Source organism: Arabidopsis lyrata, assembly GCF_000004255.2.
Source record: "Arabidopsis lyrata subsp. lyrata unplaced genomic scaffold ARALYscaffold_7, whole genome shotgun sequence".
Taxonomy (NCBI): domain Eukaryota; kingdom Viridiplantae; phylum Streptophyta; class Magnoliopsida; order Brassicales; family Brassicaceae; genus Arabidopsis; species Arabidopsis lyrata.
This window is the reverse complement of record NW_003302549.1, coordinates 1,552,277-1,685,561: the sequence shown is the minus strand read 5'-3', so window position 1 is coordinate 1,685,561 and position 133,285 is coordinate 1,552,277. Positions and strand designations below refer to the sequence as shown.

The 133,285-nt window shown below is 34.3% G+C and overlaps 29 protein-coding genes, 3 long non-coding RNA genes and 1 other non-coding gene across 37 annotated transcripts; 18 read left to right on the top strand and 15 right to left on the bottom strand.

Annotated features, from left to right (window-relative positions):
* The first annotated feature begins 3,637 nt into the window (after positions 1-3,637).
* LOC9303063 (uncharacterized MFS-type transporter YfnC) lies at positions 3,638-5,852 on the top strand. Its single transcript, XM_002868977.2, has 5 exons — positions 3,638-3,917; positions 4,142-4,439; positions 4,523-4,818; positions 4,898-5,070; positions 5,165-5,852. Exons 1-5 carry the CDS (start codon positions 3,817-3,819, stop codon positions 5,764-5,766), a joined length of 1,470 nt encoding a protein of 489 aa, XP_002869023.1. The 5' UTR covers positions 3,638-3,816; the 3' UTR covers positions 5,767-5,852.
* A 4,762-nt stretch (positions 5,853-10,614) lies between these two features.
* On the bottom strand, positions 10,615-12,666 carry LOC9305094 (NEDD8-conjugating enzyme Ubc12). Its single transcript, XM_002866944.2, has 6 exons — positions 12,270-12,666; positions 11,703-11,846; positions 11,491-11,599; positions 11,303-11,381; positions 11,095-11,211; positions 10,615-11,018 (listed from the first exon to the last, which is right to left on the bottom strand). Exons 2-6 carry the CDS (start codon positions 11,812-11,814, stop codon positions 10,881-10,883), a joined length of 555 nt encoding a protein of 184 aa, XP_002866990.1. The 5' UTR covers positions 11,815-11,846; positions 12,270-12,666; the 3' UTR covers positions 10,615-10,880.
* Positions 12,667-12,982: 316 nt separating this feature from the next.
* Positions 12,983-14,555, top strand: LOC9305092 (heterodimeric geranylgeranyl pyrophosphate synthase large subunit 1, chloroplastic). Its single transcript, XM_021017354.1, has one exon. It carries the CDS (start codon positions 13,148-13,150, stop codon positions 14,285-14,287), a length of 1,140 nt encoding a protein of 379 aa, XP_020873013.1. The 5' UTR covers positions 12,983-13,147; the 3' UTR covers positions 14,288-14,555.
* A 3,231-nt stretch (positions 14,556-17,786) lies between these two features.
* On the top strand, positions 17,787-18,307 carry LOC9305091 (calcium uniporter protein 1, mitochondrial). The gene is made up of 2 exons (XM_021016735.1): positions 17,787-18,167; positions 18,221-18,307. Exons 1-2 carry the CDS (start codon positions 17,787-17,789, stop codon positions 18,305-18,307), a joined length of 468 nt encoding a protein of 155 aa, XP_020872394.1.
* A 3,249-nt stretch (positions 18,308-21,556) lies between these two features.
* On the top strand, positions 21,557-23,163 carry LOC9305090 (calcium uniporter protein 1, mitochondrial). Its single transcript, XM_002868973.2, has 2 exons — positions 21,557-22,476; positions 22,586-23,163. The coding sequence occupies exons 1-2, from the start codon at positions 21,922-21,924 to the stop codon at positions 23,042-23,044; spliced, it is 1,014 nt and encodes a 337-aa protein (XP_002869019.2). The 5' UTR covers positions 21,557-21,921; the 3' UTR covers positions 23,045-23,163.
* Positions 23,164-24,488: 1,325 nt separating this feature from the next.
* Positions 24,489-25,678, top strand: LOC9305089 (elongation of fatty acids protein 3-like). Its single transcript, XM_002868972.2, has one exon. The coding sequence runs from the start codon at positions 24,616-24,618 to the stop codon at positions 25,507-25,509; it is 894 nt and encodes a 297-aa protein (XP_002869018.1). The 5' UTR covers positions 24,489-24,615; the 3' UTR covers positions 25,510-25,678.
* A 4,908-nt stretch (positions 25,679-30,586) lies between these two features.
* On the top strand, positions 30,587-31,947 carry LOC9303062 (putative F-box/kelch-repeat protein At3g24610). Its single transcript, XM_002868971.2, has one exon. The coding sequence runs from the start codon at positions 30,667-30,669 to the stop codon at positions 31,930-31,932; it is 1,266 nt and encodes a 421-aa protein (XP_002869017.2). The 5' UTR covers positions 30,587-30,666; the 3' UTR covers positions 31,933-31,947.
* Positions 31,933-34,505, bottom strand: LOC9303061 (probable vacuolar amino acid transporter YPQ1). 2 transcript variants are annotated; one of them, XM_021018257.1, is made up of 11 exons: positions 34,212-34,505; positions 34,083-34,125; positions 33,977-34,003; positions 33,696-33,794; positions 33,496-33,608; positions 33,005-33,191; positions 32,814-32,915; positions 32,633-32,728; positions 32,506-32,526; positions 32,254-32,403; positions 31,933-32,153 (listed from the first exon to the last, which is right to left on the bottom strand). In XM_021018257.1, the coding sequence occupies exons 1-11, from the start codon at positions 34,436-34,438 to the stop codon at positions 32,043-32,045; spliced, it is 1,176 nt and encodes a 391-aa protein (XP_020873916.1). In that variant the 5' UTR covers positions 34,439-34,505; the 3' UTR covers positions 31,933-32,042. The 2 variants fall into 2 exon arrangements, with proteins under 2 accessions (XP_020873916.1, XP_020873917.1); XM_021018258.1 differs by having other exon boundaries at positions 33,496-33,605; positions 34,212-34,504.
* A 2,683-nt stretch (positions 34,506-37,188) lies between these two features.
* Positions 37,189-40,881, bottom strand: LOC9305088 (protein DA1-related 1). Its single transcript, XM_002866942.2, has 12 exons — positions 40,517-40,881; positions 39,899-40,029; positions 39,711-39,816; positions 39,235-39,583; positions 39,028-39,148; positions 38,865-38,948; positions 38,635-38,754; positions 38,324-38,536; positions 38,177-38,239; positions 37,974-38,092; positions 37,826-37,884; positions 37,189-37,708 (listed from the first exon to the last, which is right to left on the bottom strand). The coding sequence occupies exons 2-12, from the start codon at positions 40,007-40,009 to the stop codon at positions 37,377-37,379; spliced, it is 1,677 nt and encodes a 558-aa protein (XP_002866988.1). The 5' UTR covers positions 40,010-40,029; positions 40,517-40,881; the 3' UTR covers positions 37,189-37,376.
* A 7,750-nt stretch (positions 40,882-48,631) lies between these two features.
* On the top strand, positions 48,632-53,386 carry LOC9305087 (BEL1-like homeodomain protein 2). Of its 3 annotated transcripts, XM_021018684.1 has the most exons (5): positions 48,632-48,746; positions 48,913-50,134; positions 50,958-51,349; positions 51,818-51,878; positions 52,610-53,386. In XM_021018684.1, the coding sequence occupies exons 2-5, from the start codon at positions 48,986-48,988 to the stop codon at positions 53,186-53,188; spliced, it is 2,181 nt and encodes a 726-aa protein (XP_020874343.1). In that variant the 5' UTR covers positions 48,632-48,746; positions 48,913-48,985; the 3' UTR covers positions 53,189-53,386. The 3 variants fall into 3 exon arrangements, with proteins under 3 accessions (XP_020874343.1, XP_002869016.1, XP_020874344.1); XM_002868970.2 differs by lacking the exon at positions 48,632-48,746 and having other exon boundaries at positions 48,760-50,134; XM_021018685.1 differs by lacking the exons at positions 48,632-48,746; positions 52,610-53,386 and adding an exon at positions 52,294-52,586 and having other exon boundaries at positions 48,760-50,134.
* Positions 53,387-57,974: 4,588 nt separating this feature from the next.
* On the bottom strand, positions 57,975-59,290 carry LOC110226126. The gene is made up of 2 exons (XR_002330237.1): positions 58,259-59,290; positions 57,975-58,165 (listed from the first exon to the last, which is right to left on the bottom strand). It is a non-coding gene; the product is annotated as an uncharacterized LOC110226126 (long non-coding RNA).
* A 6,277-nt stretch (positions 59,291-65,567) lies between these two features.
* On the bottom strand, positions 65,568-66,345 carry LOC9303057. The gene has a single exon (XM_021016487.1). It carries the CDS (start codon positions 66,248-66,250, stop codon positions 65,741-65,743), a length of 510 nt encoding a protein of 169 aa, XP_020872146.1. The 5' UTR covers positions 66,251-66,345; the 3' UTR covers positions 65,568-65,740.
* A 4,276-nt stretch (positions 66,346-70,621) lies between these two features.
* LOC9303056 (CASP-like protein 5C1) lies at positions 70,622-73,779 on the bottom strand. Its single transcript, XM_002866938.2, has 3 exons — positions 73,333-73,779; positions 73,121-73,253; positions 70,622-71,973 (listed from the first exon to the last, which is right to left on the bottom strand). Exons 1-3 carry the CDS (start codon positions 73,464-73,466, stop codon positions 71,785-71,787), a joined length of 456 nt encoding a protein of 151 aa, XP_002866984.1. The 5' UTR covers positions 73,467-73,779; the 3' UTR covers positions 70,622-71,784.
* Positions 73,780-73,834: 55 nt separating this feature from the next.
* LOC9303055 (oxygen-evolving enhancer protein 1, chloroplastic) lies at positions 73,835-75,371 on the bottom strand. Its single transcript, XM_002866937.2, has 3 exons — positions 75,075-75,371; positions 74,471-74,764; positions 73,835-74,402 (listed from the first exon to the last, which is right to left on the bottom strand). Exons 1-3 carry the CDS (start codon positions 75,306-75,308, stop codon positions 73,944-73,946), a joined length of 987 nt encoding a protein of 328 aa, XP_002866983.1. The 5' UTR covers positions 75,309-75,371; the 3' UTR covers positions 73,835-73,943.
* A 319-nt stretch (positions 75,372-75,690) lies between these two features.
* LOC9303054 (cold-regulated 413 plasma membrane protein 4) lies at positions 75,691-77,200 on the bottom strand. The gene is made up of 4 exons (XM_002866936.2): positions 76,651-77,200; positions 76,460-76,567; positions 76,308-76,378; positions 75,691-76,188 (listed from the first exon to the last, which is right to left on the bottom strand). The coding sequence occupies exons 1-4, from the start codon at positions 76,824-76,826 to the stop codon at positions 75,935-75,937; spliced, it is 609 nt and encodes a 202-aa protein (XP_002866982.1). The 5' UTR covers positions 76,827-77,200; the 3' UTR covers positions 75,691-75,934.
* Positions 77,201-77,284: 84 nt separating this feature from the next.
* LOC9305086 (NASP-related protein sim3) lies at positions 77,285-79,624 on the bottom strand. Its single transcript, XM_021019199.1, has 6 exons — positions 79,156-79,624; positions 78,756-78,973; positions 78,460-78,666; positions 78,281-78,371; positions 77,919-78,192; positions 77,285-77,843 (listed from the first exon to the last, which is right to left on the bottom strand). The coding sequence occupies exons 1-6, from the start codon at positions 79,482-79,484 to the stop codon at positions 77,487-77,489; spliced, it is 1,476 nt and encodes a 491-aa protein (XP_020874858.1). The 5' UTR covers positions 79,485-79,624; the 3' UTR covers positions 77,285-77,486.
* A 3,562-nt stretch (positions 79,625-83,186) lies between these two features.
* On the top strand, positions 83,187-84,907 carry LOC9303053 (thioredoxin-like protein HCF164, chloroplastic). The gene is made up of 4 exons (XM_021017239.1): positions 83,187-83,465; positions 83,537-83,773; positions 83,853-83,956; positions 84,440-84,907. Exons 1-4 carry the CDS (start codon positions 83,310-83,312, stop codon positions 84,720-84,722), a joined length of 780 nt encoding a protein of 259 aa, XP_020872898.1. The 5' UTR covers positions 83,187-83,309; the 3' UTR covers positions 84,723-84,907.
* A 7-nt stretch (positions 84,908-84,914) lies between these two features.
* On the bottom strand, positions 84,915-87,711 carry LOC9303052 (protein misato homolog 1). The gene is made up of 7 exons (XM_002866934.2): positions 87,368-87,711; positions 87,134-87,235; positions 87,002-87,047; positions 86,786-86,864; positions 86,320-86,656; positions 85,988-86,228; positions 84,915-85,882 (listed from the first exon to the last, which is right to left on the bottom strand). The coding sequence occupies exons 1-7, from the start codon at positions 87,437-87,439 to the stop codon at positions 85,071-85,073; spliced, it is 1,689 nt and encodes a 562-aa protein (XP_002866980.1). The 5' UTR covers positions 87,440-87,711; the 3' UTR covers positions 84,915-85,070.
* A 342-nt stretch (positions 87,712-88,053) lies between these two features.
* On the bottom strand, positions 88,054-89,941 carry LOC9303051 (transcription factor HHO5). The gene is made up of 5 exons (XM_021017238.1): positions 89,506-89,941; positions 89,258-89,418; positions 88,864-89,170; positions 88,685-88,761; positions 88,054-88,587 (listed from the first exon to the last, which is right to left on the bottom strand). Exons 1-5 carry the CDS (start codon positions 89,729-89,731, stop codon positions 88,294-88,296), a joined length of 1,065 nt encoding a protein of 354 aa, XP_020872897.1. The 5' UTR covers positions 89,732-89,941; the 3' UTR covers positions 88,054-88,293.
* A 5,176-nt stretch (positions 89,942-95,117) lies between these two features.
* Positions 95,118-95,189, top strand: TRNAE-UUC. The gene has a single exon. It is a non-coding gene; the product is annotated as a tRNA-Glu (tRNA).
* A 71-nt stretch (positions 95,190-95,260) lies between these two features.
* Positions 95,261-97,631, top strand: LOC9305084 (pentatricopeptide repeat-containing protein At4g37170). Its single transcript, XM_002868967.2, has one exon. The coding sequence runs from the start codon at positions 95,341-95,343 to the stop codon at positions 97,420-97,422; it is 2,082 nt and encodes a 693-aa protein (XP_002869013.1). The 5' UTR covers positions 95,261-95,340; the 3' UTR covers positions 97,423-97,631.
* Positions 97,632-98,857: 1,226 nt separating this feature from the next.
* On the top strand, positions 98,858-101,561 carry LOC9305083 (L-ascorbate oxidase homolog). Its single transcript, XM_002868966.2, has 8 exons — positions 98,858-99,088; positions 99,194-99,303; positions 99,418-99,691; positions 99,893-99,992; positions 100,093-100,438; positions 100,562-100,927; positions 101,013-101,091; positions 101,166-101,561. Exons 1-8 carry the CDS (start codon positions 98,939-98,941, stop codon positions 101,364-101,366), a joined length of 1,626 nt encoding a protein of 541 aa, XP_002869012.1. The 5' UTR covers positions 98,858-98,938; the 3' UTR covers positions 101,367-101,561.
* Positions 101,562-102,459: 898 nt separating this feature from the next.
* LOC9305082 (methylesterase 9) lies at positions 102,460-103,661 on the top strand. The gene is made up of 3 exons (XM_021016580.1): positions 102,460-102,985; positions 103,066-103,200; positions 103,293-103,661. Exons 1-3 carry the CDS (start codon positions 102,632-102,634, stop codon positions 103,572-103,574), a joined length of 771 nt encoding a protein of 256 aa, XP_020872239.1. The 5' UTR covers positions 102,460-102,631; the 3' UTR covers positions 103,575-103,661.
* A 145-nt stretch (positions 103,662-103,806) lies between these two features.
* On the top strand, positions 103,807-104,994 carry LOC9303050 (methylesterase 9). The gene is made up of 3 exons (XM_002868964.2): positions 103,807-104,267; positions 104,385-104,522; positions 104,598-104,994. Exons 1-3 carry the CDS (start codon positions 103,914-103,916, stop codon positions 104,889-104,891), a joined length of 786 nt encoding a protein of 261 aa, XP_002869010.1. The 5' UTR covers positions 103,807-103,913; the 3' UTR covers positions 104,892-104,994.
* Positions 104,968-107,504, bottom strand: LOC9303049 (nuclear pore complex protein NUP58). The gene is made up of 6 exons (XM_021016578.1): positions 107,031-107,504; positions 106,748-106,862; positions 106,177-106,653; positions 105,581-106,079; positions 105,405-105,445; positions 104,968-105,247 (listed from the first exon to the last, which is right to left on the bottom strand). Exons 1-6 carry the CDS (start codon positions 107,369-107,371, stop codon positions 105,209-105,211), a joined length of 1,512 nt encoding a protein of 503 aa, XP_020872237.1. The 5' UTR covers positions 107,372-107,504; the 3' UTR covers positions 104,968-105,208.
* Positions 107,505-107,662: 158 nt separating this feature from the next.
* Positions 107,663-110,326, bottom strand: LOC9305081 (pre-mRNA-splicing factor SLU7-B). The gene is made up of 7 exons (XM_002866930.2): positions 110,227-110,326; positions 109,763-109,926; positions 109,143-109,669; positions 108,916-109,051; positions 108,303-108,819; positions 108,055-108,158; positions 107,663-107,972 (listed from the first exon to the last, which is right to left on the bottom strand). Exons 1-7 carry the CDS (start codon positions 110,240-110,242, stop codon positions 107,826-107,828), a joined length of 1,611 nt encoding a protein of 536 aa, XP_002866976.1. The 5' UTR covers positions 110,243-110,326; the 3' UTR covers positions 107,663-107,825.
* A 314-nt stretch (positions 110,327-110,640) lies between these two features.
* Positions 110,641-112,904, top strand: LOC9305080 (cell division cycle-associated protein 7). Its single transcript, XM_021016579.1, has 6 exons — positions 110,641-111,036; positions 111,175-111,213; positions 111,350-111,586; positions 111,677-111,763; positions 111,917-112,046; positions 112,153-112,904. Exons 1-6 carry the CDS (start codon positions 110,759-110,761, stop codon positions 112,672-112,674), a joined length of 1,293 nt encoding a protein of 430 aa, XP_020872238.1. The 5' UTR covers positions 110,641-110,758; the 3' UTR covers positions 112,675-112,904.
* Positions 112,905-115,149: 2,245 nt separating this feature from the next.
* LOC9303048 lies at positions 115,150-118,814 on the top strand. The gene has a single exon (XM_002868962.2). It carries the CDS (start codon positions 115,720-115,722, stop codon positions 118,405-118,407), a length of 2,688 nt encoding a protein of 895 aa, XP_002869008.1. The 5' UTR covers positions 115,150-115,719; the 3' UTR covers positions 118,408-118,814.
* On the top strand, positions 118,451-118,772 carry LOC110226111 (the record flags this gene model as incomplete). Its single annotated transcript, XM_021016733.1, has 1 exon — positions 118,451-118,772. A coding segment is annotated over one exon (276 nt), but the record flags the coding sequence as incomplete, so codon positions are not given.
* A 58-nt stretch (positions 118,815-118,872) lies between the features above and the next one.
* LOC9303047 (nucleolar protein 58) lies at positions 118,873-120,439 on the bottom strand. Its single transcript, XM_002866929.2, has 5 exons — positions 120,213-120,439; positions 120,077-120,129; positions 119,463-119,654; positions 119,286-119,363; positions 118,873-119,202 (listed from the first exon to the last, which is right to left on the bottom strand). Exons 1-5 carry the CDS (start codon positions 120,273-120,275, stop codon positions 119,022-119,024), a joined length of 567 nt encoding a protein of 188 aa, XP_002866975.1. The 5' UTR covers positions 120,276-120,439; the 3' UTR covers positions 118,873-119,021.
* Positions 120,440-120,624: 185 nt separating this feature from the next.
* On the bottom strand, positions 120,625-124,505 carry LOC9305079. Of its 2 annotated transcripts, none has more exons than XM_021016634.1 (11): positions 124,091-124,505; positions 123,790-123,901; positions 123,231-123,344; positions 123,033-123,149; positions 122,379-122,936; positions 122,008-122,309; positions 121,817-121,916; positions 121,661-121,720; positions 121,491-121,574; positions 121,274-121,390; positions 120,625-121,123 (listed from the first exon to the last, which is right to left on the bottom strand). In XM_021016634.1, the coding sequence occupies exons 2-11, from the start codon at positions 123,853-123,855 to the stop codon at positions 120,821-120,823; spliced, it is 1,821 nt and encodes a 606-aa protein (XP_020872293.1). In that variant the 5' UTR covers positions 123,856-123,901; positions 124,091-124,505; the 3' UTR covers positions 120,625-120,820. The 2 variants fall into 2 exon arrangements, with proteins under 2 accessions (XP_020872293.1, XP_020872294.1); XM_021016635.1 differs by having other exon boundaries at positions 123,790-123,897.
* Positions 124,506-126,253: 1,748 nt separating this feature from the next.
* On the top strand, positions 126,254-128,839 carry LOC110226816. The gene is made up of 4 exons (XR_002330733.1): positions 126,254-126,512; positions 126,609-126,661; positions 127,050-127,152; positions 128,760-128,839. It is a non-coding gene; the product is annotated as an uncharacterized LOC110226816 (long non-coding RNA).
* Positions 128,840-130,645: 1,806 nt separating this feature from the next.
* On the top strand, positions 130,646-131,382 carry LOC110226134. Its single transcript, XR_002330240.1, has 2 exons — positions 130,646-131,191; positions 131,288-131,382. It is a non-coding gene; the product is annotated as an uncharacterized LOC110226134 (long non-coding RNA).
* The last annotated feature ends 1,903 nt before the right edge of the window (positions 131,383-133,285 follow it).

Below are 133,285 nucleotides of genomic sequence, written 5' to 3'. Positions count from 1 at the left end.
ACGCAATTGCCCATTTAAATTGCAATAAATTTAAAATCAAAATAACAATCTACATATATATTTTTGCAGGTTTTTTTGCTTTTAATAATTTGGATCCGCGTTTTACTCGGTTTTACTATATCCGGATCTTGGATAAGACATTTAAGGAAATCTAAAAAAACCCGTCATTAATGAGATAATTACACATATATTTCGGTATAAGCATATTCCAAAAATCTCTCCCAAATCAAAGATGTTACGTTCAAAAATTGTTGCCAAAAATCTCTCGCTTTCCTTCTAAATCTCTAACATTGGCTGTCATCCCAACTAATTACTCATAATTATCTTTCCTATATTTCTTTTTTTTCGAGATTTGCAAGAAAATTATTCAATTCCAAAAATAAAAGATTTTGAAGATATTGTGTACTTGATCAGCAAGATTTTAGGAACTCACTCACCCAAAACCCTATAGTATTCTCAAAACATTATAAATACCTTTCATTAATTAGTCTAATAAAAACTCACCAGTTTTATAGAAAATGAGAAATCGCAGATGTGATGCAATCTGTACGGACTCCGGGAAGAGCTAGGAGACAGTGGTGAACCGGGATCTAAACCTCGCCGACGATGTGAAGATGGTGACGAGGAGGAGATCGTAATTCTTTAGGTTTCGATTGGCAAAACAAGACGATCGGCGATCCAAAGCTCCACCGCCTGAAACGCAACATCGAATTGATCACACCGAATATCTTCAGATTTCGGATATGCTTTTCCAGTGGTAGCTTCAAAATACACGCCGGGAACTCCTTGATACGCTACACGGAGAGTAGATCCATGCGTTTTGCTGCAGCTTTGAAGAAACAAGGCTCAGATCGACGGAGCCGTTACTGTGACCGTTAACGACGGTGACTTCATCTGCTAAACCACCGATGATTGAGTTTGAACTTTCCGTTTCTAAGTTTTTCATTTTGGGTATATGAGAGAGTTGAATAAAAACAAATTGGGTTCTGTAGGTCTTTACAAAATTGGTAGACATGATTCTTTGTTATTGGGTTCTAATACTCTATGTGTTTATTTTTTCATTATGTGAACTAATGAAAGTTGCATACTTAAATTTTTTTTCATGGCAGTTCTAAACATATTATTTTTAATATTTGTGATTATATAACAATAATAGGTTAGTGTTAATTACATGGATCACTAAGGTTTGAATAGTGATAAAATAATTAGAAAATACAAATAAAATAACAAGGCCGGTGCAAAACTATTAATTCAGACCTTAATTATCGGATCAGTTCAAGCTTTAACCCATGTCTTTTTCTGAAATTGCTAAAAATAAGTAATGTTCTCAAATAAATTCAAATATCAAATCTTCATAAATACATTAAATACGTAAGATTTAAAATTATGGAGCAATCTTTTCTAATTAAATTCAAAAATTTCTAATTCAAAAATTTATAATTCAAATATTTCTAATTGATATAGTTAAATTTTTTGGCTTTTGTTTGCCCATTTAGCTATGGTTTTTGAGTTTTTATAAAATATTTTAAATATTACGGGACGAATTGTATGATACGGGTTTGGTTAGGATTGATATTAATGTAAATTTAAAATATCACTAATACATTGCTATAACACATATTAAATCCTCATTTTATTATTTAAAATTTAGCATACGGTATACCGCGAGTAAAATCAGTATAAAACGGTTTAAATCAGCATCTTATTCAAAATCATACAATTGAATCTATTGTTTTTATACTACGTCTATCTATAAAATTTCGATTTTTGTAATAAAATTTCGTCTCACGGTATTTTATACATTTAAATTAAACAAAACAATAATATATATCTATAGAGTATCTTAAAACAAAACTTAATAAATTTTTCTAATAAAAATATAGACCCGCGGTGTACCGCGGGTTAACATCTAGTAAGTATAAATAAATTCAAATATTCATTTGTCTCCGCACGTGCGATCTCTGTCTACACGTGTGATCGATATTTTGGAAGTCAGCTTACACGTGTCCTATTTATGTAACGCACGAGCTGTGGTCCCCTCCCGTTGCTTCCCTTCCTTCCCCTGTTCAATGAATTCGTATCTTCTTTTTTTATTTCTCTTTTTTTAATTATATTGAGTATTTCTTTTTTTCTTTTTTTTAATTTTTTTTTTTGCTTTTTGGTAGAATAAATATAACAAGATTCTAATAAGTTGCATTGGTTTTATAGTTTTTAAAATGACGACATAATTGCATATTGTAACGCATTAAAACGGCATATTGTAACGCAATTAATACAAGGGGACTCATAAAAGTTTCACACAAAACTTCTTGTCATCCTTATTTTGTATTTTCTTCGAATTGTAAAACCGTAAATTCCAAACTGATCTCATTTTCCTAATATAATATATTCTCTAAAATATAAATTTAACTTGAAATTATATATAGGCATCTAAATGGTTTAAAACGGTCATATTGGATAACTTGATTGATGTTAATAAATAAAAAATGTATCCACATATTTAGGGAAACTAAAACTTAATTAAAAATAGAAATAAGAAAACAAACACCAATTTGCCTATCGTGGTCGGAGCACGTGCGGCTCCAGTTAGGCGTGAGCAAAAGACAGGAAGCAGAATCACCCAGCTGGACTCATGCCATTATTATTTTTAGCCAACCTATTAATAATTAATCAAATCCTATTTACATACTATTTTGTTAAATTTTCACAATCTTAAATTAATTTTTAAAAAATCCTAAAATGTCATTTGTTTTCATTGCAAACCAATCAAATGAAACAAAAACATTTCTAATAATTGTGTTTATTACTTTATTCTAACAAACCACGTCTTCTCATTCATATTCACAAATCCAAAAACTACAAATGCAAAAACTAAAGTATATAGATAAAATCGGTGATGCGCAAAATTCCAATCTGGCAGAGTGACTTTGGATCAGATCATTCACGTGGGGGGAATCTTTAACATAATTTCAATTTGTACGGCGTGGTCACGTACATTTAATCTATTTGCTTTTTATTTTAATCGTTGATTAATCTAATTAATCGTGCGGCGTCCATTAAGTCCTAATCCAACTATCATTCACTAATCACTATTGTTCAATGCATCGGTCAATATTGGTTAGTATTGCGTTTTTAAATTATTTGTGCGTTTGTAAACGTTTCGATTTGTTGGCTACATTTTAACATTATTCTTAAATCAAAATAATATTTATCAGTAGCAGATTTCTGCATGTAGACATTATGAAATTGTCAGACAACCGAAAATCTCGGGATTTATTTTTTAACGAATTTGGGCATTTCGTTATTAAATTAATAAATTGAATGAAACATGATTTAAAGAAAAAAGAAATACTAAAAAAGAACATGATTTGTCAACACCAAGTCTGAGGCCCATGGGCCCTTAATTCAAATGTATTGGCCATGATTTAATTACCAAGATTAACATATAACTTAAATTATACGTTACCATCTCTATTCACATCCAAAAAATGGATAAAGATATATGTAATTCATGTTCTCTGACACTAACCCTGTAACGATCCACCCACCAAGCTACGTTACGTGCCTAATGATGGTTTAAATCCAATAAATACGTTAATCTACATAATTAATAACCACTTCAAGACTTATCAGAATCATCCAAAAAATATGACGTCAATAACAAAAAGAATATCCAAAATCTAATAATTAATAGTATATTCGGCGGGTCTTTAATCGTACGAGAATGCTATCGGTGTCGGAACTTTAGATCCGATATTATAGAAAGCAACCAAACTCCGGGTCCGGTTAATCGGGAGTTCAAGTTTTGGGATTTTGATGGGCCGTGCTCGAACTCGTACCGGTTTCATCTCCGTCGCTTTTAAATTCATCCGGTCTCTGTTCCCTCGCAACCACCGTACTAATAGCATGAAGATAAAGTTAGCTCATTTTTGACTTTTCTCCTTTTGGGTTTTATCTTATTCGATTCAGAATCTGTATATACTTTAGGGTTCTTAGCTTGGCTCTTTAGATTTGTTTAATCGATTACTTATCTTTGAATTTAGTAGTCATCACAAAAAAATGTTTAACTGTTTTATTGTCTCTGGTTCTGAATCTTACAAAACTCAAAACTTTTCTTTTGTTTTATCTGTTTTTTGAACAGAACAGGAACGTTTTTGGGTGTTTCGATTTCATTGATTCTTATAAACTTAGCTGCGATCATGGAACGAGCAGACGAGAATCTATTACCGTCGGTTTATAAAGAAGTGAGTGAAGCATTTAACGCAGGACCATCAGATTTAGGCTACTTAACGTTCGTTAGAAACTTTGTTCAAGGACTTGCTTCTCCATTAGCAGGAGTTCTTGTCATTACTTATGATCGTCCCATTGTTCTTGCAATTGGTACTTTCTGTTGGGCTTTATCAACTGCTGCAGTTGGAGCCAGCAGTTACTTTATTCAGGTATTTTTGATCTGTTTCTTTAAGGATTTTGATTTTGAAGTGATAAGTTTTTGAACTGATCTTTTGGGTTTCTTGTGATTTAGGTTGCTTTATGGAGAGCAGTGAATGGGTTTGGATTGGCAATTGTTATACCGGCGCTTCAGTCGTTTATCGCAGATAGTTACAGGGATGGTGCCAGAGGAGCTGGTTTTGGTTTGTTGAACCTCATTGGTACGATTGGTGGTATAGGAGGAGGTGTTGTAGCGACGGTTATGGCTGGTTCAGAGTTTTGGGGCATACCGGGCTGGCGCTGTGCTTTCATAATGATGGCAACGCTCAGTGCAGTGATCGGATTACTCGTCTTTCTCTTCGTTGTTGACCCCAGAAAGAACATTGAACGGTAAAAAACACTCAAAAATTGTCCCTGATTTTTAAGACTAAGACCAAAAGTTTGATGAGGTTTTGGGCTTGTAATGTAGAGAGGAACTAATGGTTCATAAGATGAATTCGACCTCGGTTTGGAATGATTCATGGGCGGCTGCAAAATCTGTCGTCAAAGTAAGTACCTTTCAGATAATCGTCGCACAAGGAATCATTGGTTCGTTTCCATGGACCGCAATGGTTTTCTTTACGATGTGGTTTGAGCTTATTGGTAAATGGCAATTCCTGCAAAAACTTTGAACATCCATTATTGGTCAAGAACTGAGATCTTGAATGTAAACCCGTCTTTTCTTTGTTTGTTTTAGGTTTCGATCATAACCAGACTGCAGCTTTGCTTGGGGTATTTGCTACGGGAGGTGCGATAGGAACATTAATGGGAGGGATAATCGCGGATAAAATGTCACGGATATATCCAAATTCTGGAAGAGTGATGTGTGCGCAATTCAGTGCATTCATGGGAATCCCATTCTCAATCATTCTTCTGAAAGTAATCCCACAAAACACAAGCAGCTACACAATCTTCTCAATAACTCTCTTCTTGATGGGTCTTACCATAACTTGGTGCGGATCAGCGGTTAATGCACCGATGTTTGCAGAAGTCGTTCCTCCTAGACACCGTACGATGATCTACGCGTTTGACCGTGCTTTTGAAGGGTCATTCTCGTCTTTTGCTGCGCCTTTGGTTGGAATTTTGTCTGAGAAAATGTTTGGGTATGACTCGAGAGGTATTGATCCTTTGAAAGGTTCCTCTGTTCGTGAGGCTGATGCCCTATCAAAGGGGCTTCTGTCGATGATGGCTGTTCCGTTTGGGCTCTGTTGTCTCTGTTACACTCCTTTGCATTTTGTTTTCCAGAAAGATCGGGAAAACGCGAAAATCGCGAGCTCTAAAGAAACTGAAATGATTTGAGAGACTTAGATTGCTCATGTTGTGATTCTTTTTAATACCACAAACGATTTTGAAACCACAATGTGAAGCAGAATTGGACTTATAAACCGAAACAGAAGAAACCAAATTCATAGCAAAACTTTTAACCGAGACCAACAGAATTTGAAAGTTGAAAACACCTTTTTTTTGTTTTTGCGTTTTAGTTCTGATGAAACCTAATAAATCAAACTTATGTATATATGATTTAAATTTTAATCTAAACCTGAATAAAATTCGAACACGTGACCTTTTAACGGAATTTGCAAATTGCGATTAGAAAAATAAGACCGTTGTAAACGGTCATTAATTGTGATCAATTGCCTTTTTTTCCAAATATGAAAAAAGGAAAACAATCTAATGTTTCCATTTTTTTTTGCGTGAACCTTTCCTTATAAATATTCATCTCTCTTCCTTCTTGAGAAATCATAATTCTTCTTCTAAAAAAAACTCTTCTTTTCTCTGCTATTGTTTTTACAAAGACAATAATCGTCTAGCACGAGAGACCGTGAAATTGATGATCCATATATATCGCCGAACTGTACCAACGCCAAGTCTCTGCGAGAGAGGTCTCTCGTGTTTGATTATGGAGGATTAATCCGAGTTCCGGCAACGAGTTCGAGGTGACGACGCAAATTACGGATGCATCTTCTATTTCTTCCCTATCGTCGTCGAAAGCTCTCACTGCGGATTCATCGGTAAGTCTTATTCTTTCGAAATCTGTTTAATTCTTCATGGATCACCAAATCTGGTTCCTTCTCTCGATAGTTCTAGGGTTTAGATACATGAGAAGAATTCGAACTGAATTGTTAGTAACTACTGAACTATGTCTCTGTGATTCATCGTATTACTTTAAATTTAGTTCCATAAGCTTTGTAATTAAGTTCATGTGCTACTATGTGATAGATCTCTAAACTTGTCTTGATCATTAGATACAGAAGATGGATTACAGTGATAAATTTTCATTCTTTCTATACTTTTATCTGATTACCTTGTCATTGTATCAACAGTGGATTTGGTTTTGTAGTGATGAGTGAACCTAAAGAGTAGGAATAAGTTTGAAAACAGAAATATTTGAACATTGCATTAACACATCTATGGCTTTAACGTTGCAGGGATTAGAGCTTCAACAAAACCCACAATGGTTTCGTATCCTGCTACCACAGAGACGATTTCCCTGGCTTTAGAAGCCAACGGCTCCAAGGCTATTCCGATATCGTATCAGGTTTCTTAATCTTTCTTAATTTCCTTTTTTTTTATATATATATTAAGATTTTGATTTCTTTATTAATTCACATTATAGATAATAATCGAATTGGTGAAAACAATATTTTAAATTATAGATTTTCGGATTTCAAACAAAAATAAAAGCTTTTTCTTAACTAATATTGTTAAATAAAATATTTTATTTTTAAAAACTATTTTCAAACTTAAATATTAAATTTAAATATGTGAAAACGGTTAGACTTAGCATCCCGTCCTTTTGGTCCGTAAGTCTTGTGGTGTCATAAGTTCAACATGTTTTCACGTATTTAAATTTAATTTTAAGGTTTTTTCAAAAATAATGTTTTAAGTAAATCGTTTATATATTTTTTAAGTAAATTTTTTTTATTATATAAGATATTTTCAAACTTAAATGTTAAATTTAAATACGTGAAAACGGTTAGACTTAGCATCCCGTCCTTTTGGTCCGTAAGTCTTGTGGTGTCACAAGTTCAACATGTTTTCATGTATTTATATTTAATTTTAAGGTTTTTTCAAAAATAATGTTTTAAGTAAATTGTTTAGATATTTTTTACCTAAAAGTTTTTTTACTATACAAAATATTTTCAAATTTAAGTGTCAAATTTAAATACGTGAAAACGGTTAGACTTATCATCCCGTCCTTTTGGTCCGTAAGTCTTGCGGTGTCATAAGTTCAACATGTTTTCACGTATTTGGATTTAATTTTAAGGTTTTTTCAAAAATAATGTTTTAAGTAAATCGCTTGTATTTTTTTAGCTAAAAGTTTTTTATTATATTCAAACTTAAATGTTAAATTTAAATACGTGAAAAAGGTTAGACTTAGCATCCCGTCTTTTTGATCCGTAAATTTTGCGGTGTCATAAGTTCAACATGTTTTCACGTATTTAAATTTTGATTTAAGGTTTTTTCAAAAATAACGTTTTCAGTAAATCGCTTGTATTTTTTTAGCTATAAGTTATTTGTTATATAAAATATTTTCAAACTTAAATATTAAATTTAAATACGTAAAAACGGTTAGACTTAGCATCCCGTCCTTTTGGTCCGTAAGTCTTGTGGTGTCATAAGTTCAACATGTTTTCACGAATTTAAATTTAATTTTAAGGTTTTTTCAAAAATAATGTTTTAAGTAAATCGTTTAGATATTTTTTACCTAAAAGTGTTTTTAGTATACAAAATATTTTCAAACTTAAATATTAAATTTAAGAGAAGGGGTTTTTTTTTGCAAAAATGCCCCTTTTTCAATGCCACTTTTCAAAAATGTCCTTTTTTAAAAACCTTATAAAAAATGCTCTTAAAAATATAAGATTTACCCAAATATGTATGTAACATTATTAAAACATACACAAACAACATTTCTATGTATCTAAAATCTTATAAATACTTTATAAATACCTTATAAATGCATTTTAAATACCTTTAAAAACCTTTAAAATATATTGTAAAACCTTTGAAAAATCTTAAAATCCTTTAAAATAACTTGTAAAACCTTTAAAAACACCTTATAAAACCTTATAAATACTTGGATCGAGTCTTCAAGTAGTAGTTACAATCCATAAATACCTTATAAACCTAATAAAACTTTATAAAATTTTCAGATTTAAAAAGGGACATTTTTGAAAATGGACATCTAAAAGGGGCATTTTTGAAAAAGGGCACACCAAAAGAGGTATTTTTAACAATTTCCCTTAGAATACGTGAAAACGGTTAGACTTAGCATCCCGTCCTTTTGGTCCGTAAGTCTTGCGGTGTCATAAGTTCAACATGTTTTCACGTATTTAAATTTAATTTAAGGTTTTTTCAAAAATAACGTTTTAAGTAAATCGCTTGTATTTTTTTAGCTATAAGTTTCTTATTATATAAAATATTTTCAAACTTAAATATTAAATTTAAATACGTGAAAACGGTTAGACTTAGCATCCCGTCCTTTTGGTCCGTAAGTCTTGTGGTATCATAAGTTCAATATGTTTTTACGTATTTCGATTTAATTTTAAGGTTTTTTCAAAATTAATGTTTTTAAGTAAATCGTCTAAATATTTTTTAGCTATTAGTTTTTTATTATACAAAATATTTTCAAACTTAAATGTTAAACTTAAATATATGAAAACAGTTAGACTTAGAATCTCGTCCTTTTGATCCGTAAGTCTTGTGGTGTCATAAGTTCAACATGTTTTCACGTATTTAGATTTAATTTTATGGTTTTTTTTCAAAATTAATGTTTTATGTAAATCGTTTAGATATTTTTTGGCTATTAGTTTTTTAGTGTACGATATATTTTCAAACTTAAATGTTAAACTTAAATACGTGAATACGGTTACACTTAGCTTCCCGTCCTTTGGTCCGTAAATCTTGTGGTGTCATAAGTTCAACATGTTTTCAAGTATTTAAATTTAATTTTAAGTGGTTTTTAAAAAAATAATTTTTAAGTAAACCGTTTAGATATTTTTTAGCTTAAAAGCTTTTTATTATACAAAATATTTTTATTAACAAAATGTTTTCAAACTTAAATGTTAAAATTTAAATATGTGGAAACAGTTAGACTTAGCATCCCGTCCTTTGGTCCGTAAGTTTTGTGGTGTCATAAATTCAACATATTTTCACGTATTTAAATTTTTTTTCTGTATAAAATATTTTAAAACTTAAAGTATTAAATTTAAATACGTGAAAAGTGAAAACTAACCGGATTTATAGCATTCTGTCCTTTGGTCCGTAAGTCTTGTGACTTGTGGTGTCATAAATTCAACATGTTTTCACGTATTTAAATGTAACACTTACATGTTTTTCACAAAAAATGGTTTATGTAATTTGTTTTGATTTTTAACCAAAAGGTTTTTACTATACTAAATATTATTATAGATAAATATTTTCAAAGTTAAGTATTAAATTTAAATACGTGAAAACTAACCGGATTTAGCATCATGTCCATTGGTCTGTAAGTCTTGTGGTGTCACAAATTCAACATGTTTTCACGTATTTAAATTTAACAATTAAACGTTTTTTACAAATGATGTTTTAAGTTTTTTTTTTTTTAAACCAAAATTTTTTTCTGTACAAAATATTTTTATAGATAAAATATTTTCAAGCTTAAGTATTTAATTTAAATACGTGGAAACTAAGCGGACTTAGCATTCCGCCTTTTGTGGTCTGTAATTTGAACGTTTTGGCTAAGTTTTAAGTTTTTCACAAATAATGTTTTAAGTAAATTGTTTTGATTTTACAAAATGTTTTTGTTTTAAGAACTAAACTAAGTGTTAAAATTTAACGAATGTGTAACGAATTTATTTCTCAGTAAAATATCTTTCAATGTGGTCTTTTATAAATTGTGAAACAGCTTAGTGAAGCAGAGGTGGATAAACCGAAACATAAGAAACCAAATCCATAGCAAAAGTTTTAACCGAGACTAACAGAATTTAAAGTTGAAACATTTTATTTTTTCGTTTTACTGCTGATCAAACCGAATAAATCAAAACTTGTGTACATATGGTTTACATTTTAATCTAAACCCGATACCAAAATTTTGGTTTAGCAAACCGAACCAAACAAAAAAAAATTCCAGTTATGAAGGTTATATATTTCCAACAGTATTTTGAATGAAATTCAAACAAATAATTTATAAGGAAACCAAGAAATGACAAAGATCAAACATGTTACACAATTCCTTTCAGTCTCCTTTATCGAATTCTCACGAACTAAAGTTCACAAGATTTCGAGCTAAGGAAAGGGTTTCTTTTACGCGGAATGTAATTTTACAAGATCAAACAAACAAACAAGGGTCCTCGAGAAAGAGAAGAAATACAATGGCGGATAAAGGGTTTGGTTCTTATCTTTTTGCTTGAAGAAGACAAACCAGAGCTTTGTTAGATACAGCGCGGGAAAAAGGTTTGACCAACATATCCCCCGGTCATGGCCCTGCGAACATTGGTCTCAAACAGCTTTGGGTTATCCCTTAAAACTGCTGCTGCATCATGGTTCAAGGGATCTTCAGAATTGGGTTCCTGTGTGAAAACAAACACTCAGTTCAGAAACCAAATAACACAAAACCTAGTTTGATCAAACTGTCTGGCTAATTACCGTGAACAGATGGAAGAGTCCGTAGATAACTGTGTTTATGTTAAGAACCGGTTTCCAATCTTCACGCAAGATGTTCAGGCAAACGTTTCCTTCCAAATCGATATTGGGATGATAAACCTAAACAAGAAAACAAACAAAGAATATACAACACAAGTAATTTTTAAGTAGAAATGTAAACTAAATAAGGAATGTAAAAGGAGGAGCCTACCTTGGTTTTGCATTTAACTTTTGGAGCTTCATGTGGATACACAGGAGAAACTTGGAATGTGAAAACAAACGTACCATTGCTGTTTAATTGGTAAGAAGGAAAAAACAAATGAGTTTCCAAAAAAGTTTTAAGCGCGAAAGTATGAAACAAAAACGCAGATTTCAGTAAAAAAAAAAACTCTACTTAACTGGTAATATCCATCATCAGGTTTAATGGACACTTCAAAGTTCATCAAATCATCTTTTCCATTTGGGAAAGATATCGAACAAGAGCTAGGAAGGTTCAACTCTGATATATCTGCACAGTTCAAGATCGTGAAAAAAACACCAACAATGACCAAATGAAACAACAATTGTGAAACAGAGAAGAAGACATCAATGGAGTATATATATAAAAATACCTTTGTGAAGACGAAGTTCGCCAGCAGATTGCTTCTTAACAGAAGCTCCTCCTCTAGTAGCATTTTGAGCTTGTTCTCTTTGCTTTTCCTTAACTTTAAATAACCCAATCATTGCTTCTCACTTCTTAAGAAACTCACACACAACTGTGACAAAATCAAAGAATGAATGATTAAAATCTATGTCAATGATTAAAACAAATTTAACATCTGCAAAGTCATAATTTTTACGATTCTTGATTCATCACTTAAGAAATCAAGAAGGCCTTTAAAAATCTATCCTTTCGATATATAAAACCACAACTGCAACTAAACTCATATACAAACTTTAAATTAATTATGGTAACAAAGCCCAAATCCGAAGATCCCTAAACCAAAGCTATAACCAAAATCTCAGAAATAAAAACGCGTTTTTTACAAGACAAGCTAATCTACTTAACAGGTTTCAAGATCGGAGACTTTCCACATAATTAGAATCAGAAAGCTAAAAACAACGACTAGGTCGAAACATCGAAAAGTTAAAACACCAAAGACAATCAAACAAAGAAAATGGAGGAAGAAGAAGCTTACAAGTTGATTAAATTCGTTGCGAAAATCGAAACAAATTACGAGCGAATTAAAAAGGTCGCCGATTCTCTCTCGCCCACCGGATTGTCGTCCTCTGAAGCTAAACGACGAAGAAGCAGAAGAGAAATGTTGCAATAACACACAATCGTAGCTTTTTCTCGACGCTGATTCAGAGAATCAAAACTCGTTGCTGGTTTTTTCTCGAGTTTCAGCTAGGCCCATTAAGCCCGTTAGGCCCATTCGATTATCTATCTTCAACAATAAATTTTGGTAGTTTGCGCGCTTTTAATGGATTTAACCAAGCAGATGTCAGAAATCAACGTCACAAGGGGATTTGTGACCCGTTTGCATTTTTTATGCCATTTTTACTAATTTCGTGTAACAAATCAACAAAACACGATAATCGTTACGTAATCATCTAAATTCAATATGTGGTGTATATAAATAAAAATAACAGATGAGATTATGAATCAAAGATTTTGATATTTTACCAAAACAACCATATATTTGTGGTATAGAATTGAAAATAAATAGAGAAAATCTACAAAACTGACAAGTAATTATCTATAATAAGCCAGAAAAATATCATCTTTGTGCTATAAAAACATTTTCCATGGACTTAGAAAATAATAAAATAAAAAACTGTGAAAAAAAGAAAGAGAAAAGATGCTTTTCAATAAAAGAAAACATCGTCATCTCCACCACTAAGAAGGCCCATTCCGTCACACAACCCTATCTGTTGTTACTTCTAGCTTCACTAATGGCCAATCCAATTCTCTATTGATTTTGACTCCAATTTCCAAAAAAAACAACTAATATAAGAAAAAAAAAAACACACAACTCAAATCTCAAATCTAAAACCGCAGATTTCAGAAATCGCCATGGCTTCAGTGACACTGGGTTCATGGATTGTTGTTCACCACAATCATCATCATCATCATCATCATCTTCCTTGTTCAATCTTAACCAAATCCAGATCCAGATCTTCTTCTTCTTCTTCTCCCATAACTCATACTAAACCCATCTCTCTTCGTTCAAAACGCACCGTTTCATCTTCTTCAATCGAGACTTCTTCTTCCGTTGTTACAAAAGAAGACAATCTCCACAAATCTGAACCATCCTCTTTCGATTTCATGTCTTACATCATTACCAAAGCCGAATCAGTCAACAAAGCTTTAGATTCAGCTGTTCCTCTCCGTGAGCCACTCAAGATCCACGAAGCCATGCGTTACTCTCTCCTCGCCGGTGGAAAAAGAGTTAGACCAGTTCTATGCATCGCCGCTTGTGAACTCGTCGGCGGCGAAGAATCAACCGCTATGCCTGCGGCTTGCGCCGTCGAGATGATCCACACCATGTCGTTGATCCACGACGATCTACCTTGTATGGATAACGACGATCTCCGCCGTGGAAAACCGACGAACCACAAAGTGTTTGGTGAAGACGTAGCTGTTTTAGCCGGAGACGCGCTTCTCTCGTTCGCGTTCGAGCATTTAGCGTCGGCGACTTCTTCCGATGTTGTATCTCCGGTGAGAGTGGTTCGAGCCATTGGAGAATTGGCTAAAGCAATCGGAACAGAAGGATTAGTGGCGGGTCAAGTCGTTGACATTAGCAGTGAAGGGTTAGATTTAAACGACGTCGGTTTAGAGCATTTGGAGTTTATCCATTTGCATAAAACGGCGGCGTTGCTTGAAGCTTCTGCGGTTTTGGGAGCGATCGTTGGTGGAGGAAGTGATGATGAGATCGAGAGGTTAAGAAAGTTTGCGAGATGTATTGGTTTGTTGTTTCAGGTGGTTGATGATATCTTGGATGTGACGAAATCGTCGAAAGAGTTAGGGAAAACTGCTGGGAAAGATTTGATTGCTGATAAATTGACGTATCCGAAGATTATGGGTTTGGAGAAATCGAGAGAGTTTGCTGACAAGTTGAATAGAGAGGCTCGTGATCAGCTTTTAGGGTTTGATTCTGCTAAGGCTGCTCCTTTGTTGGCTTTGGCTAATTACATTGCCTATAGACAGAACTGATTGTGTTCCGATTCCTTTTGTCGGGAATCATTAGACTGAAATTGTAGAAATCTCGGACTGGTTCTAGAGTTTGTTGGTGTAATCATCTCTATGTTTCCATGTACTAAAAAAAATTTGGATAGTAAAACTGGATAGTAATGGATGCAATATTAAGAGGTTCATGTGTTTGTAATAGAGTCCCTGTTTGGATTTTAAAGTCTTTTTTGAATATGTAAGTCTCTCTTCTTTTGGATCTGTTTTGTTATGATGAACGATGTGGTTTTAGACTTTTAGTACAGGAACACTGATTGGATCTGATAGATTCGCTAGTTCTTTGGTCATCAGATTAGTTATTGAATGCATGACAACTAATACGACGTTGCTCTTGGCGTAAAACTAAAAGTGAAAACCAATCAAGTCCACGAGCAAAACAGAGTTTAAAGATGGACCGAGACAACTCTTGAATGGGCCAACCTCATGTATTCGAATTAGTTCCCAAATTTAAAAGCCCAATCTAAATGCTGAGTTCCAAAAGCCCATTTAACTCTAGCTGGCACCAGCATTTTTTTTATGGTTTTATGTTTTTTCCATCGTGAAAATCACTTATTGATTACCGAATTACTGTTAGTTAAGTGGTTAAGCTAAAGATGTTATAGGTTTTTTTAGCGACTTATGACAGCATGTCTATTTTGGCATGGTCAACGAATTCTCATGTCTCAAACGTTAGTCAACGTTTAGTTCATGTTTTAAATAGTCACCTATGAAGTTGATGTCTCAAATAGCCACAATTTGAAAGTTAGGGGATTAAATGATATTTTTCCCCATTAGAAAACATATTCTTACGTGAAAATTAATCAAAATTAAATGTAACAAAATGGTTGATGTGATGTCTTAGGGCCTGACTGGTTTAAACGCAGCAATTGCGGTTGCGGTTGCGGGAGATTGCGGAAGCGGGTGGTTGCGGTTTCAAGTGTTACCAAGCGTTTTGAACGACTGGTTTAGCGTTTGAAAATGGGTGCGTTTGCGGGAATTTTATGACTGGTAAACCAGCGGGTGTGGTAGCAGTTAAATAAAAAATGACCAAGATAAATAAAAAATATTACAAAAAAATAAAATAAAAAGACCAATATATTTTTATGATAATATTAGGAAAATTGAACATGATTCTGGTTTTTGTTTGAATAAATAAAGTACAATATATTTATTCACAAATAAAGAAATTTAGTAACAAGATAGTATTTTATGCATCTGGTTTAACATCAAAAATTGCATCAAGTAATGGGACAAACTGTAAATAACGTTGAATTCAATCAAAAATCAAGTGAGTCTCTATTCGAGAAAACAAATCGAAACATATATTCAATCAAAAAGCAAAGCAATACGTAATGAAAAGAAAAAAAACGATGCCATGAAAAATATTCAAAAAATTACACATGAGGTGATAAATGAATAAAAGGATATATGATACTTACGTTTGGTTCTTGATTTTCATCAGTTTGGGTGGAAGACATTGAGAGAATAGGGATTCAGAATATTATTAGGGTTTCTGATGAGAACGTGATACAAAGATGAAAGATATATATATGATTAATATATATTATAATAATTATAAGTAAACGTTTGATTTTAAAAAAAAAATTCAACCGCTACCGCCCGCAGCCGCAAACGCTTGCGGGAAGGAGCTTTTGAAATTCAGCGATTTCGAGCGGTTAGAAGCGGTATGGAGCGGTTTCTATAATTGGTACCAACCGCTAACAACCGCAACCAACCGCTAGCAACCGCTAGGAGGGTGCTAGCGGGAGAACCAATCAAGCTCTTAATTAGACCGAGATGATCGTTGAGTCGGACTATATATACAATAAGTTTGTTCACTTAGCAAAGGATATTTAAATAGGATTTACATGATCTTTATCTAAACACACAATAAATCCATATTATCTCCATCAATTTGAATCAGCAGTACAACCACTATAACATGTATTTGGATTTGAATGTAAACATCAGATTTATCATTTAATTCGAAATGAAAATAAATCATAGAGAAAAAAAAAATATATATATATATATATATATATATATAAAAAAAAAAAGTATAGTTTTTTGTATCTGCTTCTCTTTTCAAACATGTCTTTTTCGGTGATGCTCTTTTTGAAAAAAAACAAATTTTGTAGCATGTGTTTATTTTGTTGATTTTTTAAAGCGCAGAAAAATATGTAGTCCTATCCTACACAATTATACTCCTTCCGTCCCACAAAGATGAATTTTTTAGAAAAAAATTTGTCCCACAAAGATAGAAGTTTTGTATTTCTAATGTCAAATTTAAAACAGTTTACCTATTTTACCCTTATTAAACAACAATAAATAATATACTCTTTAAAAATATGTTAAAAGATTAAAAGGTTAAAATTGTCATTATACATTATTTCTTAAAGAATGTGAAATTTCTAAAAAATTTATTTTTGTGGGACGGAAGGAGTATATTTTTTAGGGGTGGGAATTTCGGTTTAACTTCGGGTTCGGTTTGGGTTCGGTTCGGTTCGGTTTATTTGGGTTTCGTAAAACTCTAACCAAACTCAACCGAAGTTAGTTTGATTCGGTTTGTGTTTGGGTTAGTTTATGTTTGGTTCGGTTTGGTTAGGTTCGGTTTTACTTCGGTTCGGTTTGAGCTCGGTTCAAAAAATTAATTAATATAACAAAACAAAAATATGAAAGAACATAGAATGAAATATGAAAGTCTTTTGAGTTTTACTCTTTTTAAGTTAGAAGGAGAACCCTAAGTTTTTTAGGGTTAGAGTTTTAGAGACAATTAAATCTAATTTACATTTATTCAAATTATTATAAAATTAAGAATAAATACATATTTAGTTATTTATAATAATATTAATATAATTAACTAATTAATCAAATAAACACATTGGGTTATCGGTTCGGTTTGGTTTTAAACCGAACCGAACCGACCTATTTGGGTTGAGAATAAACCCAACCGAATGGTTTGAGTCTAAGCTAGAGTTCGGTTTAGGTCGGTTTGAGTTCGGTTGGGTTGGATCGGTTCGGTTCGGTTCGGTTTAAATGCCCACCCCTAATATTATTTTTACTTTAAAATTAGAACCATGGTTATTATTTGGAGATAAGAAGATAAAAACAAAAAATGTGGCAACACGTCATTGTTTCAAATATTTACTGAGTTTTCCTTATATAGACATTATTACATCACAAAAATTCATCTCTTTAACATTACCATTTACTACTAGATGTAAATATTCACGAAAATGCGTTTATTGAATTTCTCAGGATATATATCTGCTGACGTGTATGATATGAACCCCACAAGATTTAAGTTTACGGTAATAAATTAAATTGTAACAGAGAACTTTGGTTGCCTATATAAAGCTCGCTCTTGCTGTTCCATTTTTCAACTAGTAACTGAAATCGATTTCATTTTTTTCTTTCTGTTTTTTTTTTGGTCGTCATAGTGATGATGAAGAAGCTTTTGTCGCAACGTTTGTTCAATATGTCAGAAATGGCGTCGCAAAGTCTGATGAACTGTCGTACTTCGTCTTCTTCGTTAGCCCTGCGAACTAGGGTTCCTAAAGATATAGGAGAAGCCACGATTGATCCAGAGCCTGGGGATTTGACGACTTCTCGGAGGTTTTTGCATAAAATCTCCATGAATGGGATTGATATGACTTCGAAGAGTTTGATGCAGAAGCTTCGAGAAATGGATGTGAACAAGGATAGGATTCGATTAGACGGATTGCCAAGTAAAACAAGATCAGCTTCTAAAGATCTTCATTCAAGAATCAGAGTCGCGATTCAATCTGTTGATTCGATTTCAAAGCTGGTTGAGAGATTCAGAGATGATGAGCTCGAGCCACAGCTATTAGAGTTTCTTTCTTCAAAGGTATATTAGTAACTAATAATCAAATGTCTTTTTAACTTTTGGGCTTTCGACAGGGCCAATCATATCTTTCCGCCGAAAAGCCCAATACGTTTTCAGAAACAATTGAGTCCCACATCGAAAAACGAATAAACAGTTACTAACTTATGACCCTATAAATAAAGCTATCCATATGCATTGTAAACAGATAAACAGTAATGGGCTTTCCACGAAGGCCCGACTGGTGGCTTAATTGCCCAAAAGTACCAAATGTTTTCTTATGTTTTTTTTTTTTGGTTTTTTTACGGGTTTTCGAGGTTTTAAAAGTTTTTTTCAAATCTAGTTTTGCTTTTTTTTTGTTTCAATAAGTGTTAAATTTTTTAATTTTGTGTAAACTAATTGGATACAACATCCAAACTTCTAAGAGGTGTTCTAGGTTCAATATGATTTACACATGATTAAATTTTTAATACTTATGTTTTTTAAAAAAAAATGTTTTATTTTTTTGTTTTTGTTTTTTTGATAAGTGTTAAATTTTTTAACTTTGTGTAAACTAATTGGATACAACATCCAAACCTCTAAGAGGTGTTCTAGGTTCAATATGATTTACGCATAATTAAATTTTTAATAATTATGTTTTTCTTAAAAAAATGTTTTGTTTTTTTGTTTTTGTTTTTTTTGATAAGTGTAAGTTTTTTAATTTTGTGTAAACTAATTGGATACAACATCCAAACCCCTAAGAGGTGTTCTAGGTTCAATATGGTTTACACATAATTATATTTTTAACACTTATGTTTTTTTTTTAAAGGTTTTGTTTTTTTCCTTTTTTTTTTTTTAAGTGTTAAATTTTTAAATTTTGTGTAAACTAATTGGATACAACATCCAAACCCCTAAGAGGTGTTCTATATTTAAGATAGTTTACATATAATAAAATTTTTAACATTTATTTTTGTTTATTGAAAAATGTTTTTTAAATTTATATTTTAAATTACTATTAAAAGTTGAGAAATTGTTAAAAATGCCCCTTTTTCAATACCCTTTTTCGAAAATGCCTTTTTTGAGAGTACATTTTTAAGTTTGCCCTCTTTTAATTTTTAATGACCATTTTACACTTATTTGAAACAAAATTAGGTCCACAAAATACAAAATATTTTTTTGGCGGGAAAAGTGATCCCGCAAATTTTTGGCGGGAAACGTGATCCCGCAATTTTCCCGCCAAAATTTTTTTTTTTCGGGAAAAGTGATTCTGCAATTTTTTTGGCGGGAAAATTTTACAAGGTATTTTAAAGATTTTACAGAGTATTTACAAGTGTTTTGTAAGATTTTACAATGTATTTTAAAATATTTTACAAGGTACTTATAAGGTTTTATAAGGTATTTATAACTTGTAAAACCTTATAAAAAACTTCTAAAACCTTATAACTTGTAAAACCTTATAAAATAGCTTGTAAAATCTTATAATATCTTATAAATACTTTATAAATACGTTGTAAAACCTTTTAAAATACATTGTAAAACCTTATAAATACCCTGTAAAAAACCTTTAAAATACTTTGTAAATTTTTCCCGCCAAAAAAATTGCGGAATCACTTTTCCCGCAAAAAAAAAAATTTGGCGGAAAAAATTTTTACGGAAAAATTTTACAAGGTATTTTAAAGGTTTTACAAGTTTTTACAAAATCAAATTTGTAAATTTGATGTGTGCACATTCTCATGTTTTCCTTATATATTTGTGATATCTTTTATTAAAAGAATGGTAATTTAGTCATTTTGTACATAAAAAGAAGTATTTTTGAAAATGGACAGCCAAATGATGCATTTTTGAAAAGAGATATTGAAAAAGGAACATTTTTGTGAATCTCCCTTCAAAGTTTTAAGGTTTTTTTAATTTGAAGATGTAGTTTTACATAAGGAAGATGTTTGATGGGATGCAAGAGTTCTTAATTTCAGTATTGGTAAGCCTCGTGTTCAATTCAACACCAAACTGATGTACATCGAATTGCCAACACTTTTATTGGAATCATGTTTATATATTCGACCCGAATCTTATTGTACGATTGACTTCTAAAAAGGATTTGCTACATTTGCTCCGTACTCAACTTGCCGTTTTATTTATTTATTTAAAATCACATACTCATATAAGTAATAAAATTTTATGGTCTATAATCAATGTGTAATGGCTTCCATTCTTTTCGGAATATCCGTGTCTTGTGGTGTTGGGTACAGCCGTACAGGTAGCGTGAACAAAATTTAGGATTTTTATTCTCACTTTCTCGATAATATCTTTCATGTTTTCTTTGATGAATCTATGTTTTCAGTTTATTTTCTATCCATTCGTCTAATAAGAAAATCACATTATTAAAAAATATTCTTACGTGAAAAATAATGTAACAAAATGGTTTGTGATGTCTCATGTCTTAATTAGACCGATATACTAGTTGAGTCGGACTATGTATAAAATAAGTTTGTTCACATAGCAAGCATATTTAAGCAGGGTTTACATGATCTTGATTTAAACACACAATAAATTTATATTGTCTCCATCACCATCAAATTTGAATCAGCAGTACAACCAGTCAACCACGATAACATTTATTTGGATTTAAACGTAAACATCAGGTTTCTCATTTTCGTTCTAAATGTATATAAATTATAGAGAAAAATATATAATATTAGAAATTTTTATCTATTTTTTCCAACATGTTTTATATCCGGTGATGCTATTTTGAAAAAACAAATTTTGTAGGATATGTTTCTTTTTGTTGTTTTTCTAAAGCGAAGGGAAATATATATATAGTTCTATCCTACACTATTATATAGATTACTTTTAAATTAGAATCATGAATATTGTTTGGAGATAAGACTAATTAATATTTTAGGATTAAACAAAAAATAAAGGTTATCCTACTCATTTGGTGCAAAGAATTCAAGATCTCATTAATTACTAAACCATACTTTAAACCAAATAAAATAAAGTCTCAAAAATTTATATTAAACCGTTCATTAATGTTTCTAGTCACAAAACAGTGAAAAATATTCTCTTATATAGTATTATTATACATTACATCCCAAAATCATATATTTTCTAACATACTATGTAGAAGATAAAACAGAAAATGTGGCGACACGTCCGTATGTTCAAATTTACTGAATTACCATACTTAGTAATTTCATACACACATTACATCACATTTGTTTTCTCTTCATTAGGTGCAAATTGGATAAAAACGAAAAAAGTGGCAACACGTCATTGTTTCAAATATTTACTGAGTTTTCCTTATATATAGACATTATTACATCACAAAAAATCATCTCTTTAACATTACCATTTCCTACTAGATGCAAATAGATAAAAATTATCTCTTTTAACCTCATCAGTTACTAGATGTAACAAGATAAAACAGAAAATGTGGCGACACGTTTTTGGCTTTCTTTTTTAATCTGTTGAGTTACTCATAGTCAAATAAGTTATTAAGATATTATTTACCTTTTAAAATTTTAATCGGACGGTTATGGAGGCACCGCAAGCTACCACCAACATAAATCCAACCACGTGGACGGTAGTCACCTATCAATATATTCACAAAAAGGCAGCGTTTATTGAATTTCTCGTGATATATATCTGCTGACGTGTATGATATGAACCCCACAAGGTTAATAAATTAAATTGTAACAGAGAACTTTGGTTACCTATATAAAGCTCGCTCTTGCTGTTCCATTTTTCAACTAGTAACTGAAATCGATTTCATTTTTTTCTCTCTGTTTTTTTTTTGTTCTTCATGGTGATGATGAAGAAGCTTTTGTCGCAACGTTTGTTCAATATGTCAAAAATGGCGTCGCAAAGTCTCATGAACTGTCGTACTTCGTCTTCTTCGTTAGCCGTGCGAACTAGGGTTCCTAAAGATATAGGAGAAGCCACGATTGATCCAGAGCCTGGGGATTTGACGATTTCTCAAAGGTTTTTGCATAAATTTTCCATGAATGGGATTGATACGACTTCAAAGATGTCGATGGGGGAGAGTTTGATGGGGAAGCTTAAAGAAATGGATGTGAACAAGGATAGGATTCGATTAGACGGTCTTTCTCATCCGAAGGAGGAGACGTTGGGGCTTACTTTGCAAGACGTGAAGAAGTTGCTAAGAGCGTCAGAGATCGAAGTTGTTAAAACAAAACTGTTGGAGACGGGAAAAATCTGGATTCGTTACTCCGATTTCGTTCGTGTTTGTAGTGATTCTTCTTTGGATCCTTCTCAAGGACCTTTGATCGCTAAGATGCTTGATGATTCAGGAAACGTTATCGTTTTGGGAAACTCTGTTTGTTTAAGACCTGATCAGGTAATTTCTTCTTCCTCTCTGTTCCTACAAAGTTTTTTTTTGTTTCTTTGTTTGTTTGATTTGATTTGGAAGCTACCAAAAAACTGATAAGGTATTGTGTGATGATTAGGTAACCAAATCCATCGAGGGGCTGCTTCCTTTACCACAGATTCATAGCCCAAATGACCCAAGAAGAAAAGAGCTAAGAGAGCTTGAAGCTATAAAGACGGTCATCGATCAGAAAGCACATTCTTTGGTGAGAAGAGAGCTTTGGGCTGGTTTGGGTTACTTGATCATCCAAACCGCAGGGTTCATGAGGCTAACGTTTTGGGAACTCACATGGGATGTTATGGAACCGATCTGTTTCTATGTCACATCGGTATATTTCATGGCGGGTTATGCTTTTTTCCTCAAGACATCTAGAGAGCCTTCCTTTGAAGGGTTTTACCAAAGCAGGTTTGAGGCTAAACAGAGGAAACTGATGGAATCTGAGGATTTTGATGTTGGGAGGTACGATGAGCTGAAGAAGCTGTTTAATCCCAAGCCTTCAGGTGCTGTTTCCAAGATTCTTGGAACTCTATGGAATTGATCATTGGTGGCTCGTTGTCCTACTAACCTCAGAAAGATAAATTGACCCCAAAATTGTGTCAAACAATAATTTTGAAATTTACATAATCTTTCTAGGAGGAAAAGACCAAAAAAAAAAAAGAGAGGTTCTAATAGTGCGGCTTATGTAATTTGCAAGAGTAGATAAAAGAATCGATTGTGATGTATATTTAATAAAAACTAAAAACTATTACCATATTTTATTTCTAAATTTCAAGTCTGACTTTCTGAGAATATCTCAATGCATACGGGATTTCGTTTGTCAAGTGTGAATTTCTGAATATTTATTGATACGGTCATTAAGAGTCTTATTATTTTTACTTTAAGTTATACTATACGATACGATTATATATACCAAAAACTCATTTTGCCATTTGAGGCCTAAATCTCATTGAGGTAATTCTGAAATGATTTTAAGTTTTCCGTAAAGCTAGCTTATAAATGATTTTTAGTTCTAAAATAAAACATGTATAACATATGCTTAATAATTATTTCGTCGGACTTACATAAATGATTGATACAACATGTTATGCGTGGGAGTAGTTGTTGTAACTTGTAAGTTCACCGTCCAAGTTTCCTTTTAATTAATTCACGAGAAATCAACTACGACCGTGTAAATAAAAATCTGAGTTTGGTAGGTCAAGAATCACTTGTGGAAAATGAGACAAAAGAAAAGAGTCACTTGTGGAAAATAATATCAAGTGGACAAAACCAAATTCCTCATAGTGAAAAAGATATATATTACACAGTGCCTGCCGCATTTGTTTGGTACGTATCTAAGAACGCTTATCGCCAAAATAACGATTAGGACAATTGATTTTTACTATCTTTTTTTTATACGAATCAAATATCTTCTGTCTTAGCTGGTCATCAAATTGTGTGAAATAGTAATTTAATAACTCGTTACTGTGATGATTCATCTTCGTAACAATCGCCCGACGCATATTCCAATATTTACATTTGTTTTAAGTAATGCTCTCTTTCCATCTATATTTCCTTGAGTAAACTTTAAACTCTTCACCATGAAAGGCATAAGGTTCTACATGGACGCTTGTCTGAATTTCTCAACCCCAAACTCTCTTTCGTGTGTAGAGGTTCTTTGGTTTTCCCACCTGCTTTTCTAATATGGTAATGCCAACTTGACGCGTACCAAGTTTCTGATTCCTTTTAGATTCGAAGATATTTTCAAATATGGTTTGCTATTCGACAATAACAGTAAAATCCCATTAAGACCATAAATCTTGAATTTTTCACAACCGTTTTACAAGATTTATTCATATAGCCTAATTTAATTTGTCACGTAAATGTGACAATTATTATTGGTCCACATCATTTTGCTTTCATGACAAGACCGGCCATTTAGTGACCTATGTTCTACAACAATTATTGGAAAATGAAAATTAAAACAACTCCCAAAAAAAAAAAAAAAAAAAAAAACAGAAACAGAGCTTCACATATGTGAAAAAGTCACACGCACACATATAAAGACACTCGAGGCAAGAAGAAGAAGAAGAATCACCGTGACCACCACCACCGTCGGATCAAAACCAAACTATGTCAACGGCTCTGATCAACTCTCTCACCTACTACCTCTCCGAACATCCATACATCGTCGGATTCCGTTGGAGCAACAGCCAATCATGGGGCTCCACGTGGTCTTTCCTCTTCACCTCAATCTCCCTTTACATCGCCGTCTCATCCTCCCTCCACATCCTCCTCTCCGCCGTACTCCGCCGTAACCGTTCCGTTCCTTTAGGCCACATCCCCGAAATCCACAGCCTTCTCATGTCAATCCTCTCCGCCACCATTTTCGCCGGGATCCTCCTCTCCGCCGCCGCAGAGATCCGTGACACACGGTGGTTATGGCGTCGGAGCAAAACCTCCACTCCTCTCCAATGGCTTCTCTGTTTCCCTCTCGGGACTCGTCCCTCTGGTCGTGTCTTCTTTTGGTCATACGCGTTTTACCTCACGCGCTTTCTCCACATGTTCCGTACGATCTTCGCCGTTTTACGTCGCCGGAGACTCGCCGTGTCTCAGCTCTTCTGTAACTCCGTCATGGCATTCACGTCGTTCCTCTGGCTTGAATTCTCGCAGTCGTACCAGATTCTAGCGATTCTATCGACGACGCTGGTTTACTCTGTGGTTTATGGTTACAGATTTTGGACCGGGTTTGGTTTACCAGGTTCGGCTTTCCCTTCGTTTGTGGTGAATTGTCAGTTGGTTCTCGTGGGTTGTAATCTCGTGTCTCACGCTGGGGTTCTTACGATGCACCTCTTTAAAGGAGGATGCAATGGGATCGGCGCGTGGGGTTTAAACTCCGTTCTCAACGGTGCGATTTTGTTGCTTTTCCTTAACTTTTATGTGAGAATGCATTCTCCAATGCGACGCCGTATTAGTAACACTTCGCCGGAGCTTGATCTACAAGCCAACGTAACGCTAAAGAATTAACTCAATAAACCAGATTGGAGTAAAACTGAAAACTTAAATCCAATTATTTCATTCTTCTCAATGTGTTTTATGTTTTTTTTTTTTAAATCGTAACTCTAGTTATGTCATATGTGTAGTGTGTACACCTATAGTACTGTTAATTGCTAATAAGCTACTCTTTTTTTTCCTAGTGTTAAGCATGGGTTATTATGCAAAATCGGAAAAAAAATCTTAGATTATTTGTAAAAAATTATTTAAAAAAAAAACGAATTATCTCACTGTGAGATATGAGTCTGCGCTTCCTCGTGTTTCTCCTTCCATTGCTGAGAACCTTGGAGCCTCGAGCTCTGTTTCCGCGACAACAAGCCTCTCTTCCATTTAACTACAATCCATAGCCACCTCTTTCAAAACCAATGCCAAATCATCAGATATCTTTAAACTTTAAAGCTGATTTAGCTCTTCTAACAAATCAGATATCTATAAAGAAGAAGCTTGTGCAGCCTCATGAGCCTGTGCATTGGTTGATTCCATCTCAACCAAATCCTGAACACAAGTATCTTCTTCTTCTTCTTCTTCTTGGCTCGAGAATCTCGGCTATGTAAGATTTATCTATCAAAATCATGAAGAGACTTTCCTGCAGATTTAGAAGATGATAACAAAGCAAGCAACGCAAAGACAGAGAAAGAGACTTGTTGTCATGAAAATGCTCAAACTTTGTTTCCAAAAATCTACACAAGCTCGCAGAATCTTACGATTTACATCACAAATCGTATCCTGAACCTATTAAGAAAAAAGGAAACAAACACAAAACAGTTAAGAGAAAAATCAACACAAAAGACTCACAAAAAAAAAAGGAAATTTTGAAAAGAGTAAAAAAAAGGAAACTTTGAATTCCAAAAAAAATGGAAACTTTGATTACAAGAAAATCTATATATACATCACAAACGTTTTAAATATCATCACAATTCACAAACCCAGAGAAACAAAGAGAGAGAGAGAGAGAGAGAGAGAGAGAGAGAGTTATAGATTCTATTCTTCGATTTCATGCCCAATTTGCTTACGATGATTCTATTTTTCAATTTCTACTTCGTTTACCTCTTTTATCTCTTCGAATTTCATGAGTTGTTTGATCCATCTTTGACTCCAAATTGTTCGACGTTTTCTTTGTCGCTGCTCTTCGACAACCAAAGAAGAGAAGATCGTGATTGAAGATGATGTCGATTTCAGGCGAGGAATCATGATATTGGAGCGTCTATCCAGCGACGACGGAGATGGCGATAGAGGGAGCAGAAGATTGAGGACGTGGCTTTGCTTTTACAGAGAAGTTGTGTTTTTCATTGAAGCTTCTCTCCGGCGAGCAGCAGCCATCGACGACGGTGATGGCTTGCGTTTCCGGTGGAGATTAAAGGGGTTGGATTGATGATATCATCAAAGCCCTTTTGCACAACAAAGCCCAACTAAAGAAAAATTAATTTCAGCCCATAAGAAAGGTCAATTTCTAACCCTTTTTAATTTTTTTCTTGTGTTTGTTTTTTTTAATTTTTTTTTATTGATACTAAATTTAAATAATGATACGAAAACTAACCGGATTTTGGATCCAGCATTATGTCGTTAGCGATTCCAAATATTCAACTTGTTTTTCCTATTATTATGTAGATTTAGCATTCAAGTTTTTAATTAGGATTTTTTAAAATAGTTTTTAAAAATTTTGAGTTGGTTTCTTTTCGGATTTTTAATTTTTTTTTTCTTGTATTTGTTTTTTAAAAGTTTTTTCGGATTTTTAATTTTTTTTTATTGATACTAAATTTAAATAATGATACGAAAACTAACCGGATTTTGGATCCAGCATTATGTCGTTAGCGATTCCAAACATTCAACTTGTTTTTCCTATTATTATGTAGATTTAGCATTCAAGTTTTTAATTAGGATTTTTTAAAATAGTTTTTAAAAATTTTGATTTTGTTTCTTTTCGGATTTTTTTTTAAAAAATTCTTGTGTTTGTTTTTTAATTTTTTTTTTTTTGATTGATTCTAAATTTACATAATGATATGAAAACTAACCGGATTTTGGATCCAGCATGATGTCGTTAGCGATTCCAAACATTCAACTTGTTTTTCCTATTATTATGTAGATTTAGCATTCAAGTTTTTAATTCTGATTTTTAAAAATAGTTTTTAAAATTTTGATTTTGTCTCTTTTCGGATTTTTTTTAAAAAAAAAATCTTGTGTTTGTTTGTTTTTTTTAATTTTTTTTTGACATCTTTGGATCGACAAGGCCCGATCCATAGCCAATCCCTACTACGCGGGGTAACGCGACTTACTGGAGTCGAACTCCGGTGGGGAAGGCGGAGTCAAATGGACTTAACCACTTGACTAAAGGCACATCTCCCAATCTTGTGTTTGTTTTTTAAAATTTTTTTTTATTGATGCTAAATTTACATAATGATATGAAAACTAACCGGATTTTGGATCCAGTATGATGTCGTTAGCGATTCCAAATATTCAAGTTGTTTTTCCTATTATTATGTAGATTTAGCATTCAAGTTTTTAAATCGGCTTCTTAAAAGTAGTTTTAAAATTTTTGATTTTGTTTCTTTTCGGATGTTTTAAAACTTTTTTCTTGTTTTTGTTCTTTTAAATTTTTTTGACTCATACTAAATTTACATAATGATATGAAAACTCACCGGATCTTGGATCCAGCATTATGTCGTTAGTGATTCCAAACATTCAACTTGTTTTTCCTATTTTTATGTAAATTTAGCATTCAAGTTTTTAATTCGGATTTTTAAAAATAGTTTTTAAAATTTTGATTTTGTTTCTTTTTGGATTTTTAAAACTTTTTTCTTGCGTTTGTTTTTAAAATTTTTTTTATTGATACTAAATTTATATAATGATATGAAAACTAACCAGATTTTGGATCCAACATTATGTCGTTAGCGATTCCAAATATTCAATTTGTTTTTCCTATTATTATGTAGATTTAGCATTCAAGTTTTTAATTCGGATTTTAAAAAATTGTTTCTAAATATTTGATTTTGTTTATTTTTCAAAAACTTATTTTTTGGTGTTTTTTTATTTATTTGTTTTATACTAAATTTACATAATGATATGAAAAACTAACCGGATTTCAGATCCAGCATTAGTCGTTAGCGATTCCAAACATTGAACTTATTTTTCTTATTATTATGTATATTAGCGTTCAAGTTTTTAGTTCAGATTTTTAAAAATAGTTTTTACAATTTTGATTTTGTTTCTTTTGGGATTTTAAAAATCTTTTCTTTCTTACGTTTGTTTTTAAAAAAAATTTCTTTGTTTGGATACTAAATTTACATAATGATATGAAAAACTAACCGGATTTTGGATCCAGTATAAGGTATTTAGCGATTCCAAACATTCAACTTGTTTTTCTTATTCTTATGTAGATTTAGCATTCAAACTTAATTTGGATATTTAAAAATAGTTTTTAATATTTTTGATTTTGTTTCTTTTCGAATTTTAAAAGTTTTTTTTTAGTTTTTTTTTTTTTTTTTTTGTATGAAACTAAATTTACATAATGATATGAAAACAAACCGAATTTTGGATCCAACATTAGTCGTTAGCGATTCCAAACATTCAACTTGTTTTCCTATTATTATTTAGATATTCAAGTTTTTAATTCAATTTTTAAAATAGTTTTGAAATTTTTGATTTTGTTTTCTTTTCCCGATTTTTAAAAGCTTTTTTTTTCCTGGGTTTGTTTTTCTTTAATTTTCTTGTTTTATACTAAATTTACATAATGATATAAAAAAACTAACCGATTTTTGGATAAAACATTAGTCGTTAGAGATATACAAAAGAAAAAAATCATTAGTAAATGGTATCAGAGCCCGATCCATTGGAAAGTGGATACCATTTACTAATGATTTTTTCTCACTGTCGGGCCCGGAAAGTGGCCCGATCACCCCCACTAATTGATGGTCCAAAGGAAGGCTCAATTCTGTCGAGATAGCTAGAAGAGCATTATGTCGATGGGGCGTGATGGATTCTGGCGAGATTAATGGCTAGAAGAGCCATTATCTCGAGGGGGCATGTGGAGAAAAGATCCCACATTGGAAAGATGGGAAGGGACTTGAGTAGTATATAAGGGACTTTGGCCAATCCACTCATTGCCAGTTGGTTTTGAGTTGGAAGCCCATGAAACTTAACATATTGAGGTAACTTGGGAAGCAAGACAGCGGACCAAGCCCGTGAAGCCCATGAAGCCCGTGAAGCCGAAGTCAAATAATATTCTAGATATCCTATTGTGATAAGGATTAAGAAATTTAGAATATTTACTTATTCATGTTTATCTATTTCCTAATCTACTTAGGTTAAACCTAAATTAGTCTCTATATATATTGTATCAAGTCTCTTGAGATCAATAAGACAGAATAAAGAGTTTCCCCCAATGTTTTCACGCCCGACCCGGACCGCCCGGTCCGACCGGTTAACCCACGACCCGGATACTTTTCCGGTTTGGGTTTAGTGCTAATACCCGCCAATTTCAAAACCGGAAAAACCCACAAAAACCCGCCATTAACCCGCGACCCAGTGAACCGGTTGAACCGGCTGGGTATGGGTTTTAAAAATATCATTTGATTTTGGAATAAAATTTAAAGTTTTAGACTCTATTCAATTATTTTTAGAAGTCTTTTGTAGTTCTTAGACTCATTTGATGTTTTAGATTTTAATGAAACATGACAGTACCGTCTAAGGAGAATGAATGAAATGGTGAGAAAAATAACCGATATTAGTTGTTTTGAATTCGCGATGTTTTATTAGTTTATTTCTGTTATTAGCGATCTCCTACTATTTTAATATTTGTTACGATTTTTTTGGATTTAAAATTTTAATTTGAATTACTTTATTATTATTGTTAGACTTCATATTTTGTAAATATAATATGAATATTTTTATTTTTATATTTATAAACACTATATATTCTCTATAAATATTAAATATATTAATTAAATTTTAATCAATTGACCCGTGGTCGAACCCGATTGACCCAATGACCCGGTGACCCAGAAGGTAATCCGGTTCACCGTCCGGGTCGGGTTTAAAAACACTGGTTCCCCCCCCCCCCCAAACTTTCTCTAGTTTCTACATAAATCTACTTAAAAAAAAAAAAAGCTCGTCGTCTTCTCTCTCAAAACTTGAATGAGAATCTATCTCACGAAAGATCGATCAATCAAAGGGAGATCTAAGATTTCCGGTTCTTGCATATTGACAATGTCCAATGACGTCGTCGAAGTGCCAATGTGCAATAAAATGAGGAAGAAGGCGAAGAAATCATCTCCCTCGTGTTCTGCTGGTTTATCGTCGTTGCCGGAAGCTTTGGCTCTAAGCTGTATAGCTCGCGTCTCGAGATTGGACCAAACAGCCTTATCTCTCGTCTCCAAGAGATACCGCTCTCTCGTAGCTTCCCCTGAGCTCTGCAGCACGCGATCGCTGATTGGTTGCACCGAGTCATCTTTCTACGTGTGCTTGCGCATCTTACCTGACCCAACCCCTCGCTGTTTCGTCCTTACCCGTAATCGTCGACTGAGGCCGATCCCATCGCACCCCTATCAGGCTCCGGAATCATCCTCTTTCGTGGTAGTGAATTGGGGGATCTATGTAATCGGTGGAATCATAAACGGCAATCCCACTTCCGATGTCTTGTTCCTCAACTGTTTTTCTCAGACATGGCACCGCGTTCCGTCCATGAAGATGGCTCGTGCTTCCGCATCGGCAAGCTTTGTAGACGGGAAGATCTATGTTTTTGGAGGGTGCCGAGAGGACGCTGATTCCTCAAACTGGGCGGAGGTATTCGATCCAATTTACCAAACTTGGGGTAAATTTAATACGCCGAAGATGGCCCATAATATCAACCAAAGTGTAGTAATAGAGGAGAAGAAGGTTTATTCCGTGGATGAGGATGATCAAAGCTTCAACTTCTTGCCAAGTGAAGGTAGATTATGGAAAAGAGGAAAAAAAGATTCAAAGCTAGGAAGTAGAAACGATTGGTGTGTCATTGGGAAATTGTTATACTGTCGTGGTGGTACTCGCGGTAGAATACTTTGGTGTCAACCAGATGAGTTGGATTGGAAGGAGGTTAAAGGTTTGGAAGAGCTACAGTTGTATCTCTCTTGTACGAGATACATCTTCAGACGTACCTCGGATAAACGGCCATCAAAGATCCAAGTCAAATATGATATTAGCAAACTCTGTAGTAACTCTTCTGGGAATATTGTCATCTTCTGGAGCGCACATATTGGAGATTCTGAGAGTATGGATCTTTGGTCTGCCGAGATTTCAATGGAGAGGCGTGAGGGAGGTGAGATTTGGGGGAAGATTGAGTGGTCCAATGCTGTCTTCAAACTTGATCCTCTCTCAAACTCATATAGCGTTAAGGTCTTATTTTCTGCTTCTGTCCGTCTGTGATGTTCTAATAACATATATAATAAGTAGGTTCATTTACATACACTCTGAAATCAATACATAAGGATAAGGCCAAAAGAAAATCAAATGATCGTTGTAAAGTAAATAGTGATTCACGAAACAAAAGTTTTGCTTGCTTCCACATAGTCTCCATAGACGTCTTCTTCTTTCCTTTCTAAGCTCTGCATCCTGCAATACTTGTAGTAGATATACTGCAGTATTATCTGTTTTGATTTTTTTAATTAAGGTAACAAAATAAAACCTAACGAGAATGTGATAATTCAGTTTTCATTTTGAGATTGTGAAAACAGGTAGAAAGGATACGAATAGATCGAGTACGACGCAGACAATAGCATCAAGCAACCAAGGAAGGTTTGGTTTGATGTTGTCCCATTCAGTTGTTCGGACAAGAATACTACCAACATATGTTGCATTGGCTACTAGAGCGAAAATGAACATCAGTGGATTCAAACCCTGCGCGCCAATTATCAAAAGATATTGTTAATTAGATGGCATACTACAATAATAATTAGTTATATTTAATGTGTTGGTTGACTTGTAGTTTTAGTTTTTTACCTCAACGCTTCCTCTTTTGATCTAGTTGTAGAGACATCGTCAAAATCAGATTAGTCCCTCAATATCATATAAACAAAAAGCAAAGAAATAATAAAAGAGGTATCAAGATTCGCTAAAAATGGCTTACGTTGAGCCAAATCTGAGGGATGCGACCGCCCATGTAAATGGCGGCCATTAGCCATCCCAACCATTGTCCCAACGCGCTGTGCTCTACTCTTCTCTCCTGCACACAGACAACAATGTTTTGAAATCATTTTCTCGCCTTTCACTCATACATTAAAAACAACAAAATGCTATATATATCACACATTTAGAAGCCGTCTGCTTGAAGCATGCCAGTAATTTTCCGCTAAGCTCTTTGCCTGAAGCGGAAGACTAGCTGATGCAGCCAAAAACGTTCCAAAACCTGCCTGAGAAAAAGAAGTCCAAAATGGGTCAATATTTGTTCTCTTAGCTTAAAGTGGTTTTTAGTTGGCTAAGTTAAAAAGAAATCACAAACCGTTCTAGGTATTGGCCTTGGTTGGGTAATGGTTATAGCCGTTATCACAGGACACGTCGACATTGCCTCATCTTCTTCCGATGACGAACCATTATCTATTGCTAGAGCCGAAGGGCCACTCTTAGCCACTCGAAAATACGATGTTCTTAAGGGAGGTGTGCCACTTCCGGCCAACGATCTCGCCGACCTGTACAAATAGTCGCCCGCAAAACCACTTGTCATAATTGAATATACAGAGCAGAGATATAAGAAAATTGAGAAAGCTAAAGTCTAGGTTCGAGATTTCAGATTTTATCCTCTGTTTCTTCTAAATCTTGTGAAAACGACAAGATAAAACAGAGTAGGCAGGGGAGCATAATATAATATAATATAATAATATAAACTTTTTTTTTTTTGTCAAATAAAATTATATGAAGCTTTTGTCACAAACTTTAACCTATTCGTAGTCAAATTAAAATAAATTAAATATGATTATGTTTAATAAACCGTACGTGTAATAGAACTCTCTCCGAGGAGAATCTTTGTAAGATCCTCCTGGGATAGAAATAGCAGATCCCATCGTCTTTGGTGGTTTCAATGGTCTCTTCTCTTCATCTTCCTCCTCCTTAACAAAATTTCACACCCTAATTATGATAATCAACACCAGAATAATGTAATCAACACTTAATTTTATAATTAACATTATTATTACCTTTGGACAAATCTTGGTACGTCCATGTCTACAAAGTTTGTAGATGTAATCGTAGTAAATAGTTTGGATCACCAATACCACAGTGCTCACTGTGTAAAGCTATAACGAAAGAGTAAAAAAAAAAAAAAAAAGTTACGGGGCTGAATTGTAAATAGCATAAAATTACGCGGTCTAATCACAATAAACAAATCTGAAAAATAGACGCTTATTTTAATGAAAACGACACGTAGGCTCTGTGGCGACATATGTTTATTTATGCGGCGAGAGGACGGCGATGTTACCAAGGCTGTGTAGAACTGAGTCGGCAACTACAATTCAAAATAAGACAAAACATTAAGAAAACAATAATTCTGTATTTATTATAGTTTAGATGTTTGTGTAACTTACAGTAGCTGGTTCAAGAAGACAACCGACGAGATTGAAGATATCACTGCACCGATTGATAAAATTCATATAAATAACGTTATAGAGAGATAGTTTATTATAATAAGAAGAACTTGAGATGAGTGTACGGACCCGGCGACCCAAGCGAGGAGGAAGGAGAGAGAGACACCGTGACTTGACTTTGTACGGAAGTTAGTGATGATCTGAGGAATCTCTGCGACGCCCCAACAGAGGAGGCTAGCAATTCCAAGTGCGAACGAAACGTCATCGTTTAGGTTACATAGACAGTCGTCGAAGTATCTCTCTACCCATCTCACGCATGTCTTCTTCTCCTTCAAGCAGTAACCTAAAGACACCATCTCTCTTTCTCTGTTTAGGTCTTTCTCTCTATGTGTATATGTGTGTGTGTATGTCTCCTCTCTCGGAGGGTCTTGATTATTTTATAGGATTATGGGTGAGGAAAATGACAAATCATAAGGAGATAGGAGAGAGATATATCAGTAAATACATGTATTCATATACTTGGGACCATTTATTTTACTTGGTATATTAGCCACCAAATTAATCTAAGCTTGTTACATTTTACTTTATTAAAATGTTTTCGAATCATTACAATATTAATCTTTTATATTATCATTCTTTGATTGCTTTACTAGTGGATTAAGATGCATTGGCAAGTTGCTTATGTTACTGTAAATCTGTAATTAACATTTTGAAGCGGAATGTAGAGAGATAATCCATACTTGGTAAGATAAAAAGGAAAGATCATAATGTCAAGGGCACATCAAAACAAGAGATTTCAAAAATTAAAGTTGGAGGGTGAAGAAAACGGTTCGATGTATGATTAATAAGCATATTCTCTTTTATCTTTTGATGCTCTGCTGAATCTCTGATGTTCAGCCTTTTTAGTACGGTTTATTAGGTATATTCTTTTTCACGATTCTCCAACATTTGGTATATATTTCTGTACGGTTTATTAGGTAGATTATTGAAAACGTACGCATTAGTTCGGTTGAAAAACTCAAATTGAGTTAAACCAAATCTAATCCGGTTTGGTTATGTTTTGTCTATTCCTTGTACTGATTATTCAAAACAAAGTTTACGATAAATGAATTGGACTAAACTCCATGATGTTGACATTGTATTAGTGTAATACCTGCTGTAATTTTTTTTACTAAATTATTAATTAAGCAAGTTGCAGTTTGTAGTCTATATTACTATTAAAACTTTAGATATTTTCATATAATTATATATCCCCCTTATTGGCTTATTCACAAAGCAAACGTTAAATCCAAATAATTACTACTTGCCTATTGGTATTTGGAAATGTCCGACAAGGTTGTAAATTTGTAATTTTGTGGCGTAGGCATTCGTGCGATTGGCTGCCCCAAAACAACGGTCCACATTTTTTACTGAACCAGAAAAAAAAAGATTATTAAAAAAAATTGAAGGTGCCAAACCAAATAAACTGCGTCGTGGCATCATGTTACGATGATGATGACATCTTTCATGAACCGACTTTCGAATTTAAAGACAACTTTTTTTTTTTTTTAGTGACAACTTATGAACACTAAAAACCAAAAACTAAAATTTTACAACCATCCAAAGTCTAATTTAATTAGACTAGGCGAAAAAAAAATTAATTAATTAATTAAAATTAGACTAATATCATCTAGATGTAGTTTAGCTCAAACGGTTGAAAAGCGACTATCAAATCTAAATGAAAGTCTTGGCCGACAAAAGAAAAAAAATAATTTAAAGGAAAGTTGGAAAGAAATTTCCATGTTTATAAGAACTAGAAGAAAGAAATAGCAAGTGGATTAGTAAAAGTTTAACACTTACAAAGAAATAGCAAATAGAAAGTTTGCCGTCAAAAAAAGAAGTAAAACTAACAAAGTTTAATACGTTGCCACGTTACGTCGTTTTTTTCCTCGACAAGAAATTGTGAACGATCAATTCATTAGCAATCATTAAAAATGACGAGTACTCTCCCAACCATTGATTTTGTTAACATCATACGATATAATGTTAAAACGAAAATATTTAGAAAATTTGAATTCTAGACAGCGATTTTTGAAAAATTAATATGTATATCATGCCAAAGAAGTATGTCCACTAAAACTTGTTCAGTTTAATCGATAGGTAAAAAAACATCAAGAATCCGTTTGGTCTACAACATGAGTATCCTTAGATTTTTTAAGAAATCATTTACTCTTCAGATGAATAAATTTGATCTGGTAATATAGTAAAAACATTATTAGCTTTAATAAAATTTGTTGAAACATAAACGCTTGATAGAGAAATGTTTAGCAAAAAAAGAGAGAAAAAGAATTAAACGGCGACGAGGCGCCGCGACAATTTGGAGGAGGAAGTGGGAAACACGTGTGATCATATAATCCTATCTCTTATGTCTATCCTCATCATATACACATCTTTACATTGTTTTGGTCTTTATCGTTTGTTGATAATATTTATATTTGGAATTAATGATTGAGAATTGACGAGAGACGTTTTCGAAGTTCTATAACAAAAAAACGTAAAACACTTTTAAAACCGTATTTTAGGATATAGTTTGATTTTTGAACTACGAAGTTTGTATCAACAAAGATCATTTACAAACGATAGAAAGATAGAGAATGGCGTTTAGATTTATTTCACAAAGTAATCTGTATTTTAATTAACAGATGGCAATCATGCATACTATAATAATCTAGTAGACGAGGTCAATATGAGGATATTTCTACATTCTACATATTTGACCTTCGTCCTCTCAGCGAATAGAAGAGCCATAATAATATGCAGAATTATGTATATATATGTATATATATATATATATATATATATAATGTGGATATACAAGTCTATCCATTTTCTTTTTCTTCCAGACTTTATCCATTGGTCCTGATAAAGTCAAACTAGTGATTGTAGAAATTTAGATTTTGAAAACATCCATAATCTTTTTTTGCCAAACATTTTGCTTGTTATTTCTTAGATATATAGCAAGTATATATGCATATATATATATATATATATATGTCGTATAGATTTGCTATATATCTAAGAAATAACAAGCAAAATGTTTGGCAAAAAAAGATTAAAAAAAAAACCATGCCAAGAACCTTTGGTCTTGCTTCTTGACTCTTCTTCAATTATACTTAAAAAGTGGAAACTTTATGACTCTTAAATGTGTGTATTTTGTAACCTATACAGTTTGGTTTTTGGTTTTTTTTTCTCAGTCTATACTCTAAAAACTATAACAAAGCTTTTTTTTCTCTCCTTTTATAGTTTGAATTCCATTTAAGGAAATGTACCGGTCAAGCGAATATGGTCGAGGGTTCGCCTCAGACCATGCTTAAGAACTGCTTGGTTACCTTGCCTGAACCCATCCCCATATGCCGATGAAGAATCCGACTCGATTTGATGCTTGAAAAACTCACCAAGTTTCTTCTCAAAATCAGACCTCTCACCTTTCTTCGACGATGCTGACACCACAGCGGATGATGATGATGAAGAAGAAGACGATGCGATATCTACTAATGTAGAGCCAGCATAAGTCTCAGATTCCAACCACATGTGAGCTAAAACCTGACAGATTCCTTCTTCCACTTCTGGTCTAAGATTTGGATACCCTACACATATATATACAGAGCAACAAAAAATTAAAAATACAATAATCTGTCATTTTTTCGATATTTCCCTAGGTTCAATTGCTCAACAATATAAGAAGGGAGTGTTCTTCAGATTACCATTTAGTCGAAGCCACGCATGCATCATTTCATGAGCAAGGATTGACCCAGTTAACAAACTGTACAAGTGTAATACGAATATTTTAGAAATCTCATAAAGACAAAATTTCGGGTTAGGAGTGTGTTGAGAAGTGTTTTTTTTTTTTACCGAGGAAGTCCATATAAAATGAGAATCGCAGTGACTTCACAACGGCGTATCAGCCTGCAAGGCTCTGTGATCATGTCTATTAACTTGTAGCCTGCCCCAATTCTCGGTCTCCTTAACACCTACATCAGGATCTTTCTGATTTAAACGGAATTTGCGGTGGATAGCAATTAAACACGATTTTATAAAAGTGGAAGAGTGAATACCGTGGTGACAGTTTGTTCTTCAGACAAACAAAGTCCTCTAGTTTCAGGTAAATGATGATGTCCCTGCAGCAATTTGGATAGAAGTAGGTTGAAAGCGAGAGAGAAAGAGAGAGTACAAACATAGTATCAATAAGATAGAGGTTTTACGTGTTTCTCTCCTTCCATAGCTTCATTTAGAGCTGATCTCTCCACCAAGAGCATAGGAATTTGCTGTTCCACTTTCATATGTAAGCCTTCGTAAAATTCACGTATCTCAAGGTACAATGGTTGGCATTCATGAGTGTCCATAATGGCTGAGTCGAGACATTCAAGACACAGTTTTCGACCATCATCAAGAATGAGATATTTTGTATCTTTTGGCTGAAACCATGAGCAAAAAACAGAACAACATAAGATTTTAAAATCAGATTCTTAAATTTGTTTTCTTATTAGTAGAAATAATCTATCGAACAACTGACCTCCATTCGCTCACAACTGCAGCACCGAGGAGTTCCATCACGCTCATGTGAAGGACAATACTTTTGCATCCAAAAGGGATGTGCCCTATACTCAATAAGACCAGCTGGATTTGTCGGAATCTAGAGGAGTTAAATTACGCATACACATGAAGCTTAGTACAACCTGGGAACAAACTTTGGGTAAAATATAATCGAAATATAGAGATCAAGAGAAGTTGGCTATCACTCACAAAGTTATGGCAAACGTCACATTTAGGATGATGCTGCTCCTTGTAACATAGTTTGTGATAAGGCCGATTTCCCGACATTGAGAACTGTAAAACAAAGCTTAACAGGTTAAGCTTCACAAGAATCAGAACACAATAATAGTACTTAAATAAAATGTATCGGCACCTCATAATCTATGATGGGCTTATCACATGCATGGCAACAGAAACATTCAGGATGCCAAACGCCACCCATGCAACTCAGAAACCTTCCATGTCCAATCTCAGCTTGGCAACCAGCGCATATCCTCCAAGAAAATAAACAAAGAAACAAAAACTGACTCATTGCAGCAAATGTGATCATAAATCATATCACTATTTTTGAACCCTTTACCTGTGACTAGATGGAATGAGGAAGGGATATGGTTGAAGTATATTTCCTAGATCATATCGAGGAGGAGATCCCACATTCATACTTTCTTGAATGGCCTTGGCGAGTTGCTCATCTTCCTCCAATTGGGCTTTAGCACGCCTCATTTCTTCCTCTTCTAATCGAGCTTTTGCAAGCTGTTTCTCTATTTCTTCTAGTTGAGCTTCGGCTCTCCTTTTCTCTTCTTCCTTGATTTGAGCTTGAGCTACCCGTCTTTCCTCTTCTTCTGCTGCCTCAAGCTGAGCTCTCATGTATTCTTCATCTTCATCCTCATCCTCATCGTCATCATCTTCTTCGGTTTCAGATTTGTACTCTACAAAATATGAGGTTAAGAAAACAAGCTTAGCAAGTTACAGTTTCACACACAACTTTGTTTCTTCTCTTTGTGTTGTTTCTCTCTATGCATTACCAAGTACCAACGGCGAATTAAATAACCTTACCGATTACTTTCTTTCCTTTGTCATCTTGTGGAATTACATGTTCTTGTTCAGAAAGAGAGAGTGCAATAGCACATTCAATCTCTTCTTTGTCAAAATCAGATCCTTCCTGAATCCGAAATTCAAGAAAACCTTTTATCTTCAATTCATAATGAACCAAGAACATTAAAAAAAAAAAAACATTCGCTTACCGCAGAATAACGAGGACCTTCCAAGTTTCTATCCTCTCTATATCTTCCATTACATTGTCCATCCGAAAACTTATGGCTAGAACCTTTAAGGATTTTAGTTAGCCACCCCATTGGCAACAACAATCCCTTACCTGCAAAGAGAAACACTGTTTTAAGGAAGAGAAGAAACTGCATGACTTTGTTTTATTTTTCTTTAATCAAAGGATTAAGACATAATTGGTAAGAAAGAATCAAACTGAGATAAATGATCCAACAAAGAAAGTTAAATAATATGCCAAGCCAAACACAGCAATTGAAGAAAGGTATTATAGAGGGATTGCATCAAATATACCAAATCATAAATTAAAAATAAGGAACCCAAAAATAGGAGCTTATTACAAAGAATCTCAAGACTCCAAATTCTAATAGTTTCCAGAAAAAGGATGATAGAATTAAGCTTGGTTCTCATCCTAATCATCCTCAAAACAATCAACCTAATCTACATTCATCATTCTAAATACCCAGAAGAAGAGAAAAATAGAATCTTTATGAAGTTTCGACCTTAGCTTATATCACTGTTAAAGAAAAAGGAATCTAAGTACAAGTCATAAACAGAGTAAAGAGATAATCGCAAATTACCTGAAAGAGATGACAAATAAAATTAGCAAAACTAGATGACCCTTTGGATCAAAAAAGGAAACCCAATAATCATGATTCTTCAACTTCTCTCGAGCACCCTAAAAATCAGGACTTTCTTAAGAATTGACAGCAAAAACAGAGGAGAATTAGAGAGAGAGAGAAAGTGAAAGGGGACACTTGAACTGGAAGCAAAAACCTTTAGCTTTTAAGACCCGTGACTGTTAATTATCTTAAAAAGCGTGAAGAAAGCTTAATAAATGAAGATGATAGATAGATAAAGAGAGAGAGAAAGATGAGTACTAGAGAATAAATCTCCATTAGAACTCAACTTAAAGGTAACAACTTTATGGAGAAGATGATGGAACATTGTTACAAATTACGTTTTTTGGTTGGGAAGGTCAAGCAAGTGGGCACTTGTTTACAAAAATTAAAAAAAAAAAAAAAAAACTAATCACATTATTTTGCGGAAGAAAACAATAATGAGTTTGAAAAATTAAGAGAGAAGAGAAAAAAAAAAAGAGTTGATGCTTACTAACATTAGCCACTAGTGTGTGAGTGTGACACACAATCTTTGACTCTCTAATTTACTTTCCTCTTCATTAACCTTTTTTCAACGCTCCAAGTTGATTTTGCTCATGACTTTTTTTACTCTTCACAATATATATCGTTTTAATTTTACTTTCTATAACTACTCCGTTCGAAATCGTTGGTCTAAAAAATTAATTTTACACAAACAAAAAAAAGCCGAAACTTAGAAAATGATGAAAAAATTTTTATCAAGTTGAAATTGTGAGTAGGTAAGGTTATCTAATACTTTATTTAGCTCAACCTAATGCATTATTATTAGTTACATACGACCAAATGAATCGGAAAAATACAGACAATATTATATAGACAATTTCAGTTTCCTATATTCTTATTTAATTTTGTGGTTGAGATTTAATTTTGTTAGAAGGGTCAAGAGAATTCGGTAGGTTTTCAATCAAAAATCATATGTGAGAAAAACGTATATATCATTGTGATTAGCCAATCAACGAGTTGTTTAGGTGCCCAAAATTACTATTCCACCGCAGTTTTAATAAAAAAATAGGTGCTTACTTAGCAAGAGGATTCAACTACTCCAGGATTGGTTATAAAGATTTTATTTTGTTCTGTTAATTTTTTTTCTGATTGTTTTATTTTAGTAGTAGTTGAACCAAGTGACGTTCTTTAAATTGTGATCCCACTCACTTCTTACGTAAGCAATGAATAAAAGTACTGCAACAGACAAACTTATTTGTTATATATTGGTCATCAAAGTTATCAATAACTTTTCCAAACAATTTCACTTTATTCACATCTATAAATCGTTGACATTTATATACTGATGCATGCAACAACTAAGATAGTTTGTATCAGTGGCCATATTGTAATTTTGATGTCACTTAGACACTTACCATGCTACGATTTTTTTTTAACCAGGCTTCTTAAGGCCCATATGGTAAAATTGGGCCGACGAATCAAACCCATATTGTAGAAAATAATTTTTGAGCATTACAGATTATTGTGGGCTGGAATTTTTTTTTTTTGTATGATGAGAGAGACTTTAACAATTTTTGACGTTATATATAATATCTTTAATATTGAGCTACAAACAATATTCAGCTTACCAAAAAAAAAAGCTATAAAAATGTTCATTATAAAAAATTGCGCCTTTGAATCAAATAGAAAACAGAGAAATCATGTTGTTAGAAAACAAAACAGAGAAGCATTCTTAGTTTAGAAAAACAAAAAATGATGTATAGACAAATATCCTTTTTCATATTATAATTACTCCCTTTTTACAAGAAAAATTATTATTACTCCTCTCATCGACCATACTTATCATTTTCCTAAACTAATTTTAAGCATAAAAAAAAAAATTGGAGTAAAAAAGATTTTGAAGCTTGGTGATGAAACACAGGCTGTCACGCTTGATGATCAAAACACGTGGCACATTGAGACACGTTGATCCCAGCATGGACCACAAATCTCACGTGGCCATGGCCATCCCTTGCCGGTTTTCCAGGTGGACCAATCAATTAATATGTCTTTTGCGTTCCTTAGGACCATTTTATATGTGATATTGTGAAGACTGAAGCATTTAGTGTTTAGTCATTTATATATTACACGTTTTCTTTGCCCCAAAAAAAAATATATATATTACACGTTTTCATTTTGAAAAAATATTGATAAAGAAAAATAAATCAATCATATTTTAGCTGTAGATTACAACGACCGTGTGACTGCTTCGCTTTTTTCTTTCTTTTTTTTCCATGGGGGACTTCTATAGTTTAGTTAGAAAATTAAACCTTCACTACCAATAAAACATTCAATCGTAAATGAATTGCAAAGTATAGATATATCCTAAAGATGTTTATGAAGAAAATGTTACTCCGTGTTCAGCCATCCGATTTATACAATTTATATAAATATTAGAGATATAACCCTACGGTCCCTACATAAAGAACTAAATTAAGTGTTTAGTATAATATTTTCCTATGTACTTTTAGTCTTTTATATATACAAAAAAATTATAACAAAATGGTCAAGATATCCAAAATGTTACTCCCTCCGTTTCGTTTTAGTTGTCGTTTAAGGTTTTTTCACACAAATTAAGAAAAACATTAAATTTTCTGTTTTACCCTTTATTAATATAATTTATAAAAAATTTCATTGGCCACAACATTAAAACAATAGGGATAATACTGGAATTTTTACCAAACATTTGCATTGAAAACCTAAAACGACAACTAAAACGAAACAAAATTTAAATCCTAAAACGACAACTAAAACGAAACGGAGGGAGTATATAACAAATGGTCCTAGCTAGTTACTGGTGTTATATGAATCTAGACAATGAAATAAATGATATGAATTCGTAGAGGTTGTTGTATTAGTATTAAGGTTTAAATTACACTCTTTAGATGCAAAAATAAAAATAAAAATTAATGGGATATATAATATTGAAAATGTGGTGACAGACAGTAGACCATGAGAATGTTGGTCCCTTGGACCTTCACACATAAAAACATTTTGCTTCTTTTGTTTTTCTTCATTTGATGCCATTTTTTGCTTTATTTAACCAACTACAAAGGTAACTTCTAATATGGGTTCATATATATTATCTATAGTTGATACTATTTACCTATATATTGTTAAAACTTGGAGATTAATTCGTTGAGTCAACTTTGAGCTTAAACCTCTAAAGATAAAGCGCTGCTATTCTTGAATTAATATGTGATTTCAGATCTCATACGAATCATCAATTTTAGTTAATTAATTTCGTTTGATATAATATACTTAGTTTATTCTTTCTGGACAAGTCAATGGTCATTTTCTATACAGTCTTACATAGTTACAGTTACATGTACTACTGAGTCATAGTCGTGTGTGGCACATCAATTAACTTGTGGCACATCAATTAACTCGCTGAGATGTTGGGATTCTTTTATATATAATCAGAATGTATAGACAAAAAATCATCTTCAATCATTTGCCCTATTTTTTTCCCATTAATTACTAACGCGTGAGGATTTGGATATACGAGTATTTGTGGCTGCTCGAGGGGAAAATATGATCGGTTAGAAGTTAACATCATTCTAGGTGAGGATTGCCCAAACTTAAATTGAATTAATTAGTGCATAACTGTAGTCGATCTCTTTTAAGACTCAACGTTTACAAGTGACCTAATTTTTAAGCAAAAAAAAAACAGTGACCTTAATTCAGATTCATTGTGATCTTCATGGTGATATATACACAGAAGTTTTCGCAAATACTTCATGGGAAGTAACGTTATACGAACCTTGAGAAGACAAATACACTGACATATAGTAGTGGACAAATTAAGAGAAACATGTCGTTGTGCCTAGATTTTGACAGTTTTCATGCACACGCATAGGTTACATATGTGTGTGTTGTATGTTTGTATTAAAAACACAAATAATTCCGCAATTCTCAAAGGCAAACCTTAAAAGAATAGTGAGCTTGTTGGTCACACCATCAAACAAAAACAATGTAGTATTAGGTTGCAAAATAACAGTGGTAAAAGAGCGACAAAAAAAACAGAGTAAAAGAGTTGAAAACTATTACTCATAAAATCTAAAAGAGAAGATAAGAAAAAATACATTAATAAAATAAAGACTAAAGGAACAATTTGATTGACACCAAAAGGACAAGAAATGGAATAAGAAGGGACCATCACTGCCATTTTCACAACTCCCTTTGTGGTCTCACTCTCCCATTACTCATGACAAACAATCAAATTTATTTGTTTCTTTCTCATCGACTTTATTCTTTAAAACTTCATAACAAATAGAAGCATCATAACAAATATAGAGTTAAGAATGAACAAAACTTTCATCTAGTTTCCTCATTTTATCCTGTCCGTTCCCAATCATGACATGGTTTTAATTACCAATTTAAAACGAAACATGACCAACAAGAACAGATACTCTATGTTCTAACTATGAAACTTATTCTTTTATTTATGCTAATTTTCGTTTTCATGCTAATGTAAAATGCTGACATTCGTCTAAATCGGAGCAACGCAACTGAAAAATAAGAGTAAGTAAGGCTAATACTGCTAGTTTCCGATTTTAGAGTCTGGCTCTTGTCTAAAATTTAATTAAAAAAATTTGTGAGTGATTTAACTTTCTTTTTAAAAAAAATTATCGTGGATAGCAGTACGAAGACGGACGTTAATGCTAACGATATTTATTGGCTGAATGAAAAAGTTTTTCATTTTATTATCTTAAACCACTAATTAGTCACTACAGAAAAAAAGAATCAGTAAAAAAAAAATGTAATTCCGGCAACTTTTAAAAACTCATGAGGCATAATGGTGTGCAGAATTTCATACGACGAGGATTGATGGATATGAAACCATATGGTATATTGATAAGACAATAGATCAAACCTACGTGGCTATGAGCCTATATTATGAGTCCTTGTAATAGCTTTTGGCTAATCAAAGCTTTTTTCTCTCCTTTAAACAAAGTGGTGACTTTTATCTCTTTCAATGGGGGTTTCTAAACATAGGTTTCTTAAATAAAATTAAAATGTAAGTATAGATAAATAATATTTTTTAATTATGGATACTTTAAATTTGGAGAAACTTAGTCCAATTGTTTCTTAAATTGGACTAAGTTTCTCCAAATTTAAGATACCCATCTAATATTTAAATAATATATATTTTCTATTATTTATTAAGAATTATGTTTAGAAACATCATTGAGGTTGCTCTAACAATTTGCAATTGCACTACATATAAATCAAATCAAACCTAACTCTTATTTTATCGAATCTGGATGATTACTCATGATTTTTCATATATCAGTATATCACGTACTTAAATTAGAGACCAAACCCGATGAAAGCTTTTTTCAGTAATAAATGAAATTTTGATACTTTTGTATGAAAACAGAATCTGGAAAATAACGTTGTTATAGTCAGGTACAATATGAAACTGAAACCTATTACGACAGATATAACAGATCATTGCAAAAAATAATAATTTGTATTTTATTACCACGAGTTTGTATCTAATCATATATATATATTGGTTTTCGTCAAAAACAATTGTGTAAACATTTATTTTTGCAACTGATCATTCATAGCAAGTAAATTAGTCTCTAAAAAAATGTAAATTAGTCTCTTTTGTGGCTCCGAAATGACTCAAACCCAAAACATGATCATGCTTTCTCCAAGAGCTTTCCAAAATACTCCTTTCAGCTCATAATAAACACACTACATAGATAAGTCTTTGGTTTTAAGATGCGAAAACAAAAAATCAATCAAAAATATTCGATACTATGATCATGAGTGTTTACGAGGTCGAGAAACGAGAAACGTGTCAAAATAAAATGGAGAAACTAATAAATATGTTGAAGGTTAGACAATTGACACCATTGGAGATATTATAAAGCAGAGCAAAAAGGATCCATTACAAGTTGGCTTTGGTGGGTAAAGAGTATAAATGCCTAAAGAAGAAGATCCTCTCCACACGTACGAACAAAAAGGAAGGTTCGGCACGTAACGGCTGGTTGTGCATACGTGTGAAGGGAGGGTGGGATTCACGTGAGAGATTCACCCGATCAAACATTTATATTTTTAAGAAATCGAACCATTTCTGTTTCACAAAGGAAAATTAAAAAACGAGAGAAATATCGGTAGGAAGGTAGAAGGTTGAGCTGTCAATTGTCATTCCAGGTTTTGTAGTTACCATTTTCAATAAAACTATAAACGTATTTTTATGAAATTTTACGTTTCTTCTTTCTTTAATTTCCCCGTTTCAAGGGAATTGTAAAAAACAGAGTAAAAAAAAAACATAATTTACGTGCTGATATGATTTTGACATGATAGATTCCCAGATGGTGTCACACAATAAACAGAATTCAATGTTATTATATAAGTGGAGTTACACTTTTGCTTTCGACATTTCCATTAATTATTTATCCAATTATGGACTTACACCTACGGTGCGATAACTAATGTTTTCTCTAACCGTTTGTGGGATATGCACCAAAACTCGAATTTGGGAATGCTATTTTTTAGTAAGACATACGTGATACGAAATATGTCGTCACTTTAAGAAAGAAATCCCGATATCTATATATTAACTATGGAATTAATATTAGAGACTACTAAGAGCAATACCAAAAAAAGAAGCTCAAGTACTCGATCTCAAAGCTGTTGAACCAAAAAACGGTTATGTGTCGTGTCGATTTCATCGGTTTTCTAGATTATCCCCACACACACAAACCTAATTAACATTCTGAGCACTTGACTTCTGAACCTTCCTCCTACCTTTCACACGTTCCAAACCACAAGTCCCACTCGTGCGAACTCTCATCTTTTATTGTTTATTTGATACACCAAACAAAAAATGCACACCGAATTTCATTACATTATCCTCCAAACCATTCATAGTTACATCGTACTCGAGCCTCAAGTAGTAAAATTTAAGTTATGCTTACAAGATCGATGGTCGGAAAAAATAGTTTGGATATATATATATATGTTCTAGCCTTTGCATTTTTTGCATCGTATTAATTCGGCCAGGCTAATTTTTCAAAATACATCTTACATTTTGTTAACATTGTATTAGTATATGTACGTTGGATATTATGTGATCACTATACAGTGATTATACGTAACTAATTTGTCATTTCATTGAAAAGTCGATTGTAAGTGATTAGCTTGTGGTTAGAACTTAAAATCAGTTGATTATATGACACTAATTTGATGTGGTGAAGTGATTACGACAGTCGAGGTGACCTTTAGAGAGACATATTGTCGTTATAAGGAAAGTAAATTTAATCTTGATATAGCCGTAAAAAATCTTTAACAAACAGAAATATTTACTGATTCATTATGACTGTTTTGCGAAGAAATTTTATGGTATTCCAAGTAAAGATCATACTATCATAAGCTACATTTAAAATAAATTACTTTAAATTATGCTGATTGATACTAAGGTCTTAAGTCCTATGTAGTATAAAATTATGAGGACTGGGGGAACTACGCACCAACAGACCAGTTACGTGTATATGACTTAATTGACCCTATCTGCGAGTTAGTTCAGTGTTATCAGAAAATGACAGATGAGGGTATTATGGGAATAGAATTATGGTAGTATTTTAGTTTTTATTTTTTTGTTGGTCACGATAGTATTACTAATATTTATGGTGGTGGTTCGTATCATTTTTTTTTTTTGGTGGGAGTGGTGGTTCGTATCATTGAGATATGACCTTGTACTCACTTTTTTTTTTTTTTTAATCAGGGAAATATAATTATGACCGACATTTACGTGAAAAAAGACAGCATCTTAAAATTCCTATCCTACTTATCCTTTTTTACTATAAAAATATTTCATAGAAACCATAGTTAAAAAGAAGAAAAATCACCGGATTTTGTTTTTGCACGAACAGCTTCTTTTTTTTTAATAAAGAAGATTGGTGGGCTAAAAAGGGTGGCGAAGAAGAAAGAAGAGTGATCTCTCTCTCTTTCATATTTTTCTTTCCAATATATATATATATATATATATATATATATATATATATATATATATATATATATATCTTTTATTATATTTGTGAAATCCTGAATAAACTCTTAGTAACAAATGAAAAGGAGAGTCCAGAAAAAGAAAGCGAGAGAGAGAGAAAACGATACCTAAGCTCAATTATCTTCTCTGCAACAAACTCCGAAGGTATTCTCTCTTCTTCTGCTTTCTCTTGCATACATACATATATATAGATACCTACATCTCTATATGGGGTTGTTCATCAGTTATAGATGATGTAAAAAAACAGCGTAAGACCTAGTTGACTCTCTTTCTGAGTTATGTTTAAAATTCTTTATCTGAATCATTACAGGATCCGAGAGAGAGAGTGAGCTCTGGAAAGATATGTATAAATATATCATGAAGAAGAAGATTGAAGTATTGATATGGGAATAGCTAAAACTTCTCCTACTACTACAACTCTCTTGAAGACTCTTCACAATAATTCTATGTCCCAAGATTATCACCAAGGAGGAATCTTCAACTTCTCTAATGGATTCGACCGATCAGATTCTCCCAATTTAACAACTCAGCAGAAGCAAGAGCATCAAAGGGTAGAGATGGACGAGGAACCCTCAGTGGCCGGAGGTAGGATTCCGGTCTACGAATCTGCCGGAATGTTATCCGAGATGTTTAATTTCCCCGGAAGCAGTGGTGGAGGAAGAGATCTCGACCATGGCCAATCTTTCCGGTCAAATAGGCAGTTGCTTGAGGAGCAACATCAGAATATTCCGGCCATGAATGCTACGGATTCGGCCACCGCCACCGCGGCCGCCATGCAGTTATTCTTGATGAATCCACCGCCACCGCAACAACCACCGTCTCCTTCATCCACCACCACCACAAGGAGCCATCCCAATTCTTCAACGCTTCACATGTTACTTCCAAATCCATCCACCAACACAACTCACCATCAAGGCTACACTAATCATATGTCTATGCATCAGCTTCCACATCAGCATCACCAACAGATGACGTGGCAGTACTCTTCCTCCTCCGATCATCATCATCACAACAACAGCCAAACCGAAATCGGGACCGTCCACGTGGAAAACAGCGGAGGACAAGGCTTGTCCTTATCTCTCTCATCGTCTTTAGAGGCTGCAGCAAAAGCGGAAGAGTATAGAAACATTTACTACGGAGCCAATTCTTCTAACGCATCACCTCATCATCAATACAATCATTTCAAGACTCTTCTTGCTAATTCTTCTCAACATCAACATCAAGTATTAAACCAATTCCGATCATCTCCGGCGGCTTCTTCCTCTTCCATCGGAGCGGTCAATATCTTAAGAAACTCGAGGTACACAACGGCCGCACAAGAGTTGTTGGAAGAATTTTGTAGTGTTGGAAGAGAATTTTTAAAGAAGAACAAACATGGGAACAGCTCAAACCCTAATACTAGCGGTGGCGATGGCGGTGGTGGCAGCTCTCCTCCGTCAGCCGGAGCAGTAAAGGATCATCCTCCTTTATCGGCGTCTGATCGGATTGAGCATCAAAGAAGGAAAGTGAAACTACTCACCATGCTTGAAGAGGTATGTTCGTATTAATTTTTCACTTTTAATATTGATTTTGTCTATAGTGATATTCGTTCATACATTTTACGTAAAATTGTTTTCGTGACATTTAGATAAGATTCATGAATTGATCCAAAAGTTATGACAAAGAAACAAGAAACCTGATATGACTGAATTGGTGTTTTGTTTTCTCGATTAGCTAGTTATTTTTGATTAGTTTGGTAGAGTTTGATTACGCAATCCTACCATCATTTATTTAAAATTAAAATTTAAAATTTTAATCATTTTGCTCGTGTGGCGGTCGCATTAGAAAGTATATTGAATATTTTGATGCTTAGCGTTTGGTGGAATCGATTAATCAAAGAAAAATGAATTAAATAATTACGATTAATTATGTAATTGGCGTTTCCTTCTCCATATAAGCTACTCTCCTTACGTCCTAAAGCTAACCCTTGACGTTACTTGTTTACCCATAATTGAATTATTCTATTTTTTAGTTGACTTGCTTTTTTCCTCACCAAAAATAAATATTTTATTTTGTCCTCGAGGATATGATAAAATGTTCTGTTGGTAGGATTACGAAAACATTAGTATATTCTCTGGTCCTTAATTTGTCTATAATATCTTATTTTCTTATTGGCTCGTTCGAACGTATTACTAATTACTAATTACTCTCATTTGTTTATTTATTACTCGTACACAAGCATACGTCCCCGTGATAAAATCTCTACACCAATATTAATCACGTGAATATATAACACACGAACATAAATTTAAAAGAAAAAAGCAAATATTGAATATTAATGGATTGTATAATGTTTAGTTTTTCTTTCGTTGGCAGGTGGACCGACGGTACAACCATTACTGCGAGCAAATGCAGATGGTTGTGAATTCTTTCGACATAGTAATGGGCCACGGTGCGGCGTTACCGTACACCGCATTGGCTCAAAAAGCTATGTCAAGGCATTTTCGATGCCTTAAAGATGCTGTTGCGGCTCAGCTTAAGCAGAGTTGCGAACTTCTTGGGGACAAAGATGCAGCCGGGATATCTTCTTCCGGATTAACTAAAGGCGAAACTCCGTGGTTGCGTTTGTTAGAACAGAGTTTGCGTCAGCAACGTGCGTTTCATCAAATGGGTATGATGGAACAAGAAGCGTGGCGGCCACAACGCGGTTTGCCTGAACGCTCCGTTAATATACTTAGAGCTTGGCTCTTCGAGCATTTCCTTCACCCGTAAGTCATATTTTTTCTTTCTCATTATTCATTATGAATAAAGAAATTGAATTTTGAAAAAAAGCTGAGAAAAAATACTTCTTTTCTCGTTATTTCACCACTACTTTCTTTAGTACTATGTCTCTAGAATTTTGCTATTTTATTGTTAACGAGAGTTAACGAAAAAATGGAAATAAAGCAAAAGAGTAGTGTTTTTGTACTATTTTTCACCTCTCTGACAATTGCTTTAAGAGTAAAACAAAACAAAAAAAAGCTAAGTAAAAAAAAAAAAAACTGGATCTATGATATGTAATCATCAGCTTTTCTTTTGTCTGTTAGATTCTCACGCCCTTGTTAAGAAAAAGTCTGTACTTTTTCTTGCGTCTACTTGATTGTATTGTATATAGTGAAAAGATAAAGAAAAGAAATTAGATTGAGTTTATTAGGGCAAAGATAGAGAGTGATGTCATTTTCTGGTCTCTTTCTCAGGTATCCAAGTGATGCAGATAAACACCTCTTGGCTCGACAGACTGGTTTATCCAGAAATCAGGTCAGTCTATACATATATACATTTAAATACAATAAAGTATCTCCATGAATCAAATACATGTCTCTCTTTAACCAAGTTGTGTTAGCTGAGTATACTATTAATCAGTCAATCTAATGATCACAGTCTGGATTACGAATTCTTAACCTTGTGTTTTAAAGATTTTTGTTTAAACCCATGATTCTATGTTTATAAACAAACTCCTTAATAGTACACATTTATAGAAATACAATAGTAATTTATCAACCAAATCCATGTAGCATTATTTGATAATTTTCATAAACATAAGCTTGATATATTTAACATCAAATTTTTCACCCTAGCCAAAATTATTTGACACCATGGACGAGTACACTAGTAACTAGCCTGAGATGGTTATGGTTTTTGTTTCTTTCCTTTGTTTGGTTTGATATGACAGAGGAACACCATGTGTTTTGCTTTCCACTCACCATTAGCTTTTCTTGGGATTCGTCTTTAAATTATTATAGCATATTTTTATATACACAAACATAGGAGAGAGGGAAAGAGATCGACATTAAAGACTCAAAAGGGTCCATTTTCCCTCAAGTACATCAAAGTTTGCAGCTTTCATTTATCCCGAAGAAACCCTTATTTTCTTGTATCCCTACATTTAATAACCAAATGACAAATAAACAAAAAAAGCCATCAATTTCTTTCGATATTATTATTATTCAATTGGCCGGTGAAAAATTGACTTTTTTTTTTTTATTCAGGTGTCAAATTGGTTCATAAATGCTAGGGTTCGTTTATGGAAACCCATGGTGGAAGAAATGTATCAACAAGAATCAAAAGAAAGAGAAAGAGAAAGAGAAGAGGAATTAGAAGAGAACGAAGAAGATCAAGAAACAAAAAACAGCAACAACGACAAGAGCACAAAATCCAACAACGATGAAAGCAACTTCACTGCCGCTCGGACCACTTCACAAACTCCAACGACAACCGCACCAGACGCAGCAGTAGCGACAGGCCACCGTCTAAGATCCGACATTAATGCTTACGAAAGCGACCCTTCATCAATTCTACTCCCTTCCTCTTATTCCAACGCCGCCGCTTCTGCCGCTGTTTCTGACGACTTGAATTCTCGTTACGGTGGCTCAGCCGCGTTTTCCGCCGTTGCCACGTGTCAACAAGGTGTTGGCGGGTTCGATGATGCTGACATGGATGGGGTTAATGTTATAAGGTTTGGGACAAACCCTACTGGTGACGTGTCACTCACGCTTGGTTTACGCCACGCTGGAAACATGCCTGACAAGGACGCTTCTTTTTGCGTTAGAGAGTTTGGGGGTTTTTAGTTTGCTTTTGTCACTCCATTTAATTAATTAATTAATTATAGTTTCCATTTTTACTTTTTTAAAAAAAACATTGAAAATCTATTTAGTCTCTTAAAAGTCAAAAACAATACATTAAACTTTAAACTTTAAAGTTTAGCCCTCTCCAATTAATGTACATTGTACAACTTATTGTTTTCATATATTATCTGTATTCTTGGTTATTTATTTTCTCAAGATTTCTTTATTTGTTCAAAACCTTCACTTTAGTTGATTATTTGTCTTATACTGTACTGATACATATACGCCCAAACATCGTTCGAAATCACTGATTTACAATACAACTAGATCCAGACCCGCACATACGTGCGGGTTGTGATTTTGAATCAATAAGATTTACATAAAGTTGTAATTTAAATGTATTGTTTTGTTTTATGTAATTAATAGTGAAAATATCAATCTTTAAAATAAACTTTGTTACACACATTGATTTTCAGTTTGATTAATTATACATTTTGCAGAAATTAAAAGTGTATTTACTAAAAGATGTAACACTTATCATAATAGAAAAGTGTTATACAATAAAATAAATAGTTTGTTTTAGTGCAAAACAAATAATTTGAACAGTATTATTTTAAATGAATTTTATTTTTCTTTTTTGTTTGTAACATAATTGAGGTGTTTAATACTAAGTTACTAACAATAGAAAGGTAAAATTTCAAAATATAGAATACTATATTTAAAATGTTTAAAATTAATATACATATATTAAAAATTAATTTGAAATGTTTAAAAGTAATATACACTTAGCATAAGGTGTTTAATACTAAAGTCAAAGTTTAATTTCGTGGGCCATTACCTGAAACAGAAATATTTTGTTATGGGTCACCCAACATATTGACATGGACCGAAATTGATTTTCTTATAGATTTTGTTGTTTTGTTTTTAGTAGTATAGATAAAATTTATTTGCATTATCTGAACAGATAATGGTTGTTTGAACAATTGATGTCTGAAATTTTTTAAAAAAATACAGATCTAAAAAAAATCTTTGCAATGGCATTTTTCGTAATTAATCTACCAAAATAAGGTTACTTATGTTTGAGTGATTCCCAATTAATAATATAGATTAATCACAAAAAAAAAGTACAATTAATCACATAATTCACTTATATACAAGCTTGTAGAGTTGCCGCAAGTTTTGGGCCATTAATAAGAAAAGTAATAGGCCTGACACTTCGGCATATCTGTTTTATATTCTATATATACAAGTTTCTATCAATGAGAATCTCATTACGAGATAATAATACATATGCTTATAGGAGAATTCTCTATATATTAAGAAAAAAAAGTTAGATATGTGGGAATTCAACTAAGGATCATAAATACAAACAATATATTAATCTCTTATAGTAAGTAACAGGTCATTATGAAGATTATAAAAAAAAAATAGTAACAGATCATTATTAAGAATACAGGTAATTAATGAGAACATTTGTCCTCCTATTCACATAATCCTTTTATTTTTATATTGGAAAGAACACAAAACTAAACATTATTACTATCATTCTAGTTATTATTTTTCTTTATAAATTCATTCATAAATTTACACATCCGGCCAATATGGTTCGTATTTTTTGTATGTGGCATTATTCGACCTTAATTTTGTAAAATATCATGGTATATGACTATGTTCATGCAAGTTTTTATGAAGTTCTCACTGATATTTCTAGATAGGACTAAAATAAATTTATGTACATGCGGCTTAAACATTATCGAACACCGCAGTAGAGTTTAACCACCAAGTTCGGGATGGATTGGTGTTGTTCCTCTACGCCTAGGACACCAGAATATCGAACCATGAACGAAGAAATTAAAGGCATGCGAGAAAAGCATATTGGCTAGTGATTGTGAGGCTCCAATTCTTGACTGGAGTAGACACCAAAGGCCTCTGCCCCCATCCTTTGGATAGAAGGGCAGAAAATTTGAATTGCTTAGACTATCTAACTAGGTACAAAAGTCGTGTAATCACTCAGAAAAGTTGAATCTATTATGTTGCATGAATAATTTGAAGAATGAGTTATAAGTTATATAACTCATAACATTTGTATAATAGTTTTTTTTGTTCAAACATTTCTATAATAGTTCTGTTGATACTGGTTAGTGGTTTAGTAGTCCTCACTAAACAACTACTAATAACTCTAGTCGACCAAAGCACCATATAACTGATATAGTCAGAAATAACTGAGAATCAAAAGTTGTAGCGACATGTCAAAAACACTTCTAATATGTAGAGGGTATGTACGTATTATGAGTTCACTTTCATATATGAGCCCTACTAATTAGCAAAATGATTCATAAAATCACTGAAAGTTCTTGTCCATCTCTAGAATAAATAAATAAATATACATTGTATATAAAAAACTCGTACAGTCTTACTCCATGAATAGTTTCTAATATGTTTTATGCACTTAAAGAAGAACAAATGTACCTTGTCTTGGCTGTATCCTGTATTTATGTTTCTTGTTCTTCTATAGCAGAAAGAAACGATCACTTTCAGAAAATTTCGATTTGCTTCACTGGTAGTTGGAGAATCAAACCCAAAAAAAAAAATGGTGGTTGAATAATTGAAGAAGATAAAGTGGTGGTGAAAAAAAAAAAAAAAAAAAAAAAAGGAGTTGGTGTGCTGTCAAAAAAGGAGTGTAGTTATTCTGCTATATATAAGTTCTGTGTACAAACTTTGAGTCTTCCTCTAAACAAAACCACCCTTGAGATTCTGGTTCGAATGTTTTTAGATTAGCAGCACAACACGTAAGCTTAGCTACTTAGCTCTAAATACAAAAAACATTTTAGTCTCGAAGCTCCATGCATGCTTTATCTTAGGTTTGAGCGGGAACCAAAAATTAATAATTTAGTTACAGGGAGATAGGATTCAAAGACAAAAACAATGCAGAGACAAAGTCACAAACGTTCGAAGAGGTTGCCATTTTCTTCTGTTTCATTTTGACTTAAAGTAGGCTATCAAAATGTTTTAGCTTTTAGGGTTTAGGAAAAAAGGATTGAGACTTTGTAGAAAAATGAGTTTTAAATTAAATAGGATATTTGATTTTTCTGTTTATTGATTCTGATTAAATTTCTTATCAATGTTCTGTTCTTAAATGTGCTAATTGATTCTTTGGCTGCAGTTATCCAGGAAACAAAAGAGTTGAGGATGATCACATAAGTTGTTTATCTCTCAGTAATGGTTTTGTCAAACCGGAGAAGAAACTATCACCTAATATTATAAAAGTCCAAAGCTCTCTTAAACAAGAGGTTGGATAGCTATACTTCTCTCTGCAACCGTTTTCAGATCACATGATTCACTCACTTTGGTCGTCCTTTTTGGTTATGCAGATCATAGAACTTGAGGAAAGATTACAGAGTCAGTTTGATGTTCGTAACGATTTAGAAAATGCGTTGGGTTATAGAGAAACTTTTCAAGACGACAATATCTTCACTCCCAAGGTACTTACTACTACTCAGTTCTTATGTGCAAAAAGTTGATTTTGGCTCTTTTTCACTTTCGATGTGTCATTCCTAACACGTCTCTTTGAGAATCTGAGATGATGGTTTTTATCAGTTATATTCGTTTTGATGATAACTTAATGTTGGATGTTATATATGCAGCCTGCAACAGAATTAATCAAGGAAACTGCGATACTCGAGTTAGAAGTTTCGAATTTGGAACAGTACCTTTTATCGCTATATTGAAAAGCTTTTGATCAACAAGCATCAGTATATGTATCTCCATCATCAAAAAAGCAGAGCTTAATTTCACCAAAAGCAACTCTTAGAAGTAAATGTCTAGACTTCTCAAGAAGATATGATGAACTGCCTAAACATGAGGATCAAGGAATCGAATATCGGTGTTTCTCCTTCGACAACAGATTCAACGATCCAGATTCAACCGAGAGTGACATAGGTTCTAGTGTTCGCCGATGCCAATCTTTGCTTAATCAACGGTCCATTTTCATCAGTAACAGACTTTCTCCACCAGAAGAGTCCATAAAGGAAGTAAGTATGGTTTCTCTCTTTTGTAATGGCATTGTCGTTTACCAAGTTTTTAACTTTATTGTTTTGGTTACTTCACCAAGCAGTACATAAAGAACAGATCAAGTATCGGTATTCGGATATCCCATCACATACCTATAATGACTCCAAACAAATTATCAGAGGAGATGATCAAGTATGCGTCGACTATGTACATCAAACTTGCAGACACTCCGTTACTTTCTTCGATAAGCAAGTTGTGGAGTCCAAGCTTCAGGAAATACTCTGTTTTTGATGACCAATTCGAATCAAGTGGACCATACAGCTTGATGATCAAAGTGTCACATATTAAAAGGCAAGGACATGACTTTGAGCTGATGCTTCGACATTTCAGGTCAGCAACTAGTAAAAAACACACAGATTTGCTTTGCTTACTTTGTGTCCTGTTTATGGACATTGGTTTACAATTTACACAGATTGCTTGTTAAACAATTAGAAGATGTTGATCAGAGCAAGTTGACCGATCAAGAGAAACTTGCGTTTTGGATTAATATACATAACTCACTTGTGATGCACGTAAGGGCTTTTTTTTTTTGGCCTTTCTTCTTCTTTTTAATCTTTCTAACTTGTGATTTGTGAATTTCTCTGAACTTAAGACTGCTTTTTGTGTTTCTGCCAGACATTTCTGGTTAATGGGATTCCAAAGAACAACGGGAAGAGATTCTTGCTACTCTCTAAGGTAACAAAAGAACAATTCAAAAAACAGAAACCTAAACAAAACCTGAGAAAATGCTCTTGAATTTTCTGATTCAATGCCTAAATTTTGCAGCCAGCTTACAACATAGGAGGTCGTGTGATGAGCATAGAAATATTGCAAAATTCTATTCTTCTCAGCCGAATGCAAGGACATGACTTTGAGCTGATCCTAACAGTGGTTGCGGTTGTTACTCACCTCAAATTTGTTACCACAATCCTAACAAATTTGTCACAATGTGATTTGTTTTGTGAAGAAACCTATTAAAAAAAAGCTCTCTCCCTGCTTACAGTGGTTGCGGTTGTTACTCACCTCAAAAAAGCTTAGAACCGGATATGAGTACGGAGCATAATCACTCTCGAGCATCCTGAGCCTTTGTTGTACTTTGCTCTCTGTTCCGGAAATTACTCTGATCCCCCGGTACTTCATCTCATCCTCTCTACATATATCTATGCACCACCACACACAAATATAAGTACATTTATTAGACCCTTACTGGACTAATTCTACATCTTCTGCGTCATAGATTCGAGTATATACGCCAGAGAGTGTATACCTAGAGCTGGAAACCGCAAAAGAAGAAAACATTCGCACAACAATTGGGTTCAGAAATAACCATAAACCATCTTACCAAAGATCATAGAGTCTTTCAGCAAAGACTTGGGTTTGAATCAAGTTGCATTGATGGAGAAGATCCAAGAATGTCTCCCGGAACCCATGAGGAAAACAATCAAGAAACTCAATATGGGGAGATCCCGAAAGAGTATCATAGAATGGATCCCACACAATTTCGGTTTCCGGTATCTGATAGCTAAAGAACTCATCAAATGAAGAAGTTTACCGGTATTTGCAGGAAAGTCTGTTCAGGATTTTGATAGATAAATCTTACATAGCCAAGATGCGACCGAAGAAGAAGGTAGTACTATTCAGGATTTTGATATTGAGCCTATGAAGATTGAGATGGAATCAACCAAGGAGAGGAGAGTGTCTCACATGGCTGCAAAGCTTCTTCTTTAAAGATATCTGATTTGTTAGAAAATACTGCACATGTAACTCCATTTCCTAGTCAGATTTTATATTGATGCTCCAAAAAGTATATCTAAATTTTGTTTTATTTTATTTTGATCTTAAGAAAACAAATTTATTTTGTGGAATCGCTAATGATCACAAGAATGAATGATCCAAAATCTGGTTAATTTTCATATATCATTATATAAATTTAGTTACAAAACTATTTAAAAAAAAAAAGTTTGAATGCAAAATCTACATATAACGAGTTGAATTTTTGGAATCACTAATAATCAATGACTTTGATCCGGTTAGTTTTTTTTTATCATTATGTAGATTTAGTATCAAAACAATAAAATTAATAAAACAAACACAAGAAAAAAGCTTTTAAACATCCGAATAGAAAATATCAAAATTTTAAAAACTATTTTAAAATTTCGAATTAAAAACTTGAATACTAAAATCTACATAACAATGATGTGAAAACAAGTTGAATTTGTTGATCTCTAACGACTAATGCGGGATCCAAAATCCGGTTAGTTTCATATATCATTATATATATATAGTATCAAACAATAGAATTAAAACAAACAAACACAAAAAAAAGTTTTCAAAGTCCGAAAAGAAAAAGAAATCACTATTTAAAAAACTTGGATACTAAATCTACATAATGATACGAAAAACAAATTGAATATTTGGAATCTCCAATGACTAATGCGAGATCCAAAATCCGGTTAGTTTTCATATATCATAATATATTTTAATATCAAACAATAAAATTGAAAAAAAAAACACAAAAAGAAAATTTAAAAATCCAATTTAAAAAGTTGAATACTAAATCTACGTAATGATAGAAAAAAAAAACAATCTGAATGCTTAGAATCTCTAACGACTAATGTTGGATCCAAAATCCGATTAGTTTTCATATCATTATGTAAATTTAGTATCAATAAAAAAAATTTTAAAAACAAACACAAGAGAAAAGTTTTAAAAAATCCGAAAAGAAACAAAATCAAAATTTAAAAAAACTATTTTTAAAAATCCGATTTAAAACTTGAATGCTAAATCTACATAATAATAGGAAAAACAAGTTGAATGTTTGGAATCGCTAACGACATAATGCTGGGATCCAAGATCCGGTGAGTTTTCATATCATTATGTAAATTTAGTATCAATCAAAAAAATTTTAAAAACAAAAACAAGAAAAAAATTAAAAATCCGAAAAGAAACAAACTCAAAATTTTTAAAACTACTTTTAAGAATCCGATTTAAAAACTTGAATGCTAAATCTACATAATAATAGGAAAAACAAGTTGAATGTTTGGAATCGCTAACGACATAATGCTGGATCCAAAATCCGGTTAGTTTTCGTATCATTATTTAAATTTAGTATCAATAAAAAAAAATTAAAAATCCGAAAAAACTTTTAAAAAACAAATACAAGAAAAAAAAAATTAAAAAATCCGAAAAGAAACAAACTCAAAATTTTTAAAAACTATTTTAAAAAATCCTAATTAAAAACTTGAATGCTAAATCTACATAATAATAGGAAAAACAAGTTGAATGTTTGGAATCGCTAACGACATAATGCTGGATCCAAAATCCGGTTAGTTTTCGTATCATTATTTAAATTTAGTATCAATAAAAAAAAATTAAAAATCCGAAAAAACTTTTAAAAAACAAATACAAGAAAAAAAAAATTAAAAATCCGAAAAGAAACAAACTCAAAATTTTTAAAAACTATTTTAAAAAATCCTAATTAAAAACTTGAATGCTAAATCTACATAATAATAGGAAAAACAAGTTGAATGTTTGGAATCGCTAACGACATAATGCTGGATCCAAAATCCGGTTAGTTTTCGTATCATTATTTAAATTTAGTATCGTTAAAAAAAAAATTAAAAAAAAAACAAACACAAGAAAAAAAATTAAAAAGGGTTAGAAATTGACCTTTCTTATGGGCTGAAATTAATTTTTCTTTAGTTGTGCAAAAGGGCTTTGATGATATCATCAATCCAACCCCTTTAATCTCCACCGGAAACGCAAGCCATCACCGTCGTCGATGGCTGCTGCTCGCCGGAGAGAAGCTTCAATGAAAAACACAACTTCTCTGTAAAAGCAAAGCCACGTCCTCAATCTTCTGCTCCCTCTATCGCCATCTCCGTCGTCGCTGGATAGACGCTCCAATATCATGATTCCTCGCCTGAAATCGACATCATCTTCAATCACGATCTTCTGTTCTTTGGTTGTCGAAGAGCAGCGACAAAGAAAACGTCGAACAATTTGGAGTCAAAGATGGATCAAACAACTCATGAAATTCGAAGAGATAAAAGAGGTAAACGAAGTAGAAATTGAAGAATAGAATCATCGTAAGCAAATTGGGCATGAAATCGAAGAATAGAATCTATAACTCTCTCTCTTTCTCTCTCTCTCTCTCTCTCTCTCTCTCTCTCTCTCTTTGTTTCTCTGGGTTTGTGAATTGTGATGATATTTAAAACGTTTGTGATGTATATATAGATTTTCTTGTAATCAAAGTTTCCATTTTTTTTGGAATTCAAAGTTTCCTTTTTTTTACTCTTTTCAAAATTTCCTTTTTTTTTTGTGAGTCTTTTGTGTTGATTTTTCTCTTAACTGTTTTGTGTTTGTTTCCTTTTTTCTTAATAGGTTCAGGATACGATTTGTGATGTAAATCGTAAGATTCTGCGAGCTTGTGTAGATTTTTGGAAACAAAGTTTGAGCATTTTCATGACAACAAGTCTCTTTCTCTGTCTTTGCGTTGCTTGCTTTTAAGTCTTTTTTGGAAACAAGATTGCATAAACACTCACTGTCTGTGTCTGTTAACTCTGTTTGATATATTGATATATAGTTGAATGGAAGAGAGGCTTGTGGTTGCGGAAACAGAGCTCGAGGCTCCAAGGTTAGAGAGAGTCTCAGCAATGGAAGGAGAAACACGAGGAAGCGCAGACTCATATGTGCTCCTTTGATTAACATTCTTCCTAGTGAGGCCCAAACATTTTCCGCCATTGGAAGGCCCAAATTTACTGAATAGATAAGACGTTGCTTTTTGTCCAATATGATCAAAACTGCATGCCATTTTTTCATCCTTATACCCGGATGATGTTTTTGGCTTTGTGATTTTTTTTTTTTTTTGTTGTAGAATATAGTGACTAGTAAAAGTTTTTAATAGGGTAATATTAGTATTCAAAATGAATATCGATGAAATAATATATGAATATCAATCATTATAGTTAAAGATAACAATCACTAAATCAAATGCATTTAACTCAACCGGTATAAAAAATTTAAAAGTAGGGTTAATTCAACTTCACTGTTGAAGTTTTTGAGTTAGACGTTATGAGAAACGCAAAAATAAACTCGTTTGATCAATAATCAACTTTATGTCTGTGTAGCCACCGTTCCTAACGAGATGTGTGGACAAGAAGAATGTAACAATCACTGTCCTCGAGAAGAATATTATTGGTAATCCATCCTATGAAAATTTGGTTGGATGTATTCATAAATAAAACAGTGAATTAACACAAATATATTAGAGGAAAATAGTAAGAGTACATAAACACACTATATTACGAAAAATTTTCTTTTTTTGCTAAGCAGATTTCTTAAATGTTGGATATTTACATACACAATTTGCTAAAAAGATTTCTTAAATGTGGGATATTTATATACACATTTTTTTAATGGAAGTTTGGTAGAAAACTTTATAGATATATATTAATTTCTTCTTCTCTTTTTCTTTTTCTTCTCTGTTTTTTTTGGCCTTTTTCTTGTTTTGTTTTTATGTGGTTTAGTGTAGAGATATTAGCAAAGCAAAATGATTGTGTCGAGGGCTCGTGGAGGAATATTTTGGTTACAACCCTACTATTTTTCAAATTGGACCAATGTGGCAATGTAACAGAGGCTTCGAAAATTTGTTATGCATGCATATATGTATGTAGAGTCTGGTAAGTAACTCATGAAATAGTAATGGTTTCATTATCTTCGCTATATTATTGAGATATATATATATTATAATTATAAAGAAAAATAGAATGACAAATTTGATTTTACAACATGAAATATCAACAAATTAATCATTAAAACAATGAATGAAAACTATATCGACATATAGTTGGTTGAACCGACTGAAATCAAGTGCATCAGTTATGTCGGATCTTTAATTTGAGGAGTTTAGCACTATATTTGGAATAATGATTTAATATTTGTGAATATACTAAATGTAGTAAAACATTAATTTAAAACTAGTTATAGGTCTTGGGAAATGCTTGAGCTTTTTTTTTTTTTTTTTTCTCATAAGTATTTCACTTTATTAACCCACCAAAGGGGAAACAAGGCCTTAAAGCCTACAACGACTTGTGCAGAAATAAAAGTGAGGCCCAACATAGCCTACTAGATTAACATCTACGGCATAAAGATGTTTGACATTGGACTCTATCCAATACAGGTGTCGACATGAGATTACAACTGCAACACATGATGAAGAGTCATCGGAAGTGTACCGACATCAACCTTCGCCGCCGAAGAATACCAAATCCGGTGAGGAAAACATCGCCAAAACATGGCACGAAGTATCCTTGTTACCACCGAAATAAATCTGAACGGTGCTCCAATTAAAAGACACGGCATAAGGGAATCATAATAAGCATCGGAATATTCTTCAATCTTTCAACCCCAAGACATAATCTCTTAAAAGATTTTCTGCAAATCGAAGTTTCTAAAGACACAGGACAGAAATTAATTTTAAGCAACCAGCACCTAAAACTAATTACCATCTCAAATCTATTGAAATTTATTGAAAACTAAAAAAACAAAGCAATCAGTATAAAACTGATCGACTACGAGCAAGGATACAAGCGGCCAAAACCTCTCATGGGAGCAGGATTTGCCGAACAGGAACCGGTCATCTCCATTAAAGGAGCTGGAAGATACCGGGCAAAAGCCCGAGTCACTCGGGACGGCTATTACCGGAAAAATTCCGGTCGGCATGCAGAGACCAAAAGCTTTCCCTCTCTGAAAGTTTTGAGAGAGAGAAGAGAGAGAAAAGCTTCATTTTCTCGAGTTGGGGAAATGCTTGAGCTAAAGAATCTTAAATAAAGAAAACGATAAATGACGAACATCCAGAAACAATAGTCATTCAAACAGCTGGGCTTTTAGAAGGAAGAGTATTTTTGTTTTGCAACCTAAAAAGTATGTATAGTTAGTAATTAATGTTAAGGACAGTCGCATTTAATTAACAAAAACTTTCATATAAATCATAAATGAATTGGCCAATGGCTACATCGTTGATGACTGGAAGCTTAATCAAACAGCTGGGCCTAATATTTTCTTGGTATAATTTCCGTAAAATCTCTTATATCAAGGTCACCTTTAAAATTGATTGCTATTTACCTATATAGATTGACAATAAATTCAACCTCATAAATTACTTATTCTATTTCATAATAGGTGTCGTTTAAGTTTTTTACACATATATTAAAAAAATAATTAAATTTTCTGTTTTATTCATTATCAATTTACTCTCTCCGTCCTATAAAGATGAATTTATTAAGAAAAAAATTTATCCCACAAAGATAAAAGTTTTGTGTTTCCAATATCAAATTTTAAACAGTTTACCTAAAAATATACTCTTTAAAATATGTTAAAAGGTTAAAATTGTCATTATACATTATTTGTTAAAGAATGTGAAATTTTTTAAAAATCTATCTTTGTGGGACGGAGATAGTATTTTGTTATTTTTTCATTGGTCAATGCATTAAATTAGTAGAGACAAAACTGGAAATTTTACCAAACATCTGCATTGAGAACACAAAACGACATTTATTTTAAAACAAAATTCAAAAACTAAAACGACATTTAATATGAAACGGAGAGAGTATTATTTGTCAAAAACTTATGAAGTAGTGTTAACAATTTAGTTGTAAGAACTATACACATATGATTTATCTATTACTACTACTCAGTATCAATTATTAAGGGAGGCAAAAGGCGAATAAACTGGTCCCAAACTCTATTATGTCATGTGAACATTTAACTCCATTTTCTATTCATATTAAAAAATGATGTTCAAAAAAGTATATCTAAATTTTATTTGATCTTATCTACGACAATATAGTTCTTAACTGATACTAAAAGATGAATGTTATTCAATAAATGTTACGCTAAGGGTTTTTTTTTTTTTTATGCTAAGGACATCTAGTTGACAAATTTATCAAGAAAGCTAAAAATAAACTCAGCTTACACAGAAACGAACATTTAAACATGTGAGCACATTTCCTCCAACATTCAATAACGTTCGAGTGTGTTTTTTTTTGTTGGTGTCAAACGTGTATATGTATCTATTTATTTGACTATTTTTGCATAACCTTGTATTTTAATTTATCATGCAATCAAACCAAATACCGCGTTACGAGATCTTTAGAACTAGTCACATGTTCCTTTCTTATCCTTGTATTATTAATGAAATAATTTTAGTTATATATTCCTCTCTATATATTTGAAAGGTGAAATCTAATCTAACTAATTCTATAGAAACATAAGAATTTTGTCGCACGATGGACATTTTGATTTCCTTGGAGAGAAAAAAAATGTAAGGGTGTAATTATAATTGGACGAATTATTTGAGATATGATGCTAAGTAATAAAATCCCAAATAAGAACTTTTTGCCAATATGCAAATTGCTTCTTCATTAAATGACTAATAGGCCCCCAACATAATTACACTATCCACAATTAAACCCCCAAATTCAATCAAAATTCCAAAACTACCCTTCACTCATCTATCGTACTCAACTCCGCCGCGTAACATTTCCTCCTCCGGCTACTACTAACACTACCACCACCGTCACCGTTCCTCCCTTTCCTCCTCCCGGAGCCGGAACCCACCGTATCATCACCGGAGCCTACTCTCATTCGAAGCTTATCAGAAACAATAGGATCGACACATTTCCGGCGACAACCTCCTCCTCCTCCTCCTCGCATGAGCGCAGAGCTAGCTTTAACGGCCAATGCAGCCATCTCCTCCGCTTTAAGTGGCTGACGAAGCCAACAAAGAGGAAGAGCAAAGTATATCTGACCAAGCTGAAGCTCTTCATCGGCGCTAATGGCGGCAACGGCGTCGTCAAAGTCCATATCGTCGGAGTTACAGATAAAACACATCGGATACTTGAGCAAAACGTATCCAACTTTAACGGGATTCGCAAACTCCATCATCCTCCCATCTTGTAAGATCAGCTTCGCCGTCGCTACTTGAGTCGACTCGCTCGAGCTGCATATACCCATTTGTATAATAATATTCAGTAAAGTGATTCTTGGTAACTCGCTCCGAGTTGACTCAGTTTTATTCCGGTGAAATGAATAATTATGGGGAAGGAGACTTTGTGTATAAATAGGGAGAATTTGTAGAAGAAGAAAAAAAAATGGATGCCACGTAGGATTTTGTCGTTTTATGGACCAATAGGAGTGATGACAGGCTGTATAAGTGGTGGGGAAGAAGACAGCTTTTGTGTTTGCGTAGATATTTTAACCCTTTATTATTACCTATAAATATAATTACCATGTCAGGGACTGACCTTTTTATTTATTTCGAATTTGTTGTTACCATTTCTCTTTTTTCTTTTTTCATTTACGTTTTTAAAAATGTGCTTTGAATGATAAGTATACAAAAGTTAGGTATAAATAAGACAAAACCTATATATAAAGACATGAAGCTAACTGCTAACCCACTCTACAAGCGTGGAATAAGCTTGTTTTATGAGTTCATTTGTGAATGTTATTATGAACACATTTTGTTTTATGAGTGTATTATGAGTTAATAAATTGAGTATAATGCTCGTGGGGTTGGCGCGGTGGGTTTACGAATTTAAGGTAAAATTGAATTTCCCGATTTAAAATAACTATTGCTGCCCTTTATGACTAGGTTACAATTTTAAATGCATTACTCGTTCCCATTTTTGTATATGGAAATTTATGAACTTTCTTGTCACTTTTAAATCTGTGATCTTGATTGGCCAAGAAGCTGTCGGAATCCTTTAATGTACTTTTAATTCATTGGTTATTTACTCCTTTATTTTGGGTGTGTATGTACATTTACTTTAATTACAGTCTTGTACTCTTGTGTTTATTTTCTACTGTACGTATATATTTTTTACGCTTCATTTATGATATTTAAAGTATTAATAATTTAATATTTTGAACAAAAAGATATATTAATATTATTAGTACTTGGTTTTGTTGATAATCTATAGTACTATACAAGAAGTGGTGAATGAATTGTAAAGATTTTTTTTCCTAAAATTAATTCAATCGATCTATTAGAAAACAAAGCCGTTTTATTTTTACTTTTTAGTAACGAGTACTAGTGGTAATTTGTTAAGCTAAATCTATATTTTCAATTCCTAACTAAACGATCGATTGTCCATTTAAAATATACAAATAATTTGATGAAAAAAGTAATATAAAAAAAATGTAAAAGACGTAATTTCCAGGTAGATTATGAACGGCTCATATTGTTCACGCTTCACAGTGTTTATAATGAATTCCGATGGTCTATTATTCCAATATTTTGATCTATAATATACTTGTTGCAACTATTTGTCTGGTTAGTGACAAGCAAAAGGTTTGTTAATCACAATTATTAAAATCTACCAGTCGGACTCATGGAAAAAAGCCAGAGTTTGCTTACGTTGATGTCAACATTGAACATCCTAATTCACATTTTATCAAAAAAAAAAAAAAAAAAACATTGAACATCCTAAAACACAATGAATTTGATTGGTGATAACGAATAAAAATAAGTGATCATGACTTAAGCTAAATAGACTAATAGAGTAAGCATATTTGTTGGCGACCATGGTTTTACTTCTCCTTAGTAAGTATATTTGTTCCGGTTTTGGTTTACCAAGTTGCGTAAGGACTTGTTGCTACTACTTTATCTTTCTAATTTCTTGTCTACAGACATTTACCCAATCTATAGAGGGAAGGTGGGGGAAAAAGGAAAGAATTGGCATAACTTAGTAATTAAGATTGAGAGAATAATGTAAGTAGTTGTAAAATTTTTTTGGTAGGAAGTAATTAGTTGTATTTAAATGCAGTATAAGCTCTATAAATTAATACTCGATAAATTAATATCTTTATAAATCAATACATTTTTTTTATTCCAAATTTAATTTTTGAAATAATTAGTATATTGATAAAATAATAATTCGATAAATTAATAAAATATCGAAGTTCTAACTATATTAATTTTTTTTTAACTATATTAATTTATTGAGGTTTTACTGTGATTTGATTGTTTTGATAAATGTTAGTGATCGGTTTTAATCTGAGTAATAGTATATTTGCGAGAAATTACAATATTAACTCTTTCGTTCGATCATGAATACTATATACTACGCAAAATCTCATGTCCTTCCAGGTTACGTTAAACAACTACGTCCTGATTTGTTTTTTTTTTTAATAGTAATATTACTCTCTCTTGATATTTTTAATACCGTACCAGAGACGTGGCCTTAGTCCACGGGATAAAACGAGAGTGCAGGAATAGCAAGAGAAGGGAGTGGCAGGGGAACAACGTGGCCTAAACTGACGCAGCCACGCATCGTATTTTCGAGCCAGGAGAGGCCACGTACCTTTCGATGGGTCCTACAAGAATCCGACAATTTCTATTGGTGATGGCTTAAACTTGTTAAGTCCCTTCTTGCCCGGTGACATCTCGTTATTTGTTCATGCTTCTTCGGATATAGAAATTGTTATTATTTTATCTGTGGTTCTGAATAATAATGTAATAGTCAAATTCTGGAATGGAACGATAGGTCAATATGCGGTTCATTGTCAACTATCACAACGATGCCAACCAGAAATGAAGTGGTGTTTAGCTAATAGTATTATTATTATTTTCATTGTCCTTTGGTCAAACGACCGCTCTATTAGTAATTTTAATTACTGCAAATTGATTATGGACCAATAATCGATCCTCTTACTCGCTAAAATCAATCATCTAAACCCTCTCAATTGATGTATAAAAGTATATATAGAACATTATATTCATCAAATATGTGTTATTGGACAAGTTGAAGTAGCATATACTTATCGTAACACATTAATTTTACAGTAAGAGACCAATCCACCGTATACCATTCTACTATCTCACTGTTTCACTATATATTGACATTAATTACCCTTTACTATGGTAGTTTTCTGTTTTATTGAGCTATCATGTTTTTATCCCAAACCGTTATGGTGGATAATATGAGATATCCTGATTACTGCTTTTTGCGACAGAGGGACGCGAATAATAATAGATGAGTTTGAAAAATATGTTACGATTAGGGAATTGTTTAAGCTGGACTGTCGAAGTAATGCTTGTTAGTTGTAACACACTCATAATCTGTGTTTTAATTTTCTTGTACAAAATAATGCCTCTTCTCTGTTATAGATACTTGTGTCGTAATAACGTGTGACTGTTTTATTTAATCGTGTTTTTTTTTTTGTAATTTATCGTAAATAAATGAGTTTGCGAAAATAACTAACATTATATTATTAGAAAGGTTTGTATGTAGAACAAGAAAGCGAACGTCACATGCTCCATGCTTTTGTATGAAGCTTCATGGATGCTGCTCCCTCTCACGGTCTCAGCCCACAAATGAGAAGATTGAACCAATTCTTATACCTCTCTGACTCCCACAAAATAATGCTTTATTCGACTTCCAAACATTTTATGTTTGATGTTGTTTTTCATCAGTAAATTAAACCGACCGTTTGAGAAGAAAAAAAACCCGACCATAATATATACACAATCCCCCAATAAAGAAACGTTATCATGTTTAATTTGCTGTAAATTTTTTACCAATCAGTTTTGAATTGACTATTGAGATAATCTGATATTTTTTTTGCGTCCATATACCAGTTAAATTTTAATCGAAAAGAGTTTTAATAGCCTAGCTTACAAAAGTCACGTGCAAATATTTGTTATAAAATTGTTTACAATTCAATTAATTAGGTTTCTTAGTCATGAATTCATGATTGTTTTTTTTGGTGAGTTGAGGAGGTGAAAGCTCCCGTTTAACATGTGCATTTGTACTCCTTTGGATGTATTTGTGAAAATTACAAATTATTTCTCCAATGTGTATTCACACCATAATAATTAATCTTAAGAAATTTGTCATAAATAATTAAGTAACACTCATGGCGCGTCAATGCATGTGTTTTTTTTTTTTTCATCCTCCGTATTATACATTCTAAACATCACTTTTTACACATATATACTAATCTTAGAAGAATGATGTCCGTGATTTTCTCTAAATATGAAAGTAATTTCTTAGTTAAAAAAGACAGAACACGCAAAAACATCAAGCGACCAACGAAATGGACTTAGTACTTTGGGAAAATATCCATATGCAAAATTTCAATGGTTTAAAGTTAAAAGATATGATTCATTCGATATAGAATATTGACTTTTATGGTTTTGTATTATTTATATGTTTGTTTTTATGCGATAGTGGGACTCCTTCTTTTTTGTCCGATAATTTCTTGTAATTTTGTTCTTTAGATTCAATGAAAAAGCTCGCACTTGTCATTACCATGAAACTTCCCATCTTTTAAATTTTATAGAAATCTAGAATCAAAAGTTTCATCATCATGCAAGGCTGTCTTGGGTCCCTTTATCTTCAATCACTTCTGATCGCTTAAGAATTCCTCCTAATCATGGTTCATAAAAGTATCAACTATTATTATGTTGGTCTTGATTTTGTGGAACAATCTATATACGTATGCACATTAAAAAAACCTTAATTATATACACTTAAGCAGTACAATAGTTTTTGTAATTGTTTGACGAGAAAAAAACGAATAACAATAAAATACTACTGGGGATTTTAAAGGAAATAAAAACCAGTAAAAAGTCAAGAAGTAAGGTTGGGAAAATTTCTCTATGTGTGATTTGGCCATTTGAGTTTTGTTTCTAAAAACATATAAAATTTTGTTTATGTGATCATTTGGGTATCAAAGAAAATCTATAGAAAGTTATACGTACGGAACACATGAATTTGTATGTGCATGCACTTGAACAAGCCGGTGCCTTCAAGTGAATAACGACGAACATTTTAAAATCCATAAGTCGATTCTCATTTAGAAGCAATGAAATAAATATCCATTACAATTAATATTTTAATTAATTAATTTGATTCATCTGTATGTAGTATGCTAATACAGATAAATACTTATCTAAATCCAGACATTTTCAAATGAAATGAGATTTGAGATTGGACACTTAGGATATAGTTTAGATCTTCATGTCTCCCATATATTACATGAAATTATTATATATATCATTCTTCAAAAATATGAACAAATTAACCTACTTTGTTCAAAAAAAAACAAAAAAAAAAACAAATTAACCTACAAAACAATAGTATTTTAATTTTATATAATTCATCACAATTTTTAAAACTTTACCCCTACTATATAGATAATAGATTGAGTCCTTGATTAGTAATTTTGCTGTAGAGCATAGTTTAATCATAAAGTTTTGTATAGACCCATGTGCAATGCTATAACACTGCCTTGCAAACTACAAGATGTACTTTATGAAAGGTCAAAATTGTTTTACAGTTCAAAGACTACAAAATTTTCCTCTATATACAGTGTTTCTAATGGGACATTCGATATGACATTTGCTATTTGAAATTATAGATTACTAAAAACAATAATATTCGAAAATCCGTCAGGAAAGTGGCATTGGTCGAAGCAAAGGAAAATTATTCTGCAACAAATACAAAAGGAAGAATATAACCATAGACTGGTGAAATGAAATCTAATTATTGAGACATTAGAGAAGGAAGAAGACGAAAATTAAATAAAGTGGAAGCAAATGAAAGAAACGAAGACAAAAACGCCATTGTCGCCGATAACTTATACCGATCACATTGCTTCTCTCCGGCGCCGATCAAACGTACGGCCACGCTCACCGTCGAGCAAGCACCTCCCAAAGACAAAAACGACAAAACCTGAATAAATCCAAATATATAAAGGAAATTATAATTAGCTAATCAACAATTTTACATTTTTTTTTTCGCTAAAAATAACAACTAGTTCCAAACTTCCAATTTTGCTACATTTTGCAAAAAGAAATTTCCTGTTTAATGTTTATTATATAATTAATAAAAATAGAATTGATGTCCTTTAAAGAGAAATCAAATTTTCAGAGTCTACCACCAAACAACAAAGATATACAAGTTGATGTACTCTAGAGATTTCGCCATCTTGATTAAAGCAAGACAAGTGATCCATATTCCTCTGCTTGTTGCAAACAGATATTTTCAGATGATGATTATGTTCTGTTGATGTAGAGTTGGATGGGTCATCACTCATCAGCTTACTCTAGCTTTGATGTGACTCGTTTTACATGAGTCGGTTCATTATAAATCGTGATCATTTTCAGATTCGACACGATCTAGTGTTTTTGCGGTTTAAATTGTAGTTGAATATAGAGACCAGTCCAAAACATGGTTCCCCTCAGCTGCAAAGTTTTGGCCTACTACAACTTCTATACATAAACTTTATTAGTTTGAGATACATTCGACCACACACTCAATTACCAACACTAAAATAAAAAGTGGAGTCCAAGTTAAACAAGAAACATAAGGAACCAACAATTTTTGCATAGTAAAGATTAGTTGACCCGATATTGATAGGACCGGAACCACTCAATACAGTGGCTACCATTATTAGATAACTATAAGTTGGTGTATAGCCTAAAATCTTTATCCTTTAATGGCTAATGTGATTTGGATATCTCTCCATCTTTCTTATATGATATGGTCCACTACAGATATTATAGTGGCAAAGGATATTGCAGAAAAGCTAATATAAAGTTGTGGAATGTATCACAGTTTGAATTGTTCTTGGATTGTATTTTGATAAGAACCAATCAAAATCTAATCTATATCCATCCACTATGTCTATGTCTATTACTAGTCACAATCAGTTCATTTGGTAACACCTTTAATTTTCTTAACAATTGGTTCATTTAGAGAAACACGTTTTCTTATCAAATTAATCTTCTTTTGTTTGATAAAAAGCAATTTAGTTTCGAGTTTTTGACACGTATACAAAATAAAGTAGATGAATGTTTTAAGCACAAAGATAACTTACAAAATCTCCAGCGACGATGACAGATATAACTGTTGCTTGCATAGGAAGTTGTTGGAGGATGATTGAGTAAGCTTCCATTAGGGCTAACGTCACGCTCCAAGGTGTCACTAAACCCATGACTGTGACTAAATAACTGTTCCATAACATTCATAATTAAGTCTCTTGTTTCGAAACTTGTGTTCTAATTTTGAACGAAATATTTGAAAGATTACCAGAAGGCAGTGTAAGCGTAGAAATCTTCGTCATCGTTAAAGCACATGAAAAGAAGCGAAGCAGAGGAAAACAGAGTTTGTCCGAGACGAAGAACAAAGCTTGAGCTGGTTCCAAACGACGCCGTTCTAACCATCTCCTTGAACGGAATCCTTGTTACCGTCTCTCCTTCTCGTCATTTTCACCTGCTTCGATCTTCCATTTCGTGGATTGTCCAAAAGATTTGAACTTTTGATTAGGAGAGAACACAGAATCAAGAAACAGAGCAAATGGTCCTCTGTTTTTGAGACAGGGGAGGTGAAAAGACACAAAGTGGATGTGATAACAATGGTATTATAAGGCAAATGGTTTGCTTAATTGTGGACCTCTTCTTACTTCTTATTCAAAAATCATCTTTGCTGTTACAAGCAATTATCCAGATCTACAAATATGATTATCTTAATCCGCAATAATTAGTCTTTTTATCACAATAATTAGTTTCTGATTAAAGACAAAAGTGGAAAGTATTACCAAATGGAGTTCCACATGTACAATGAACTGGAATCAATATTCTTTAATCATAACAACATTTACAGAAAAAGAAAACAAAGAGATTCTATAGACAATCAATGTTTTATTCCTCAAGTTGGGCATACCAGATTCCTTGGATCTTGACATCCTTAGGAGTCTTAGCACCCAAATCAGTATCCGAAGGCTGAATACTCTCGAAAACACCGATCACTTCACGACTCTCGGGATTACTCTTTGTGACACTAAGTGTGATCTTACCAAGTGAAGCAGCTGTGTTCTTGCTGTTCTCTTTAGCTAGCTCCTCATCGTCTCCTCTAGCAGGTAATGCAACCGCATTGTCGTAGCCCGTAGAGCCACCACGGCCTTTAGGATCCAAGAAAGACGACCCTCTATAAGATGGCACCAAGAAATCTCCTCCAAAGCTCTCTGGTTTACCCGATGCCACAAGCTGCTTGATCGTGAACAAGAACGGTACACGCTCGCCACCAGGAAGTTGTACTGTCACTGCAGCGTAATCAATACCGTCTTTCTCTAGAAACTTCACCTTTCCATCAGAAGCTACCTATTGAATCAATACCAAAGTTAAGATTTTGTATGGACTGATCTAATGTATTAAGCAGCGAGATTTACTTCGAAAGGGCCTTCGATTTCATCGAGTGTGTAGGTAAGACGAGTCATGAGCTTTGTGTTTTGGAAATCGGGCGTAGAGTTCTTGCTAACTCCTTCAGCTTTTACGGTGAATGAAGTTGGCTCTAAGCAGAATTTCTTGGCGTAGTATTTGCCTGGCTTTATGGCGAATGACTCCAAGCCACCTTCAATGGTTGGACATTGATTCGCAGTTCCTGTTCCTTTCACTTCCATGTAAGTCTTGCTCTGTATCTCGTCGAAAGTTAGCCTCTTTGGCACGCCTTCTGCATTTGCACCCTTAAATACACAAAAACATGTTACATGAATCATCAAAATACCATTATCTTTATCTATGCATTGATCAGATTCTTAAACCTAACCTTTAGTTTATCAAGATCACATCAAGTACACTAAAAGGCTGAATCTTTTGCATTAAAAACTGAAATTGTGAAGAAGAAAAAGAAATCTTAATTTTCAATTCAATGTTCATGTTACTCAATTTCTCTGCAAATAGCTCACTTTCGTAAACCCTAATTTAGCGATCATAGGAGGAACTAGACTGTAAAAGGTTTGAGATTGTAGCTTGTCGAACACCTAGAAACCGTACCGAGACAACAAGAGCGGAGGCGGCGAGTGAAAAACCAGCGATCTTAGTAGTATCAACGAATTTCAGAGTTAAGTTCTTGAGATCGTCGTGGAGGGAGCAGGAGACGCGGCTCGCCACCGGCTCAACTCCAAAGTATTTAGAGACGCACATCCGGAGCTTTGCGGCGGCCCGAGGTGGTGGATCCACCCTGGCGGGTTGCACGGTGGTGACGGCGGCTTGTAAGAAAGCGGCCATAGTCCGCCACAGAGTTCCTCCTTGTCGGACAAAAAGCTCTCTGTTTTGAGTGATTTGAAGTGTCCAAAATTATCAGGTTCTGTCTTATGCCACGTGGCAGCAGATTGTTTGTCGTCAAAGATTCCGCATCTTGATTGATTGTAATACAAGAATATACGTTACTAAGACGTCATGCAGTACACTTTTGGATACGAACAACGGCACGTAGTTCAATGCTATAGGAGATGATAGAAATTTGTGTTGCTTTATTAAAAGTTTAAAAGAGTCATACCAGAAATTTGTGTTACAAAAATTAAAAATAGAAATTACTAAAAATATCCAGTAAAATTCTTTTAATTTTTTTTTCATAAAATTTAAAACAACTACTTAGTCATGATCAGTAAAATAGTCGAGAATATTCAAGATCTCATTCAACACACCAACCAATATACAAACTCATAAATCTTACAAGTCACACAATTACAAGAAAAAAACAATATTACAAGTCAGTACAATTGAAATTTCTTTTTTTATATTCAAGATTTCTCAAACACAAATGCTTTTTATAAAGCCATAAACAATTCAAACCTTGAAAATGAATTGAAGACACAAAATGTTGAAAGAGTCTACAAGCCAATGGTATTGACTTAGAAGATGTGAAAAAATATGGTCCAGACCGGATAAACGAGGAGAGCAACGATCCCAATGGTATTGGAGATTCCATTCTTCTGAGTAAATGAGTTTTTGAATCCACCAGAAGCTTTAATGTGTTCATGGAAAAGGTAACATGCTATTACAAGACATATTACTGCCCCAACCCAACTTTCTCTTAGTGTCCAAGCTATGAGGCTCGGTGCAACCACTATAAGAAGAATTAATCCTGCCGGAATCTCTAGCCAATCTACATGTTTTAAACATTTATATGGAAAAAAAAAGAAAGAAGATTTTTAAGATCAAACTTTCGTCATTATTTAGTCGAAATTTAAACTAATGTTTAGTCATGAAAATGCGGGTTCTGACCTGGAAATTCTTTAGGGAAGAAAAGCCTGATTGTGATCGCGATGAGAGCAATCCATTTCCCAAAATCTCCGCTGTGACATTAAATCGAATATCGATTATATTTTCAAAAGAACTCCATAACATCATGTTAATGAACAGGTTTTCTTGATTACCTAAAGAACTGAAAGATAACCGAAGGAAGTGTGAAAAAAATGTATGGCACTAAAAGGGTAGTCAACATTTTGGTTCTCCAGTTGGTGCGATCCAATATCAACAGATAACTGTAAAAACAAACAATACGGATCATCACAATGATCCAAACAAAAGCCAGAAAGTTTATATGGTTTGGTATGTTTTTGCTCACATGGCCGAGATTGAAGCGGCCCATTGAAGGAAAGACGTGCCAAAGCCTAACCCGCCGAGCATCCCTACATCTTTCACGAGCTTTTTCGCGGCTGCGACGAACTCATTCAGATCAGAATTGATCAGGTTCGCCGTGTTCTCCTCAGTCTTCATGGCCAAAAACTCAACCCTCCCCATTTTTAAGTTTTATTTTATTTGTGAATGTAGTAAACTCTCTCACATAGCAGAGTATTTATAACCAATCACAAAACACCTTTGGCTGTTTGTGACAACTGTTGTGAATCAGAGGGAAAAGAAAAAAAAAAAAATTGTGAACTTCGATATATCTAGGAGCTGCTCGCCACGTAGGCTTCGCTGGTGACAGAAACAGATTTGACACGTGGCTTCCCCAAGGGTCTCGTTTTCATATACAGCTTATCATATCTCCAGATACTTAGCGTAACCTTATTATACTAATCATATTAAAGTCCAGATTTAAATTCTACAAGCAACCCACATTTTTAATAAAGGATATCCTCTTATCCCTTACTTATTATAAAATTAATTAATACCCTAAAAAGTATCCTCTGCAGATGATTATCAGATTGTGCTAATAAGATTTTGGTTTTGTGACTAAACTAAAAAGCACATAAAAATAAGACTGATTGACAACAATAATAAGCCAAAAAAATCCAAAGATCTCAGCGATTAAAAAGCAGTAAGTACGGACCCCATTACAATACAAGAACCTGAAAATCTAGTCTTGGAAGATCCATGAGGATGATACCAAATGTTTTTCTCAGTTTTCATCGGTTAAAACTTAAGTAGTAATAGAAATTTTTATACCTTTTTCCGCTTTCAAGAGGAGTTGCCATCTGCTTTGTCTGAAAAATCAGGAGCTGGTTTCTTTGAGGCACTTGATTCGACAGAGGTTGCATTCATTAATACTCTCTTCACTCCTCTTCCAACAACACCCAGATGAGTAACACCTGATGCTCCTCCTCCTCCTGCTGCACCGGTATGCGCGGTTGAGACCGTAGGTGACTCTAATTCTTTCCCCAAATTGGTATTCACAGTTCCCATCCTAGAAGAGCTCATTTCAGCAGCAGCAGCAGGAACAACCTTGTCACTAGCATTGGCCTTAGCTGATACCATGCCCATTAGCTCAGCAAGAACTTGCTTTGGGTTCTCTGCTTGTTGTTTCAAATCCTCAAGCTGCAGAAAACAAATGTTGGACATTAATATGGGTTTGGAGTTATTTTAATGAACTGATAGGTTTAGTTTTCTTGCCTTCTTTTCTAGATCTTCAGCGAGACCAGCTAAGACTCCAATCTCAGCTTCTTTGTCTGAAGCAGATTTATCAATGTAAGGAACATTGGATGATTGTTGGATGCCTTCATCTATTTCAGAGACGGTTGAGGAAGTTGCTGAACAAGATGCACCTTTGATCTCATTACTGAGCCTCTCCATCCGTGCTTTGCAGATGAACATAGCTTTTTGACAATACGGTATTGCTTCCTTAGGCTGACATCCAGTTTCTAGACAGATGCATATGCGGAAGTTTCTGAAACGTTAAAGTTAAGTTTATATCATCCAACAACTCAATTGACATAACGAAAAATCAGATACAATTCAAGAAATCAAAAGGATACAATTCAGCTGTGTGTCGACTGTCGGGCTCAACCAATCGCTCCAAGATGGACAATGCATTCTTGTAGTCAGTCAGGGAAGACTCAATGTCCTCTGCATAGTAAAACAACACAACTCAAAACCAGCCAATAGCTGAAATGAGAAAATAAGACAATGCAAAGGTGAAAGGAAAAAGAGATACCTCTTTCCAAGGAAATTTCAGCAAGCGAACAGAGTATATCCACTTTTTCCATTGTCTCAGTAGACTGTTTGTCAGTAATAGCCCTTGCAATATCCAGCATTTTCCAGGCCATATCCAAATCAGACTCATCTTCATCACCATCAGCATCAGATAGTTCATCATCTTGACAATCTTCACCATCCTCTCCTTGGTCTTTACCACCAGAACCTATGCATGAAGGAGAAAAAAGTCAGCAAAACAAAGAAGCAGAAGCATCTACACACACATAAGCTTAAACTAGGACAATAATTCCGTACCATCTTGCCCACTTGAACTCCCTTGTCTCTCCGTGTTACTAGAAACAACAGATGGAGCCAAAGATTCACCATTGCTACACTCTTGCTGAACTTCACCTTCTTTCTTAGGCATGTTACCAAGTGGATCAGCTTCAGCTTGAGCCTTCTCCAGGAGAGCTTTTCCATATCGATAGTATGCGTTTACACACTCAGCATCAAGTTCACCAAAATGTGCAACCCTAAACATGTCATCAAAAACAAGCAATGTTTCCATTAGATCCTCTGCTAAAAGGAGACACAATTGAATCTCAACCAAAAACCCAGAACCATGGTTAGATCGTTCGAGCATAACCTAAAGCCCATAAGGTGTGAATCAGAAACATTTGAAACCCTAAACCCTAGATTGATTTCGAAATGATACCTGATCTCGAGGGCACGGCTAAAGCAATCGACAGCTTCAGCGAAATCATTCTCTTTCAACAACACAGAGCCTTTCTCCGTCAATTCCTCAGCGAACTCAAGCGTCTTCTCACGCTCCTCATCACAAACCTCAGTAGCGGCACTATCGGCGGCGTTATTGTTATTAGCATCGTTGTTGCAAGTCGACTCAGTGCCTCCTTGCACAACAGATTCGACAGTGGCTTCGATTGAGGCTAGGTTAGGTTCTAGGGTTTGCGGTATCTCCGTCGCCGGCTCGGTTAGGGTTTGTATCACCGAAGCTTCCGATGCTGAAGCTGATTCATCAACCATCGTAGATTACGATTTTTCTGTGTGAATTTGAAATTGGAAGAACAAAAACGTCAAATTTGTTGGCAAGAGTTGTTGTATCGTCGCAAAAGTAAAACCCTCTCTTCGCTTTTTTTGGCGGACTTAAGAAAATGGAACCCAAAAATTAAAGAATTTGGGGAGAAAATTAATTTTCATTTTTTAATTAAATAATAATTCACGGAAAATAGACCAATAAAAATGCGTATGTTATCCCACACACGATGGAGTCTAGCTAACCTGCACCGCTCTTGTTTCACTAAAGCATACGCAAGTCACTTAATAATTTCCAATTTTAAAAAAAACAAAACATAATTTCCATTAATATGGAAAAATATGGCCGTTGTAATTGTGATCAATTTCCTTTTTTTTTGGAAGCCCAAATATGAAAAAGGTATGTTTCCTTTTTTTTTTGCGTAAACATTTTCTTATAAATACTCATATCTTCTTCCTTCTTTTGCAAATCAAAATTTTCATTCCAAAGACGAAAAAGAAAAGAAAAATCCTTTTCTTCTCTGCAAAATCAGCTCTGTGAATATTATAGAGAGAGGATCACCAATCTCGAGACCGTTAGAAGTCAATGTAAATCCTACAAGGTTAGAGATCATCCATACCAACGCCACTTCAAAGCGGTCTCTACTCTCTCGTGTTTGATCAATCGATCACGATTTCTAGCCAACCATGGATGCATGATCTTATGAGGACCTGTCTTTGCTTTCGGGAAAGCGCAAAGAAACTCTTGAGTGGCAAAGAAGAGTCTCGATGGCTCAGACCGTTAAGGACTCGCCTGAAGAGAGAAGACGAAGATGATGACTTTGAGTTTCGTCAGATCTCAGCCCAATATGATATGGGCCGGGCTTCGGAAAACAGCGTATGGGCTTTAGCAAACAACAATCCACGAGAGCCAGGTTTGTTCCTTTCTTAATTTCCTTTTTTTTTTCTAAATAAGATTTTGATTTCTATATTAATTAACGTTATAGATAATAATTGATTTGGTAAAAACAATATTTTTCAATTTTAAATTTTCGGATTTCAAACTAAAATAAAAGGTTTTTCGCATCTAATATTTTAAAATAACAGGTTTTATTTTAAAAAATGTTTTCAAACTTAAACGTTAAAATTTAAATACGTGAAAACGGTTAGACTTAGCATCCCGTCCTTTTGGTCCGTAAGTCTTGTGGTGTCATAAGTTTAACAAGTTATCACGTATTTAGATTTAATTTTAAGGGTTTTTTTAAAACAATGTTTTAAGTAAATCTTTATATATTTTTTTTAGCTAAAAGTTTTTTACTATACAAAATATTTTCAAACTTAAATATTAAATTAAATATGTGAAAATGGTTAGACTTAGCATCCCGTCCTTTTGGTCCGTAAGTCTTGTGGTGTCATAAGTTCAACATGTTTTCACGTCTTTAGATTTAATTTTAAGGTTTTTTCAAAATAATATTTTAAGTAAATCGTTTATATATATTTTAGCTAAATGTTTTTTATTGTACAAAATATTTTCAAACTTAAATGTTAAATTTAAATACGTAAAAACGGTTAGGCTTAACATCCCGTCCTTTTGGTCCGTAAGTCTTGTGGTGTCATAAGTTTAACAAGTTATCAGGAATTTAGATTTAATTTTAATGTTTTTTCAAAGTAATATTTTAAGTAAATCGTTTATATATATTTTAGCTAAAAGTTTTTTTATTATACAAAATATTTTCAAACTTAAATGTTAAATAAATGTTAAATTTAAATACGTGAAAACGGTTAGACTTAGCATCCCGTCCTTTTGGTCTGTAAGTCTTGTGGTGTCATAAGTTCAACATGTTATCACGTATTTAGATTTAATTTAAAGATTTTTTCTAAAATAATGTTTTAATTAAATCGTTTATATATTTTTTAGCTAAAAGTTTTTTATTATACAAAATATTTTCAAACTTAAATGCTAAATTTAAATACGTTAAAATGGTTAGACTTAGCATCCCGTCCTTTTGGTCCATAAGTCTTGTGGTGTCATAAGTTCAACATGTTTTCACGTTTTTAGGGTTAATTTTAAGGTTTTTTCAAAAATAATGTTTTAAGTAAATCGTTTATATATTTTTTAGCTAAAAGTTTTTTATCATACAAAATATTTTCAAACTCAAATGTTAAGTTTAAATACGTGAAAACGGTTAGAGTTAGCATCCCGTCATTTTGGTCTGTAAGTCTTATAATGTCATAAGTTCAACATGTTTTCACGTCTTTAGATTTAATTTTAAGATTTTTTCAAAATAATGTTTTAAGTAAATCGTTAATATATTTTTAGCTAAAAGTTTTCATTATACAAAATATTTTCAAAATTAAATACGTGAAAACGGTTAGACTTAGCATCCCGTCTTTTTGGTCCGTAAGTCTTGTGGTGTCAAAGGGTCAACATGTTTTCATTTATTTAAATTTAGTTTTAAAGGTTTTTTTGCAAAAATAATGTTTTTGAAACCGTTTTGATATTTTCTTTTGCAAAATATTTTCAAACTAAAACGTTAAATTGAAATACGTGAAAACTAACCGGACTTAGCATCTCGTCCTTTTGGTCCCTAAGTCTTGTGGTGTCATAAGTTCAACATGTTTTCACGTATTTAAATTTTCCACTTAAATTTAATTTTAATGTTTTTTTTAAAAAAATTGTTTTTTTAAATTGTTTTAATTTTTAACTAAAAGCTTATTATAAAAAGGGGCTTTTGCAAAAATGCCACTTTTTCAATGCCACTTTTCAAAAATACCCTTTTTTAAAACCTTATAAAAAAATGCTCTTAAAAATATAAGATTTACCCAAATATGTATGTAATATTATTAAAACATACACAAACTATATTTATATGTATCTAAAATCTTATAAATACCTTATAAATGCATTTTAAATATCTTTAAGAACCTATAAAATATCTTGTAAAACCTTTGAAAAACCTTAAAAATCCTTTAAAATAACTTGTAAAACCTTTAAAAACACCTTATAAAACCTTATAAATACTTGGATCGAGTCTTCAAGTAGTAGTTACAATCCATAAGTACCTTATAAACCTAATAAAACTTTATAAAAATTTCAGATTTAAAAAGGGGCATTTTTTAAAATGGACATCTAAAAGGGGTATTTTTGAAAAGGAGCACACCAAAAGAGGTATTTTTAACAATTTCCCTTATAAAAAATGTTTTCAAAGTTAAGTTTTTAAATTTAAATATGTTGATTTAACTAAAGTTTTAAATATATATAATACTTTTTATTTAAAAAATTTAAATGTTGAATTTCAAAGATGTGAAAACAAACTAAACTTGATATTATATCCTGAGAATTTTCTTTTATCCGTTAGTGGTATAAGTTCAATCTGTTTCCACGTAATGTAAATTTAAGACTATATTTTTTGTTTTTTTTTAAATAACTATTTTTTATATATTAATGTTTGAATTTATAACTAAATATTAAAGTTTTGATAAATACTTGTTTTACTGTTTTCATATTTTATTTAATCCCATAAAAGCATTATTATAAACCCATTATGTTTCAATACATTTAACAATTAAGTATGTGATTATGTTGCTCCACCAAAAAAGTATGTGATTATGTTTCTAATAAAAATATGATTTTTGAATATAAAGAGTTCCTCATTTCATATTATGTCTCAAAGGTTAAATCTTTTTTTATTATTATTTTTCCGCGAAATAACAAAAAACGTGTGGTTCGAATAGCTTGGTTAGACGAAGAAGCTACAACACTACGATAATGACGATCTGATGAAGTAACCTGTAAATTCAACAGTTTTGTCATCTCTCTCTCTCTCTCTCGCGACGATGGCTCGCTTAGTCTTTTCTTTAAACCTTCCATCTAGTCATGGATTCAATCTCAGTCCTCGAAATCATCAATCTTTATTCGTTACCCAAACAGGAGCTCCAAGATTTCGTGCTGTTCGTTGCAAACCAAACCCAGAATCTTCCGAAACCAAACAGGTGAAAATTTCGATTTTTTTGAAATGGGTCGACGGCAAATTAGCTAAAGATCTAGCCTTTAACTGATTCAGGAGAGATTGGTAGTAGATAATATTGGTGAAAGTTCAGCTGCGTCGAAGGAAGTGGAATCATCTGTTGCTGATTCTTCTTCCTCTTCTTCTGGATTCCCTGAATCTCCCAATAAGGATATCAATAGAAGAGTTGCGGCTGTTACTGTAATTGCGGCTTTGTCGTTATTTGTATCGACAAGGCTCGATTTTGGGATTTCCTTGAAGGATTTAACCGCTTCTGCGTTGCCTTACGAGGAGGTTTCTTCATCTATGTTTTTTGAACTCATAGAATGAATTAATACGAATGCTTAGTGAGTTTTATGAAATGGATTGTTAGGCTTTGTCGAATGGGAAGCCGACAGTGGTAGAGTTTTATGCAGATTGGTGTGAGGTTTGTCGAGAACTAGCCCCTGATGTTTACAAAATCGAGCAGCAATACAAGTAAGTAATGGTCTTGAAAATGAAGCCTCTATATATATATATGAGAAAGCTACAGCGTTGAAGATTCTAGTTGCAGAAGAAACTTAATCTTGTCTTGCCTATGTAGAATCTAATGAACAAGCTAAGATTCTGGTTACAGAACAGACCCACTCTTGTTTTTGGTTTGATTTGGTTAGGGAACTTGTTTAGAAATGGATTGATTATGTAGAAGCTAATGAGCAAGCTAGAGCTTTGAAGATTCTAGTTGCAGAAGAAATCTTATTTTGTGTTGGTTTTGATCATTAATGGATTAGGGAACTTCTTTAGGATTGGATTGGCTATGTAGATAGATGCTAATGAAAAGGGTTGAGCTTTGAAGATTTTAGTTGCAGAGGCAAACCATTTAACCTCATGTTAGTTTAATGGAATATGGAGCTTTTTAGACATTAATTTGACAATTTTTAGCCTAAAGTTGAAGTTTACTTGTGGTGTTGTGATTCGCAGGGACAAAGTTAACTTTGTGATGCTAAATGTGGATAACACGAAATGGGAGCAAGAGTTGGATGAGTTTGGTGTTGAGGGTATTCCTCATTTCGCCTTTCTCGATAGAGAAGGAAACGAAGAAGGTAATGTGGTCGGGAGGCTCCCGAGACAGTATTTAGTTGAAAATGTAAATGCGCTTGCAGCCGGGAAGCAATCAATTCCTCATGCCCGAGCTGTGGGACAGTACTCAAGCGCCGAGTCTCGTAAGGTGCATCAGGTTACTGATCCTTTAAGCCATGGATAGAGGGAGTGGCATCACTATCATGGTTCTGGCAGATGATAGAAGCTGTTTCTAACTCTATAGTGCACAAAAAAGTAGACAGGAAGTAGCAGCAATGTTTCAAATTGATCAAAAGAATCCCCCATTGGAACTATAAATGTTGATATGTTTGGAGTTGATATCGGTTTATTCGGGTTTGATATTGCTTCTCTCCTATGCCACCAATTTCAAATCAACTCAATTGCTTCAATTTCTCTCAAGGCACTTACAGGAAGAACATAAGTCAATCAACAACAGGTTTGACCAAAAAGTTCCAAACCAAACCAGAGAAAATCTTTAGAGATGATACAACATATTAGTTTTAAGACATAACTAATCTGAATCCGAAGATTCCAAAAACTGAGGATTCAGCTCAGATACCATTTTTGACAGATTCTCCCTCATTTCTTGCAATTCTTCTCTCCCAAATCCCCATGCCCTAACCACATCTGATCCCATGGCTCCCCATTGGATCCCAAGTTTCTCTAAATTGCCCATTCTAGTTTCCAAAAATGGCAAAACTGCACTCGAAGATCTCCATCTTGTTGCTACTGGTATGGAGTGAACATCCAGTGAGCCTCTGAACAGAGAATCCGAGACCGGACTGCTCAGTATCTCACCTTTCCTCCCAACAAGGTTTCCAAATATAGAAGGAAACGGTAATGGTACCGGAAGAGGACAACGCGAGACCGAGAGATTGCAAATCAACGGCTTCCCTTTGGTTGTTGCCTGTTCGTAAGATGCATCAACCGCATTCTTCACTTCTGAAACCAATGCTTCTTTATCTTCTGATCTAAGGGCTCCAAGTATACACATTGACTCAACCGCTTGATCGTCTTCTACATCTTCAGTTACTTCCGGTGTTAGTGCTTGCAAACTCGTTAAAAGGGTATTCTCTAATTGCTTCCCTGCTAATGTAGGAGCTGGCATTGCAGAGTCTAAAATCGACACTATGTTTTGTCTACCACGACCCGTTAAAAGCTGTACAAGTGTATTAACATCCATAGAATTTGACACTTCACTTGAATCTGAGCTAGTGGGTTGCATTCGGAAAGGGATTGTGCTTGAATGTAGAGCAGCGGCGTACACTGCACTGCTTCGATAAGGTTTCTCATCACCGAGATTAAGAAATTTTGATGCTTTACCTTTAAAAGTCAACATAAATGATAAACAAGACACACCAAATCGTCAGTTGCATTGGGAGAAAATCAAAAGATTTTTGTTTCAGTGAGAGTTAGGATGTTGCGTACTTCCGGTCAAGGATGGTAAACCGATCGGAGTGAAGAGTTTACAAAAGGATGAGAGTCGAGAAAACGATATCGCATCGTGAAGCTTGTTTGTAACTGTCTTTTTCGGGCTCATCTGTGACATTGGGCTCCTTACGGAATATAGCAATACAGGTACGTTCGTGTACTCATCTGCCATGTTCTCAAGGAAATCCGCTGCTACAGCGGAAAATCCTCCCGAATCATCCACAAGGAACTTAATACCCTGTAATGATCATTAATGTAAACTATTTGTTAGAAAGTAAAACAAGTTGGAAAAGAAAAGAAAACAAAAAAAAAAGGGGTAAAAGCTTAACCTGAATATGATCACACTCTTCCACGAAAAAACGGAGTCTGTCACATATTTCCTCTCCACGTGAAGCCTCAGAGAAAACGTCTTTACCAATTCCATAATTGTTAAAATCCTGAGAGTCCATCCATAATCCGTTCAATTCGTATAAACTTTGAGGATGATAATGGGATTTGGAGAAGTCAGTCCAACATTCAACTCCCTCATCTAAGCATCCAACAATATCTTTGTCCTCAATCTCTTTCGCCTTTTCTTTACCCACTTTCTGTTCTTCCTCATACAAACTTTGCAGAAACAAGTTCCTCTTTCGAGGTTCAGATCTCTGAGTATCAACATCTCCAAACCTACAAAGACACATAACTGATATTCAACTAATGCGAAACTAGAAATTCTATCATATCACCCTAGTGAAAGAACAAGCTTTTTACTCAAAATTTATATGCACTAAGACTAAATTTATATGCAATTCTGACCAGGTTGTTGAAGAATCTGATCTTGATGAAGAACCCTCGTTGTAGAGGGTACCGCGTGAGCTCATGGTGCCTAGTGACCCTGACAGAAGAAACATATATCCACCATCTATATATCAAATCCAGAATCTTGCTTGTTCTAAGTTCATTGGAGTTCAATAAGAAACTAAGAAAACCAAATTCGAATGAACACATGCCAATCAAGCTAAGATTATTTACCTTTCAAGTTGACTGAAACAAGACGAGGAGTGTATGTAGCAACCCCCTGTATAAAGTTCCACCACACAAACATTTAGATTTACAAAACAAGTGAGATTGATCAAAGTCAACGAAATCTTAATCATCTCTCACCTGCAGGGTCTCACCGGAGCGGTAGAGAACGTCCATGTCGAGATTATGGCTTCTAAAGATTGGATCGCTTTCTGGGTCACTAGCCAATCCGAGCAATTCATCCTACATTTCAAGTCAAAGTCCTCAACTTTAGCAAACCCAACGATTAATAGCCAAAAAGACAAACACTTTTGTAATGAAAAACAGAGACAAACAAAACCCAGAATCCATTTTAAACTGAATCGGAGCAGAGACCTGGAAATTCCAAAAGTGAGAGCCGACGAAGTTTGCGAATTCTCCAACTTGAATAGTCACAATTTCTCTCATGGTTCTTTAATTGGAGAGTAGAAAGAAACTAACAAGAGGTCGGTTCTTAGCTCACGGCGTAAGAGCTCCGGTGATTGCTTAAACCCTTAAAGGTCGTCGAGCCTTGGATTCGAAAAGTGGTTTTGTCAATGACAAAAAACAAATGTGAATTTTGATGAAGACGGTGATGTGGCCCGTGAGGCCCAGACCTTAAAACCAAAGATAACCGGGTGGCTAAACCGGGTGGGGTTAGAACCTAATCAATTTGAACAAAATATTCGATTGACAAGAAGCTTTTCTAATTTCCACTAAACATGTAAATCTCGTGGAATTAATAAAACTACATCAAATCAGTGGAGTTGATTTTTATATATACATATCAATTTCCTTCAATAGTGAAAATTGTTATCTTGTCGTTTTAAGACGAAAAATCTTATCTTTTCGTACGATTTTATGCAATAAAAAATTCTTATTTTTATTCTCAGATAGATTAGGTTAGATTGAAGAAAACGATGTCTTATAGAGAAAAGACAAAGATTGTGATTTTCTTCATCCTACTTTTAGCTTCCATTTACCGAGTTGGTGAAACTAATCAAATGACTCCTTCATTCACATGATTGAGAGAGACTGTAATAAGTAAAAAAACAAAATCTTTGATATTTGAGTTTACCTTTCTTATGAAGTAACAAAAAAACAAAAACACAAACCAGAGGATTTTGATCACTCTCTTCTATCTATTTCCTCTTGCAAAAAAAAAAAAACCTCTTCCTTATTTCAACTCTCATGTTTACATCTACAAAAACTCCCGAACAAACTCAAGTTTTGAGCATATATAACATAAGTTGGTATGATTATATCATTCACTAGGCCGAATTTCAAAGCTCAAGATCCAACACTTGTCTCTTCTTCTTTGTTTCATCATTTCTACAGCTACTACGTCCATCAGATTTCTCCTCCTCTTCTTCATCCTCCTCCTCATCTTCCTCTGAGCTATGACCAACATTACTACTGAACAACCCTCTTGCAACAAGTGGGCTTTGTGGCGAATCCGACCTCGACAAACTTATTAAGCTCTGTGATTCTCTCTCTGACAACACACCGGGCTGATCCGACGATGACAAAGTCTTTGTCGGATGCAGCGGATGCTTACGGATATGCATTCTATATTTCTGCAATACAATTTCATTTCACCTCACTGTCAAAACCATTCATTCATTCATTCACACATCAAAGTTTCTAATGGTTAAAAAAGATGAGAACTTTTACTTGTAAATGGCTCTTGACTTCATCATTGGTTAAACCATCAACTTTCATCAAATCTCTAATCTGCTTTGGTGTAGCCACTGTCTCACCACAACAACAACAACAACACAACACAATCTCAATATAATCAATCAATCAAAATTTATGCAAAGTTGGTTCCTTTATTATGGTTAAGGACTAACCTTGTGGCCCTCCAAGCCTGTGAAGAGCATCAACGAATTTACGGTGAAGTTCCTGTGACCATCTCCTTCTCTGCTCTTTCTTCTGAATGTGATGACTCTGTGAAGAAGGTTTGTTGAACTGATGATGATGATGATGATTCTGCTCAATTCTGCTACAATCCATCATCATGTCTGATGTTGGAGTCATGAGAGACAGAGGAGCTGGTGGTGGAGGAGGTGGAGGACGGTTAAATGGCAGAAATGCCCCTCCTTGGTTACATGTCTGAAATGGGTTCTGACTCACACACCGATCTTCTTCTTCGTTTGTCTGTCAAAACATGATCATAAGATCAATTCACACAACATAAAAAAAAAAGGGTTTGATTTTTGATTTTGAATTGTGAATTCTAATTACCGATTGCAATTGAGAATTAGGGTTCGAGATCCATAACTGGGCAGAGCTCATCCAGCTCTTCTTATCAGTTTCCGGTTTTGCCCCTTCACGTTCATCGAATTTCCCATTTGATGCCATCACTGATGACCCTTTTCTAGCCTCTTCATTCAACGCCTCAATCGCTACACAGAGAAAAACAATTTCTTTAACAAAAACACGAATCGATTTGAGAAGATTAAAAAAAAAAAAGGAGAGATTTTTAAGATTACCTTCGTTCAATAAGAGCATGCATAAAGGGAGTTCTCTTTTAAAAGCATCGATTTTTTTTCTCTCTTCCTCTAATTTCCCGACATAACCATCGATTTCAGACAGTTTCGAATGATGGTCTTTGATCCTCGACACTTGATCGAGAAATTGAGATAAGGGTTTTGGTAAAGAGTAGATAGACAAATTCAGATTAAGACCCATCCTTTGATCTGTTTCTGTTTGAACCATTCGGATAAACGGACAAGATAAAGACAAAGAGAAGCAGCTTAAAGACGTATATATAGAAGAAGAACAAGAAGCTGAAGAAGAAATGAGAAAAAGGGATTAGGGAAGAAGATGAAGGACGCGGTGAATCGTAGCCGCTGTAAATAAGTGGAGACTTTGAGGGTGTTTTTGTAAATTACAAAATTAGATTTATCTTTAAATGGAACAAAGAATCTTTTTGTGATGCCCGTACACACGCGGCGAATCGTTACACTCACTTGTATATTTATTCTCCTTTTTTTTCTTTAAGGATTTTTTTCCTTTTAATTCGGCTATTAATAATATTACAGTTTTCAGTTTTGGGAAACTTGTTATTTTTTTTTGTTTTAGTGCTTCCCATTCAAGATTCTCATATTCCTGTTATCCTGTATTTAATATTCTTCCAAATTATAAAAAAATAAGAGGATTGTGAAGAATCTATAATATTGTACAAACACTATTTTCTGCATAAGTAGTGTGGTTTCAGCCTGTGCAAATTCCACTAAATGTTTTGTTTTGGATAATTTAAAAGGAATCTGTTGCAAGACTAAAAATAAAAAAAGGGAAAATAAACCAGATAACACTTTTAAATCAGGAATTAACAAAATAAAATTATAACTAAGAAAGATCAAATTTATTAGTATAAAAAATAACAAATTTTGTACTTTTGAAATCAAATAAGATTTTATAGTAGCTTATAGTATAATACATAAAATTTTATTTCCTTACTTTAACAATTACAATATCATTCGTTAAATCTTTTTAGTTTCGCTTATTTAGTAGTGTAAAAGCCAAATGGAAAGATAACATTTGTTAGTTTTGGCTATTTTCTTATAAAAGTTGCAAACATATTCTATAAAAAAAACATCTTACTTACTGTCTATTTTGATTTAAAGAACAAGAAAATAATTTAAAAAGATGTTACAAGTCAAATTAAAAGTAGATAAATTACATTTTTGGGTAAAAAAATTTACGTCTAAAATAAAGAAAATTTAGACTACGACAAATATTGACTTTTTATAACCGAAATGTTATGAACTTGAAAGTTATAAATTTATAGTCAACAATTCAACATGATATGAGATTAAATATTGATAGTATAAAAAGGTATGTACCACGCAAATTGAAATTGAGTATGAATAAAACATTTTAAAAACAATCATCGGGTATAGTTCTAAACATTGATATGTCATCATTTATATACAAACCCGCTTAATACATGTTTAAAATCACATCGTCAAAAAGAACTTCGCAAGACCAACAATTCCGGTACGGACCATACTGACATACTGTGTAGTGTGTATGGCCTATGGATACATCATACATGTATTTGTATTTGTATCTCAAACACATAGCTATACTCAAATCTCGGTTTCATGGGATAGAACCCTCAACACACTCGTTTAACACGATCAAACATTCTAACTAAACAATTGGGTTTAACTAAACGATTTTCTTAGAAATAATTAATCTTTAGTAGTATAGGATATATTCGGAAAAACGGTCTATTTCCCCACGAGAAGTATGCTTATCACGCCAGATAGAGCCCGTTCTTTGACCTCGGTCTATATGTCCCCAAAAAATAGTTTTCAACTTATATCCCCATAAATTCATAGGTTGAATCCTATTTCTCCCTAAAATAAAAGTTTTCATCTTATTTACACACAAACATTGGTTTTGTTTGGTTTACTGACTGCTTACCAAACTAACGAAAATACTTAACCGGATTAAACCTAATCTAAACCAATTCTGATCCAATTACAACTAATTGAACCCGACCCAAGCAAACCCACCCAACCCAACATCCTTCTTCACCCGTAACATACCAATTCTTCTTCTTTCTCTCCCGTAATCTCTCTATGTTCATCTTCTAGCTTCACTCGCTCTCTTCTCCATAGCTTAACCTTCCTTCAAAAGCTGTACTTATGAAACCTAATTTATTTCTCTCCACTTCCATGGATTTTCTTAGATCGGCGAATCCTATTTCCAGTTTTTTTTAATGTATTTAAATCCTTTAGATCTGAAATTTTTGCTTTGTGTTCACCATTTCTCTACAAAATTGATGGATCTATTCTCTAAATTTTGATTACCAAACGTTTCAGTTGGTGAAAGAGATCAAACCACCGTTATTTTATAAATCGATTTATCTGGGTTAGAAATCGATCTGAAATCGAATCATAGACACAAATATATGACCGTAATTAACAAATTGAATCAACCCAAAGGTAGATCTTGATGATTCAAATCAAAATCTAAAGAAAATTCTCTACTTTTAAAACAATCAAGACCAAATTCAATCGAATTAAAACAACGAGAGCATATCCATCACCACCATCTGACCTGTAATCAAATTCGATTCTTCTAGAATCATTGCTAAACTCATTTTTCTTTCCCATGGTATAAGTTTCTCTAACGATCTGATCTTGTTTGAGATAATCTTACGTTTGTTGAGACCGCCGTCGTTTGTGTGGGACGAAGAAGCCGTCGGAGATCCGGAGGTTGTTGAAGAAGAAGACGAGTGAAGAAGATGGAGATTCAGCGGTCACGGCGGGGACGCTAATTGAGGTTTTCTCTGGTTTACTGAATATAGAAGAGCTGGTTCTTGACGTAGGGAAGGATGTGAAGTGAAGCATAGTGGCCATGGCGTAGCTTTATAGACATAGAATTCTAAATGCAAGAAGCTAAGAACATTGAAGCTAGGACAGTTCCAAGGTGTTTGCTCTACTACAGAATAGAGGAGGTTCGACGGCGTGGCTCTATGTGGAGGATTGCAGTCGTTGTCGATTAAGAATTCCGGCGAGGATGTTGTAAGTTGATTACCATCGAATTTGATTACCATCGAATTTGATTATTGGTTAATTACAATGGATTTCTCCAATGAGCTTTTGTAATTTTGATATCAAATTTATCAAAATCGTTTGGTTGTTTGAAGAATCGGGTGAAGAAGAAGATGATATCGGACCATTTACGGGTGGGTCATATTTTAATTCAGTTTAGAATCAAATTTTAGTGGTTTGGTATTCGGTTTACTTTGGGTTTGAAGCGCTAACCGATATAACCCAGATTCGGGGACATTTAGCTAATAGAACTTTCGATTCGGAGGGAAATAGGAATAGAACTTTTATTTCATGGAGATATGGACCGAGGTCAAAGAATGTGCTCTATCTGGTATGATACGATACTTCTCGTGGGGAAATAGACCGTTTTTCCGATATATTCGCTTTAGTTTGTCTTATCGAATAGACAATTATATTAAACTTTGCTAACACAAATTAATTACTAGCTGTATTAGAAATCGACACATATCGGTGTATATATGTGATTTTAAAAAAATGAAGTGGTCAAAAGATCTCTTTATCTTTTTTTACCACACGTCCACACGCAACGTCCATTTACGTTCACAGTGAGCTAAGTTTAAAGAAATCAAGTAACTATTGTTTGTTTGTTTTTTTTTTTTTATAACTCAGGTGTCCGGTCCCACCGAAGTTGGACAATTAGCGTCGTGTCCAAACGGAGCTGACGTGGTCTTGGAAGCCTGCAGCCACCATGTGAATTCCGCAGTAGTCAGGAATCGAACTTAGGTGGTGGTACCCCCAGCTGGAGGCCTTTTACTACTAGAAAACAACTCATGGTTTGTGTTTAAACTTTATAGCCCTTTTAATGGTTTTAGTTGCTTATCGTGATCGTATTATGAAAAAGTTAAAAAGAAATCAAGAAACTAGGTTGAATTCTTATGTAGCACCATTAGTTCTTGCATAATTATTTCGATATTCATCCATGTTTTTACTAATCAGAACTTACATCGTTAAAACTGAGTTACATCTCAATATTATTCTATGAATAATATTAAAAAAAAAAATCAAGAACACTAGCAATGAGCAAAAAGGATCTTTCGCATAATCCAATATTGTAAAAGATCTATAACGCAAAGCAACTTTATTCCACGCTTTTTCCTGCTAGCCAAATACAAATTTCTTTCAATTTTATAATAGCATTCAATTTTCCGAAATATTTTGATTCCTAACAAAAAATACTAGTATTCCAAAACACGGGAAAACGGCCTTTTTTCAACCTCAACTATTTGTAGGCGGGTTTTTCCAACCCAAACTATTACCCCTTGTCGATTTCAATCCAAACCCAAAATTAATTTAAAATCGAAACCTGAACTAATGCAAATGAGCCGATTTCAACACGACGCAGAACGGTGTTAGTTCGGAAGTTAACGGTTACTCAACCTTGGGTAATTCTCTCTCTACAACATTCATCAAACTTTGAAAATAAAATCAAATAACTTTGAGAACTGTTAACTTCCGAACTAACATTGTTTCACGTCGTGTTGAAATCGACTCATTTACATTTGTTTAAGTTTTGATTTTGTATTATTTTTGGGTTCGGGTTGAAATCGACTGAGGATCATAGTTTGGGTTGGAAAAACCCGCCAGCAAATAGTTGAGGTTGAAAAATGCCGTTTTCCCTCCAAAACACCGTAGCATGTAAAATGTCTTAAGACCTATAAACAATAAAGACCACAAGGAATCTAACGGACGGACCAAAAGAAACGGCTCACTGTAAGCCAACTAAACCATGACACGTGTCCAATTAATACAGATTTTTTTCATGAGAATCGTTTTTTTCTTTGAAAGAGGAACTGAAACGTCTCGAGTTTGTAATAAGTACGTCGAGATTTTGATACCGTTGATTGATTAGATTCTCCATCGTGTGGGTTCACGACACGTGTCCCGAACCTTTTTTGAATTATTGTTCTTACAAAAGTTGTAACAAACGATGGCTTTTGCTCTGTCTATCTAATTTAAAGATAAGGTTCTTCGTTTCTATCTGCCAGAATCTAATGATATCTTTGGTTGATATAAGTAAGAATCCGATGGCTTGATTGTTAACTTCGTTTCAGTCATATAATTTTAAAATATTTGTCATCAATAATTGAATCTTATATAGTTCAACTCTTGCTTGAAAAATAGACACTTATTTTAAAATAGAAAGATTTTATATATGGATTACGAACTAAAACTCTTTGATCAACTTAAAAAAAACAATCAAATTGGTGAATGATTACCTATATATATTCTAGTCGAATAAATGTATCTAAAGATATTTATTGGTAATTGGCAAACAATGGATGTTTATAGTTTCAAAGATTCTTTCATTCTCTACAACTAAAAAGTTGAATGTTTGGATGGTCTTAGTTTTATCTTGTAAAGGTGAATGAATAATCAAATAAGATGCTGTTTTCTAGTGACAAACAAGGAACAATGAGTGATTCCATTTCAAAACAAATAAAATAAAACTGATTCGGCAAAAATTAAATATAACTTGGGATAATATTTGTCTCATTAATAGATAAAATAACAAATCCGATGTCGTCCAGCGGTTAGGATATCTGGCTTTCACCCAGGAGACCCGGGTTCGATTCCCGGCATCGGAGATTTTTTAATTTTATTTTGTCTTTTAAACAAAGACTTTAAAACCTTCCAAATCACTTAGAAGGTTTCTTTAAAAGGTAAAACAATCGGTGGATCTCTTATGTCGCCGCCGACGAGATCTTTGAATTTGAACCTTTTGTTTTGGTGAAGAAGATGATGAATCACTCAAATGCGAGAAAGTTAAGCACTTTTCATGGATTGATATTCAAGAGCAACCTATTATCCTCTTCTTACGCCTCACAGAAGCGATTTTCAGATAAAAAGTTTTTCGATTCAAAGCTCGAGGACGGTGGTGTTGTGGTGGAGCGATTATGTAGAGCTAATAGATTTGGTGAAGCCATTGATGTTTTATGTGGACAGAAGCTTTTAAGAGAAGCTGTTCAACTTCTGGGTCGAGCAAAGAAGCCACCTGCTTCTACTTATTGCAATCTTATTCAAGTTTGCAGCCAAACACGCGCGCTTGAAGAAGGTAAGAAGGTCCATGAACACATTAGGACTTCTGGGTTTGTACCTGGGATTGTTATATGGAACCGTATTTTGGGAATGTATGCGAAATGTGGTAGCTTGGTTGATGCACGAAAGGTGTTCGACGAAATGCCGGAGAGAGATGTGTGTTCGTGGAATGTAATGGTTAATGGGTATGCGGAGGTTGGGTTGCTTGAGGAAGCGAGAAATCTGTTTGATGAAATGCCTGAAAGAGATAGTTATTCGTGGACGGCTATGGTTACAGGTTATGTTAAGAAGGATCAGCCTGAAGAGGCATTGGTTCTGTATAGTTTGATGCAAAGAGTACCGAATTCCAAACCCAACATTTTTACAGTTTCCAGTGCAGTGGCTGCTGCTGCTGCGATTAAATGTATCCGTAGAGGGAAAGAGATTCATGGGCATATCGTTCGAGCTGGTTTGGATTCAGATGAGGTGCTCTGGAGTTCATTGATGGATATGTATGGAAAATGTGGCTGTATTGATGAAGCAAGAAATATCTTTGATAAGATAATTGACAAAGATGTTGTGTCGTGGACATCAATGATAGATAGGTATTTCAAGTCTAGTAGATGGCGAGAAGGGTTTTCTTTGTTTTCTGAGTTGATAGGTTCTTGTGAACGGCCTAATGAGTATACTTTTTCTGGAGTTTTGAACGCTTGTGCTGATCTCACAACAGAAGAGCTAGGGAGGCAAGTTCATGGATACATGACAAGAGTTGGGTTTGATCCCTACTCTTTTGCATCAAGCTCTCTTATAGACATGTACACGAAATGTGGAAACATTGAGAGCGCAAGACACGTTGTTGACGGATGTCCTAAACCTGATTTAGTTTCTTTGACTTCTTTGATCGGTGGGTATGCCCAGAATGGGAAACCTGATGAAGCCTTGAAGTATTTCGACTTGCTCCTCAAATCCGGCACAAAACCTGATCATGTTACCTTTGTAAACGTCCTCTCCGCTTGTACTCATGCCGGGTTGGTCGAAAAAGGACTGGAATTCTTCTATTCTATAACAGAGAAACACGATTTAACGCATACTTCTGATCATTACACTTGTCTTGTTGATCTATTAGCTCGGTCTGGAAGATTCGAACAGTTAAAAAGCGTCCTTAGCGAAATGCCGATGAAACCGAGTAAGTTTCTATGGGCTTCCGTTCTCGGTGGGTGTAGCACTTACGGAAACATTGACCTAGCAGAGGAAGCGGCTCAAGAACTGTTCAAGATAGAACCCGAAAACCCTGTTACTTATGTTACAATGGCTAATATCTATGCTGCAGCAGGAAAATGGGAGGAAGAAGGGAAAATGAGAAAGAGAATGCAAGAAATAGGAATCACCAAAAAGCCTGGTTCAAGCTGGACCGAGATAAAACGGAAGCGTCATGTATTCATAGCAGCGGATACTTCGCATCCAATGTATAACCAAATAATTGAGTTCTTGGGTGAATTGAGGAAGAAGATGAAAGAAGAAGGGTATGTCCCCGCTACAAGTCTTGTATTGCACGATGTAGAAGATGAACAAAAAGAAGAGAATCTTGTGTATCATAGCGAGAAACTTGCTGTTGCGTTTGCGATTCTATCGACAGAAGAAGGAACGGCGATTAAGGTGTTTAAGAACTTGAGGTCTTGTGTGGATTGCCACAGTGCTATTAAGTTCATATCGAAAATCACAAAGAGGAAGATAACCATAAGGGACTCTACTCGGTTTCATTGCTTTGAGAATGGACAATGTTCTTGCAGAGATTATTGGTAACGAAAAAAAAAAGATACATCCACTTTAAGCCCTATGATTAATTTCTAATACAGTTGCAAATTAGTCAGAGAGTCATAGAAATTGTAAACTGTTTTTAAAGATTTATGTTTTGTAGAACCTTAATGTACGTATAATAACCATCGGAGAGACTAAGGAACAAAGGCATGAAACTTCCTAAATTCCAAAAGAAAAGGACGAATCCATCAATGGCTCTGAAATCGATTTGCTAGTTTCAAGACAAGTTTCGTAAGATGAGGACTGAGGAAGCATGCATACACATGCGTGTTGGTACAAATTTTGCGTTTATATACATATTATGTCGTATAAATACTTTAGGATATATAGATTCACATGGTACAAGCGATCTTAACTAGTGCTAACGAATTCATGTGTGATTAATTAGAGTTTCTTTCTATTCCCAATATGTGATCTCTTCTAGGGATGCATCACCATGTCTCTCATGGTTTCGACCCAATCGCATTTGGTTTGACTACTTCACTTTCTTTTAATTTTATAAGTTTACAAAAACTAGTTAATGCTAATTGGAATCTCGTGAGATATAACTTAGAAGCACACTCTTTATGTTTTAATTAGTTTGAGAAATCAATTATATGTGCTCGTGATTCGTTGGTTTTCTTAATTATAGATTCTTTGTGCATATATCAAATTGGAAAGTCAACCTATATATTTAAACTATTTTACGTATGAGGGAACACAGAATTTAATCATAGATCAAGATCTACTTTTCCAGACTCCTGTAATCTATTTTTCCCCCTTTTAAATGTAATTTATAAATTCCAAAGTCAAATCTCAAAACACATTTTTTGTTATTTCCTAAAAAATTTGTATGCACAACTACCAAGTCATTTGCCACCTTATTTTCTTCCCCATCAACATAGTTTTGACTTCTGATAAGAAATTCCAAACTTAAATTGCATAAGCTATTAGTGTATAGATCAACTATATACTGGATTAATTACTCACTCAAAATTAGTGGGTCAAATGTAACACTTGGTCCATCTTCTTCTTTTATTCGATATAGAAAAATGGTTATTTACTCTATTGCCAAAAACAGAAGAAGGTTATATATATTCTCTTTTGACATAAAAAAATTTGGTTATATACTCTTGCCGACAAATAAAACTTGGTTATTTAAGTAATCCTAGTAGTACGTACGCATATGTATGATAATATTAATTACAAATCTCATATATAACTAAATCGCGTAAAATTTTAAATAAAAAGTTGTCAAGGCAAGCATTTTGCATGAAGTACGCCTTAAAAGAGCAATTGAGGCTTTTGTGTGATGCATGGGGATTCACGTCGTCCTCGCTGACAAAACTTAATAATATACTAACACACACTTAGTCCCATCTCTAGCTTCGAATATGTATATAAGATTGTCCTTAGGTGGAACCCAAAACATATACTCACAGACAAACAAATAGTCTAGTTCTTGATCTTGAATCTTGTAGAGAGAGAGAGATCAAGATTAGATTCTATTCGTCTTACAAAAATGAAACAGACCAATCTGCTGCTATGTAAATTATTCATAGGAACCCTGTTTTGGTTGGGCTCTGTTTTAGTTAATGCAGAAGACCCATATCTGTTCTACACTTGGACTGTTACTTACGGCACACGATATCCTCTAGGTGTTCCTCAAGAGGTATGAATACATATGCACTTTGATTTTTTTTACGTATATATATTAATTTTCGTTATGAAATATTGACATTAGTTCATGCAATTTCTATATTTTGGTACGGTCTAGGTCATTCTTATCAATGGACAGTTCCCTGGTCCAGCGATTGAAGCGGTCACAAACAACAACATTGTTGTTAATCTCATTAACAAGCTCGACGAGCCATTCCTCATTACCTGGTATGTAACTTTATAACTGATATTGTGCTATGTAACTAGATAACTGATTGTGCTAATTGCGCTTAGACAAATATGAAAAAAAATCTTTAACACGGTTTTGTAATATATGTGTAGGAATGGAGTGAAGCAGAGGAGGACATCGTGGCAAGATGGAGTATTGGGAACAAACTGTCCGATCCAACCAAACTCGAACTGGACTTACCAGTTTCAACTTAAAGATCAAATCGGTACTTACACTTACTTCGCTTCCACGTCAATGCATCGAGCCAGTGGTGCTTTTGGTGCTCTCAACATTAACCAGAGAGCTGTTATTACGACTCCTTATCCAACACCCGATGGAGATTTCACCCTCCTCGTCTCTGACTGGTTCTCAAATATGACCCACAAGGTACATACCAATACAAAGCCTATATACATGCACTCAGGATCGTTTCAAAAAGCCTATGTAAATGAATTAAAAGTAAATTTAATGTTTAAATTTGTATATATTCAAATGAAAAATCATGTGCTAATATGCATCATGTGCACACATAAAAGCGTCATTGTATTATACACTAATGTTTTTCTTAACTATTATTGTGATCACTAGGACTTGCGAAAAGGGCTCGACGCAGGCTCTGTTCTTCCTCTTCCTGATGCTCTTCTCATCAATGGAGTCTCTAAAGGTTTAATCTTTACCGGTCAACAAGGTAATGCCATCACATAAATCCATCAATATCAGCCTTTAATTTTACATCATGCATGGTCTTGTACTAAGTCTATGTATTTAATTTCATTGTCTATCTTAAGGTAAAACATATAAGTTCCGGGTATCGAATGTCGGTATAGCGACATCGATAAATTTTAGGATTCAAAATCACACAATGAGCCTCATTGAAGTAGAAGGCGCTCACACTCTTCAGGAGAGCTATGAGTCGCTTGACGTCCACGTTGGTCAGTCCATGACCGTCCTGGTCACTTTAAAAGCTTCTGTGAGGGACTATTTCATCGTGGCCTCAACCCGGTTTACTAAACCGGTACTAACCACAACCGCGAGTCTCCGTTACCAAGGCTCCAAAAACGCTGCATATGGGCCCCTCCCCATTGGTCCTACTTACCATATCCATTGGTCTATGAAACAAGCAAGAACCATAAGGTATTCATACCAAACCGAACATAACCGAACCAAATTGAACCGTACAACTCTAGATGAGTTTTGTTTAATTTGACCCTTTTTTTGTCACTCTGTTTAATTTGACTTTAACTTTCTGATTTTTAGGATGAATTTGACGGCAAATGCTGCAAGGCCAAACCCACAAGGATCATTTCATTACGGGACTATACCGATAAACCGAACTATAGTCCTAGCCAATGCGGCCACATTGATCTACGGGAAACTTCGGTACACGGTAAACCGAATATCATACATCAACCCAACAACACCATTGAAACTCGCCGATTGGTATAACATTTCGGGCGTGTTCGATTTCAAGACAATCATTAGCACTCCAACAACCGGACCCGCTCATTTTGGTACATCGGTTATCAACGTTGAACTTCATGAGTTCGTCGAAATCGTTTTCCAAAACGACGAAAGATCAATTCAATCTTGGCACATGGACGGTACTAGCGCCTATGCTGTCGGGTAAGCAAGCACCTTGCCCTCTCTTATCTAAACCGGGTCCGGTTATTCATAACTTAAACCGTACGTAATTGATTATTTTTTTCAGATACGGATCAGGAACATGGAATGTGACCATGAGGAAACGTTACAACTTGGTTGATGCTGTTCCAAGACACACTTTTCAGGTAATAATAATCTCTATTTAGAAACAAAACGATTGCATATTCTAAGTAAAATAACGATGATTGTGTGTGTGAAGGTGTATCCGTTATCGTGGACAAGCATATTGGTGTCATTAGATAACAAAGGAATGTGGAATCTTAGGTCACAAATATGGTTGAGGAGGTATTTAGGACAAGAGCTTTATGTTCGTGTTTGGAACGATGAGAAGTCTCCCTACACTGAAGCTGAACCGCCTCTTAACGCTCTTTATTGCGGCAAAGCCAAACGTCCCATTTAGAGATTTTTTTTTTCTTTCACGTTTATCATTGTTATCTTTTCTACTGAATTAGGTCACAATTAAGTGGAGTGGGAAAAAAAAAAAGGGTTTGTTGGGAAAGTAGTACGTTTATTTTATTGTCACAAAAGGTAGTCAACACGGAAAAGCAGCAAATTGATTTTACAATAAAAAGGACAAAATAAGAAGGAAGGAAAACACTTTCTTTTGTCTTATGATTTTTTATTTTATTTTTTTTGCTCCCTTAAAATTCAGATTGTGTTCATGCATCTAGACCACATTCCTGAATTAGAAACCAAATTTGATACTAGAACTTCTCAGTTTGAAATCAAATATTGATGTAAATGAAACTGAATTCAAACCAATCCTAACTAGTCATCACCCTTGTTCTAAAAATCGGCCGCCTAGGCGCTGATCGGAAGGGGACCACGGCGATTTTGTCCAAATCGGTTAAAAAAATCGGTGATCCGATTTTTGTCCGTCTAGACCGCCTAGGCGTCCGCCTAGCCCGCCTAGACGGTGCCTAGCTCAATTTTTTTTTCTTTTTTTACATTTTTTTTTTTGATCTAAAATTCAAAACGTCCCACTTATATTCATAGTTTGTATAAAAATCATAAGTTTGACCTTAAATTCTTGTTTTTATGTGTTTAATGCAATTTTAAAAACAAGATTATATAAATTTCTTATTTATAATGGATTAATATGTTTTTAAAACATTAAATAGCCCTAAAACTAATTCCCGATTAATCCCCGTGTAATCTCCGATTTCTTTGCTAGGCGCTAGGCGCACCCTCACCGCCCGACTAGCGCCTAGCGATTTTTTGAACACGGGTCATCACTTATCAATATGCCTTTTAAAATAATTTCACATCCATATGAATTAATTTTTGCAAAATCTCATAGATTTTTATAATGTGAAATTCACCAAAGAAATTTATTACAAAATTTATCTTTATCTCACATTATTTTTCAAATCCCATCAATCAAATCACCCATTTCAGTGGGCAGTAATGGAATTATTTCTTAATATTATTAATCATTGATTTCTTTCTCATTTTCAGATTTGACAAAGACGTTTTGTCGGTAAAAGAAAATGTATTCATTCAAAAATTCTAAAAGTAGATAGATATAGCCACGAAACAGAGTGGTTGACTGACAATAACGAAGAAAGAATCCAGAACCGAAATCTATAACACAAAGACATTTTAAAGCAAAACACTCACGAAATAAAAGAAAGCAACACACTCACGAAAGAAGAAACAGAGAGGATGAAGCATTATGTGCTTGTTCACGGAGGCTGCCACGGCGCGTGGTGCTGGTACAAGGTGAAGCCGATTCTGGAACATTCCGGTCACCGTGTCACGGTTCTTGATCTGACGGCGTCTGGTGTGAACGTGAGCAGAGTAGAAGATATTCAGACTTTGGAGGATTACGCTAAACCGTTGCTTGAGGTTCTTGAATCGTTTGGCTCGGATGATAAAGTAATCCTCGTCGCGCATAGCCTTGGAGGAATACCAGCTGCTCTTGCAGCCGACATGTTTCCTAGTAAAATCTCTGTTGCTGTCTTCGTTACTTCTTTTATGCCCGACACAACGAATCCACCTTCTTACGTATTCGAAAAGGTACATTAAGTTATTAGGGTTCTTTTTCATGTTTTTAATTCTGAGTCATTTTGATCATTAAGATGTGACTGAAAACGCAGCTTATCGGGAGCATTACAGAAGAAGAACGTATGGATCTCGAGTTGGGGAGCTATGGAACAAGTGAACATCCTCTAATGACTGCTTTTCTTGGACCTAACTACTTAAAGAATATGTATCTACTTTCTCCTATCGAAGTAAGTCTCAAGAAAATGCCCTGCTTTAACCAAAACATAACTGGGGACTTTTTTTTTTTTTTTTTGATGAATGATTGTTTGTTGATTGTTAGGATTATGAATTGGCCAAAATGTTGATGAGAGTTGCACCGGCTATTACTAGTAACCTTACGGGGACTAAAAGCTTAACGGAACAAGGATATGGATCGATTAGTCGTGTGTATATTGTATGCGGAGAAGATAAAGGTATAAGTGTAGATTTCCAACGATGGATGATCGAGAACTCTCCGGTTAAAGAAGTGATGGAGATCAATGATGCAGATCATATGCCTATGTTTTCCAAGCCTCATGAACTCTGTGATCGTCTTCTAAAGATTGCTGATAAATATGCGTAAGCAAGACTATGTATTAATACCCTATACCAATAATTTTCATTGGAATAAGATTTTTGAAAACAAAAATAAAATAAAAATTCAAAACAATACAATTCCATTACGATACTATCACTGTATCACTTTCCATCATTCACTATCAATAAAAACAACCACAACAATAGAATTTAGTCACGAGGTAATAAGTAATGTCTAATGAGTCCAAAATAATTGGAAAGTGACACTGACAATTCAATAATAATTGGAGACTACAACCATAAATGAAGAACAACAAAACAACAACAACAACAATAGAAGAAAGGAAAAAGATAAAAATAATAACAATCAATTGAGGAAGAGAACATGAAACATTATGTGCTCGTTCACGGCGGTTGCCACGGCGCATGGTGCTGGTACAAGGTCAAACCGGTGCTGGAAGCTTCAGGCCACCGTGTGACCGTTGTTGATCTCACGGCTTCTGGTGTGAACATGAGCAAAGTGGAAGAGATTCAGACTTTGGAGGATTACGCTAAGCCGTTGCTTAAGGTTCTTGAGTCGTTTGGTTCAGAGGATAAGGTTATCCTCGTTGCACATAGCCTCGGAGGGATATCAGTTGGTCTTGCAGCCGACATGTTTCCTAGTAAGATCTCTGTTGCTGTCTTCATAACCTCTTTCATGCCTGATACAACGAATCCACCTTCTTACGTTTTCGAAAAGGTACATCAAAAACTGACTAGTTCTTTTGATTTGATTATGATAAGTTGATAACGAAATCATTTGGCTATTACACGGATTATCCAATCAAGATTCTGACTTGTGAGTGTAATGGCACAGTATCTCGGTAGTGTTATGGAAGAAGACAGGTTAAATATGGAGTTTGGGACATATGGGAGACATGATCGTCCTCTAACCACTATTCTTCTTGGAACTAAATACTTAGCCAAGAAGATGTATCAACTTTCTCCAATCGAAGTAAGACTCAAGAAATACTCTGTATTTTATTTTTGTTCAAAATCCTAAATGGGACCTTTTTGGTGATTGAGTTAGGATTTTGAATTGGCCAAAACATTGGTGAGAGTCGGACCAGCGGTTACCAGAAACCTGACGGGTACTAGAAGCTTAACGGAGGAAGGATATGGTTCAGTTACTCGTGTGTATATTGTATGCCAAGAAGACAAGGGTTTAACCGAAGAATTTCAGCGATGGATTATCGAGAACTTTCCGGTCGAAGAAGTGATGGAGATCAAAGATGCAGATCACATGCCGATGTTCTCCAAGCCACTTGAACTGTGTGATCGTCTTCTAAGGATTGCTGACAAATACCCGAAATTGAGGTATTAGTAGCAAACTTCAGTTTTCACCACCATGATAGGCAAAGATGTTTCATGGGGGTGACTATTTATATGAATAAGATTCCTGAAAAAAAAACTCATTTCTACAACAATAGCATTGTCAAGATGAGGTACAAAGATAGTGCTTTCTAAGAACATTCAATCATCAATTCAATGAATAACGCCACAAATACAAACTGGTGCATCAGAGAATGCGGATCTCCTTCGACTTGCACCAAACTCGACTTCACCAAGTGACGATGAACTCCAGCCATGTAAACGATGTGTTGTCACTGTCTGATGGATGAAACTTGGGACACCCCGTGTCTAACGGCGTGTAGTTCGAGATTTTGGCCTTGAAGATTTCTGCAATGGGAGAGAAAAAAAGGTTCAGTTTCAGACAATATTCGAAGGACGTGACTGAAGGAAGCACAAATTGAATGCAATTGTTAGATTAGGACATAATGATCTAACAAAATTTATCTGATGAAAATGAGAATTTACAGCCGAAAAATGTACTTACTGTCATAGAACCAAAGCTGGCTCCTGATCCTGGTGTAGCACCTAAGGGGAAACAAATAACAAAACTTAATTATGACAAGAACAAATAGCAGAACTCAAGATTACGACGAGAACAAATCCTGATATCAACTCTACCTATATCAAATGAGAATTAGGGAAACAGACAATGAACTGTACCTCCAAATGGTGAAGGCATAGCAAGTGATGGAGTTGTCTGGCCAAACAAAGATTGAGCGGAACCAAATGTAGAAGCCGGGGAAGACCCAAAAAGTGGCGTCTGTGTGGCAGTAGGGGATGGTCCAAACAAAGACGAGGTAGGAGCAGTAGAAGATGGTGTAGCAAAGATAGAAGACGAAGGTCCAGAAGCAGGTGTGTTGAGAAACGAAAAACCAGCTCCTGAAGAAGGGTTTGATGTTGGAACAGATGTCTGTGGAGGATTTGAAGCCCCGGGAGTGGCTGAGCTGGCAATCAACCCAGTAACCTGTGTTGAGGGTTGTGTACTTGTAGTAGAAGCAGGAAGATGCAGAGTTGGATGGACTCTTTTAGCAGCTGCTTCCTGCTTTGCTGTCTCCCTTCGATCAGCCTCAAGAAACGGATCATGGCATTCTCCTCTTCGGCGCTGGTCAGCAAGATACGATGTTCTCATTGATTCAATATATTGGTGAATACTCTCTACCTGAACAAATTCAAACCAATAAAAGGTTACACAGATTTCAAAAAGGGTTTCTACACTGGACTGGAGGTTTAGTAGAAAGAATCATTAAGCGGTTTACCTTAGCAGCCACATGAACAAAGAAGTCATGAACATTAGACATGACTTTTGGAAGAGATTCTAAAAGGGAAGCATGTCGATTATACTTGTCAGAATCCAAGGCGAGTAATTGCTCCAGCTCTTCAACCCATTGGCGGCACTCATTTAGATACTTCTCAAACCTTCCAACTGTTTGCAGTAGAAAAGCTGTTGGTTTCTTTGGAATCCCACGGTAAAAATCAGAAACTTGAACCGTCGTAGTAACAGCTTGTTGTTGACCAGAGGAAGCTGGAGCTGGATTTGTTCCCTGCCCCTGGGATGGTTGAGAACCAACACTAACAACTCCTCCTCCTTGTTTCCAATGAGGAAATCTTGGCTGCAGCATCATAAAAGACCGAACTGCAATCTCCGCATTACGCAGCATATCTTTGGCAACAATCATAAGCTCATGGAGAACAGCTTTTTGTCGGTCCATGGCAGTATTAATCCCACCAAGCTCCTACACAAGTTAACAAACGAAGCTCTTACACAAACAAACTTGAGCTAACCAGAAGATTCCTCTAGGAAACAATAAAACGGAACAATCCACAAACCTGAACAATGCGGCTAGCATCAAACTCAAACCCTTCACTGGATACAGAAGAATCATAAAGTCGACTACACTGATCTAATCTCTGACTTTCACTTCTATGCTCCAATATCTTCTCTCTAAAGATAACACACATAATCGATAAGCATCAACGGCATCAAAAAGATTCTAAATTTATTAAGATTTCACAATCTGAACACGAACAATTCAACAAATCACCGTAAGCTCTAAAGCAAAGCCTAAGGAGAAAAAGGAAACGAATTTACGCGTTTTAAAGAAAAACATACTCAATCTGAAGCAAGAGTTTCTGAGAATCGGGATGAAGATCGGCCCATTTGGTACTGTAATTCGCCGGAGCTTTATCGTTGGTGAACAAATACAACTGTTGTTGTACTTGCTGCTGCTGTTGCTGATTTTGTTGTTGCTGCTGCTGCTGCTGGAACTGTTGCGGCTGAAACAACGACGGTTGCTGTTGCTGCTGCGGTTGCGATTGCGAGAAGATGGAATTGGTTTGCTGCGGTTGCGATTGGGAGAAGATGGAATTGGTTTGCTGCGGCTGAAACAACTGTTGCTGAGTTTGAAAAAGCGACTGAGGCGTCTGTTGTTGCTGTGGGGTCAACAACGACATTGCTGGATATAACCGGCGGCGAATCAAATCTAGGGTTTATATCGCCGGCGACGATTTGGAAGTTGAGCAAAAAAATTCAAAAGCCCCTCTCGTTAAAATCAATTAGTTGGAGACGGGATAGAATTATTAGATATTCATATTTAATAGCTTTCTTTCACTTTGTAACAAACTTGGAGGGCTCTTTTGCAAAAACCAGTTTTATGTTAAAATTTTGTTTTTAAGGGATTTCGGTTTGATTGGACCAAAATTCATATACCGCTTAGCGGTGGTTTATATACAACATGCTGAATCTGATTTGGCTAAGAAATTTTATTCTAGTTTCATAAGTTTTGTTAAAATCATAATGAATCTTGAAGACTAACAAATAATGATATGAATAAGAAAGGTCTCTTATTTAAAGACTTAAAAAATAAGGTTTCTTCAGGTTAATATGGTGAAAGGGAAAGAGTTTAAATCAGCCGAGGAAATCTTTCATTGGATCCTCATGGTGAACTCTCTTCATTCTATAAGCTTCCATATCTTCCGAAGTCACATCGTTGGTGTATTTCACATTGTATTTGCGTTTCCTCTCATCTTTTTCTTCCCTCTTACTTAGATCCTCCTGCACACAAACAACAACACGTCAGATAAACCTTGCAGGGTCTTGGCAAGTGAAACTATCAACTGAAACTGTGGTCTCTTACCTTTTTAAGAGCATTGGCAAGTGCCTCCTCGTTCAATTCCAAATCTTCAGGAATATCGGTTCCCCATGTCGCCATTCTCTTCTCTTCAACCTCCTTCGGACTCTCTGATCACCAAAATACAAAACCAATGTTACAAAACATATGCAGAAATGGGTGTCTTCAGACATTCCTCAGAAGTAATTTTCTCATTCAGTGCAACAGGGACAAAATAAGAGACTAGAAGAACAAACAGAGTCAACAACACAAACCTTTAGAAGCTTCTTTGCGAGCAATATTAGCCTTCATCAGATCAAGGGACGCCTCTGCAGCTTCAATTCCAGCAGAACCTGTGCAGTAGCTGTTGCGAATGGTCTGCTGACAACATTTATATCCCCATTGGTGATCTTTCCACCATGAACCCCAAACACTTGTGTGATTGTTAGCATGAACATCTTCTTCATATTTGCTCTTTGGAATTATCACCTCCTGTCCCTTTTTAATCCTGCCTGCCCTGTCATACTCAACTTGTCTTTCACTTTGGCCAAGCAAAAGCTCCATCGGAATTTCACCTTTGGTAGCTGCATTCCCGTACTTTTCCATGATTGTGTCTTTTGTCTGAGATTTTAGTTTTTCCTTTGCAACTTTAAAGTTCTTATAGAGCAATTCAGCTTGGGATGGAGCTGCTTGCATATGCATGTCTTGTCCCTTGTCAAATGCTTCACATGAATGGACGTTTAGCTGTTTGAACTCCAGAGCTTGGCCACTGTTTCTATATTGATTATCTCCCTGGATAGATGATAAGAAAGAAAAAATGGTTAGTATTTTGATATCATCAAACAATAATAGATACAAGTACATGATTCACGATGATCAGAAACTAACCAAATAGAATTTTTCATTTGGATCTGCATCTGGAAGTGGATCTTCACGCATGGATCGAGTTTTCGGGTCATAATGAGCTGAGTTGACATCAAGATTCAACAGGTATTTTGCAGTGTCTTCTCTGATACGCAGATTCCTGAAATTAAGAAAAGGTAACACCATTATTGCATCAAGTAAAAGCACCAATTAAACCTATGTTATCATTATTGATGAAGAGTAGTCCATACCTAACAGTTCCTGTGCTACCACCACCTGTTGTTCGAACACGTTTTTCAACCTTTGCAAAATCCATCTGCCTGCTCTCATCAACCTTGGCTTCATCGACCCTTAAGTCGTCATTGTCTTCCTCCCCATCACTGGTTGCATCATCACCGTTTTCATTATTGTTCTTCTCCTCTAGTTTCTTAAGTTGCTGCTCCTTGAGATACTTCTTTCGTGCCTCCTCTTTTGCATCATAACGATCTACCACATGACGGTAGGATGAAGGATCATAACCATTCCATCTGTCCCTCTTCCCATCATAGTCAAGTTCAAAACTCTCGATTTTCTCATCAGCTGCAATGTTCATGTTTGTGTATTTAGCTCCAATCTTACGAGGTCTATCCATACATGCTTTAGAACTGTGAGTCATTGCACCACAGTTTATACACGCTCCCTTGCGGTATTTTTCGGCTTGATGGATCTTTGCACCTCTATCATACCATATTCTTTTGAGTTCGGGTTCAGTTTTCCAATTCTTTTGATGCTTCAAACTCTGTACGAACCAACAAAAAAGTATTGAGTGTGCATGTTTCAACCAAAGGCAATGCAGAGAAGCAAGTGAAAACATAGAAGAATTTTGGCATACCGGTTTTTCAGACTTGAGATACCAAGGAGCTTTTGACATATACTCAGGTATGTGAGGATTGATTTCTTTGCCATCCTCATCGACCTCAGCAGGAGCAAGACCAGCTTTACGAGCTTCCTCTAATTCTAATTTCTTCCTATGATCTTCCCTAGACTTAAAAGCAACTGCAGATCCCATAGAAACATATATCAGACAACATTGAAAACACAATCAAGAAATCGATCACTAACAAAGAGAAGAAAATCACCCAAAGCATCAAACTTTAAATCAGAATCCTAAGTAGTATCACCAGATTGAATCTAACCAAAAACCAAAACCCGTAAAAACCCTAATTTTCAAGTATGTAAATTTAAAGAAAGAAGAAGATATCAGAAGCGAGATTCTTGATGACCAACGGGAATTTAACAGCGAAATCGAGAATTAGGTTCAAGTAGAAGAAGAAGAAATTGAAGGAATCGTGGTACCTGAAGCCGTCGCCATGATTATTACGATCGTTAAGCTTCGTCTAGAGAAAAAAAAGTGCGAAGAAAGAAGCTAAGATCTAAGATATATAGAAAAAAAGGTGCGAAGAATGGCGGCTTCTTCTTTGCAACACAATTTTGGATTTGTGATCAAATATGGGCCGTTATTAAAGCCTAAAGGCCCATTAATAAAAATAAATTTTGTATTTACATCAGAGATATTTATTTTATTCCCACAATTAAGCTAAATATGATTTCCTTTTCTTATTTTGGGTCAAAATTTCCATTTTACATCCAATCAGCATTTTTATTAGCAAATTAAGCACATTTACCAAAAAAGGTAAAAAATATTTTGAATTTTAAAAGAGTAAAAAAACCCGACCGTTGCTGTTCCTCTCCACTCACTCACTCACTCACTAAAGTAAAAAAAAATCTGACCTTGAAAAAACCATTTCTTCTTCTTATCCAGAGAGATCCAAAGAGAGAGAGGGAAAGGTTAGAACTTTGAAACCAAAATCAGTTCATCGATCTCACAATGCCTGCGTTGAGAACGAGAGCCAAATGTTCGATTCCCATCTCAAACCCTAATCCAACAGTCGGTGGAAACCCAAACGTCTCGATGTACGAGAAATGCAGAGAAGACAGGATCAAGGAGAATCTTCAGAGGATGCAGAATCTCGGAATCTTCGATCTCTCTCTCAAACTCAAATCCGATATCCGACCCGCCAAAAGGCGTTACTGTAACTCTAATCCGAATCCAGATTGTAAATCGCCTCCTCTTCAGCTCTCCGTCTCCACCAGAAGATCCTCAAGGTACTCTCTTCGTTTTCAGTCTCTGACTTCTCTCGATTTTGTTCACATTGCTTCAATCTTCCAAATTAGGGGTTTAGAGAGAAATCTAGGGGTTTTAAGTAGAAATCAATGTTTATCATTTCGTTGTTTTGTCATCAGATTGAAGCAGGAACCGCCAGTTACTCGGAGATCCTCGAGGTAATCTCTCGTCGTTTTCAATCTCTATGGTTCTCGTTTGTTGTTTTGATTCTGTTCAAAATCAAGGGTTCAACAGAAAAATAAGATTTTTAATAGAAAGTAATGATTTTTATTGCCTTCTGTTGTGTTCTTTTAGGTTGAAGAACGCAACGCCAGTTAGCTACGCAGAGGAACCTGAGAAGAAGGGTAAAGCATCTAAAGAAGAGAGTGTTTTGTGGGTAGGAGAAGGTGTAAGGCCAGAGATTTACACTGAGGAACATGAGAAACTGTTAGGTAACACAGAACGAACTTGGGAGCTATTTGTCCATGGTTACGACAAAGATGGGAAACGGATTTATGATCCTGTTAGAGGAAAGACTTGCCACCAGTGCAGGTTTGTGCACTTGGCTTTAACTCTGAAATTGGTAGCTTGATTTGGTTAGATTGAGGCTAATGTGCTTAATGGTTATTGTGGATGTTACAGGCAGAAGACGCTCGGTTATCATACCCAATGCAGCCAGTGTAACCCTTCGGTCCGAGGTCAATTCTGTGGAGATTGTTTATACATGAGGTACATTAGCCTCCATGCCACCAAGTCCTTGTCTGTCTTGTGTTTTGAGTAGTCTTTTTGTTAAGAATCATTTAGCAATTGAATATCTTGCTTTGTTCAGCTAAACGAGGATTGGTTCTGAATGTTTTAGGTTATATTTTGGTGTTTGAACAGATATGGAGAACATGTTCTTGAAGCTCTGGAAAACCCGGACTGGATTTGTCCAGTCTGTCGCGATATCTGCAACTGCAGTTTATGTCGTAAAGACAAAGGGTGGCTCCCAACTGGCCCAGCTTACAGGAAGGTAACAATTTCGATTATTATTATCCATTGTGCAAATTCTGATTTTGATTCCTTGGATAGATTCAAAATTTAATGGCTTTTCTTTTGAATTCTTTTTTTGTTTTCAGATACTTAAACTCGGGTACAAGTCTGTTGCACATTATCTAATTCAAACCAACAAGCAGTCGGAAACAAGTGACGATGATGAAACTGAAGGCGCTGCAAATAGTCAAGCTTCTGCTAAGAGATCGCTTTCTTTTAAAGACGCAAAGGAATCTTCAGAAGAAGATCATCTCCTTCTCTTAACTGATGGGATTCAGGACAATCACATTGACGAGAATCTCGATGATGATGGCACAAATAAGAATCCGGATTCAGCTAGAAAGTCATTAAGCTTCTTGTCTTCTGGGGACAACCAAACTTCAGTGATTGATGGTCATGTTATAGGTGATGTCAAGCCATTAGATGTGAACGAGATGCATCCACCTGTGATCATCGATCTTGAGGCTCAGTGCTGTGAGACTGAGAGAAGGGCTAAATCTGCAAACAAAGAGAACCGAGAAACAAGAAGCAAGCGAAAGATGTCTCCAGAACCAAACCCAAATAGTATTGGTGGAAGACTGAGACAACGTCGTAAGATTCAAGCTTGAATGAGAGAAAGAAGTTTCAGAAGACTATGAATGGAACTCTGCTTTTGCTGCCTGTACTCTCAGGCTAATCAAATGGAAGCTCTTTGTTTCCTTTTTTTTTTTTTTTACAACGGAGTAGGCATGGATCATGTAAGAACTTGACGGCTTGTCAAATTTTGTGTTTTGTTGCTGTTGGTGATCTGATGTAATGGATGCTAGTTGCACGGTTAATGAATTTGCCTAAACCAAAACCGAACCGTTTTTAACCGATCTGAAAATTAAGTCAATCTCTACACCTCAAGAGTTTTTTTGGTTTTATCTTTTCAATATCCAAATCGAGAAGAAATGTGTGGATGAAAATAGTCAAATTCTTTGAATTAGTTTTTCTATTTATTTTTATATGTATGCAAAATTTGTGTTACATCAATCTTCAGGTAAAAAAAAGTAACTTCAATACTAATTTTGTTTCCTTCATTTAATTTAAAGACTCCACTTTACACTTTTAACTATATTCTGGAATCTCTAATGCTTAATTGCAAACTAACATTGCATTCGATTATTCTAAAGCAGTGCTCTAATTCCAACTAAACCACAATTCAAATTTGAAATTTTCGGAGCTACAACTTTATTACTCTTACAGTACCACAATGATATGACTCGAGTTATATTGAATTTTGTTTTCTATTTAAAAATTTAAAGTAATTTATTCGTTTAATTTGGACTTAGGAGTACCTTTAATACATCAGTAAATTCTTCTAATTTGTCATCAAATAAACACAAAAAAAAAAGGGGAATGAAAGCATTACACATAATTTGTCTCATTGAAAAGGACAAAGGATTTAAAACCAAACAAATAAATAACTAAGCTAAATCATTCGATTTTTAAGTTCTATAAGAAATAGGAAAAGACAGAGAGCATTTTATTTTACCAATAACACATTGTGTTCCATGCAATGCATAATAAACATATATATATATATATATATATATATATATATATATATATATATAATCTTGACTCTCTATCGATGAACTACACTAATACATCATAGACAATCTCTTGGTTTCGTGACAGTAGAACTAAATTAGTAAAGACCTTTATCGTATTTAGTCTGATTTGAAGAACTTTTTATATCAAACAAATATTTCAATTTTTGCACTAAAGTGAAAAAGCAAATTAATCATTAAGTATATCAATTGTTCTTCTATGCAGAACTTTTCCAATACTGTTTTGTGGTTGGTCATTGAGTCTAATGGTGTGTACCAACTACCAACCTATTCTTTTATTTGGTAAGTGACCGGGGATTTATTGAAACATTAAATAAAACAATTACACCGGAACTCGTCTTGGTCGCATAGACCAAAGTGCACCCTCCCTTACAATTGTAGCAAACTCAAAAGGAACAACAGGTAAAGCATAAAAATCTAACGGTAATGTAAACGCATAGTTCGCCAACCCATCAGCAAGACGGACTACCAACCTGTTCTTAATTCTTCTTTTCATTTTTTTAAAGTCAGATTAATGTTTAGCTCATAACAATTATTTTATATACTTAAGTACCAAAATTGTTTGTTTTTTTCATTTTTTTTTTGTTAATGCTAAAAAAAAATGATGTTATTGTTTTGTATGGAATATGGAGTCCAAAGGAGGCAAAAGTATCCCCACACACGAACATTACATTAATGTAGGCATATATATTTCGTCTGTTTCAACTAGCATGTCTGATATTGTAATATTTATTTATTACTATAGTCATATAGTAATCATAAAATAAAAGTTATGAGTCATTATTAATATATGTACAATTGTATATAGTAAATTAGTGAAAAGTTTTGAATTATTATCTCCCTGCAAGCAGCCAGCTATATACACAAAGATATATAGTTTTTGTTATCCAAATGTGGACATCAATTTTTTTGTTCTCATCATTTGTTGGACTTTGGAGAAGAGCAAAGGAGAAATGGTATTTCAATCCTTAAAAATTCCGCAATAGCAAGAGTTGACTAGTTAATGCGTTTCTTTCGGGGGACGATAAAAGAAGACAAACATTGTGTTTTCCTGTGTCATTTTTTTTTGTCTTGTTTTCAGAATAAAATAAATGTCAAATAGTATATGCTATGTTAATATTCCCACTCAATGGTCCTTTTATGTTATTTGACTTATTTCTAGTCTTCTTTTTGTTCTGTGTTATTTGACTTGAAACCTTAGCCTTATATCTTTTCATTTATTAGAATAAGATTAGAGGAAATTGAATACTCCCTCCGTATTTTAATAAGTGTCGTTTTAGAATTTTTACTTTTTTGAATTAGATGTCGTTTTCAAATTTCTATGCAAGATTTTTTACTTTTTAATGTTTTATGAAGAAAATCCTAAAACGACACTTATTAAAATACGGAGGGAGTAATTGATACACACATTATTATTGTATTAGCAGCTCATGAAGAACCACCACTTTGCTTCTGGGTATTTAAAGTCAATGCCTTTTTCTTCAACAGTGTGTCTTTGTAGTAGTAGTAAATGAAATGAGAGATTGGTGGTGGTGAAAGGGGTCACCTTTGCTTTTATATATTCAAAGACACTTCCTTTAAAGGTCCATTGTTGAAAAACTTCTCCACAAATTTTCTTGCTTTCTCTTTTATTAAATTGATTGCTCATAAGAGAGTGGTTTCTGAATTTCTATGCAAAATTTTGGGATCTGTTTTTTTTCTTGTGCTTTATAATTAATTAATTTATTTCCCTCTCTTCCTTCGACTATAGACTGGTCCTAGGGTTTGAGCTCCTTTTGACTCTTCTTGGATTCCTTCTTCCTTGTGTGTTTGTCTTTCTCGTACTTTTGTTCGTTGAAATTGTTCCCCTTTTACTTTCTTCTCCTTCTTCCGTCAATTTCGTTTCTCCACTCTTTCCCTAAACCGCTAATCTTTCTTGTTTTCTCTCAAAGTTTCCATTTTTGAGCTCTCTCTTCTTTGATCTGCTTCAAGTTCTTCTCTTTTTCTCCGTAATTCGTACCTTCTAGGGTTTTATAATGACCCTTTTCGCCGAAATCTCCTAAATCTTTGGTTTCTGAAATGCATTTCTCTCTGTGGAAGCAAATTCATCACTGTGCTTCTCTGATCTTAGACAAGAGTAAGAGCAGAGGAGGAAGAAGAAGGGATGGCTCTGATTCGTCTCTCAATGTCAAGAAAAAAGCTGCATTGATTCGGAAACTCTATGAAGATAAGCTCAGGGAAGCTTTAGAAGAAGCTTCTGAATATGGGTCACTCTTCAAATCCCAAGACATTGACCAAGATAATGGTGATGGAAGCTTGGGTCGTTCCAGATCCTTAGCTAGACTTCACGCGCAGCGTGAGTTTCTACGCGCCACTGCTTTAGCAGCTGAACGTATTATCGAATCAGAAGACTCTATTCCTGAGCTCCGTGAAGCTTTGACTAAGTTCCTTCGAATGTATCCAAAGTACCAAGCTTCTGAGAAGATTGATCAGTTAAGATCTAATGAGTATAGTCACTTATCATCATCAGCTTCAAAGGTATGTCTTGATTACTGTGGATTTGGTCTCTTCTCTTATGTTCAGACTCTGCACTATTGGGATACTTGTACCTTTAGTCTCTCTGAGATTACTGCCAATTTGAGTAACCACGCGCTTTACGGTGGAGCTGAGAGTGGAACTGTGGAACATGATATCAAAACTAGGATCATGGACTATTTGAACATCCCTGAGAATGAGTATGGTCTTGTTTTCACTGTGAGTAGAGGCTCTGCTTTCAGATTGTTAGCGGAATCTTATCCTTTTCAGTCTAATAAGCGGCTTTTGACAATGTTCGATCACGAGAGCCAGTCTGTGAATTGGATGGCGCAGACAGCAAGGGAGAAAGGCGCAAAGGCTTATAACGCTTGGTTTAAATGGCCAACTTTGAAGCTTTGTTCGACTGATTTAAAGAAACGGTTGTCTTATAAGAAGAGGAAGAAGAAGGATTCCGCGGTTGGGCTGTTTGTGTTTCCTGCTCAGTCTCGTGTTACGGGTACTAAGTATTCTTATCAGTGGATGGCTTTAGCTCAGCAGAACCATTGGCATGTGTTGCTTGATGCTGGTTCTTTAGGTCCCAAAGATATGGATTCGCTCGGTTTGTCATTGTTCCGGCCTGAGTTTATCATTACCTCGTTCTACCGTGTATTTGGGCATGACCCGACGGGATTTGGTTGCCTGTTGATTAAAAAATCAGTTATGGGAAGCCTTCAGAGTCAATCTGGGAAAACAGGATCAGGTATAGTGAAGATCACGCCTCAATATCCGTTATACCTCAGTGATTCAGTAGATGGTCTTGACGGATTGGTTGGTTTTGAAGATCACAATGAAGATAAAGCCAAAGAAGCTCATCGTCCAGGAACTCAGATGCCAGCTTTCTCAGGTGCATATACTTCAGCACAAGTGAGGGATGTGTTTGAAACAGAGCTCCTAGAAGATAACATATCTTCTGATAGAGATGGAACTACTAGCACCACAATTTTTGAAGAAACGGAAAGTGTTTCGGTTGGAGAATTGATGAAAAGCCCGGTTTTTAGCGAAGATGAGTCATCGGACAATTCGTTTTGGATTGATTTGGGTCAAAGTCCTCTTGGTTCTGATCAGCATAATAAGATTGCATCTCCGCTGCCACCTATTTGGTTGACCAACAAGAGAAACCAGAAACAACGACAGTCGCCTAAACTAATACCGAAGAGTTACAGCAGTCCATTGTATGATGGTAGTGACGTCCTCTCATTTGATGCTGCCGTTATGTCAGTTACAGAGCACGGGACAAACTCAACTCCATCGCGGAATAGGAGGAGCTCTAGTAACCATCTCCATGTTCAAGAGATACAGGAAGAGAACTGCGGTCATAGCTTGGCAAATGGCTTGAAATCATCCAACATTTCATCAGAAATCAAAGACAGTGCTATTAGACGAGAAACAGAAGGAGAATTCAGGTTATTGGGAGGAAGAGATGGCGGTAGAAGCAGGCTATTGGGTGTGGAGGATGAACATCCGAGCAAAGGAAGACGGGTGTCGTTTAACATGGAACGTGTTAGTCATAGCATAGTAGAGCCCGGTGAAGCTTCTCTAGCTAGCATTTATGATGAAGATTACAATAACACGAGTGATGTTGAAAATGGAGATGATGAGGGTGCAGATGATGAATGGGAAAGGAAAGATACCGAAACCGAGATTGTTTGCAGACATATTGATCATGTGAATATGTTAGGTCTTAATAGAACCACAACGAGACTCAGGTTTCTGATTAACTGGCTTGTGATATCGTTACTGCAACTACAAGTGCCTGAATCAGGAGGCAGAAACATGAATCTTGTGCAGATTTATGGGCCGAAGATCAAATACGAAAGAGGAGCAGCGGTTGCATTCAATGTGAGAGATAAAAGCAAAGGCTTTGTTAGTCCGGAAATTGTTCAGAGACTCGGTGAAAGAGAAGGTATATCTCTCGGCATTGGTATATTGAGTCACATACGCATAGTGGATGATAAACCAAGAAACCATAGAGCCCGGACTAAAGAAGATAGTGCTTTGCACTTGCAGAATGAAGCCGGGAAAAACGGGTTTATAAGATTTGAGGTTGTTACAGCTTCTCTTAGCTTCTTGACAAACTTTGAAGATGTTTACAAGCTTTGGGCATTCGTCGCCAAGTTCCTAACCCCTGGTTTCAGCAGAGAAGGTTCGCTTCCTACTGTCGAAGAAGAAGAAGCAGAGGATTCAGAGACGTGAGTTTGTAGTAAAAAAGCACAAAGCCGTAACTTTTAGAGGGTGACTGGGAGAGGCTGACATAACCGAAGATGCATCATCAAGAATCAATGTGGTTGACCCGCCTGAACCGTTAGACGGTTTGGCTCGGTCCCCCGGAGATGGAAAGAGGGTAAAGAACTGTGAATTGAGAGATTTTGTTATGGCTTTTAATCTAAAAGCAGAACTTATTGATCTAAAGATTCACACCTTTTGGTTAATTCTGCTTTTGTTTGTGTTTTTTGTTGTTGTTGTGAGAATACAGTTTCTGAAATTGTCAGAAACTTGTAGCATTTGTTCTTAGTTCCTACAAAACTGATTCAGATCAATATATACACTTAGATTCTATATATAGTCATAGTAAGAGGAAATAAACTCAGATTCTTCCTAAACATTCCCCTATAGTTTCTTAGTGTTATTGAACTTCACGTTGATGTATTTTATAAAGAGTTTAATGAAGCTGATTGTGTTGAGAGCGTTTGAACAATATTAGTAATAAATAATCTGATACATGTAGGTAGCAGTAGAAGTAGCCAAAAAGGCCAACTCAAACAAAAATGTTATGGAATTGAGCCCACATGAATTTTACATCTTAAGTTTCACTTTCTCTGTCGTTGCTTCTTGGCTAAAGCAGCACCGGTGGCAAGTCGAAGAGCTTGGCCAGAGTTCTTGATGACTGAAGACGATCTCGGGACTTGCGCTCTCCTCATCTTCAAGAAATCTAACCCGGTTTTCAAGCATTCCGGTGGTGGAATGTCCTTGTAAATAACTGTTTCGATCCTGCACAAGACCAGAGAGACTTCATCAGAGAAAATCAAAGAGGGATCCTAAAATATGTAAGCAGAGAATAGATGAGATCATACCCTGAGCTTTTTTGCTTTTTCTTTCTCGGAAGTTCGTCTATGATCTCATCTTCTTCAGAATCTGACTCGGCATTTTGCCTGTGAAATGAAAGATATATAGCCAATCTTAGACATTCTTTCTATCTAGCTTTAAAGTGTTTATGTATCAAGAAATACAAGGATAATAAGTTTTAATACTTTTCTCGCTCTGCAAGAAAGTCTATGATGTCTTTGGAAAGGAATCCCTTCTTTGCAAGAGCTTCAGAGTTTTCCTCAGGTTCTTCTTCTTCTTCTTTATCTATATCCTCGAATTTTTCAATCTTTCGAGATTTCCGGGGCGTTATTTTCTCTGCCATAAGCTTGCGCCTCTCTTTCTTTTCACGGGAAATCCTACATAAGAGAAAGCAATCCCATATTAAAAATCCACACATTCCTAACTTAGACCTTCTAAGGAAGCTTAGTAGAGATCAACAAGTTCACAAACAAAGCTTAGGATCAAAGAATAGAACATAATGGCTTCGGACTGTGAACAGATATTGCTTTGCAGATTTAAGGTTAATGACATATAGCTAACAACCATTGGATAGTTTTGCTAAGCTCAAAGTAATCAGATATACAAAGAAGTAACAATCAAAGGAAGAATAGTTTATCTTCTTCCATAAACTCCTAATTCACAAAGCACTTATTTTTTGCTTTCTTAAAACTTTTTCAAGTCCTCAAACAAAGACAGTCAAAGCAAATCACTAATGAACTAAACCATAATTAGAGCAGAGCTAGAGAGGGAGATGCAATGAGTGTGAGTGAAGACAAACCTAGTCTTATTCTCTCTCTGTATTTTCCTCAATGCTTCATCTTCCAGCTTCGCCTGAAACAAAGTCAACAAAACAAAACCCTAAGCAAAATGCGATTTCGATTGAATGTTTCAACAAACAGGACGAATATAATTACCTGCTCTTGGGTGAATTCTTCCGGAGCATCTGAATCGGAATCGTGGTCTTTATTATCCGACATCTAATCAGATGATCTTCGCCGCCGGTCTAGGGTTTTCTTCTCCGTCCTAGGGTTTAACGGCTCTGCAAAATTCCCAAATTCACCACCACGATTATAATAGACTACAGAGAGTTGGTTTGTTCCCTGTTACACAATTAATGGGCTTATTTTGGGCTCTCGTTGGCATTTTATTCTAAGCCCATTGACTACAATACCATTAACCATAAGGTCTTTTTTTTTCTGAGGAAATATTTTCAATTTATTTTTTAATACAAGAACAAATTATAAAACTACTAAAGCCGACCAAAATAAATATGGTACGAGACAAGAATGCCGACCATAAAAATAGTAAGAGACAAGAAAAAACAAATAAGACAAAACTCTCTACTCAACAAATATAATAAGTAGCATTACAAATAAAAATCAATTGAATGAATTTTACATCACTTTTATAGTTTCTTATAGTGAAAAAAGAACACAACCATATCTATATATTTAAACTCATGCGCTCTACTTTACCTTTTCCCCAATCCAAATCTATACAATGTTTTCACTTCTTTTTTTATTCATTGATGCAAAAGCAACCTGAAACTGAAGTCATATGGTACTACTTGAACCAATTCCATTAGTGATTCTTTGTTCTTTCTCTCCATACACTTATTTGCTTCTTCTCTTAGTTTATCAGGTAACTGAAGGCAAACCCAATCGAGCAACGATTCCAAATCCTTGGCAAAGTCGAGTAAATACCAATCTAATACCTTTGGAAGCATTAGTTTGTTCTTCTTTGAGATCCCTACTGATGCTTGAAGATAATCTCTCTTTGCAGCTTCTAGCTCTTCCTCTACATTAGCTGATGTGTAGACCCTTACCTGAAGTTTCACAATATAGAAGATACCAACGTTAGTTTTCGGGTATTTTGGCTACGTATAATCCATTTTCATGGAAGTTTGTGCAAGTTTTACTTGAAAGTTTGCATCTTTGCCACATTTTGTGTATATATGATTTTGAGCTCAACTTACAGCAGGAGAGGACCAGCTTCCACAGGCGAGAGCGAATGTGACCAAAGGCTCTGACCATTCCAATCCAAATGTGCTATGAGCTCTCATCTCTTCATGTGTTGCAGTTTTGGGACAAGTCTTTTCCAAAAGAAGAAGCAGAGAACAAAATTTAAGAACCATAACTTTACGCAATGCTATACAGTTTAAGAAAAGAAGGAAAAAAAGGAAAGGCACTTACGAATTTCAAGTGGTATGGAAGTCTCAAGATGAAATGTTCGATTGTGATTGCATTTAGCGAGTGTCCTCCTACGATTATTGTTGCCTGAAACAACAAAGAGAAGATGAATATAGTAAGCCGGTAAACACGTTAAAGCAAAAATATTGTCAAATCATGGTTTGTATCTAAACCTTCTGCATCAGGGCTACAACCATTTCAGGGGTCCCCGGGATTCCGTGCTCCAAGAATGCCTATGAAGGTAAATTGGAAACAAGACATCAGCTTTATTAACATTTTTACAGACATTTCTCCACCTTTAACATACAAAGAAATCATAGAATTCTCACATTCATCACGCAGGAATTATAAGTATTTATCCAGAATGCAAGCTTCTGCTGGTGGCTAAGACCGTCTAAATTGACAACCGAAAGCTTATTAAGCAGAAACCTGGAAATATAAAAAGTTACAGAAAACATGAGTCTAGAGTATTCAATCATTCTAAAAGAGTTCATACCATTTGTTTAAATGAGAAACCTACTTGAGACGATGGATCAGAAATGAAGCATTGATTCTTCGTCCAAGATCAGCTGAAGATGCATCAACCGAGGAAAGATGCTTGTATGCACCAAGCTCTCTGGTTCTCCATTCTGAACAGTTATTATATGGATCCAACACAATGTCCTTCGACGAGCTAATCCTCAAGATAATAGTCACAAGACATTTCAGTAAATCCTCTGAAACTCTGTTTGCTACATTTCCACTTTGCACTGTCTTGTCTTCTGAAGATGATCCTGACACACTCTCTTGTGCTTTGTCCTGATCTGTGAATCTATCATCTAGCTGAACAACCGAAAAACAAAAAGGCTCAAAAAAAATCTACAGATTCATGAGCGTAAATGTTGTACATACCTGCAATTTGATTGATTCTGAGTGTTTATCCGCTGCTGCCTCCGGCTTAATCAAAGGTTTCTTCTTCTTCACAGATGTCAAGAATCTGCCAAGCTTCTTCTCAGGTGATTCTTTATTTTTCTTGTCTTTTGAAGCATTAATAGAGGTCTGATTCTCTTTCCCCCTCACATCTACTGGCTTAGTAACACTGCTTAGATTTGGTTTAGGCGACGTTTGTTTGCCATTTACCACTCTCTGACCACTTCGGTCATTAACTGTTTGATCAGAGGAGAAGAGTTTCCTACTTGAGATGCTTCTGCTAAGAGACTGTTGATGCTTTTTAGGAGGAGTGATCATAGAATTGAACTCGTGTTGCGACATGGATTTTGATCTCTGGTGTTTAGTGCTTCTAACGGGTGAATTCTCATTCAAACTGTTGTTATTAGGACTCTCCATATTCCTCTTGGAAGATATGTAAACAGCTTCTTGGTATAAACCTTGTCTAAAGCTAACAACCTGCTCTTCTAACCGAACCACTTCCTCTTCAAGAACAGCTACTTCAGCAAGAAGCTCCAATGTCTTATTAAAATCCCAAAAAAAAAAAAAAAGAATTAAACACAAAGAACAACAAGTTTGAGAGATTGAATGCAAAAAGATCCAGCACTGGGGTCTTACATGTCGAGGGAGATAAGACGGAAGACGAGGTAAAGCTCCTAAAGGTCTAGTGAAAGCTCTCTCCAATGCTCTATGCACATTCTCCTCTTGTCTAAGCTTCCTCTTAAGCTTATCAACCTAGTACAAACAACAACATATTTTAGACTCAACTCATCACCAAATCATCAAATCATTAACTCAAAGAAAGTGTCATCATACATCTTGTAGCAAATCCATTTTCTTTTCTTTGTTAGCTCGGCGACGATTAACCAGAGATTTTCCTGAAGTAGCAACAGCTCCATTGCCTTGAGACTCCATCTTCTTCTTCTCCTCCTTTGCAGATTTCAGAATACCACGAAACATCATTACTCATATAGACCAAAACAGAATGAAGGAAACAGAATTGGAGCTACTAAAGACACTATTGTTATGAGCCTTTGATAGTGGGAAACAACACACACTTCCAGAATAAGGATAAGAATTGAGTATCGATCACTTTCACTGTGACCATCATCACTACGAAATAACTATTTTTCAGAAAACAAAAACAAAAAAAAAAAAAAAAAAAAAAAAAAAAAAAAAGGCAAAGATTCGGTTGGTAAATAGTCCAATGTTGAAGGCAAGAATCTAAAGAAATATCTGAAATCAGATGTTATCAATGTAAAAGGAACAAACTTTTATGAGAGACTAAGCATAATCCACCAAGAGAAAAGCAATCAAAATTGAGTTAATAAAAGTGGAAAAAGTGATACAGAGAGACAAAAAGAAAGAAAGTTACTTGAGTAGTGTCATGCTTTGAAGGAGCTTTCATGGAGGAAAGAACAGCTCGAACACTAGTGTTCATCGCTTCTTTCTCTATCTCTTCAACTTTTGCTTTCTCTCCACTCTAACTGATATAAACCCAAGAGAGAGAGAGAGAGAGACCCATCAAGATAAAACATAAAAGAAAAACAAAACACAAGTAAAAAGAAAGAAAGATACTGTTAAATGTTTTTATGTATAATAAGGACAATTAAGAAAACTGGGGATTTTGAACTTTAGTGAGAAAGAATTAATGGGTGTTGATAGAAATTTAGTACCTTGATGATTTTATGAAGACAGAGCGGGAAAACTTGAAGAAAAAGCGAACCAGAAGCAGAAAAAGGCTGGCATGTGAGCTTATGTTTCCCAAAGATCCACAATTTTGTACATAATTTAATCCAATATTTTGTTTAGAATAATCTCGAACAGAGCAATGAAGAAAACTACAGAATCTCTCTCTCTCTCTCTCTCTCTCTCTCTCTCTCTCTCTCTTATTGGAGGTGGACAAGTAGCAGAAGACAACGTTTAATCGCCATTTCTGCTATCTAGTATATAGTATATAGTTCAAATTTATTAAAGAATGGTTTTTTTTTTTTTATGAGTCTTTGTTATCGGAGAAGATGGGAGATCTGAGTGACGAGCGCTCTCGTCGAGCTGGTGGAGAATTGTGAGAGATGAGGACAACTAGAAAGAGAACGACTTTTTCTCTCTATCTCTTTATTAATTGTGATTTGGTATATTTAGTGGCTTGGTGCTTTCATTTTCTCTCAAATCTTTTTTTTTTTCACTTCTTTTATTTACATAAATTATACTATAATTTAGTTGTCAAAAAAAAACATAAATATATATATAGAATTTTTTTATATAAAATAAATAGTTACAGTATATAACTTCTATTCATATATATTTTGAATAAATTATGAATTTTATATATATAATTTTTACTTCGAAATTTTAAATTAATCGAATTAAGATAAAGTGTGATCAGTTAATTGAAAAATCTTTGTAATAATATTTTTAAAATCTTATTTTATACTGCTTCAGAACTAGATAGTAAATAGGTTTTATATTTACAATGTCATTCGGAATGATTTTGTAAGATTTGAACGTGTTTTTAACACTAAAGATAGTGGAGTTTGGTGGTTTCCAGCCTTATTAGTTTTCGTAGTGAGTGATAATTTTTCGTGCAATGAAGTTGGAAAATCCAAAATTATTGGTCACTGCTATTTTTGTTGTTGTTGTCAATGGTCACTACTATTCATTCAGTCTACTCTAATAATAGCAGTTTAAAAGCTGTCATTAGACTATTCTATATAAATAATTTCTTTTTGCAATTCTAAATCCTAATAAATTTGTGTTATACTATGAAAGTACCTCTCATATCAAGTAAACCTTACGTCTTGTTGATTAGTTTAAGGGGCTTTTATATACATAACCAATTGATTAGAGAATTGATTAGCGATTATATTAAGCCAAACTAGTAGTAATTGTTGTGTAATCAATTATGCAGGCTGTACTTAAACTTAAACACAAGCGTTTTGCAGAGTTAACTTCTGATACCTTTTTGAGAAAGCAAAGATAACGTGCTTATTAATTATGATGCTTAAAAGAAAGAAAAAAATTATAAAAAGTAATAACTCCAAAGATGCTGACATCTCACTAGTCTAAGCTTTTTAACATTTGATTTTCATTTCTCCTTTTTTGCTGTCAAATCGGGTGATCCACACACACACGAAAAAAAAAGAAGTAATTAACTAAGCAAATGTGAAAATGAAGGTAAATATTGATATGCATTTTCAAATCTACTTCGAGTATCCCTAGATGAAAATGAAGGTAGATTAATAGTACATTTTAATGAGTTAATGTCTTATTTTGTGTCAATTAACGAGTTAGTGACATTATTAAGTTGTATAAACCATAGTATATATACACAAACTCATAAAACAAAATCATCAAAAGCCAGAAATAGATGGAACATGTTGGGTCCTGAGATCAAAAAGGAAACTCATTAAAAGTGGCAATATCATACCACGGAAAAAAGGAAATATGAAAAAAGTGATTACAATTATTATTTCAACAATGACAAATTTTTGATATATGGAGAGATTTGCATTTTCCGAGGCTAAGCGTGGTAATATTATACCATCAATAATTCGATTATTTAAATCAACTAACATGGCCTGATATAGTAGTATATTAATCAATAAAAATAAACGGTGGATTAGGTAATAAATAAATGAATGGGAATTAAATGATTCTTAGAGCATGTTTATCGCTGAACCCTGATGGGTTTCAGCCCATTTTTTATTATTTAAAAATTGAGATTGGGCTGAATTTGAGTTGATCCGTCTCACTGAAGTGAGTCTGCTGATACGGTTCATCTCACTAGGTGTCATATTCTGATTAGGGGAAAAAAAAATTATCAGGGGAAATTAAAAAAAAACATTTCAAGTTTCTCGAAGCATCTTCTTTCCTCTCCTCCTTTCTCTCTCTCTGGCGAAGAAGACGAGGACATCATAATCGAAGCGATTCCGATCGATTCGGTGGTTTAATCCGGTCGATTCCAGCAGAATCGAAGCTTTTTCGAAGAATCTGGTGGTTTAATCCGTGGCCGTATCGCCGCCAGGGAGAACAGTTGAGTCTCCGCCGGTTGGTAACCGAAAAAAAGTTGGGATTTGTCTCGTTAGCCCATGTAGAAAGGTAACTTCTTTCTTTCTTCTCCTTCTCTCATCGATTTATCTAATTTGGAACAATTTCTCGACTTGACTGGGATTTGAAATGGTCTTGGTTTTGCAGATTTTAACGGCTCTAATAAGATTCATGTTCCATATACATGGTAGATGCCTCAGGTGAATCTTCTATTAGCTCTCTTGTGATTACAAAAATGGTCCTTTATGACAGTCCTTGGGATTTGAAATGGTCTTGGTTTTGCAGATTTATAACAGTCCTTTGGTTTCTGAGAATTTCGATAGGTTTGGATTGCTTTGATTCATTTCTAGTGTATTGAGTGATAAAGTTCTTATCATTTTGCTAAAGAGGTGTTGAATTTCACAGTTTAGGGGATTGTTCATTTGAAAATATATAACTGTGGTATGAACCAAATGCAATGACAATAAAGGATCTCAAATCTGTAGTGATGATATGAAACTGAGAAGTAGGTTAGGCTGGAGAATCATCAGTTTATGATCCTGTATGGTATCAATTTTGTTCATAAGTTTATTAACTCTGCTTTTACAGGGTGGTGCTGAAAAGGGAGAAGATTTGAGAAACGCTGCCTTTAGAGAACTAAGAGACGAGTGGCTTTGCTACAATTAAGAAAGGCTTTGCTGCTTGTTAAGAGGTATCAGCTCTTCTTTCTTTATTTTTTTCACTTGTTATTCTTACTTGATCCGCTTACATTGGTGCTTGTGTTTCTGTGTTTACAGTATATTAGAAATAGCTACATAACTTGGTTGAATTCTCTGCATATAGATAGTAGTAATGTGTTTGTTTAACTCTAATAGCTAAATAGCAAAATAGCAATCAATTACTTGCTAGTCTCATAAACTGTTACAAAACTGAAGTTAACTAAACTAAGTAACAAAACTGAAGCAAATTAAACTTAGTTACAAAACATATGAAAACTTAGTGAAGAAAAGTAAATATAAGTTACAAATCATAAGTAAATATAAATATCTGTGGATTTGGTATTCATGGTGATGGAGACATATAAACAGTTACTAATACAAATCATAACTTCACATTTAGGGCAGTGACTTAAATTTGCTAACCTAACCCGAATTGAAGTCATATTATAGGTTGGTCATTTATTGTTCATGTTTGGTTAATAAGTACACACTTCATTAACAACACACAAATTAGATCTTCCTTTTGCTTTCTTTCTCTTAAACCGATTAGATCTCTTTTGCTTTCTTCCTCTTAAACTGATTAGGTTCTAGTAAACAAATGAATATGGATTTTACCATTCCATTGAGCTCCTCTCCAAATTTCACTGATCTATTGAACAGCCAACCCGAGAGCAACACTCCACAACCCTCTTACCAACCACAGTCACATTTACCCACCAAGAGATCAGCACCTATAAGATGGAGTATCCCTGAAGAGAAAGTGCTTGTTGGTGCTTGGTTGAACACATCGAAAGATGCTGTTGTTGGAAATGAGCAGAAGGGAGGGGCCTTTTGGCAGCGTGTAGCAGCACTGTATGCTGCTAGTCCTGTTGTGGCTAAGCTGCCAAAGAGAGAACCCAACACATGTAAGCAAAAATGGCAGAAACTCAATGAGAGTGTCAGTAAGTTTGCTGGCTGCTTTGAGTATGCCCAAAGGAATAAAAGGAGTGGCCAGAATGAAGATAATGTCATGGAGATGGCTTACCAACTCTACTTCCAGGATCATCAAATGAAGTTCACTCTGGAACATGCTTGGAGACTGCTCAGGCATGACCAGAAATGGTGTGAGTTGTTTGAAAAAACAACTCAGAGTTCCAAAAGAGCTAAGGTCGGTGATGGGATGAACTTTTTATCTAGCTCCAAGACTAATAACCCTGTGGAAGAAGAACCAGAACAGAGACCTTCAGGTGTCAAGGCGGCTAAGGCCAAAGAGAGAAAGAGAGAAAATGGGAAGAGTGAAGAAACAGATGGAAGAAGCTTGAAGGTGCTAGAGGAGGTTTGGGTGATTAAGAAAGAGGATTTGAATGTGAAGCAAAGACTATCAAGGGAGAAAATACTTGATAGTCTTCTTCTCAAAACTGAGCCATTGACAGAAGGAGAATTGATGCTTAAGGACAAGCTAATCACTCAAATGTGCAATGAAATAGGTTGTTATTATTCTGGTTTTGCTTGTGCTTAGTTGATTTGATTCTGGTTTTGCTTCTGTTTGGTTGATTTGATTCTGGTTTTGCTTCTGCTTTAGTTGATGTATATGATTCTGATTCTGTTTCTCGTGATGCAGGTGGAAGTGGATGATTGTGGCTGTAGTTTACAAGCATCAGAAGTTGTGGTCACAAGCCTCGGATCCGAAATCGTCATACTAATCAATTTCTCAGCCACAAGATCCGAAATCGTCATTATTTGCTACTTATCAAGAAGCCGTCAGAAAAGATGTCGAGCGTGCTTTTGGAGTCTTGCAAGCACGATTTGCAATTGTCAGAAACCCGTCCCTTACTTGGGATAAAGCTAAAATAGGGAAGATAATGAGAGCATCTATCATATTACACAATATGATAGTAGAAGACGAACGAGACCAATGCACTCAATATGATTTGGAAGAATTTGCAGAAAGAGGAGAAAGCGGGACTTCACAAGTTGACTATACGTATTCTACAGAAACATCTACAAATGTGAATAATATGATGGCCAATCGAGCTCAAATTCGTGACGAAAGGATGCATAAACAATTGAAAGCTGATTTGGTTGAGCATATTTGGCAAAAATTTGGCCCAACTTCATACTAAAATTTTAAGAAATTGTAATTTACGCATGTTATAAAATATAATAACTTTGTACTTTTTAAAATTTGTGTATATTTATGTATAATAGTTTGATTTTTCTTTTTTATTTAATTTTTGAAAACTAAATTATAATTTTTTTTTTTTTTTACTGATACCCATTGAGTTTCACCAATAAACATACTAATTTAACAAAAATCTGATTGAGTATCATTGATTAAACAATTAATTAATTTAATACTAAAAAAATACTTGTGATACTCATAGGGTTTTATTGATAAACATGCTCTTATAAGCATTAGCACGTGACAAAGCTTTAACAAATTTTGCTGTTTAACTGATCATGCTTTCCATTTTTCTCTAGTGGACCCATTTAAACCATGCTCTTTGTATTCATGACATTAGTACTTTGTTACGGAATACACCTTTCTTCCATGTCATTACATTCTAGTGATACAATTTATTTTTTCTTATATCAAAATAATTTCGAATATCTGATTTTTAATCAAATACCAGATGAAAACAAAACAAAAAATAATGGTGTGCATTTGTATTTTAACTGTATTTGTTTAGGTCTCATTATAATTTTTATGCATGGAAATTTCTTACTTGCAATGATAGAATTTTCAGTATCAAACCTAACAATTAGGTCACTATTAAAAATAACTAAAAAGAAACTTCGGACGTGTATCATTTTAATCCTAAAGAGTGATAATACAATGTAAGCCATGCGTCTCGCAATCCGAATCATTATTTCCTCTTCTTCATTTATTTATTGGGAAAATTAGAAATAAAGGAGCTCTAAAAAAAGGTTTGACCATATACACTTTTTTTTTTAGAATGTCACTTTGGACTAAAATATTCCTACTCTTTATTTTAAGCATTTTTTGAATGATTTTACCAAAAAAAACATGTAGATATACAAGATTATAGTTGATTTGAAAAAAAAAATTGATGATTTAGTTGAAAAAAAGTTGATTTTTTGATGGATAAAGTTTCCTCTAAAATTATTAGAATACGTTTTCTAGCGTTCTACGAATATCATAATTTATATTCTAAACTTTTGTACATGTTCTACGAAAATCAGAGTTTGTATTCTAAATTTTTGTACATGTTCTACGACTTTTAGATTAGATACATGTTCTAACAAATTCAGAAGACCGGAATACAATTTCCAAAAGTTCTTAGAACATGTATTCTACGCTTTTCTTCATGTTCTAATTTTAGTCAGAAAATCCATTCTACGATTTATAACATGTTCTAAAAACGTTAGAAAACGTATAATTATTTTAGAATCCGTTTTCTAATATAATATAGATTTCAATTTCTGAAAAGTTTTAGAATTCCTAAATATAGAAAGTGAATCTTTCAAAAAGGAAACTGAATATTTATTAAATATTACGTTTTATTGTTTAGATTACGATCTGAGGATGGTTAGAATACGTATTCTAATATTCTCAGATGAAAAAAAAAATTAAAAACGAAAATCTAGAGGGTGAAATCGTTTTTTAGCCCTAATCGTCAAAGTCTTCTTCTTTCACCTCTTCCTTTTAAGTCCACGTTGAAAGGTTAGACTAATTTGGTAGATTTGTCGTTGTTTTTCCCCGTTCTGTGCCACGTTTTGTCATTTGGTATATACTCATATGCTGATGATGTGTATACAACTGCCACTTGGAGATCATTATATGAGGAAACTATTAATCCAATAGGTGTTCCTGAAGATGAATGGCGCGTCCCAGAGGTTGTTGAATCTGCAAAAGTTTTACCACCTGAAACAAGAAGACAACCTGGTAGACGAAGAAAACGAAGATATAAATCAGCTGAAGACAAGATAAAATTAAAGCATCACAAGAGTCACAATTATCAAAAAAGCATAAGTGCGGTCGTTGTGGTAAAGAAGGCCATAATCGAGTAACATGTGATGTAGCAATATAAGGTTTGCGATCGTGATCTGACTACTAGTTTAAAACTTAAGTATAGATTCCCTACTTTTATATTTTGTTTTGATAATTGTTTTCTTTATCTTTTTCAGGATTATGTTGCAACTGCTCCCATTGAACGTTTCTAGTTACCACTATATGGATTTTGAACTTCTTTCTCATTTCATGATTATTTTCGCATTTTTTATTTCAGATTTGAAGTTTCTAGTACTCTATGTTTGAATTTTTGTTCTCATAATTGGAATCCCTACTACTCTTATGTTCGTGGTTTTACTTTGAGTTTCGGATTGACTTATCACTAAATTAAGTATATACAGCATAAGTTCCAAGAACAATTTAACATAATTTAAAAAGAAACGTAAGAACCATAATCTCAACCTACCAAGTAGGAATTTTCATTTAGTTTATTGTTTATCGATGAGGGAAGTTGATATGTTGTGTTTTTATCGGTTTTGAGTCTTTGTTTTCTTTCCTACATCATATGTTTTATAGAGTCAAAGTGTGTTTTTAGAGTATTTTAGTCTTTTATCGAGTCTTTACAGGTTTTAGATTGCTTTGGAGGAAAACGAGCTGTTTTGGGTTATAAACACACTTTTGGAGATGCAGTTTCGTTTAGAAGTGTCATACGTTTGGTCTCATATGGAATACTTCACACCGTTAGATCTTTCTGAATTTTTGACACAAGCTGGATGAAGATGTTAGCTTGATTTTCCAAGTGGTTTGAAGGAAATCTAACGGTGAATTCAAGAGTTATACCCAAATTAGTGAAGACTGATCAATCTGGCGAAAGAATGAGGGTATCTGAATTATGTAAATAAAATAGGAAATAATTTTTTTAAAATTTTTTTAATTATATTTTCGAAAATATGAGGGTAAATTTGGGTTTTGATTTTTAAAAAACCTATTTCACCAAACTTTTTATATAAAAATATATATGGACATTTATCCATTAAAACATCATTTATTTCTAATTTTCCCTTTATTTATTTATGTATTTTTTTTCTTTTTTAAAAGATTTTGTATTTGCCTTTACCAAAGATGAAACACATATTTTCATGGCGCTTCATTCTAAATTTCTAATCTATTAAAATTTGATTTGATTTTTGTTATGTCGTATTTGATAAGTTTTTGAAAATTTTGTAAGCAAAACTATTAATTTTTAAATAAGTCGGACTATGATGAATTAGAAATTTCATGGTAAACAAATAATATATATCACTTAGCTCTCTATAAGTTAAGAATATAATATTATTATGGAAAACTTAGAAATACATTTATTGTATTTTCAAATTTATAAGTATAAAGTCTAGGATATATAGCATCAATCATAAATTTGAACATTCCATCTGAAATAGAGTACATAAAGAAGTGCAAAATTAATACTTATATAGCAGAATCACCATAATGGGATCTCTCAATTTCTACAAACAGAAACGAAGATAGTGCATTAACCTATTACAATAAATATGGTCCAAAGCTGAAGTTAAGTAATTTCCCTTTTGCTTTTCTTTTTCGTTTTTTACTTTCATCTACTTTTGGGCTGGACCCAGACACTGTGGTCCCGTATAAAGTTGGCCCGTATTGGGCCTGGACTTAACCCAGCGATCAAAGAGGTAAACACGAATTATATCATTTATATTCGATTTTCTTTTTAAAATAGCAATTATGGCATTCATTAATTAATAAAACGATATATAGCGACATAACTTTGTTTGTATTATTATTTTTTTTAAAAAATAATAATTCAAAAATTATGTTACCATTACACCACAAAAGGTCGACGTCATTTATTTCCCAATATGTACAGATAAATCAGAAAATTTTGGGGATCTTTACATACATTTTACACAAATTTTCTTTTGTCAATTTCCTTCTACGATGGACCATTCTCAGCTTCAAGTGCATTTCTATTAATTCATAAAAATCCAAAAAACAAATAGATGTGTTTTTCCATAATCTTTCTTACGTGAAAAATATTATTCTAAATTATTATTATTTTTTTTTTTAAAAGAATGTAAAATTTATTCAATCAAAAAACCGGTGTTACAACAAGTGTTTCAGTTTCAAGTTTATAGAAGACTCTGATTTAA

Excerpts from the sequence above, each read along its gene's own strand:
- LOC9303063 (XM_002868977.2), top strand. The coding sequence starts at position 3,817 with ATGGGCCGTGCTCGAACTCGTACCGGTTTCATCTCCGTCGCTTTTAAA. Across the intron at positions 4,440-4,522 it reads CCAGCAGTTACTTTATTCAG|GTTGCTTTATGGAGAGCAGT; the intron begins GTATTTTTGATC and ends CTTGTGATTTAG. Across the intron at positions 5,071-5,164 it reads GATGTGGTTTGAGCTTATTG|GTTTCGATCATAACCAGACT; the intron begins GTAAATGGCAAT and ends TGTTTGTTTTAG.
- LOC9305094 (XM_002866944.2), bottom strand. The coding sequence starts at position 11,814 with ATGATTGGGTTATTTAAAGTTAAGGAAAAGCAAAGAGAACAAGCTCAA. Across the intron at positions 11,382-11,490 it reads CCTGATGATGGATATTACCA|CAATGGTACGTTTGTTTTCA; the intron begins GTTAAGTAGAGT and ends CCAATTAAACAG. Across the intron at positions 11,019-11,094 it reads GACTCTTCCATCTGTTCACG|GAACCCAATTCTGAAGATCC; the intron begins GTAATTAGCCAG and ends GTTTTCACACAG.
- LOC9305092 (XM_021017354.1), top strand. The coding sequence starts at position 13,148 with ATGGCTTCAGTGACACTGGGTTCATGGATTGTTGTTCACCACAATCAT.
- LOC9305091 (XM_021016735.1), top strand. The coding sequence starts at position 17,787 with ATGGCGTCGCAAAGTCTGATGAACTGTCGTACTTCGTCTTCTTCGTTA. Across the intron at positions 18,168-18,220 it reads TAGAGTTTCTTTCTTCAAAG|GGCCAATCATATCTTTCCGC; the intron begins GTATATTAGTAA and ends GGCTTTCGACAG.
- LOC9305090 (XM_002868973.2), top strand. The coding sequence starts at position 21,922 with ATGGTGATGATGAAGAAGCTTTTGTCGCAACGTTTGTTCAATATGTCA. Across the intron at positions 22,477-22,585 it reads TTTGTTTAAGACCTGATCAG|GTAACCAAATCCATCGAGGG; the intron begins GTAATTTCTTCT and ends TGTGATGATTAG.
- LOC9305089 (XM_002868972.2), top strand. The coding sequence starts at position 24,616 with ATGTCAACGGCTCTGATCAACTCTCTCACCTACTACCTCTCCGAACAT.
- LOC9303062 (XM_002868971.2), top strand. The coding sequence starts at position 30,667 with ATGAGAATCTATCTCACGAAAGATCGATCAATCAAAGGGAGATCTAAG.
- LOC9303061 (XM_021018257.1), bottom strand. The coding sequence starts at position 34,438 with ATGGTGTCTTTAGGTTACTGCTTGAAGGAGAAGAAGACATGCGTGAGA. Across the intron at positions 32,916-33,004 it reads CAAGGCCAATACCTAGAACG|GCAGGTTTTGGAACGTTTTT; the intron begins GTTTGTGATTTC and ends TCTTTTTCTCAG. Across the intron at positions 32,729-32,813 it reads CAAGCAGACGGCTTCTAAAT|GAGAGAAGAGTAGAGCACAG; the intron begins GTGTGATATATA and ends GTCTGTGTGCAG.
- LOC9305088 (XM_002866942.2), bottom strand. The coding sequence starts at position 40,009 with ATGGGGTGGCTAACTAAAATCCTTAAAGGTTCTAGCCATAAGTTTTCG. Across the intron at positions 39,149-39,234 it reads CTCATTCCATCTAGTCACAG|GATATGCGCTGGTTGCCAAG; the intron begins GTAAAGGGTTCA and ends ATTTTCTTGGAG. Across the intron at positions 38,093-38,176 it reads AAGAACAAACTGTCACCACG|GTGTTAAGGAGACCGAGAAT; the intron begins GTATTCACTCTT and ends ATCCTGATGTAG.
- LOC9305087 (XM_021018684.1), top strand. The coding sequence starts at position 48,986 with ATGGGAATAGCTAAAACTTCTCCTACTACTACAACTCTCTTGAAGACT. Across the intron at positions 51,350-51,817 it reads TTCGAGCATTTCCTTCACCC|GTATCCAAGTGATGCAGATA; the intron begins GTAAGTCATATT and ends TCTCTTTCTCAG. Across the intron at positions 51,879-52,609 it reads CTGGTTTATCCAGAAATCAG|GTGTCAAATTGGTTCATAAA; the intron begins GTCAGTCTATAC and ends TTTTTTATTCAG.
- LOC9303057 (XM_021016487.1), bottom strand. The coding sequence starts at position 66,250 with ATGGGTATATGCAGCTCGAGCGAGTCGACTCAAGTAGCGACGGCGAAG.
- LOC9303056 (XM_002866938.2), bottom strand. The coding sequence starts at position 73,466 with ATGGTTAGAACGGCGTCGTTTGGAACCAGCTCAAGCTTTGTTCTTCGT. Across the intron at positions 73,254-73,332 it reads TACGCTTACACTGCCTTCTG|TTATTTAGTCACAGTCATGG; the intron begins GTAATCTTTCAA and ends GTTATGGAACAG. Across the intron at positions 71,974-73,120 it reads TCATCGTCGCTGGAGATTTT|GTTTTGTCGTTTTTGTCTTT; the intron begins GTAAGTTATCTT and ends GGATTTATTCAG.
- LOC9303055 (XM_002866937.2), bottom strand. The coding sequence starts at position 75,308 with ATGGCCGCTTTCTTACAAGCCGCCGTCACCACCGTGCAACCCGCCAGG. Across the intron at positions 74,765-75,074 it reads CCTCCGCTCTTGTTGTCTCG|GGTGCAAATGCAGAAGGCGT; the intron begins GTACGGTTTCTA and ends TGTGTATTTAAG. Across the intron at positions 74,403-74,470 it reads AAATCGAAGGCCCTTTCGAA|GTAGCTTCTGATGGAAAGGT; the intron begins GTAAATCTCGCT and ends TTGATTCAATAG.
- LOC9303054 (XM_002866936.2), bottom strand. The coding sequence starts at position 76,826 with ATGGGGAGGGTTGAGTTTTTGGCCATGAAGACTGAGGAGAACACGGCG. Across the intron at positions 76,568-76,650 it reads GCCGCTTCAATCTCGGCCAT|TTATCTGTTGATATTGGATC; the intron begins GTGAGCAAAAAC and ends TTGTTTTTACAG. Across the intron at positions 76,379-76,459 it reads GTTATCTTTCAGTTCTTTAG|CGGAGATTTTGGGAAATGGA; the intron begins GTAATCAAGAAA and ends TTAATGTCACAG.
- LOC9305086 (XM_021019199.1), bottom strand. The coding sequence starts at position 79,484 with ATGGTTGATGAATCAGCTTCAGCATCGGAAGCTTCGGTGATACAAACC. Across the intron at positions 78,667-78,755 it reads GAGTTCAAGTGGGCAAGATG|GTTCTGGTGGTAAAGACCAA; the intron begins GTACGGAATTAT and ends CTTCATGCATAG. Across the intron at positions 77,844-77,918 it reads CTGAAGATCTAGAAAAGAAG|CTTGAGGATTTGAAACAACA; the intron begins GCAAGAAAACTA and ends TGTTTTCTGCAG.
- LOC9303053 (XM_021017239.1), top strand. The coding sequence starts at position 83,310 with ATGGCTCGCTTAGTCTTTTCTTTAAACCTTCCATCTAGTCATGGATTC. Across the intron at positions 83,466-83,536 it reads AATCTTCCGAAACCAAACAG|GAGAGATTGGTAGTAGATAA; the intron begins GTGAAAATTTCG and ends TAACTGATTCAG. Across the intron at positions 83,774-83,852 it reads CTGCGTTGCCTTACGAGGAG|GCTTTGTCGAATGGGAAGCC; the intron begins GTTTCTTCATCT and ends ATGGATTGTTAG.
- LOC9303052 (XM_002866934.2), bottom strand. The coding sequence starts at position 87,439 with ATGAGAGAAATTGTGACTATTCAAGTTGGAGAATTCGCAAACTTCGTC. Across the intron at positions 86,865-87,001 it reads TGTTTCAGTCAACTTGAAAG|GGTCACTAGGCACCATGAGC; the intron begins GTAAATAATCTT and ends TTCTTCTGTCAG. Across the intron at positions 85,883-85,987 it reads TTTACCATCCTTGACCGGAA|GTAAAGCATCAAAATTTCTT; the intron begins GTACGCAACATC and ends TGACTTTTAAAG.
- LOC9303051 (XM_021017238.1), bottom strand. The coding sequence starts at position 89,731 with ATGGTTCAAACAGAAACAGATCAAAGGATGGGTCTTAATCTGAATTTG. Across the intron at positions 89,419-89,505 it reads CATGCTCTTATTGAACGAAG|CGATTGAGGCGTTGAATGAA; the intron begins GTAATCTTAAAA and ends TTCTCTGTGTAG. Across the intron at positions 88,762-88,863 it reads CAGGCTTGGAGGGCCACAAG|TGGCTACACCAAAGCAGATT; the intron begins GTTAGTCCTTAA and ends GTGGTGAGACAG.
- LOC9305084 (XM_002868967.2), top strand. The coding sequence starts at position 95,341 with ATGATGAATCACTCAAATGCGAGAAAGTTAAGCACTTTTCATGGATTG.
- LOC9305083 (XM_002868966.2), top strand. The coding sequence starts at position 98,939 with ATGAAACAGACCAATCTGCTGCTATGTAAATTATTCATAGGAACCCTG. Across the intron at positions 100,439-100,561 it reads AAACAAGCAAGAACCATAAG|GATGAATTTGACGGCAAATG; the intron begins GTATTCATACCA and ends TCTGATTTTTAG. Across the intron at positions 101,092-101,165 it reads TTCCAAGACACACTTTTCAG|GTGTATCCGTTATCGTGGAC; the intron begins GTAATAATAATC and ends GTGTGTGTGAAG.
- LOC9305082 (XM_021016580.1), top strand. The coding sequence starts at position 102,632 with ATGAAGCATTATGTGCTTGTTCACGGAGGCTGCCACGGCGCGTGGTGC. Across the intron at positions 102,986-103,065 it reads CTTCTTACGTATTCGAAAAG|CTTATCGGGAGCATTACAGA; the intron begins GTACATTAAGTT and ends CTGAAAACGCAG. Across the intron at positions 103,201-103,292 it reads ATCTACTTTCTCCTATCGAA|GATTATGAATTGGCCAAAAT; the intron begins GTAAGTCTCAAG and ends GTTGATTGTTAG.
- LOC9303050 (XM_002868964.2), top strand. The coding sequence starts at position 103,914 with ATGAAACATTATGTGCTCGTTCACGGCGGTTGCCACGGCGCATGGTGC. Across the intron at positions 104,268-104,384 it reads CTTCTTACGTTTTCGAAAAG|TATCTCGGTAGTGTTATGGA; the intron begins GTACATCAAAAA and ends GTAATGGCACAG. Across the intron at positions 104,523-104,597 it reads ATCAACTTTCTCCAATCGAA|GATTTTGAATTGGCCAAAAC; the intron begins GTAAGACTCAAG and ends TGATTGAGTTAG.
- LOC9303049 (XM_021016578.1), bottom strand. The coding sequence starts at position 107,371 with ATGTCGTTGTTGACCCCACAGCAACAACAGACGCCTCAGTCGCTTTTT. Across the intron at positions 106,863-107,030 it reads AAACTCTTGCTTCAGATTGA|AGAGAAGATATTGGAGCATA; the intron begins GTATGTTTTTCT and ends TGTTATCTTTAG. Across the intron at positions 105,446-105,580 it reads TATGCCTTCACCATTTGGAG|GTGCTACACCAGGATCAGGA; the intron begins GTACAGTTCATT and ends GTTTCCCCTTAG.
- LOC9305081 (XM_002866930.2), bottom strand. Across the intron at positions 108,159-108,302 it reads TCGCAAAGAAGCTTCTAAAG|AGAGTCCGAAGGAGGTTGAA; the intron begins GTTTGTGTTGTT and ends TTTGGTGATCAG. Across the intron at positions 107,973-108,054 it reads TTGCCAATGCTCTTAAAAAG|GAGGATCTAAGTAAGAGGGA; the intron begins GTAAGAGACCAC and ends GTTTGTGTGCAG.
- LOC9305080 (XM_021016579.1), top strand. The coding sequence starts at position 110,759 with ATGCCTGCGTTGAGAACGAGAGCCAAATGTTCGATTCCCATCTCAAAC. Across the intron at positions 111,037-111,174 it reads TCCACCAGAAGATCCTCAAG|ATTGAAGCAGGAACCGCCAG; the intron begins GTACTCTCTTCG and ends TTTTGTCATCAG. Across the intron at positions 112,047-112,152 it reads CTGGCCCAGCTTACAGGAAG|ATACTTAAACTCGGGTACAA; the intron begins GTAACAATTTCG and ends TTTTGTTTTCAG.
- LOC9303048 (XM_002868962.2), top strand. The coding sequence starts at position 115,720 with ATGCATTTCTCTCTGTGGAAGCAAATTCATCACTGTGCTTCTCTGATC.
- LOC9303047 (XM_002866929.2), bottom strand. The coding sequence starts at position 120,275 with ATGTCGGATAATAAAGACCACGATTCCGATTCAGATGCTCCGGAAGAA. Across the intron at positions 119,655-120,076 it reads CAGAGAGAGAATAAGACTAG|GATTTCCCGTGAAAAGAAAG; the intron begins GTTTGTCTTCAC and ends TCTCTTATGTAG. Across the intron at positions 119,364-119,462 it reads TTTCTTGCAGAGCGAGAAAA|GCAAAATGCCGAGTCAGATT; the intron begins GTATTAAAACTT and ends TTCATTTCACAG.
- LOC9305079 (XM_021016634.1), bottom strand. The coding sequence starts at position 123,855 with ATGAACACTAGTGTTCGAGCTGTTCTTTCCTCCATGAAAGCTCCTTCA. Across the intron at positions 121,917-122,007 it reads TTTCTGATCCATCGTCTCAA|GTTTCTGCTTAATAAGCTTT; the intron begins GTAGGTTTCTCA and ends TTATATTTCCAG. Across the intron at positions 121,124-121,273 it reads GAAGCTGGTCCTCTCCTGCT|GTAAGGGTCTACACATCAGC; the intron begins GTAAGTTGAGCT and ends GTGAAACTTCAG.